Source organism: Oncorhynchus mykiss, chromosome 3 (assembly GCF_057628025.1).
Source record: "Oncorhynchus mykiss isolate SJ-2025 chromosome 3, ASM5762802v1, whole genome shotgun sequence".
Lineage (NCBI taxonomy): Eukaryota > Metazoa > Chordata > Actinopteri > Salmoniformes > Salmonidae > Oncorhynchus > Oncorhynchus mykiss.
In genome coordinates, this window is record NC_143024.1 from 29,665,618 (window position 1) to 29,809,796 (window position 144,179).

Sequence of the window (144,179 nt, forward strand, 5' to 3'; positions counted from 1 at the left end):
TATTCAACACAACTCAGTACTTTATTATTATTTATGTTGTTACTGTCCATCAACCGTCACTCTGTGGGTGGGTTTTGGCTGCTTACTTGAGGGATGAGCTTTAGGTTGAGTTGCCGAGCAACGGAGATGGAAATCTCAGAGGAAGAGGCCCCTATGACGGCCATTATTGGCGGGGAAGAGTTAGAGGTGTTGGCCCCTCCCCCACAGTCCGTGGTGGGATCCTTTGAAGTAAAGAATGTATGTCATTTAAATGAGATGCTGGCCAATGGAAGGTAAACTATACAAATGAAGAAGAGGCTTATCTATACTTGCTGTGGATTGATTTGACCAACGTTTCGGCTAAAGAGCCTTTACCTGTGTGAAGTCAGCTGAGGCCCTCAGAGCGGTGGTGACATCAGAGCAGGAGTCGTGGATACGGTACCCCAGAGAGATCCCTAGTGTAGTCAGGACAGGGGATCTGTTGGCCGACTCTACAGCGTGGATCATAGCCAATGCCTGGGTGAACCCGTCCATGTTGAACCTGTTTGTGTGTGTGTGTGTGTGTGCGCGCGTGTTTTTTGTGTAAGGTACATAAGGCATAGTTGGATCATCACACTGTCTGTGGTTAACCTGTCAGAATAAATAAACTCTTTCTCACGAACACTTAGTCATAAATGCGGACAGAATCACATACACCCCACAGAGAGAAAGAGAGAGAGAGAGAGAGAATCCTCAGGAATCTATTTACAACACCCAATCTTATTTTGGCACTTACTGTACCTGGCACACTGTGGTTCATGGGGTGCTGAGATGTTGGGGGATTCCTCTACTCCCTCATGGATGGGAAACAGCCCTCCAATGATGATATCTCCTGGTGCTGTGGCTCCTGCTGCTTTGAAGTCTCCCACTTTGGCATTGCCCTTCTCCAACAAGGACAGGATGACTAACAGGTGGAGAACATCACCCATGGGTGCCATTTTTCTCTGGTGTACTGTCCAATTCTCAATTTTGGTGTCTCTCGTTGCAGTTTCTCTCACACACTCCCGCTCCCTCCCCGACTGTCTGTCTGTCTGTCAGTCTCTCTCTCTCTCTCTCTCTCTCTCTCTTCTTCCTCTCTCTCTCTCACTCTGTAAGCTCATCTAGCAGACTGACACAGTGACCTGATAGTATCTTCAGCAAAAACACACCTGTTGCTTCCTCCTAATCTCATCTAATGTCTGCATAACCCTGCCCCCTCCCAGCCCAGCCCACTCTCTCTGACAGACATCCACACTGACTGACTCACTTGCTCCAGCTAAAGATGACAAGTCACACAAATGTAAGTCACAGCTGATCTCTATCTGAAGTACAATATAAACATTTATTGTTGAAGGGGAAAGACTTAAGTGTGTTGACTGACACTGCTTTTCCTGAAAAGTTCTCACAATAATAATTTAAAAAAACACTTGGATAACACAGTGTATTCTGAATGTATTCAGAACCCCTTGACTTTTTCCACATTTTGATACGTTACATCCTTATTCTAAAATTAATTGAATAGTTTTTTCCCTCATCAATTTACACACAATACACCATAATGCAATACACCATAAAGCAAAAACAGATTTTTTTTGCAAAAGTATTAAAAATACACTGAAATATATTACATTTACATAAGTATTCAGACCCTTTAATCAGCACTTTGTTGAAGCACCGTTGGCAGCGATTACAGCCTCAAGTATTCTTGGATATGACGCTACAAACTTGGCACACCTGTATTTGGGGAGTTTCTTTCATTGTTTTCTGCAGATCCTTTCAAGCTCTGTCAGGTTGGATGGGGTGTGTCGCTGCACACCTATTTTCAGGTCTCTCCAGAGATGCTTGATCGGGTTCAAGTCCGGGCTCTGGCTGGGCCACTCTCAAGGACGTTTAGAGACCACTTTTACATTGTCTTGCTGTGTGTTTAGGGTCGTTGTCCTGTTGGAAGTTGAACCTTCTCCCCAGTCTGACGTCCTGTCCTGAGCGCACTGAAGCAGGTTTTCATCAAATATCTCGCTGTACTTTTCTCCATTAACCTTTCCCTCGCTCCAATCAAATCAAATCAATTGTTATTTGTCACATGTGCCGAATACAGCAGGTGTAGAGACCTTACAGTGAAATGCTTACTTACAAGCCCTTAACCAACAATGCAGTTTTAAGAAAACGAAGTGTTCAGAAAAAAATAGAAAATAAAAGTAACAAATAATTAAACAATAGTGATGCTATATACAGGGGGTACCGGTTAGTCGAGGTAATTGAGGTAAGATGTACCTGTAGGTAGAGTGACCCCTGCGTTAGGTTCAGTGTGGCGGATGTGTTGTTACCTACCCTTACCACCTGGGGGCGGCCCGTCAGGAAGTCCAGGATCCAGTTACAGAGGTAGGTGTTTAGTCCCAGGGTCCTTAGCTTAGTTATGAGCTTTGAGGGCACTATGGTGTTGAACGCTGAGCCGTACTCAATTAATTGCTTTCTCACATAGGTGTTCCTTTTGTCCAGGTGAGAAAGGGTAGTGTTGAGTGCAATAGAGATTGCATCATCTGTGGCGGTATGCAAATTGAAGTGGGTCTAGGGTTTTTGGCATAATGGTTCCGCTCCTGACAGTTTCTTTCTTTGGGACACATTGAAGGCCTATCTGAGGGGACCGATCATTTCCTATACTAAAGGGCTGAAGAGAAAACACGGTGCGAAACTGAGTGCCCTTGAATCTGAAATCTCAGAGCTAGAGAACCTACCAAAGAGGCCCGACTAAAGATCTATACAGGCTTTTGGTAAATAAAAAACTTAAATATAATATTCTGAACACATATCAAGCTGAGAGGGCCATCACTAAATCAAAAAAGCGTTAATACTAGCTTGGAGAGAAACCTCACAAAGTCCTCACAGAGGACAATTAATGCTATAGAAACTCTTACTAATGAGATCTTTCGACCCTATTGAAATTAATAATACTTAAGAAATACTATGAAGACCTCTACACTTCCCAATCAAGCGATGATCTATCAGAGATCGACTCCTTTCTCTCCTCTCTCAACCTCCCATGCCTGTCAGGGAAAGACAGCGAGCGCCTGAGTGAACACTTCTCAGTTCCTGAATTGTTGGAGGCCATTAAATCTTTACCTTCTAATAAATCTCCTGGGGAGGATGGCTTCCCTCCAGAGTTCTATAAAGAATTTAGGGAGCTGTTGGTCCCCTACCTTATGGAGGTACTTAAAAAAGCCAGGGAAGACAACTGCTTTCCAGAATCTGTCTCTCAAGCAGTGATTGCTGTAATCCACAAGAAAGGGAAAAACCCGCTAAAGTGCGCCTCCTATAGACCAATCTCTCTCCTTAACACAGATTGTAAACTGGCCACAAAGATGCTATCTAAGAGACTGGAGTCATGTCTTCCCCTGTTGGTCAACCCAGATCAGACTGGCTTCATAATTAATAGATTGTCCCCCAATAATCTCAGAAGGTTCTTTGATATAATTCACCTTGCTAACAAAAACAAAATACCTAGTGTCGCAGTCTCCCTCGACGCTGAAAAGGCCTTTGATAGGGTTGAATGGCCATACCTCTTTCGCGTCTTGGAAAAGTTTGGTTTAGGTACCGTGTTTGTAAATGTGATAAAATCACTCTACAAATCTCCTAAAGCTAGGATTGCTACCAATGGGATTACTTCCTCCTCTTTCCCTCTTTATAGGGGGAACAGACAAGGTTGCCCAATTAGCCCCCACCTCTTTGCCCTCACCATCGAACCGTTGGCTGAGGCTATTAGAACGTGCCCTGACATACATGTCTTTGAGGTGGGCCCCCATACCCATAATTTATCACTCTTTACGGACAACCTTATCTTATTTCTAACAAACCCAGAACACTCGCTCTCTCACTTGCAGATCCTACTACAGTGTTATAGTTCTTTCTCTGGATATAAGGTCAATTTTGATAAAAGCGAAATCTTACTGTTGTCTGTCTTTGACCATCATACCATCAAGCACAAGTTTCCTTTTAGAAGGTTGCCTATGGGCTTCACATATTTGGGCATAATGGTGGATGGTAATCTGAACAACCTCTATAAACTCAATCTGGCCAGTTTGTTGCAAAAGGTGGAGGGTGACCTTTGTAAATGGATGGACTTACCTCTCACTCTACTGGGTAGAATCAATGTAATTAAAATGAATGTCCTACCCAGATTTCTATATCTGTTTCAATCTCTCCCTATCCCTGTTCCCACAGCATTTTTTTTCCTCTCTCGACAAGCTGACCAGACGGAATATCTGGCACGGCAAAACCCTTAGGGTAAGCTTGGATAAACTGACCCTTGATTACAGTCAAGGGGGCTTAAACCTCCCCAATTTTAGAATGTACTACTGGGCTGCACAGTCTAGGTTTCTGGATCAGAGGTCTGACAATGGTCCCTCTCCCTCATGGTTGAACATTGAAAAGCTTGAGGTAAATGATGAAACTGGGGCAGAATTGTTTTACAAATGGGGCAGAATTGTTTTACAAATGGGACAGAAAATCTATAAAAACCATCAGACAACCCTTTAATCATACATTCTGTCCTGGCATGGTGCAAACTGCACGAGCTGTTCAGACGAGGGGGATTCCTTTCCCCTAAAACCCCTTTATGGAACAATAGATTGATTCGTATGTTTTTCCTGAATAGTAACTTTAGACCATGGTCAGATAAGGGTATCACTCTTCTGGAACATTGTTACGAGGAGGGAGTTCTTATGTCTTTTGATCAGCTGAAACAGAAATACCACTTGCCTAACAGGGACTTCTTTAGCTACCTACAACTACGAAACTTTATTAGGGTGACTCTCAAGGGACAATGGAACCTACCTAAGATGTCACCTATTGAACAACTCTGCCACGCAGACCAACCACTGTTCGAGACCATTTCCTGTGTATACGATGCTCTTATGTCAGGACTAACACTGCCTGAGCTAGATAAACCCCGACCTAGATGGGAAAAAGATCTGGGTATTGATCTAGATGAGGATCTATGGAGTGACCTATGCAGGGATGGTGTTACATCCACATTGACTGATCCAGTTTAATTTCCCTCATCAGCTCTATATCACCCCATCTAGACTGCACAAGTTCAACCCAGATATCTCCTCCCTATGTTTTAGATGTGGCTTAGATGAAGGAACATTCCTCCATTCCACTTGGCAGTGTTCAAAATGACACGGTTTCTGTCAGGGGGTATGCGATACCATATTCTGTCAGGGGGTATGCGATACCAGCAGCCACTCTGTTAGTGATGGTTGTTTAACGACCTCAGTTCATGTCTCTTATCCTGTAAGTTCATGACTAGTCTCCTTTCCTTTCCAATGGTGTTTGTTCTTCATGGGTTGCCCTTTTATTGTGGCAACAGGTCACACATTTTGCTGCTGTGATGGCACACTGTGGTATTTCACTCAATAGATATGGGAGTTTATCAAAATTGGGTTTGTTTTCAAATTATTTTGGGTCTGTGTAATCTGAGGGAAATATGTGTCTCTAATATGGTCATACTTTTGGCAGGAGGTTAGGGAGCGCAGCTCAGTTTCCACCTCATTTTGTGGGCAGTGTGCACATAGCTTATCTTCTCTTGAGAGCCCACACTGACATCCAGACAAGTCACACAAATAAGTAACGGATGATATCTATCTAAAGTGCAATATAAAAATGTTTTTGTTCAAAGTGAAAGACGCAAGTGTGGTGACTCCCCTTTTTTCCGGAAATGTTCCCACAAGACTCAAGTATTTTATTTTTTACATTTGGATAACACTTAAGTGTTTATTGAGTCAGCCAATACATTTATTTCACAAGACATGCCACCGTTTGTCTTTGCCCCCTTTATTAGTTCATCCAGAGTAGAATACATGCATAAAATACAAATAGTAGAAATAGTTATACTAGAGGGTGCTAAAATGTTGTTCCTATGGTAAGTAATAAACCTCATTCAGGCTATGTAATAATACCTGTTCAAAGGTCAAATAGGGGTGGTTGTATTTGTCCTGCTTCACACATGTACTAGTGTGTAAGTTATTCATTGTGTGGTGAAATGTACATGTGGTTCTTGGATATCACACTCCCCCTGAGAAACCCTGGGAGAGTGGAGTCACAGCATGGGATCAGCCATTATTGATGTAAACCCAGGCACTCAACTAGCACAATACTGTCACCTACAACATAATTATCATGGTCACAGCTTGGATGGAAATATATCCTGCACCTTCTGTAGTAGTGAGATCTCATCAAAAATAATCAGCTAACAGCTTCGTCCCCTCAATGTAGTTGTACCTGAGAGAGAAAAACAAGATTCAGTATTTTACTGAAGATGACGTTTGCCATGATTAATCTGCCATGTAAAAAAAAACAAATTTAGGGGAGAAACGTCTGGAATCGTATCTCTTCTTTTCTCATCTCCTCTTACCTGCTGATCTTCTCATTCTGAGAGTGCTCTCCATCATCATGGCCACCTATAGGCAGCATCATCACACTCTTGCCTGTCTCCTCTTGGAAGTTCAGAGCGATGGGGATGGTGGAGCCCTCATGGATCAGCTCTGGTTCCATCTCCTCTTGGAAGTTCAGAGCGATGGGGATGGTGGAGCCCACACGGATCAGCTCCGGTTTCATCTCCTCTTGGAAGTTCTGAGCGATAGGGATGGTGGAGCCCTCACGGATCAGCTCCGGTTCCATCTCCTCTTGGAAGTTCTGAGCGATAGGGATGGTTGAGCCCTCACGGATCAGCTCCGGTTCCATCTCCTCTTGGAAGTTCAGAGCGATGGGGATGGTGGATCAGCTCCGGTTCCATCTCCTCTTGGAAGTTCTGAGCGATAGGGATGGTGGAGCCCTCACGGATCAGCTCCGGTTCCACTCCAAACACTAACACAAGGATAAACCGCATCTTAACTTAAACAATGAAGTTAGACATGGTTTCAAATGAGAGAGGTTATGTAAATGGCCTCTACAACTGACCCTCTCTGACTGCCCTTTGTCCGTCAATGCACAGTGGGTCCTTCAGGTTAGCCACCCATGGTTTAGCCCCAACAGTTGTGGTCACCCTCAGCCTGTTAGGACTTTTTAGAGTGGAGAAGATCTGCTGAAGGTGCTCCTTCACCTGTGAAACATGGTATTGTGACAGAGGAGAGTTGGACATGGAGGCTTGAGGAGGGTGGCTATGTTAGGATTGGTCTCGGGGTTTTAAATATACACATGGACTCTTAGAGTGACCAAGATAGAGCGAGCCAACATTTCTATACTGTACACTTACTCAGAGACCAATACATTTACATTTTGGTAATTTAGCAGACGTTGATCCTTAAAGGATTTGTTATGGGTATTCTCCTGTCCCAACCCTGGTACACCTGTCATTCAAACCATGACAGGTAGATACTCTGTACCTTCCTCTCCACATCTGGAGGGTCCATGTTGGGGACCTGTCGGATGGAGAACTTCCCTGTAACCTGTTTGGGGATGACAGTTTTGGTGCTTGGTTCTGAGAAGGCCCTGAGAATGAGAATGAGAATGAGAATGACTTCAGATGACCAATGGAACGCAGGTGCTTCCCCTGTGAACGCGCATGGTGAAAGCATGGTCAACTCGTGGCAGTGGTGACTATTTCCTGTCTCATTCGACCCCCCCTTCACATTAGAGTCATCAAACAAAGTTGTATTAACTGTTGACATCTAGTGGAAGGCGTAGGAAGTGAAAACTCGTCCATATCTCCCTGTAATTTCAATGAGAGCTTGGTTGAAAATCTGCCACCCCCAGAAAAAATATGAACAGAAAGTGGAATTTCTCAGGTTTTTGCCTGCAATATGAGTTCTGTTATACTCACAGACATAATTGAAACAGTTTTAGAAACTTCAGAGTGTTTTCTATCCAACATCCATAATGTTAATATGGATAATAATATGCATATATTAGCAACTGAGACTGAGGAGCTGGCCGTTTACAATGGGCACCTTTTCATCCAAGCTACTCAATACTGCCCCTGCAGCCATAAAAAGTTAAGAACAAATTTTTATTTTCAATGACGGCCTAGGAACAATTGGTTAACTGCTTTGTTCAGGGGCAGAATGACAGATTTTTACCTTGTCAGCTCGGAAATTCGATCTTGCAACCTTTCGGTTACTAGTCCAACGCTCTAACCACTAGGCTACCTGCTGCCCCATGTTATATAGCTCAGATAGGGTGTATCCCAAAAAAGGTAATCACACTCTGTCAAACATCGACTTCTACAGTACCCACTGACAGAACACGTCTTCATCCTTACGCCCAGATTAGTTTTGTCTAGCCAACTCCAATGGTTGTTAGGCCAATTTTCAATGTTTGGCATGGCAATGACCATAATTGGTCAGACAAGTACCTTAGTGTCCTGTAGGAAGTGTTTGACCCCAGTCACACTCTTCATCTCCTCCAGGTCAAAGCTGATGTTGTCATAGAGCTTCCTCTGAGGGGCGCGACATCATCAGTGACCCCAGGAACCAGGATCTTACCTGTGTGATCTAACAGACTTCCTGTTTGGGAGGAATAAGAAATAATGAAGACATTTTGGGATGAAACATGTTTTAACTGGAACTGAGTTTGGATAAGCACCTCAGCTCACATACACCTTTATCTTCATTTTTTGCTTGGTGCAGGGACTTCTGACCTGAACTCTAACGGAATGAATATATAACTTTGTCTATCAGACAAGAGAGTTGCGCCTCTCTTTTTTTGACGACTGGATAGAGCTGTCAGTCAAACGCCTCTGTATCTCACCCAGTAAGGCTATCTGATCTGACATGGGCTCCTGGATCGAACCCCCATACACTCCAGGATGGAAGTCCAGTTTAGGGCAATCAACCTGAAACACGTAACAGAGGAACATACTGAACAAATGGTACCCTGGTAGAGTGTGTCATATTTTTATTTGAGCAATCAAATGAGATATATCATCACCTCCACAAAGAAATATCTGCTCCCTCTGGTTCCATAGGTCAGGGCTGGGGTTCTGGTCGCCCACACGTTGTCAGAGATCACTATGAAGTCCACATCTGCAAAGAAGCTGTCGTTTCTCTTCCTGGTCAACTCCAACAGACCGTATGAGCCCACCTCCTCCAGACCCTCAATGATGAGTTTTATATTCACTAGTATCTCCTGAAATCATTAGATCCAGGCAATCCTACCAGTCAGTCACCTGTCTCTTATTCACCTACTGTTTGACTCCACTACAATCCCACAAATTGTTTTATATTCAGACTCACAGATTAGGGGCGGCAGGGTAGCCTAGTGGTTAGAGCGTTGGACTAGTAACCGGAAGGTTGCAATTTCAAACCCCCGAGCTGACAAGGTACAAATCTGTCGTTCTGCCCCTTAAAAAGGCAGTTAACCCACTGTTCCTAGGCCGTCATTCAAAATAAGAATTTGTTCTTAACTGACTTGCCTAGTAAAATAAAAATGACCCCAAACATTGGGGTTATGATATCCCTTTAATAACCATTGCTATGTTAAGCTACACTGCATGGTTTAGATCATTTCTGAAAACGAACTAGAGACCGCAAGCAGAACATTAAGATTCAGATTTCATCTGTGCTGTTTCAGGGCCTAACCTTCTCTGTGGCCTGGTAGGACTCCACAGCATGAGGCCAGGACCGGCCCTTTGTTGTCCGTGGCCCCTTGCCCATACAGGTTACCTAGGGAACCAAAACCATGAGCCACCTTCATCCTCATATTGTCACATTTGTAATACCAGGGTACATTAGCTTGCTGAAGCTGGCCTATGGATAGCAGGCAGGCAACCTGGTTGTGATTATATAATCTAAGGTTTATTAAAATATCCCGTATGGGAGCAGCAAAACAGTGAGTGGACATTCCTCTTTTCTCTAAGTAATCAAACTTTGATTTATTTAAAATATCCCATTTTGACCCAGCAAAACAGTGAGTGGACATTACGTTCACTCAAAATCTCCTTTTTTGTCCAGCTCCTGTTATTATTTTGGATGTACATCAAACCCCTCCATTCATGGCATGTAACATGCAGCAATACCTTTGATTTCTGTTAGATTGAAGGGGTCAGTGGTCCAGCCATCCGCCATCTTGGCTGGCTGGACATCCACATGACCGTAGATACAGAGAGTAGCTTTCTTTGGGTCCCTCTCAAACTCAGCCAGTATCACTGGTGGAAGTGGCACAGTCTCCCCACTGGGCAGCGTATGTGATAGACCGGAAAGGTACATTATTTTTAAAAGGTATTTTAAGACAAATTATTACACCCAATTGTGTCACATTATCTGGAGAATAATAGGCATGACTGATGGTGTGTATTGTAGCCTTCCCGACGAGTGCCTACATCTGCAAACTCCACTGTGCCTCCCATCTCTTGGATCCTCACTGCTGTCATGTTCAGTATACTTTCAACTTCTCCCCATTTTGTGTGATCTCCTGAGTCACTCTGAACAGCAACCCACTCCTTCAGCCTCTGAGTCAGGCACCAACCAGGAAAGGGTCAGACTATTGCATAGATTGTATAATAATAACTGTACACAGCCAAATACTGTCTAGGGCAGGGAATACGTGCAGAGAACACTGCAACAGCCCCACTGACCCACACTCAGAATCATTTTGATGACTTTATCAGAGACCACAGTATTTATCATGAAAGTGTTAAACCCCTTCACATTTCTTCTCTCAGTCAGTCAGTCTCTCTCTCTCTCTCATTATTTTGCTTCGGTTTCTCTCTATTCACAGCACAAGAACATGTATATTTGTATAATTATACAGTTCAGTAAAGTTCAGAGTAGGTATGAGTCCCAACTCCAAGTAGAATGTCATAATAGTGCTCATTCCTCACCTGAACAAACTGATTTTGGTGGTCATCTATGTATTGAAACAGTGGTTCCAACATGCCTGCAGCTCCAGGAGAAGAGGAGGAAGAAGAGGAAGCCGATGTGTGGAGTAACAGGAACGCAACAACAATGAACTTTGTCTGAGAGGGAGAGTAAGATGCCACAGGAAGCCAGTGATGATGATAATAACCAAGTAATAACTTACTCCATACTGTACATTCTAGCAATATTTGCCTCAATCTAGTTCTACTGGCTTCTACTTGTCTCTAGCTACTGACTTATATACAGTGCCTTGCGAAAGTATTCGGCCCCCTTGAACTTTGCGACCTTTTGCCACATTTCAGGCTTCAAACAAAGATATAAAACTGTATTTTTTTGTGAAGAATCAACAACAAGTGGGACACAATCATGAAGTGGAACGACATTTATTGGATATTTCAAACTTTTTTAACAAATCAAAAACTGAAAAATTGGGCGTGCAAAATTATTCAGCCCCCTTAAGTTAATACTTTGTAGCGCCACCTTTTGCTGCGATTACAGCTGTAAGTCGCTTGGGGTATGTCTCTATCAGTTTTGCACATCGAGAGACTGACATTTTTTCCCATTCCTCCTTGCAAAACAGCTCGAGCTCAGTGAGGTTGGATGGAGAGCATTTGTGAACAGCAGTTTTCAGTTCTTTCCGCAGATTCTCGATTGGATTCAGGTCTGGACTTTGACTTGGCCATTCTAACACCTGGATATGTTTATTTTTGAACCATTCCATTGTAGATTTTGCTTTATGTTTTGGATCATTGTCTTGTTGGAAGACAAATCTCCGTCCCAGTCTCAGGTCTTTTGCAGACTCCATCAGGTTTTCTTCCAGAATGGTCCTGTATTTGGCTCCATCCATCTTCCCTGTCCCTGCTGAAGAAAAGCAGGCCCAAACCATGATGCTGCCACCACCATGTTTGACAGTGGGGATGGTGTGTTCAGGGTGATGAGCTGTGTTGCTTTTACGCCAAACATAACGTTTTGCATTGTTGCCAAAAAGTTCAATTTTGGTTTCATCTGACCAGAGCACCTTCTTCCACATGTTTGGTGTCTCCCAGGTGGCTTGTGGCAAACTTTAAACAACACTTTTTATGGATATCTTTAAGAAATGTCTTTCTTCTTGCCACTCTTCCATAAAGGCCAGATTTGTGCAATATACGACTGATTGTTGTCCTATGGACAGAGTCTCCCACCTCAGCTGTAGATCTCTGCAGTTCATCCAGAGTGATCATGGGCATCTTGGCTGCATCTCTGATCAGTCTTCTCCTTGTATGAGCTGAAAGTTTAGAGGGACGGCCAGGTCTTGGTAGATTTGCAGTGGTCTGATACTCCTTCCATTTCAATATTATCGTTTGCACAGTGCTCCTTGGGATGTTTAAAGCTTGGGAAATCTTTTTGTATCCAAATCCGGCTTTAAACTTCTTCACAACAGTATCTCGGACCTGCCTGGTGTGTTCCTTGTTCTTCATGATGCTCTCTAACGGACCTCTGAGACTTTCACAGTGCAGGTGCATTTATACGGAGACTTGATTACACACAGGTGGATTGTATTTATCCTCATTAGTCATTTAGGTCAACATTGGATCATTCAGAGATCCTCACTGAACTTCTGGAGAGAGTTTGCTGCACTGAAAGTAAAGGGGCTGAATAATTTTGCACGCCCAATTTTTCAGTTTTTGATTTGTTAAAAAAGTTTGAAATATCCAATAAATGTCGTTCCACTTCATGATTGTGTCCCACTTGTTGTTGATTCTTCACAAAAAAATACAGTTTTATATCTTTATGTTTGAAGCCTGAAATGTGGCAAAAGGTCGCAAAGTTCAAGGGGGCCGAATACTTTCGCAAGGCACTGTACTTGTAGAGGGCAATGGGTGGTTTGGTGAGTTTAGATTTCCATGTTACTCCTGAGAGTGTGGGAGCATAGAAATAGAATTCCAAAACAACACACAGCAGTGACTTGAATGGAATTGTCTGTTCTAGTAATTCAAAGTCTATGGTTGTAGGTAGTCTCTGGTATCTGACTGACTTGATTGGACTCTGCCAGGGCTTGAGGATCAAAGATCAGGGTGCAGTATGACAAAAAACGCGACTTAGCACTTTCTCAACTGGGAATACTGTTGAACTTTCTAACAGAACTAATACAGAGGATGAAGGATGCTAACATAAGTTACAGTTGGTGATGCCATAATGCTGTCTTAACAGTATCTAGGCTACAGTACATGACACCAGCAAGCTTAGCTGCTCATGAAAACCCTGTTATGCATGCATACACATGACCCCACTCAGGTCATCATACAATCATATTGATGTTCAATATCACACACACTTTTCTGTTATGTTACAAGTAATTTCACCCTTCTTCTTCATCATACCATCTATAAACCTGCAGCCACTTCTGTTTTTCCATGACAGCGTCTTCGTAGTGCACTAAATTAAGGAAGTCCATGAAAAAAATGTATACACGTTTTGCTAAAATAGTAAAGACTCACCATAATGCTGAAGAAAAGAGTGTTTCCATGTGCCGAACTGCAATTTTTGCTGCTCTTTGTTTTTGTGAAACACTTCTTTATGTCTTGAAGTCAGGGATGGTATTGGGAAACACTTGTTCTTTATATATTGGCGTGGTGGATATTGGTTAACACTTGACAATGTTCTTTCTAAAGCATACCAGACAAAAAAGATTCAGAAAACATATAGTGCGTCAAACCAGTTTTATTTTCTCTATCAAGTAGACATTTGTATGTGAATGAAAGAGAAATTGAGAGAGAGAGACATTGAGAGAGAGAAAGGAGGAACGTGAGGGGGGAAGAAAGATTCAGAAAGAGAGAGAGAGAGAGCGAGAGAGAGAGGCAGAGTGTTGAGGCTATATCAGATGCCAAGAACTCACAGGGTTTCTGGAATGTTTTGCTTAGAGGGAAAGAAACAAGAAAAGTTACCAGTTAATGTCAGGAAAAAGGCTAAACAAAGCCAGACTCCACTGATGGGATCTCATACAAGCTAAACAATATAGAACTGTCTTATAACGGTGGTGATGAAAAGAGGTGCTCTCAGTCCTTCTTGAGATGGGCCACTTCATGGAGGTACGCGATGAACAACTTGGTCCCCTCTATGTAGTTGTACCTGGGAAAGGAATATAAACATAAATAAGACATTGTTGATACGTCTATGTGTGTGTGTTCATGCGTGCATGCGTAAAAATCTATAAATGTCCATCGTCATTTTTTTGATACATACTGTATTAGGAGATTGAAGGGCTAACCTGCTCATCTTCTCGTTCTGGGAGTGGAGGCCATCGTCGAAGCCTCCGATGGGCATCATGATGATGCTCTTACCGGTCACGTCCTCAAAGGTCTTGGCGATGGGGATGGTTCCCCCTTCACGGATCAGGTCTGGCTCCACGTTAAACACTAGAGAAAACAGTGACAAGTCTGACTGCGTCATAATGCATTATACCTGCAGTAGAGGAAAACCAACTGCAACCAGTGGGATTAGAAGTCAGGTCTCCGGCTCACTAAGTCAATATCTTAACCGTTAGACCAAGAGTTCATCTGCAAGGTCCAAGGCTGTCATTTAGGATACAAGCCTCAGACAGGGCTACCTCTTCACGAGATTTTCATTCCAAGTCCTTTCTGCTACACAAACATTACAATACCGCTGCACTGTCATGTCTTAACCACTGGTCTACAGTAGAACCACAGCACACTGGCTTCTTTTAGCGATAAGGATATGTATCTATGTCTGGTAACTCTAAAGACTACAGATAGGCCTATCACTGTGAAGCTACTGTTGTGCAATAAATGTCCACAGTCAGCTACTACACAGTAATCATAACCCCTATGACCACTGTTCATGCAAATACACACACAGACAGCATAAGAAATGTCCTTTGGTTTGTCCAGAGCAGAGTTGTCTAACTGTACCTCTCTTCACGGCTGCTTTCCCTGCCTCGTACAGAGGGTGCTTGGTGTCTGCTAACCAGGGCTTAGCCCCGATGATCATGGTCACCTTCAACTTGTTGGGGCTCTTTCTCTTGGCAAACACAGAGTTCAGGTAGTCTGTAACCTACAACAGAACAAATATGTAACATTCATACATACAGTCTTCATGTCTATTTCATTAACTGAAACCAAAACTGAAATAGTCAATAACTGAATAGTAACTGAACTGAATGAGCAGAATGAGGTACATTATAATAGTGTAACCTGGATGAATGTTCCCTTTTCTTGGATGTATTGTATAAAGAGAGTCTGAAGGTTATAACAATTCCAGAAATGTGTGTAACTGTGTATAACTGCATGTACACTGTAATTGTGTTGTCATGCAACTGTACAATGGACTGGGTGAGAGGTGTGTACCACCTACCTGTTTCTTGACCACTGCTGGGTCCATGTTGGGGACCTGTCGAATGGAGAACTTGGCAATGACCTTAGCAGGGATGACCGTCTTGGAGCCAGGGCCAGAGAAGCCCCCCTCGATGCCATGGATGGTAACAGTAGGGTAACGCCAACGATGGGCCAGCAGATCTACCTGAGAAATCAAATGAAACTCTTATTTGTCACATGCACCGAGTACAACAAGTGAAGACTTTACCGTGAAATGTTTACTTACGATCCCTTTCCCAACAATGCAGTTAAAAAGTTTGAAAATGTACAAATAGATAAAAGACAAAATAACACAATAAAAAAAACATGATCAAAAAATAACAATAACGAGGCTATATACATACAGTGCCTTGCGAAAGTATTCGGCCCCCTTGAACTTTGCGACCTTTTGCCACATTTCAGGCTTCAAACATAAAGATATAAAACTGTATTTTTCTGTGAAGAATCAACAACAAGTGGGACACAATCATGAAGTGGAACGACATTTATTGGATATTTCAAACTTTTTTAACAAAACAAAAACTGAAAAATTGGGCGTGCAAAATTATTCAGTCCCTTTACTTTCAGTGCAGCAAACTCTCTCCAGAAGTTCAGTGAGGATCTCTGAATGATCCAATGTTGACCTAAATGACTAATGATGATAAATACAATCCACCTGTGTGTAATCAAGTCTCCGTATAAATGCACCTGCACTGTGATAGTCTCAGAGGTCCGTTAAAAGCGCAGAGAGCATCATGAAGAACAAGGAACACACCAGGCAGGTCCGAGATACTGTTGTGAAGAAGTTTAAAGCCGGATTTGGATACAAAAAGATTTCCCAAGCTTTAAACATCCCAAGGAGCACTGTGCAAGCGATAATATTGAAATGGAAGGAGTATCAGACCACTGCAAATCTACCAAGACCTGGCCGTCCCTCTAAACTTTCAGCTCATACAAGGAGAAGACTGATCAGAGATGCAGCCAAGAGGCCCATGATCACTCTGGATGAACTGCAGAGATCTACAGCTGAGGTGGGAGACTCTGTCCATAGGACAACAATCCATTTCTTAAAGATATCCATAAAAAGTGTTGTTTAAAGTTTGCCACAAGCCACCTGGGAGACACACCAAACATGTGGAAGAAGGTGCTCTGGTCAGATGAAACCAAAATTGAACTTTTTGGCAACAATGCAAAATGTTATGTTTGGCGTAAAAGCAACACAGCTCATCACACTGAACACACCATCCCCACTGTCAAACATGGTGGTGGCAGCATCATGGTTTGGGCCTGCTTTTCTTCAGCAGGGACAGGGAAGATGGTTAAAATTGATGGGAAGATGGATGGAGCCAAATACAGGACCATTCTGGAAGAAAACCTGATGGAGTCTGCAAAAGACCTGAGACTGGGACGGAGATTTGTCTTCCAACAAGACAATGATCCAAAACATAAAGCAAAATCTACAATGGAATGGTTCAAAAATAAACATATCCAGGTGTTAGAATGGCCAAGTCAAAGTCCAGACCTGAATCCAATCGAGAATCTGTGGAAATCTGAAAACTGCTGTTCACAAATGCTCTCCATCCAACCTCACTGAGCTCGAGCTGTTTTGCACGGAGGAATGGGAAAATAATTTCAGTCTCTCGATGTGCAAAACTGATAGAGACATACCCCAAGCGACTTACAGATGTAATCGCAGCAAAAGGTGGCGCTACAAAGTATTAACTTAAGGGGGCTGAATAATTTTGCACGCCCAATTTTTCAGTTTTTGATTTGTTAAAAAAAATTGAAATATCCAATAAATGTCGTTCCACTTCATGATTGTGTCCCACTTGTTGTTGATTCTTCACAAAAAAATACAGTTTTGTATATTTATGTTTGAAGCCTGAAATGTGGCAAAAGGTCGCAAATTCAAGGGGGCCGAATACTTTCGCAAGGCACTGTACAGGGTAAACACAGAGAAACAGAGATAGGAGGAGTGAAAACCTAAAAAGAACACATTAAAACCTTTTTTTTTTATGTATTGCTTTTTGGAAAAAAATCCACTCCCCTGTCAATCACCTTGTTGCTGTACATTAGTTGAGTGACACCGATCTTGGACTTAAAGCTCTCAATGTCAAACTCAATGTCCTGGTACATCTTCCACTCTTCGTCTGAGAGTGGGGCAACGGCCTCTCTGATGCCTGGAATGAGGATCTTTCCACTGGGGCTGATCAGTGTGTCTGGGTGTGGGAGAGATAGGTCAACACACAAGCAGTTCTTATGGACACACATTTGTAGGGATATCTAATATTTTATTATTTCTGCCAATAGAGATCTCACACAGACACAAGGACGATAGCTTTGCATGCAAACATGAGCCAGAGATACCTATAAAGTAGGTGTTAAGATAGTACAACAAACTGTCACTCAAAGAGGTGAAAAACTCACCCAATATGCCAATCAGATCTGTCATAGGCTCTATAACAGTGCCTCCATACACCCCTGAGTGTAGGTCCTGTTTTGGGCCCTCTACCTACCAAACATACAAAGTCACCATGGCTATTCATTAATGATCTTGAAAAAGTAACGTTCCACAGAATTGGAAATGCCCCCAGTCCGTCCTACCTCAGCAAAGAAGTAGCAGTTTCCCCTGGTCCCGTAGGTGAGAGCGGGGCGTCGGCTCAGCCAACCACAGTCTGAGATGATGATGTATTCGACGTCGGAGAAGAACGTGTCTTTCTGCGCCACGATCATGGCGTCCAGGCCATTGGACCCGGTCTCCTCCATCCCCTCGATGATGAACTTCACATTGACTGGCAGGTCCTGCATGGGGAGAGGGCAGGGGGTGGAGAGGAGGAGAGGAAGGGGAAGGAGGGGAAGGAGGAGTGGAAAAAAATAAGAATTATTATAACAAAGGAAAGCTCCCTAATAACGGTCAGTTAGACTGCAACTTAACTTGTTTCACCACATCTTGTCTCTACATCTCCTATGAGTTCACTCTGATATCTCTTCTTACTGAACACTCACAATGCTGAGGGCCTGATAGGCCTCCACTGTATGGATCCAGGCTAAGACAGGGGCCTTGTTGTCAGACGCCCCTCTGCCGTAGAGGTTTCCTTAGAGGTAGAATCAAAGTAATTATTTTCAAATAAATGTCCATTATGTTCAGCTCACATTGACATTTAACATGCATGTATCAGTTACATTTCATTGGTTCAAAATATGTATGGTAAAAATCATCCCACACCCAAGTACTTGCTTCATTCCTTCACGTTAGTTACAATATCTAATGGCTGTTAGTTGTAGATAGATGTTTCTATGCGTTGGGTTGAGAATGGATTACTGTAAAGCACTGTAAAAAAATCATTATAATATATTTGATTGCTGTGACTGTGAATGCCTGGAATCCATAGTTTACAGTTGGAACCCGTAACCTATCCTTGGAACATAGCCTACTGTTGCAACCCATAGCCTACCCTTGAAACATAGCATACTGTTGCAACCCATAGCCTACTGTTGGAACCCATAGCCTACCCTTGAAACATAGCCTACTGTTGCAACCCATAACCTACCGTTGGATACCATAGACTACTGTTGGATACCATAGACTACTGTTGGATACCATAGACTACCGTTGGATACCATAGACTACCGTTGGATACCATAGACTACTGTTGGATACCATAGACTACTGTTGGATACCATAGACTACTGTTGGATACCATAGACTACTGTTGGATACCATAGACTACTGTTGGATACCATAGACTACTGTTGGATACCATAGACTACTGTTGGAAGCCATAGCCTACCGTTGATGTCGGTCAGGTTGTAGGGTTCAGTGGCCCAGCCGTCCTCTAGCTTAGCGGGCTGGACATCCACATGTCCGTACACACAGACTGTCTGCTTACTGGGGTCACTGCCAAACTGGGCTGTCACCACCTTGGGTAAGGCCACTGTCTTGCCATCAGGCAGCTAAGCATGATGATAAAAGACACGGTAGATGCAGAAAATGACCTGAATACAGTTTGCAAGGCAGGGAGCATTTCTGTTAACACCCAACTTTTAGTATTTATTTCTGCAAACCAGTCTGATCTGCTACCAAAGGACTTTAAAGACTAAGCTAAAAGCAAACAAAAAGATCCCATAACATAATCATTAAGTTGACCACATTTCAGAAAACTGACCTCTTGTACGCCGATGTCCACCAGTTCCACCTTCCCTCCCATGGCTTGTAGTTTCTCAGCCGTCATATCCATCATGCGATGGCAGTCTGGCCTCCTCAAGACATCACTGGAATCGCTCTCTACAGCAACCCAGTCCCTCAGAGTCTAACACACACACACACAGACACACACAGACACACAGACACACACACACACACACACACACACACACACACACGAACACACACACACACACACACACACACACACACACACACACACACAGTATTTATTTGTAATGAATATTGTATTATCAGATAATAAAACAGACAACATCATTATTCTGTTTAGAAACTTGCCTGTACATATTCCTCCTGATGGCTGTCAACATATTGGCTCAGCTCATCATACTCAAATAAGTGATGAGGATGAGTAGAGACACTTGATATAACAACAAGGAGCATGGAAGGCAGTTGCCAGATCGTCATCTCTAAAAAGAATAGAAGGATTTATTCATTTAAAATTAAGCAATGATGAAAGCAATTTAAGAAGAGACATTAATAAACAAATTATTACTTTCTTAAAAAGCTAATTGTTATATCTCATTATGTCTCACTACTCTTCTGTTCTTCAACTTTTAAACTATAACGACAAATAAAATGCATCTTACCGTAGCCTGGTAAGTTTGGTACTTGTTTAATGTTGCCCTTGTCTTCAGAACCCACTGGACTGGAGTCTCCGGGGACACACAGGGTTTTTATACCTCCGGTGACTGGCTCACCTCCTGATGGGAAGGGTCGCGAGGTCAAGCCTTTCCTGAAGAGAAGCCAAGCAAGCTGACAAATTATATTTTTCTCGCTGACAAGCACAATTGTGGCACAATTGATCCAACTCCAAGAAAGAATGCATGCTGTGTCCCCTCGACATGAACAACATTAAGTAATGAACAAAATACAGTGAAGGATTGAATAGTCCGGTCATTTGTGGGGCCTTGCCTTAGTAGGCCTTAAAAAACAGATGGCCTAACAGGGGAGTTGTAGAAGAACTACACTTGTTCACCTGCAACACTGGAAGCATAACTTCTGGCAGGGGTTAATAAACGCCTGGGTCTTTAACTGGTGTGGAGCCTCCACTGTGCTCTGTTTATCAATGGAAACATGCGTAGCCTCTGGTACATCCTAGCATCTCCACGTACGTAGAAGTTAAGTAAAAAATGTACGCATGGTTGATAAATGAGGCCCCAGAGCAGGCCCATTGTATTATGATTTCAATAGGCTGGTGCCTATGATGAGGACGCTCTTGGCGGTGGGGTGAGGATCAGAATGGAGTCTACAAATAAAAATAACAAACAGGACGCAAACAAAAACTGAAATGGCCTAATTCAAATCATAATACAATAGGCCTACTCTGGGGCCACATGTAGGTCTACATTCTGCCTAGCTTCTGACCTAGGCCTTATTATATTCAAGAGTAATGGATTCTATTTCCCACACATCTAAAAGCCTTTTCTTTCTAAAGCCTGAGCCTTGGCTGGTGCCTATGATGAAGACGCTCTTGGCGGTGGAGTGAGGATCAGAATGGAGTGGCCACATTATACAAAATAGAGATGTTATAGAGTAAAACATGCAGGTCTATATTCTGCCTAGCTTCTGATAAGAGAATTTCCAATCCCATTGATAATAACAATCAATCAATAGCTCTGACCAATCCCAGAGGTTTGTAAGACCATGGGTATAATAATAATGAGTCAAAGACTCAGCTTATACAAAAGGTTAGTACAGTTTATTCAGAGAACGTTCTAAAGTCAAGAATACAAATCAATTAATTTTATACTGACTTCTCACGCCCACACATTCACACAGCCACACACACAGACGCACAAACACACGCACACACACACACAGCCACACACACACACACACACACACACACACACACACACACACAGACGCACATACACACGCACACACACACACACAGCCACACACACACACACACACACACACACACACACACACACACACACACACACACACACACACACACACACACACACACACACACACACACACACACACACACACACACACACACACACACACACTTGTCCTGCCAGAGCTTTGTGACCTTGTTCTTGACACGTACTCCCTGTTCTCTCCCAATCTCTAGTCAGGTCGGAACCAAGCTCAGACAGTCTGTGTTTATAATACCATAAAGACATATTGTCTTTACCTTAATTATGACTAGGACTACACATTTATTGATTATGATTTTATACATCCTAATCAATTCCATACAATTATATGTTTCAGGGTGGAATATTCTAATCATTCAATTAACAGACAATTCTCACTTATCAGTTTCTGACCTAGGCCTTATTATATTCAAGAGTAATGGATTCTATTTCCCACACATCTAAAAGCCTTTTCTTTCAAAAGCCTGAGCCTTGGCTGGTGACTATGATGAGGACGCTCTTGGCGGTGGAGTGAGGATCAGAATGGAGTCTACAAATAAAAATAACAAACAGGACGCAATCAAACACTGAAATGGCCTTATTCAAATCATAATACAATGGGCCTACTCTGGGGCCTCATTTATCAACCATGCGTAAATATTTTACTTAAATTCTGCATACGTGGATATGCTAGGATGTACCAGAGTGGAGGCTCCTCAAAGGAGGAAGGGGAGGACCATCCTCCTCAGTGAATTTCATAAAAATAGTGAAACATTAACAAATATATCCTTTTTAGATGAAACTCTAAAAACTCTAAAACTACATGCAGTGCATTCGGAAAGTATTCAGACCCCTTCCACTTTTCCACATTTTGTTACCTACAGCCTTATTCTAAATTTGATTAAATAAAAAAATGTATCTCATCAATCTACACACAATACCCCATAATGACAATGCGAAAACAGGTTTTTAGAAATTTCAGCTAAATTATTAAAAATAAAAAACAGAAATACCTTATTTACATAAGTATTCTGTTTCCTTTGCAATGAGACTCGGAATTGATCATCCTTGAGATGTTTCTACAACTTGATTGAAGACCACCTGTGGTAAAATAAATAAATTGGATATGATTTGGAAAGGCACACACCTGTTTATATAAGGTCCCACAGTTGACAGTGCATGTCAGCGCCAAAACCAAGCCATGATGTCAAAGGAATTGTCTGTAGAGCACCGAGACAGGATTGTGTCGAGGCACACATCTGAGGAAGGGTACTAAAAAATGTCTGCAGCATTGAAGGTCCAAGAACACAGTGACCTCCATCATTCTTAAATGGAATAAGTTTGCAACCACATAGACACTTCCTAGAGTTGGCCACACTGAGCAATTGGGGTGGAAGGGCTTTGGTCACTCTGACAGAGCTCCAGAGTTCCTCTGTGGAGATGGAAGAACCTTCCAGAAGGACAACCATCTCTGTAGCACTCCACCAATCAGGCCTTTATGGTAGAGTGGCCAGACGGAAGCCACTCCTCAGTAAAAGGCACATGACAGCCCGCTTGCAGTTTGTCAAAAGGCACCTAAAGACTCTCAGACCATGAGGAACAAGATTATTTGGTCTTATGAAACCAAGTCTGAACTGTTTGGCCTGAATGCTAAGCGTCACGTCTGGAGGAAACCTGGCACCATCCCTATGTTGAAGCATGGTGGTGGCAGCATCATGCTGTGGGGATGTTTTTCAGCGGCCGGGACTGGGAGACTAGTCAGGATCGAGGGAAAGATGAACGGGGCAAAGTACAGAGAGATCCTTGATGAAAACCTGCTCCAGAGTGCTCAGGACCTCAGACTGGGCCGAAGGTTCACCATCCAATAGGACAACGACCCTAAGCACATAGCCAAGACAACGCAGGAGTGGCTTTGGGACAAGTCTCTGAATGTCCTTCAGTGGCTCAGCCAGAGCCTGGACTTGAACCCGATCGAACATCTCTGGAGAGACCTGGAAATAGCTGTGCAGCAACGGTCACCATCCAACCTGACAGAGCTTGAGAAGATCTGCAGAGAAGAATGGGAGTAACTCCCCAAATACAGGTGTGCCAAGCTTGAAGCGTCATACCCAAGAAGACTTGAGGCTGTAATTGCTGCCAAAGGTGCTTCAACAAAGTACTGAGTAAAGGGTCTGAATACTTATGTAAATGTGATTATTGGGTATTGTGTGTAGATTGTAGACTTTCTAAATGTAATCCGTTACAGTTACAAATTACCTGTCCAAAATTGTAATACGTAACGTGACTTTTTGATTACCCAAACTCAGAAGCATAATCTGATTACATTCCGTTACTTTTAGATTACTTTACCCTTAAGAGTCATTAGAAGAAGACAAAAATGTTTGTTACCAATTGAACGACGTCTATTGCAAGATAAATTAATGTTAAAGTTTACATAGCTGGTTATATATGGATGTTAAATTTTACTTTATCGGTTGGTTATGTAGGCTTCTTCTAACCCATCACTTTCTACTACATATAATAATACGATTAAATGGTATCTTTACATTAAAAACCAAAGTCTATCAGAATTACAGTCATTCCAATGAATGTCATTTCCCTTGATATTCAAGATTAGGACTTGGAAATATAGTATAGTATAGTATAGTATAGATTAGCTACATTTTTTTACTTGAGCATGACCCCAAATCTAAGGACTTATTAGCCAGCCCTATTCTGTTGTTTATGATTTTGTTGTCAGGGAGGACTGATTGGGCTCATTGATTCGAGATGAAAAATAAATGCTGCGCTCATGGAATGGCATGCTTTGCCAAGAGTGTGCAAGGCTTTCATCAAGGCAAAGGGTGGCTACTTTGAAGAATCTAAAATTAAAAATATTTTTTGATTTGTTTAACACTTATTTGTTGCTACATAATTCTTTGTGTTATTTCATAGTTTTGATAGTTTTAGAAAATAGTAAAAATAAAGAAAAACCTTTGAATGAGTAGGTGTCGCCATCACACTGAACACTTCCCTATCCCATCTGGACAAAAATAATACCTATATAAGAATGCTGTTCATTGACTACAGCTCAGCATTCAACGCCATAATACCCTCCAAGCTCATCATCAAGCTGCAGGCCCTGGGTCTCAACCCCGCCCTGTGCAACTGGGCCCAGGACTTTCTGGTGGGCCACCCCCAGTTGGTGAAAGTAGGAAACAACATCTCCACTTTGCTGACCCTCAAAACTGGGGCCCCACAAAGGTTTGTGTTCAAACAAAGGATATGATTGTGGACTTCAGGAAACAGCAGAGGGAGCACTCCCCTATCCACATCGAAGGGACAGCAGTGGAGAAGGTGGAAAGTTTTAAGTTCATTGAAGTACACATCACAGACGAACTGAAATGGTCCACCCACACAGACAGTGTGGTGAAGAAGGCGCAATAGTGCCTCTTCAACCTCAGGAGGCTGAAGAAATTTGGCTTGTCACCCAAAACCCTGACAAACTTTTACAGATGCACATTCAAGATCATCCTGTTGGGCTGAATCACAGCCTGGTACGGCAACTGCACCGTCCTCAACCGCAGGGCTCTCCAGAGGGTGATGCAGTGTGCACAATGCACAGTTGGAACTAGAAGCACAAGCATTTTGCTACACTCGCATTAACATCTGTTAATCATGTGTATGTGACCAATAACATTTGATTTCATTTTATTTGATGTGAGATGTGTCCAAATTTTTGACTGGCACAGTATATATGATGTATATGTCCAAAAATAGATAGCAACTACAGACCGCCCCTTTAAGTCTATCAAAAGTGTGCTGGTTTGAGCAGGTGTACATTAGGCCTATGGATTTTCTTTTATCAGCATGAATTAGGTTGAACAATAAATGCCCCACTATTATTCTATAGGCTGGGATCCGCACTATGCAGCTGTTGCAAGAGCACATTTTTCACTGGCTGTCCACTGGTTTCAACAACAATGATGTATAGGCAGCTTAAACTTCTTGAATTCAACCATTACTGGGTTCAAATACACATTTAGATTTGTGAACAGCCATCGACAACAACCACAATCCGTAAGGCACAAATAGCTAAATGAGAGAGTAGAAGTGTGATTCACATCAATGCGCTTGTAGATATCATGAATAATTGATATCCGTATGTCGTAGACTACACCACTGCTGTCATTCTTACATCCAAGCGTTTATTCAAATTGGATAATCTTTGGATGCCGACAGCAGTCAAGACGTAGCTTGGACTGTAGCCTACAAAAGCCTATTCGTGCTCTTTTCCCAAGATCCATCAAACACATTTGGCGTGTCATCATAGTTGTCTCAGGTGGAACAAACTTAAACTTGCGCCTTTTTTCAATGCTGATTCTATGTAGTTTTTCAAAACTATCAGTAATTTGATTACAATATTTTTGCTGGTAACGTAACGGATTACAGTTACTGTTTTTTGTAATACCTTACACGTAACGGATTACATGTCATTTGTTACTCCCCAGCCCTGAATGTAACAAAATGTGGAAAAATACAAAGGTTCTGAATACTTTCCGAATGCACTGTACATAATTGATGAAAAAACACTGTTTTGCAGTGTAGACCAGTGTTACTCACTATTTTTTGTAAGGGGACCACTTTGGGTTGAGACAATCATTCAGAGGGCCGCACATATCTTTAATTTGTTGTACTTTTTCTTCCAATATTATCAATTATCAATTGAGAGCAAATACAGTGCAATAGAGTACATGCAATTGATTTGATTTATAGCACATCACAAATATATACATACACACATCAAATAGGCTACATCACATGTATAAGACCAATATTCAGGGTTACCTTAGTAGCTGGATGAGAGAAAATGTCCCTTCTGCTCCTTGACTGAATTCATTCTAAATGTATAGTCTGTTTTTGCTATCCTTGTGAGGCAATCCAAGTGTGCATTGATTAGTATGTTTCTCTGTTTTTGTTTCACAATGCTCATTGTTGAAAACGTTGCTCCACATGAAAAAGTGCTGACAAAAAATGATGTCACCTTTTGCACACACTGCTTCAGAAGTTGATACTCTGTGTCTGACACAAGGCTCCAGAAATGGGTAACACCAGATCTTAGTAATTTGCCTGCAGCTCCACTATCTTACTCTCTATTCCAGCACTGTCAGGACAGAGGGCTGTGATGACTGGGCTCAGAAATGACACTGGCACATGAAAGGGGTTCTCAGTGATGTGGTGACTGCTCTTAGTTTTGGGAAATTAACAAACTGTCTGTCAAGTATGAACAGTGTGGTGATTTTATTTGAAATGCTGTGACCACACGCAGCATTTTTCCCGTAGTTTTAGCTTTCCCTTGTCCTTTGGCTACACCAGTGGTACTCGCAATGAGTACAGCGCAATCGGTGCAGCCGAAGGACAGCTAGTTTCCGTCCTCCTCTGGGTACATTGACATCAATATAAAACCTAGGATGCTCATGGTTCTCACCCCATTCCATAGACATACACAGTAATTATGACAACTTCCGGAGGACGTGCTCCAACCTATCAGAGCTTTTGCAGCATGAACTGACATGTTGTCCACCCAATCAAAGGATCAGAGAATGAATATAGTACTGAAATCATAAGATACAGCTAGCTAGCACTGCAATGCATAAAATGTGGTGAGTAGTTGACTCAAAGAAAGAGAAAGACAATAGATTAACAGTTTTGAACAAATTCATTTAATTAAAAATGAAGGAGAACCATGAGAGAAAGAGAGAGAGATAGGTATATTTCGTTGTATTCTTCTCTCACGTTCACTTAGCTAGTGAATGCAGCTAGCTAGTTTAGCCTACTCAAACAACTGGCTCAAACAGAAAGGGAAGCTATGTTAGCTAACTGGCTATCCAACACTGGAACTCTTTCAAGTCAAGGTAAGATTTTGGTTTTATTAATGTATTGCCATTGGAGCCTGCCAGTGTAACTGCTAAACGGCTGGCAGCCTACACTGTACTGCATGATTTTAGCGGGTTTACCAACACATTAGTTCTAGTAGCTACAATTATGCAGGTAGGCTGTGTGTAGCGGTTAGCGGATATGATATGTAGGTTTGGCTTGGAAAGTAATTTTTTGCCTGGTCACAGACAGCTGATGTGTTGTACAATGAAGTCCACAAGCAAAGGGAAAAGGTAAGAGGAGCACAGCACCTAGATGTGAGAAGGAATTCTACAACTAGCAAAATTATCATGCTGTTTGTATGTGATCAGGGGTGTATTCATTCCATCGATTCTGTTGAAAAATATTTCTTAAACTGAAGCAAATGGAACAAAACAGGGCTGAACATACCTGAATTTGCCCAATAGAAATTATTGTTTGTAACTTACATTACTCATATCACATGTATATACTGTATTTTTCACCATCTATTGCATCTTGCCTATGCCGCTCGGTCATTGCTCATCCATATATTCTTATTCCATCCCTTTACTTAAATGTGTGTGTATTAGGTAGTTGTTGTGGAATTGTTAGATTACTTGTTGAATACTACTGCACGGTCAGAATTAGAAGCACAAGCATTTTGCTACACTCGCAATAACATCTGCTAACCATGTATATGTGACCAATAAAATGTGATTTGATTTGACTACACCCTTGATTAGCTAGACACAGACAAGAGTATGCAAGGCGGTGTTGAATGTGTCCCTCTGTGAGTACTCAAATGTTTCATTCATAGGCTTGGTTGCAGCAACCTCATGATGGGTATAGGGAAAATTTGAGTGTTTATGTAGTAGCCTAAACCTATCGATGTTACATTGAGCTGGGTATGATGCTGTAATAGAAATAAGGCCATGCTCATAAGAAATCTATCGTCCTCCCTCATCTTAAATGTCACCGGCACTGTAGAGCCATTTTATAAACGACATTCTTATTTATCATCACTCATCAACATTAGAATTAGAATTCCTAAAACCAGGTTTCAAGCATGGATTACACTTGAGGCCCATGTGATTTCCACAGAGTTGGGTATGAATGCCTTGTCCTGTTACGCTCCTTGCCTATGGAATAGCCTGCAGACTAAACATAAACTTGAGACTCTTGTCCCCCTGTCGTCCATTTTAAACATTTATTGCAGGATTTTTCTTTTTGTATTGCTTGTAACTGCTTTGGGTAATACAAGTTCTTGTGCTGTTAGGGGAATAACCTGTGTGGAAATGTAACAATCTGCTGCTGTATTTGTGTGTTATCTGTGATCGTTTTGTTTGTCTTGTGTAGTTTCCTAATCATTGTACCTAAACTGTATGTGTAAACATGTATACACAAGGCCCACCTGTAAAAGAGACCTTGGTCTCAGTCTGTGTTCCTTGTTGAAATAAAGGTATAATATTTGTGCATCGTGGACAACCATTCACCTTTTATAATAACAAAAACTCCTTAATTTGCTGCATGATTTGGAGATGTTGGAACTGGGCCATGATAGTTCCTAAAAGAAAGTGCAATGGTGTGGGCAGAATGTTGCAGTGACTTCCAAACAAAAAATGCATGCCACCTAGCAAGTACCAAACACTGGCCATGCATTATGCAAGATTGATTGTCCTTTGAACAATTTAAAAGTAAATTCTACAGCTCACACATCTATGTAAAATAATAATTGTTGTTCAAAATGGATAAATACCAACCTTTGTGGGAAAACTGGCCCACGCCAGTTTTGTGTGCAGGCACATATGAGGCCAACCTGGTCTCATGGACTAGACGTGACATAGTAAATGAATGATATGTTACATTTGGTATGGTTACATAAGACAGATGGTTACTTAAGGCAAAAATTAAAGTGGGGTGGTTGGTCGGGGTGGATCGATGAGTGTATAACGCAATTATCTAGCAACCCAAGTATGAATCTCATTGGGTTTGCGTATAACACAAATATCTAGCAAGCCGAAGGTTGTGAGGTCAAATCTCATTGGGTGGGCGTATAACACAAACATCTAGCAACCCAAAGGTTGTGAATTCGAATCTCATTGGGTGGGCGTATAACACAAACATCTAGCAACCCAAAGGTTGTGAGTTTGAATCTCTCATCACAGACAACTTTAGCATTTTTGCTAATTAGTACATACTACTTTTTGAGCTACTTTAAAACTGCTTAGCATATTAGCTAACCCTTCCCCTAACCTTAACCGTTTTAGCTAACCCTTCCCCTAACCCTTTTAGCTAACCCTTCCCCTAACCCTAACCTTGACCGGTTCACCTTTCACCTAACTCCTAAACTTCACCCTAACCTTAACCCTAACCCCTAGCCTAACTAACGTTAGCCACTTAGCCACCTAGCTAGAATTCGTAACATATAATACGTTTTGCTAATTCAAGCGCACCTTTGCTAAATGAGGCCCATGGCCTAAATAATGCCTGAACCTACATCAACCTCACAATGTCTCTCTTCTGTACTCTGGACAGAAATAAAGGCGCTAAATGTCCTTCTAACGTGGCCTTCACCTGGACCACACCAGTATTGATCAATTACAAACGCCCCCACCCATCACCCATGATAATTGGTGCTTTCGAGATGCAGCTTTTTCTGAAATTCAAAACCCCTACCCCCTACCCAAGCACAGCAGAGGAATAAACAATTCACCTCTTCAATTCTGACAATATACAGTACAGATAAGTTTGCAGACATTTATTGTTATTGTACTGCTTGAATCTTTTTCATACAGTATATACCTAATAAGACAAAATATTTGATATCATTGTAACATTTATGGATTCCATTTTATATATAATTATTTATTTTTATTTAACCTTTATTTAACTAGGCACGTCAAATTATACAAGGCAAAACCATAAGTTACAAGGCATAACTGACATTAAGACTTTCATAATCTAGACATGAGAGAGACGAAGAAATCATGACTCATACAGTAGCTCAAGGAGGGGCCTCTCTTCTTTTGTTCTCTATTTCTGCTTTATACATGTTTTGAGTGACCAATGTAATTTCTCACTAAAAGAGGGGCATGCCATTGGTAGACGTTCCACCAGTACCTACGAAATGTAAATAGCGGTCTAATTACCAAAACATCTGCTCTTCGTACATTCGTATTGGTAACATTTATTTGACGAAAGGCAAGATAGCAAGTGCTAATATTAACAGAGCCACAAACTGTCGGTGTCCAACTAGGCTGCGATCTCCTCTAACAGTGTTATGGCTGTCGTCGGAATGAGACCAAGGTGCAGCGTGGTAGGCATCCATTTTGAATTTATTAAATGAACACCAAAAAACAAGAAAGATAAACGACACGTAAAGTATTGTAGCGCGAAACCAGCAACTAACAAAAACAAGATTCCACAACAGAAAGTGGGAAAAAGGGCTGCCTAAGTATGATCCCCAATCAGAGACAACGATAGACAGCTGCCTTTGATTGGGAACCATACTCGGGCAAAAAACAAAGAAATAGACAACATAGAATGCCCACTCCAAATCACACCCTAACCAAATAGAGAAATAAACCGTCTCTCTAAGGTCAGGGCGTGACAGTACCCCCCAGTATGGCCGGGAGTCCGCAAAGGTAAGGACTCCCGGCCGTAAACCTGAACCTATAGGCGAGGGTCCGGGTGGGCATCTACCCTCGGTGGCGACTCCGGTTCCGGACTGCGGATCGTCGCCGGAGGCTCCTTTCCCTGGATCCTCACTGCAGGCTCCGTGCCATGGATCATCACTGCAGGCTCCGTGCCATGGATCATCACTGGAGGCTTCGTGCCATGGATCATCTCTGCAGGCTCCGGGCCATGGATCATCGCTGGAGGCTTCGTGCCATGGATCATCGCTGCAGGCTCCGGGCCATGGATCATCGCTGGAGGCTTCGTGCCATGGATCATCACTGGAGGCTTCGTGCCATGGATCATTACTGGAGGCTTCAGGCCATGGATCATCACTGGAGGCTTCGGGCCATGGATCATCATTGGAGGTTTCATACGTGGAGCCGGAACAGGTCTCACCGGACTGAGGAGACCTACTGGCAGCCTAGTGAGTGGAGCTGCCACAACACGTCCTGGCTGGATACCCACTCTAGCTCGGTGAGTGTGGAGAGCTGGCACCGAACGCACTGGGCTATGACGGCGCACTGGAGGCATAGTGCGTAGAGCCAGCGCAGGACACACTGGACAGTGGAGGCACACTGGAGGGCAAGTGCCGGGAGCTGGAACAGGCTGCACTGGGTTGTGCTGGCGAACTGGGGATACCGTGCGTAGAGCTGGCGCAGGATAACCTGGGCCAAAGAGACGCACCGGAGGCCAGGAACGCTGAGCCGGCACAATCCCTCCTGGCTGAAAGCCCACTCTAGCACGGCAACTGCAGGGAGCTTGCAGAGAGCGCACCGGGCTGTGGCTGCGCACGAAGGCATGGTGCGCAAAACCGGATAACACGATGCTTGACCAGTAACTCGCTCCCGGAGAGTTGAATCAGGTCTGAACCCTGACTCCGCCAATCTCTCCGCCGATCTCCCTGTGTGTCCCAAATACTGGCAAAATACAAAGAAATAGACAACATAGAATGCCCACCCCAAATCACACCCTTACCTAACCAAATAGAGAAATAAACCGTCTCTCTAAGGTCAGGGCGTGACAAACAGAGCCGGGTCCTAATTTAAGATTTCTGTGCATGAATCGGATTTAAGCACCAATCTATCATTGAAGTCAATAATGTAACTTTTGTAGAACTGTATTGCCTGTTGATGCAGAATAATCACCACCAATAATGGCCGACACGATTGAGGGAATCCCTCATGGTCACGCTGTGCGCACAGTTTGGACACCAATTAAGAAGCCAACTAATAGGAAAACCAAGTATAATCCCATTATCCTGCATGACCATTGGACAATTTGTGAAGGTGCGGACTCCGACTGCAAAACCTCCACTGCAGCATACTCCTTTCCACAACCTCTCTCTGGTATCTCTCACTGTCTCCTCCTCCTGGGCACGCTGCTTGGTCCTGTTTTGATGGGATATTCTGTCAAGGGTGTTTGTAGAGACGGACCAAAACGCAGCGCGATATGAATTCCTCATACTTTATTATTAGTGAAACTTAACAAAACAAAACAATAAACAAACCGGTGCTACAGAGGTGCAATGTGCACTAACTCAAAACATAAACAATATCCCATAACCCACAGGTGGAAAAAATACTACTTAAGTATGATTGCCAATTAGAGACAACGATAGCCAGCTGCCTCTAATCATACCAAAATCCCAACATAGAAAAAACAACCTAGAACCCCACATAGAAAATATAAACTAGACTAAACCCCTAGTCACGCCCTGACCTCTTTGCTTGACATCATGGGAAAATCAAAAGAAATCAGCCAAGAACTCAGAAAAATAATTGTAGACATCCACAAGTCTGGTACATCCTTGGGAGCAATTTCCAAAAGCCTGAAGGTACCACGTTCATCTGTACAAACAATAGTATGCATGTATAAACACCATGGGACCATGCAGCTCAGGAAGGAGACGCGTTCTGTCTCCTAGAGATGAACGTACTTTGGTGCGAAAAGTGCAAATCAATCCCAGAACAACAGCAAAGGACCTTGTGAAGATGCTGGAGGAAACAGATACAAAAGTATCTATATCCACAGTAAAACGAGTCCTATATTGACATAATCTGAAAGGTCGCTCAGCAAGGAAGATGCCACTGCTCCAAAACCGCCATAAAAAAGCAAGACTACGGTTTGCAACTGCACATGAGGACAAAGATCGTACTTTTTGGAGAAATGTTCTCTGGTCTGATGAAACAAAAATATAACTGTTTGGCCATAATGACCATCATTATGTTTGGAGGAAAAAAGGGGAGGCTTGCAATCCGAAGAACAACCGTGAAGCATGGGGGTGGCAGCATTATATTGTGGGGGTGCTTTGCTGCAGGAGGGACTGGTGCGCTTCACAAAATAGATGGCGAAATAACATTTATTTGGAAATATTGACGCAACATCTCAAGACATCAGTCAGGAAGTTAAAGCTTGGGCGCAAATGGGTCTTCCAAATGGACAATGACCCCAAGCATGCTTCCAAAGTTGTGGCAAAATGGCTTTTGGACAACAAATCAAGGTATTGGAGTGGCCATCACAAAGCCCTGACCTCAATCCCATAGAAAATGTGTGGGCAGAACTGAAAAAGCATGTGCGAGCAAGGAGGCCTACAAACCTGACTCAGTTACACCAGCTCTGTCAGGAGGAATGGGCCAAAATTCACCCAACTTATTGTGGGAAGCTTGTGGAAGGCTACCCGAAACGTTTAAACAATTTAATGGCAATGTAACCAAATACTAATTGAGTGTATGTAAACTTCTGACCCAATGGGAATGTGATGAAAAAAAAAGCTGAAATAAATAATGATCTCTACTATTATTCTGACATTTCACATTCTTAAAATAATGTGGTGATTTTAGCTGAACTAAGAAAGGGAATTTTTACTAGGGTTAAATGTCAGGAATTGTGAAAACTGAGTTTAAATATTTTTGGCTAAGGTGTGTGTAAACTTCCAACTTCAACTGTATGTGAAATAGAATGATACAAGAAAATCTCTACTATTTTACGGCTCAAGTTCAGGTTGGGCACGAACATACCTTTGGAGATGCGCCGGAAGACATGGCAGCAGTTTTACGGGCACCCAATGACCTCAATCAGCCTGACTAACCAGTGTCTGACTAACCACTACTGTATATAGCCTGTCTTTTTACTGTTGTTTTATTTCTTTACTTACCTATTGTTCACCTAACACTTTTTTTTGCACTATTGGTTAGAGCCTGTAAGTAAGAATTTCACTGTAAGTTCTACACCTGTTGTATTCGGCGCACGTGACAAATAAACTGATTTGATTTGAAAAACACCATCTGAGACGCACGCGCATACACTTTGATATTCACAGACTAGGTAGCTTCAGCCAACACCATCTGAGACGCACGCACATACACTTTGATATTCACAGACTAGGTAGCTTCAGCCAACATCATCTGAGACGCACGCGCATACACTTTGATATTCACAGACTAAGGTAGCTTCAGCCAACACCATCTGAGATGCACGCACATACACTTTGATATTCACAGACTAGGTAGCTTCAGCCAACACCATCTGAGACGCACGCACATACACTTTGATATTCACAGACTAGGTAGCTTCAGCCAACACCATCTGAGACGCACGCACATACACTTTGATATTCACAGACTAGGTAGCTTCAGCCAACACCATCTGAGACGCACGCACATACACTTTGATATTCACAGACTAGGTAGCTTCAGCCAACACCATCTGAGACGCACGCACATACACTTTGATATTCACAGACTAGGTAGCTTCAGCCAACACCATCTGAGACGCACGCGCATACACTTTGATATTCACAGACTAGGTAGCTTCAGCCAACACCATCTGAGACGCACGCGCATACACTTTGATATTCACAGACTAGGTAGCTTCAGCCAACACCATCTGAGACGCACGCGCATACACTTTGATATTCACAGACTAGGTAGCTTCAGCCAACACCATCTGAGACGCACGCGCATACACTTTGATATTCACAGACTAGGTAGCTTCAGCCAACATCAACTGAGACGCACGCACATACACTTTGATATTCACAGACTAGGTAGCTTCAGCCAACACCATCTGAGACGCACGCGCATACACTTTGATATTCACAGACTAGGTAGCTTCAGCCAACACCATCTGAGACGCACGCGCATACACTTTGATATTCACAGACTAGGTAGCTTCAGCCAACACCATCTGAGACGCACGCACATACACTTTGATATTCACAGACTAGGTAGCTTCAGCCAACACCATCTGAGACGCACGCGCATACACTTTGATATTCACAGACTAGGTAGCTTCAGCCAACATCAACTGAGACGCACGCACATACACTTTGATATTCACAGACTAGGTAGCTTCAGCCAACACCATCTGAGACGCACGCGCATACACTTTGATATTCACAGACTAGGTAGCTTCAGCCAACACCATCTGAGACGCACGCGCATACACTTTGATATTCACAGACTAGGTAGCTTCAGCCAACATCATCTGCAGTTGGATGCTTCTCAAATATTTTGCTAAAGATTTTAATTGGGCTGCCTGTGTAAACGCTGCCAAACAGTTTAAAATAAGTTAAAGATGCATTCCAGGTATTTTTGACCTTCTCCTGATGAAAAACTATACCCAAAGTATAAGTACTGTCATGTACACAATGTGTTTTGAGTTTGAATTTTTGATACACACTGGAAACTTAAAGATTTGGACATTTGAGGACATGGTCTGATGCATTTACTCGGATGTCATTGGCATCCCACTTGCTTGTCGGAACAATAGAAGAGCAATAGAGGACAAAAGAGGAAAGGCCAACTCCCCCACTTGTGCCATGTCATGATATACCTGGACCCCCTGTTGAGATGTGCCTTTTGTTAAGTAAATCAGGTGATAAATGAGGTGAAAAGGAGCCTGGAGTGAGTCTTTAAATGAAAATGCATAACAATATTACACTTGTGACAACACCAACACAAAGTGTACTCTAGTCTCTTTTAGCAGTCTTGTGTTTGTGATGTAGAGTGTTTCTATAGAAACAGATTAAGCGCATTCCTTTGAGATTAAACACTAGGAAATAAAGCATGCACCTCATCACTACTTTATTTACAGAGCTGAAAATCAGATTAATTAAATATAGCAAGATCAAGGACCCTTTAAAACTGACATACAAGACATTTACTTATCCTAAAAAGGTTGGAAAATAAGGGTTTACTTTTTCTTAAAGTCTGGATTTTTAACCAGAAAACTGTTTGATTTGGCCTACTCTGCCCTGTATCGTACTTTGTGTTTCTTAGTTCTTTCTCTCTTTCCCCTTTTCTATTGTTTCTTTGTCGCTGATTCAAGGTCAACAAAAAACACTTAGGCCTACCTAGCCAGAATGGGTCCTACTTGAGGTTCAGTGGTAAGTTCAATTTTCTCCTTCAAGTCGAAACGATTCCATGCCAATTTGTTGGCACTGAGGTGACCAATGAAGGATATGGCTTGAAAGCGTACCTTATTCCAGGGATGGAAGGTGTCGCTGTACTCTTATTTATCCCAGTTGCGAAATCAAGTTTGGGCTCCCAAGCTGCACAGCGGTCTAAGGCACTGCATCTCAGTGCTTGAGGTGTCACTACAGACACCCTGGTTTGATTCCAGGCTGTATCACAACCGGCCGTGATTGGGAGTCCCATAGGGCAGCGCACAATTGGCCCAGCGTCGTCTGGGTTTGGCCGGTGTAGGCCGTCATTGTAAATAAGAATTTGTTCTTAAACTAATTGCCTAGTTAAATAAAGGTTAAATAAATACAGTGGCAAGAAAAAGTAGGTTTTGGAATTACCTGGATTTCTGCATAAAATTGGTCATCAAATTTGATCTGATCTTCATCTACGTCACAACAATAGTCAAACACAGTCTGCTTAAACTAATAACACACAAACAGTTATATGTTTTCATGTCTTTATTGAACACACCGTGTAAACATTCACAGTGCAGGGTGGGAAAAGTATGTGAACCGTTGGATTTAATAACTGGTTGACCCTCCTTTGGCAGAAATAACCTCAAACAAACATTTTCTGTAGTTGTGGATCAGACCTGCACAACGGTCAGAAGGAATTTTGAACCATTCCTCTTTACAAAACTGTTTTAGTTCAGGAATAGTCTTGGGATGTCTGGTGTGAACTGCTCTCTTGAAGTCATGCCATAGCATCTCAATCAGGTTGAGGTCAGGACTCTGACTGGGCCACTCCAGAAGGCATCTTTTCTTCTGTTGAAGCAAACTGTCCAGGCCTTGAGGCAGCAAAGCAGCCCCAAACCATGATGCTCCCTCCACCGTACTTTACAGTTGGGATGAGGTTTGATGTTGGTGTGCTGTGCCTTTTTCTCTTCACACAGTGTTGTGTGTTCCTTGCAAACAACTCAACTGTAGTTTCATCTGTCGACAGAATATTTTGCCAGTAGCACTGTGGAACATCCAGGTGCACTTTTGCAAACTTCAGACGTGCAGCAATGTTTTTTTGACAGCAGTGGCTTCCTCCGTGGTGTCCTCCCATGAACACCATTCTTGTTTAGTGTTTTACATATCATAGACTCGTCAACAGAGATGTTAGCATGTTCCAGAGATTTCTGTAAGTCTTTAGCTGATACTCTAGGATTCTTCTTAACCTCGTTGAGCCTTCTGCGCTGTGCTCTTGCAGTCATCTTTGCTGGACGGCCACTCATAGGGAGAGTAGCAACAGTGCTTAACGTTTTCCATTTATAGACAATTTGTCTAACTGTGGACTGATGGACATCAAGGCTTTTAGAGATACTTTTGTAACCCTTTCCAGCTTTATGCAAGTCAACAATTCTTAATATTGGGTTTTCTGAGATCTATTTTGTTCAAGACATGGTTCACATCAGGCAATGCTTCTTGTGAATAGCCAACTCAAATTTTGTGAATGTGTTCTATAGGGCAAACCAACATCTCCAATCTCATCTCATTGATTGGACTCCAGGTTGGCTGATTCCTAACTACAATTAGCTTTTGGAGAAGTCATTAGCCTAGGGGTTCACATACTTTTCCAACCTACACTGCAAATGTTTAAATTATGTATTCAATATAGACAAGATACAATACTTTGCGTGTTATTAGTTTAAGTATACTATGTTTGTCTATTGTTGTGACATAGATGAAGATCAGATCAAATTTGATGACCAATTTATGCAGAAATCCAGGTAATTCCAAAGGGTTCCAATACTTTTTCTTGCCACTGTAAATAAAAAAATAAATAAAGTTGCAACAGGGAGACACCATCCAACACAGAAGCAGAAAAGATGTCTAACTGTCTTCTTGGACACAGACCCTTTATCACCTAATCAGGCAGCACCAAATGTTCTAGAAACATCAGCCTGAGGAGTTGTAGGATGTCAAAACAAAAAGCAGCGACTTTGTCAGCAGCTACAGAATCACACAGTGTCCACAGAATGTCATCAATACAATACAACAGTGAATAATCAGTGTGCCCTGGGTTCTTGTATCTCCAGTCTGACGTCAATCACTATCAACAGATATGAGACAAATCCATAACAATGTTCCAGGTTCGCTTGTCATTATTCCCGTACCAAACACTAGATACACTAGACTACTGCAACACTGGTTCCCCTGCCATGAACCCTAAAGGAACTCAGCAATACTTTTTAGCTAATGTTCTATAGGGGGTGCAGGAACTCATGCAGTAGAAAAATGTTGATGCCGGTAGTCAATTACTCCTGCCCAAGTCAAGCACTGCAAATCCAATGGTGGGCAGTGCTTGACTTGAGCAGGAGTAATTGACTACCGGCATCAACATTTGTCTACTGTATGAGTTCCTGCACCTCCTATAGAATATAAGCTAAAAAGTATTGCGGAGTTCCTTCAACTAAATAAACAGTACCAGAACACAAAATTAGTACTAGCATCCATTTCAGTCCAACTTAAGCACTGATCAAATTCAATCCAATTGTATTTGTCACATGCGCCGAATACAACAGGACAACACCTTACAGTGAAATGCTAATGTTCAAGCCCTTAAACAACAATCAGCAAAATAAAAAAATAAAAAATAAGAATAAGAAATAAAAGTAACAAATAATTACAGGGCGAATTACAGTAAGATAACAATAGCGAGGCTATATACAGGGGGTACCAGTCCAGAGTCAATGTGGTGGGGCACCGGTTAGTCGAGGTAATTGAGGTAATATGTACATGTAGGTAGAGTTATTAAAGTGACTATGCAAAGATAACAAAGAGTAGCAGCAGCGTAAAAGAGGTGGTGGGGGGGCAATGTAAATAGTCTGGGTAGCCATTTGATTAGACGTTCAGGAGTATTATGACTTGGGGGTAGAAGCTCTTTAGAAGTCTCTTGGACCTAGACTTGGCACTCGGTACCGCTTGCCATACGGTAGCAGAGAGAACAGTCTATGACTAGGGTGGCTGGAGTCTTTGACCATTTTTAGGACCTTCCTCTGACACCGCCTAGTATAGAGTTCTTGGATGGCAGGAAGCTTGGCCCCAGTGATGTACTGGGCCATACGCACTACCCTCTGTAGTGCTTTGCGGTCAGAGGCCGAGCAGTTTCCGTACCAGGCTGTGATGGAACCAGTCAGGATGCTCTCGATGGTGCAGCTGTAGAACCTTTTGAGGTTCTGAGGACCCATAACAAATATTTTCAGTGTCATCAGGGGGAATAGGCTTTGCCGTGCCCTCTTCACGACTGTTTTGGTGTGCTTGGACCATGTTAGTTTGTTGGTGATGTGGACAACAAAGAACTTGAAGCTCTCAACCTGCTCCACTACAGCCCCATCAATGGGAATGGGGGGGGGGGGGGTGTTCGGCCCTCCTTTTCCTTAAGTCCACAATCATCTCCTTTGTCTTGATCATGTTGAGGGAGAGGTTGTTGTCCTTGCACCACACAGCCAGGTCTCTAAAGTGAAAAACCTAAACAGCCTTATCTGGTACAAACACAGAGACAGGAACAATCACCCACAAAACACTCAAAGAATATGGCTGCCTAAATCTGGTTCCCAATCAGAGACAATGATAAACACCTGCCTCTGATTGAGAACCACTCTATGCAACCATAGACTTACCTAGACAACTCTACTATACCACAATCCCATTACCTACAAAAACCCCAAGACAAAACATACCACATAAATAACCCATGTCACACCCTGGCCTGACCAAAATAATAAAGAAAACACAAAATACTAAGACCAGGGCGTGACAATCCCCTTCAATTCAAATAATCAAAAAATATATAAATGTATTTGTCACGTGCGTCGAATACAAAAGGTGTAGACTTCACCATGAAATGATTACTTACGAGCCTTTTCCCATCAATGGAGTTAAAAAGTACAAAAGCCCACCAAAAAAATAAAATAGTAAGACAATAAAATAACAATAACAATACTATGTACAAGGAATACCGGTACTGAGTCAATGTGCAGTGGTACGAGGTAGAGGTAATTGAGGTAATATGTACATGTAGGTCAGAGTAAAAGTGATTAGGCAATCAGGATAGATAATTGACAGAATAGTAGCAGATTATGTGAAGAGTGTGTCTATGTGTGGGTGTGTATGTGTGGCGTCAATATGCATGTGTGTGTGTTTTGTGTGTGTGTGAGCGTATGTAATGTGTGTGTGTGTGTGTGTGTGTGTGTGTGTGTGTGTGTGTGTGTGTGTGTGTGTGTGTGTGTGTGTGTGTGTGTGTGTGTGTTGGAGTGTCAGTGTAGTGTGTGTGGGTAGAGTCCAGTGAGTGTGTATAGAACTGGTGCAAGTCAGTGCAAAAAAAAGGAGGTCAATGCAAATAGTCAAGGGTAGACATTTGATGAACTGTTCAGCAGTCGTATGACTTGGAGGAAGAAGTTGTTCAGGAGCCTTTTGGTCATTCGGTTACCACCTGCCATACGGTAGCAGAGAAAACAGTCTATCAATCAAATGTATTTATAAAGCCCTTCTTACATCAGCTGATGTCACAATGTGCTGTACAGAAACCCAATCTAAAACCCCTAACAGCAAGCAATGCAGGTGTAGAAAGGCCAGAACCTAGGAAGAAACCTAGAGAGGAACCAGGCTATGAGGGGTGGCCAGTCCTCTTCTGGCTGTGCCGGGTGGAGATTCTAACAGAACATGGCCAAGATGTTCAAATGTTCATAGATGATCAGCAGGGTCAAATAATAATAATCACAGTGGTTGTCGAGGGTGCAGTAGGTAAGTACCTCAGGAGTAAATGGTAGTTGGCTTTTCATAGCCGATCATTCAGAGTAACTCGACCGCTCCTGCTGACTCTAGAGAGTTGAAAACAGCAGGTCTCGGACAGGTAGCACATCCGGTGAACAGGTCAGGGTTCCATAGCCGCAGGCAGAACAGTTGAAACTGGAGCAGCAGCATGGCCAGGTGGATTGGGGACAGCAAGGAATCATCAGGCCAGGTAGCCCGGAGGCATGGTCCTAGGGCTCAGGTCCTCCGAGAGAGAGAAAGAAAGAAAGAAAGAAAGAAAGAAAGAAGAGAGAAAAAGAGAGAAAAAGAGAGAGAATTAGAGAGAGCATACTTAAATTCACACAGAACACAGGATAAGACAGGAGAAATACTCCAGATATAACAGACTGACCCTAGCCCCCCGACACATAAACTACTGCAGCATAAATACTGGAGGCTGAGACAGGAGGGGTCGGGAGACACTGTGGCCCTATCCGACAATACCCCCGGACAGGGCCAAACAGGCAGGATATAACCCCACCCACTTTGCCAAAGCACAGCCCCCACACCACTAAAGGGATATCTTCAACCACCAACTTACCATCCTGAGACAAGGCCGAGTATAGACCACAAAGATCTCCACCACGGCACAACGCAAGGAGGGGCGCCAACCCGGACAGGAAGATCACGTCAGTGACTCAACCCACTCAAGTGATGCACCCCTCCTAGGGACGACATGGATGAGCACCAGTAAGCCAGTGACTCAGCCCCTGTAATAGGGTTAGAGGCAGAGAATCCCAGTGGAGAGAGGGGAACCGGCCAGGCAGAGACAGCAAGGGCGGTTCGTTGCTCCAGTGACTTTGCGTTCACCTTCACACTCCTGGGCCAGACTACACTCAATCACAGGACATACTGAAGAGATGAGTATTCAATACAAACTTAAAGGTTGAGACCAAGTCTGCGTCTGTCACATGGGTAGGCAGACCAGTCCATAAAAATGAAGCTCTATGCGTCTTGTGACCGTAGCGTACGTGTAGGTATGTACGGCAGGACCATATCGGAAAGATAGGTAGGAGCAGGCCCATGTAATGCTTTGTAGGTTAGCAGTAAAACCTTGAAATCAGCCCTTCCCTTAACAGGAAGCCAGTGTAGAGAGGCTAGCACTGGAGTAATATGATCACATTTTTGGTTCTAGTCAAGATTCTAGCAGCCATGTTTAGCACTAGCACTAAGTTTATTTAGTGCTTTTTCCGGGTAACCGGAAAGTAGAACATCGCAGGAGTCTAACCTAGAAGTGACAAAAGCATGGATACATTTTTCTGCATCATTTTTGGACCGAACATTTCTGATTTTTGCAATGTTACGTAGAAAAAAAAGCTGTTCTTGAAACAGTCTTGACATGTTCGTCAAAAGAGAGATCAGGGTGTCGAGTACCGCCGAGGTCCTTCACAGTTTTATTTGAGATGACTGTACAACCATCAAGATTAATTGTTAGATTCTGTTATGGTGCGTGAATGAGGACCCAAAAGCGAATTAACAAACAGAGTACTTTAATGACGAACATACGTGGGCTCAGATGGACAGGTAGATTCCGACAGGACAGGACAAGGTTGCAGCACACACGATGATAGTCTGGTTCAGGCATGAGACACACAAACAAACAAACAAGATTCCGACAAGGACAGGAGCAGAAACAGAGACAGATATAGGGACCTAATCAGAGGGAAAAAGGGAACAGGTGGGGAACGGGGTGACGAGGTAGTTAGGAGGAGACAGGGCACAGCTGGGGAAAAGAGGGGGAGAAAAGGTAACATAACAACGACCAGCAGAGGGAGACAGGGTGAAGGGAAAGGACAGAGACAAGACAACATGACAGTACATGACAGTACCCCCCCACTCACCGAGCGCCTCCTGGCGCACTCGAGGAGGAAGCCTGGCGGCAACGGAGGAAATCATCGATCAGCGCACGGTCCAGCACGTCCCGAGAGGGAACCCAACTCCTCTCCTCAGGACCGTACCCCTCCCAATCTACTAGGTACTGATGACCACGGCCCCGAGGACGCATGTCCAAAATCCTACGGACCCTGTAGATGGGTGCGCCCTCGACAAGGATGGGGGGGGGGGGGGGAAGACGAGCGGGGGCGCGAAGAACGGGCTTGACACAGGAGACATGGAAGACCGGGTGGACGCGACGAAGATATCGCGGCAGAAGAAGTCGCACTGCGACAGGGTTAATGATTTGAGAGATACGGAATGGACCAATGAACCGCGGGGTCAACTTGCGAGAAGCCGTCTTAAGGGGAAGGTTCTGAGTGGAGAGCCAAACTCTCTGACCGCGACAATATCTAGGGCTCTTCGTTCTACGCTTATTAGCAGCTCTCACAGTCTGCGCCCTATAACGGCAAAGTGCAGACCTGACCCTCTTCCAGGTGCGCTCGCAACGTTGGACAAAAGCCTGAGCGGAGGGGACGCTGGACTCGGCGAACTGAGATGAGAACAACGGAGGCTGGTACCCGAGGCTACTCTGAAAAGGAGATAGCCCGGTCGCAGACGAAGGAAGCGAGTTGTGGGCGTATTCTGCCCAGGGGAGCTGTTCTGACCAAGACGCAGGGTTGCGAAAAGAAAGACTGCGTAAGATGCGACCAATAGTCTGATTGGCCCGTTCTGCTTGACCGTTAGACTGGGGGTGAAAGCCGGAAGAGAGACTGACGGAAGCCCCAATCAAACGGCAAAACTCCCTCCAAAATTGAGACGTGAATTGCGGACCTCTGTCCGAAACGACGTCTGACGGAAGGCCATGAATTCTGAAAACATTCTCGATGATGATTTGTGCCGTCTCTTTAGCAGAAGGAAGCTTAGCAAGGGGAATGAAATGAGCCGCCTTAGAGAACCTATCGACAACCGTAAGAATAACAGTCTTCCCCGCTGACGAAGGCAGTCCGGTGACAAAATCTAAGGCGATGTGAGACCACGGTCGAGAGGGAATAGGAAGCGGCCTGAGACGGCCGGCAGGAGGAGAGTTACCGGACTTAGTCTGCGCGCAGACCGAACAAGCAGCCACGAAACGACGCGTGTCATGCTCCCGGGTGGGCCACCAGAAACGCTGGCGAATGGAAGCAAGCGTACCCCGAACGCCAGGGTGACCGGCTAACTTGGCAGAGTGAGCCCACTGAAGAACGGCCAGACGAGTAGGAACGGGAACGAAAAGAAGGTTCCTAGGACAAGCGCGCGGCGACGGAGTTTGAGTGAGTGCTTGCTTTACCTGCCTCTCAATTCCCCAGACAGTCAACCCGACAACACGCCCCTCAGGGAGAATCCCCTCGGGGTCAGTGGAGGCTACTGAAGAACTGAAGAGACGAGACAAAGCATCAGGCTTGGTGTTCTTAGAGCCCGGACGATAAGAAATCACGAACTCGAAACGAGCGAAAAACAGCGCCCAACGCGCCTGACGCGCATTAAGTCGTTTGGCAGAACGGATGTACTCAAGGTTCCTATGGTCAGTCCAAACGACAAAAGGAACGGTCGCCCCCTCCAACCACTGTCGCCATTCGCCTAGGGCTAACCGGATGGCGAGCAGTTCGCGGTTACCCACATCATAGTTACGTTCCGACGGCGACAGGCGATGAGAAAAATACGCGCATGGGTGGACCTTGTCGTCAGAGAGGGAGCGCTGAGAAAGGATGGCTCCCACTCCCACCTCTGACGCGTCAACCTCGACAACGAACTGTCTAGAGACGTCAGGTGTAACAAGGATAGGAGCGGATGTAAAACGATTCTTGAGGAGATCAAAAGCTCCCTGGGCGGAAACGGACCACTTAAAGCACGTCTTGACAGAAGTAAGGGCTGTGAGAGGAGCTGCCACCTGACCGAAATTACGGATGAAACGACGATAGAAGTTCGCGAAGCCGAGAAAGCGCTGCAGCTCGACGCGTGACTTAGGGACGGGCCAATCAATGACAGCTTGGACCTTAGCGGGATCCATCTTAATGCCTTCAGCGGAAATAACAGAACCGAGAAATGTGACGGAGGAGGCATGAAAAGTGCACTTCTCAGCCTTCACGAAAAGACAATTCTCTAAAAGGCGCTGGAGGACACGTCGAACGTGCTGAACATGAATCTGGAGTGACGGTGAAAAAATCAGGATATCGTCAAGGTAAACGAAAACAAAGATGTTCAGCATGTCTCTCAGGACATCATTGACTAATGCCTGAAAGACAGCTGGAGCGTTAGCGAGGCCGAAAGGAAGAACCCGGTATTCAAAGTGCCCTAACGGAGTGTTAAACGCCGTCTTCCACTCGTCCCCCTCCCTGATGCGCACGAGATGGTAAGCGTTACGAAGGTCCAACTTAGTGAAAAACCTGGCTCCCTGCAGGATCTCGAAGGCTGAAGACATAAGAGGAAGCGGATAACGATTCTTCACTGTTATGTCATTCAGCCCTCGATAATCTATGCAGGGGCGCAGAGACCCGTCCTTCTTCTTGACAAAAAAAAACCCCGCTCCGGCGGGAGAGGAGGAGGGGACTATGGTACCGGCGTCAAGAGCTACAGACAAATAATCTTCGAGAGCCTTACGTTCGGGAGCCGACAGAGAGTATAGTCTACCCCGGGGGGGGGTGGTTCCCGGAAGGAGATCAATACTACAATCATACGACCGGTGTGGAGGAAGAGAGGTGGCCCTGGACCGACTGAACACCGTGCGCAGATCGTGATATTCCTCCGGCACCCCTGTCAAATCACCAGGCTCCTCCTGTGAAGAAGAGACAGAGGAAACAGGAGGGATAGCAGACATTAAACATTTCACATGACAAGAGACGTTCCAGGAGAGGATAGAATTACTAGACCAATTAATGGAAGGATTATGACAAACTAGCCAGGGATGGCCCAAAACAACAGGTGTAAAAGGTGAACGAAAAATTAAAAAAGAAATGGTTTCACTATGATTACCAGAAACAGTGAGGGTTAAAGGTAGCGTCTCACGCTGAATCCTGGGGAGAGGACTACCATCCAGGGCGAACAAGGCCGTGGGCTCCTTTAACTGTCTGAGAGGAATGTCATGTTCCCGAGCCCAGGTCTCGTCCATAAAACAGCCCTCCGCCCCAGAGTCTATTAAGGCACTGCAGGAAGCTGACGAACCGGTCCAGCGTAGATGGACCGACAAGGTAGTGCAGGATCTTGAAGGAGAGACAGGAGTAGTAGCGCTCACCAGTAGCCCTCCGCTTACTGACGAGCTCTGGCCTTTTACTGGACATGAAGTGGCAAAATGACCAGCGGAACCGCAATAGAGACAGAGGCGGTTGGTGATTCTCCGTTCCCTCTCCTTAGTCGAGATGCGGATACCTCCCAGCTGTCGAGGGCGGATACCTCCCAGCTGCATGGGCTCAGCACCCGAGCCGGCAGAGGAAGATGGTAGTGATGCGGAGAGGGAGGCGACGGAGAGCGCGAGCTCCTTTCCACGAGCTCGGTGACGAAGATCAACCCGTCGCTCAATGCGAATAGCGAGTTCAATCAAGGAATCCACGCTGGAAGGAACCTCCCGGGAGAGAATCTCATCCTTTACCTCTGCGCGGAAACCCTCCAGAAGACGAGCGAGCAAGGCCGGCTCGTTCCAGCCACTGGAGACAGCAAGAGTGCGAAACTCAATAGAGTAGTCTGTTATGGATCGATTGCCTTGACATAGGGAAGACAGGGCCCTGGAAGCCTCCTCCCCAAAAACAGATCGATCAAAAACCCGTATCATCTCCTCCTTAAAGTCTTGATACTGGTTAATACACTCAGCCCTTGCCTCCCAGATTGCCGTGCCCCACTCACGAGCCCGTCCAATAAGGAGAGATATGACGTAGGCGACACGAGCAGTGCTCCTGGAGTAAGTGTTGGGCTGGAGAGAAAACACAATATCACACTGGGTGAGGAACGAGCGGCATTCAGTGGGCTCCCCAGAGTAACACGGCGGGTTATTGATTCTGGGCTCCGGAGATTCGAAAGCCCTGGAAGTGGCCGGTGGATCGAGGCGGAGATGGTGAACCTGTTCTGTGAGGTTGGAGACTTGGGTGGCCAGGGTCTCAACGGCATGTCGAGCAGCAGACAATTCCTGCTTGTGTCTGCCTAGCATCGCTCCCTGGATCTCGACGGCTGAGTGGAGAGGATCCGAAGTCGCTGGGTCCATTCTTGGTCGGATTCTTCTGTTACGGTGCGTGAATGAGGACCCAAAAGCGAATTAACAAACAGAGTACTTTAATGACGAACATACGTGGGCTCAGATGGACAGGTAGATTCCGACAGGACAGGACAAGGTTGCAGCACACACGATGATAGTCTGGTTCAGGCATGAGACACACAAACAAACAAACAAGATTCCGACAAGGACAGGAGCAGAAACAGAGACAGATATAGGGACCTAATCAGAGGGAAAAAGGGAACAGGTGGGGAACGGGGTGACGAGGTAGTTAGGAGGAGACAGGGCACAGCTGGGGAAAAGAGGGGGAGAAAAGGTAACATAACAACGACCAGCAGAGGGAGACAGGGTGAAGGGAAAGGACAGAGACAAGACAACATGACAGTACATGACAGATTCAACAGAAGATCTCTTTGTTTCTTGGGACCTAGAACAAGCATCTCTGTTTTGTCTGAGTTTAAAAGTAGAACATTTGCCATCTACTTCCTTATGTCTGAAACACAGGCTTCCAGGGAGGGCAATTTTGGGGCTTCACCATGTTTCATTGAAATGTACAGCTGTGAGTCATACGCATAGCAGTGAAAGTTAACATTGTGTTTCCGAATGTCATCACCAAGAGGTAAAATATATAGTGAAAACAATAGTGGTCCTAAAATGGAGCCTTGAGGACAAACCATCCACAGAGACAAACTGATATATTTCTGGCAGATAAGACCTAAACCAGGCCAGAACCAATTTGGGTTTCCAATCTCTCCAAAAGAATGTGGCTATCGATGGTATCAAAAGCAGCACTAAGGTCTAGGAGCACGAGGACAAATGCAGAGCCTCGGTCTGACGCCATTATAAGGTCATTTACCATCTTCACAAGTGCAGTCAGTGCTATGATGGGGTCTAAAACCAGACTGAAGTATTCGTTATATATTGTTTGTCTTATGACAAATGTTTTTTGTTTTTAGGGGTGCGACTGCATCTAGGGTATTGCGCAAGGTTAACACTTGTTAGGGCTAGCGGAAACCCTCGACCACATCCGCTGAAAAGGCAGAGCACAAAATTAAAAAATATTTTTTAGAAATATTTAACTTTCATACATTCACAAGTGCAATACACCAAATTTAAGCTTAACTTCTTGTTAATCTACCCATCGTGTTTCCGCTTTCAAAAAGGCTTTACAGCGAAAGCACACCCTATGATTATGTTAGGTCAGAGCCTAGTCACAAAAACACATACAGCCATTTTCCAGCCAAAGAGAGGAGTCACAAAAAGCAGAAATAGAGCAGAAATCAAATTAATCATTAACCTTCAATGATCTTCATCAGATGGCACTCATAGGACTTCATGTTACACAATACATGTATGTTTTGTTTGATAAAGTTCATATTTATATCCAAAAATCTCAGTTTACTTTGGCGCGTTATGGTCAGTAATGTTGTGCCTCGAAAACATCCGGCAAATTTTCAGAGAGCCACATCAATTTACAGAAATACTCATCATAAACTATTATGCACAGAATTATAGATATACTTCTCCTGAAAATGAGTCCCTCAGTTAGGTGGTTAACTGATTTTTGTACTCTGACGTTCTTGAGTAGGAGGAGGGAGTCTGGAAGGGCATCTAGGAATCTTTGGGTTGTCTGAAAATTTATATCACAACCTTGTTATGGGATTTTTATGAATAATGACTAAATTATGTATACATTTAATGTAGAATTATAACTAATAGAATTATATCCTGTCCTATGAAGAATGTTTGTCCTTAAGAAAGAGGGACTGTTAGCAGGCAGGGAACTGTTGCAGACAACTTGGGAGCACTGTGAAACTGATAAAAGGGAAGGAAGTCTCCCCACATAGGGAGAGGAGAAACCTTGGGCTTGCAGTAGATTGTGTAACATGTTGCAGGATGTAATAAGCAATGTATGCATAGAGGTAGACTTGTAAACTATATTGTCATTGTCTGAGAGGAGGAGGGACATTTATGATGAAATGAGAGGTATATAAACCAATGTACATGGTATTATGACCAGAGCTCTCGAGAATAAATGCTATTGGCTAATTTTGGTGGCTGGTCTCTGTCCATTTTATGCAAATAAGAACCTTACAAATTGTTTAAATTTAATTGGTTAATGAACACATAAGAACTAAATTAATCTAACAAACCTTTGATGATCCTTGGTTGGGGTCTGAGCAGATTATTTGTTGCGATTGCAAACATAATGAAATGGTGGTCCGATAGTCCAGGATTATGAGGAAAAACATTAAGATCCACAACATTTATTCCAGGGGACAAAACTAGGTCCAGAGTATAACTGTGGCAGTGAGTAGGTCCAGAGACATGTTGGACAAAAAGGCTCCGAATGCCTTTTGGAGTAGGTCTGTGGATTTTTCCATGTGAATATTAAAGTCACCAAAAATGTGAATATTATCTGCCATGACTACTAGGTCCGATAGGAATTCAGGTAACTCAGTGAGGAACGCTGTATATGGCCCCAAAGGCCTGTAAACAGTAGCTATAAAAAGTGATTGAGTAAGCTGCATAGATTTCATGACTAGAAGCTCAAAAGACTAAAACATCAGTTTTTTTTTGTAAATTGAAATTTGCTATCGCAATTGTTAGCAACACCTCCACCTTTGCGGGATGCGTTGGGGATATGGTCACTAGTGTAACCAGGAGGTGGGCCATGTTTCAGTCAGGCCAATCACATCAAGATTATGATCAGTGATTAGTTCATTGACTATAACTGCCTTGGAAGTGAGGGATCTAACATTAAGTAGCCCTATTTTGAGATGTGAGGTATCACAATCTCTTTCAATAATGGCAGGAATGGAGGAGGTCTTTATTCCAGTGAGATTGCTAAGGCGAACACCATGTTTAATTTTTCCCAACCTAGGTCAAAGGCACGGACACGGTCTCAATTGGGTTAGCTGAGCTGACTACACTGACTGAGCTAGTGGCAGACTCCACTAAGCTGCCTGGCTGGCTAACAGCCTGCTGCCTGTCCTGCACCCTATCTCATTGTGGAGCTAGGGGAGTTAGAGCCCTGTCTATGTTCGTAGATAAGATGAGAGCACCCCTCCAGCTAGGATGTAGTCCGTCACTCCTCAACAGGCCAGGCTTGGTCCTGTGTGTGGGTGAGTCCCAGAAAGAGGGCCAATTATCTACAAATTCTATCTTTTGGGAGGGGCAGAAAACAGTTTTCAACCAGCGATTGAGTTGTGAGACTACTGTAGAGCTCATCACTCCCCCTAACTGGGAGGTGGCCAGAGACAATTACTCAATGCCGACACATCTTTCTAGCTAATTTACATGCTGAAGCTATATTGCGCTTGGTGACCTCTGTCTGTTTCATCCTAACATCGTTGGTGCCGACGTGGATAACAATATCCCTGTACTCTCTACACTTGCCAGTTTTAGCTTTAGCCAGCACCATCTTCAGATTAGCCTTAACACCGGTTGCCCTGCTCCCTGGTAAACCGTGTATGATCGCTGGATGACTTGTTTTAAGTGTAACACTGCGGGTAATGGAGTCGCCAATGACTAGGGTTTTCAATTTGTCAGAGCTAATGGTGGGAGGCTTCGGCTTCTCAGACCCCGTAACGAGAGGAGTAGAGACCAGAGAGGAGTAGAGACCAGAGAAGGCACAGCCTCTGACTCCGACTAGCTGCTTAATGGGGAGAACCGGTTGTAAGTTTGTCGGCTAAATTAATGACACCGGTTGATAATTCCTACAGCATTTCCTTCCAGAAGCCATGAGAAAATTGTCCGGCTTTCGGTGACTGTGCGAGGGGATTTATACTACTATCTGTACTTATTGGTGGCACAGACGTTGTTTCATCCTTTCCTACACTTAAATGACCCTTGCCTGACGATTGTGTCTGAAGCTGGGCTTGCAGCACAGCTATCCTCGCCATAAGGCGATTGTTCTCCTGTAAATTATGAGTACAGAGACTGCAATTTGAAGTCATCATGTTAATGTTACTACTTAGCTTCGGCTGGTGGAGGTCCTGACGAACCACGTCCGTGGTGAAAAAAATGTAATGAAAAAAGTAGAGGGAGAGAAAAAATAAATAAATAAACGTAATTAAAAAATAAAAAACGTAACTTTGGCAGGTTGTAAAGTAAGGTTAACAACAAACCGCACAGCAGCACGTAAACAAGTCTACGACTTAGGTGGCTGGAGTCTTTGACAATTTTGGGGGCCTTCCTTCCTGACACCGTCAGGTATAGAGGTCCTGAATGGCAGGGAGCTTGGCCACAGTGATGTACTGGGCTGTACACACTACCCTCTGTAGCGCCAACTGCCAAGCAGTTGCCATACCAAGCGGTGATGCAGCCAGCCAAGAAGCTCTCAATGGTGCTGCTGTAGAACTTTTTGAGGATCTGAGGGTCCATGCCAAAACTTTTCAGCATCCTGAGAGGGGAGTGGTGTTGTCATTCAGGCGGCACAACTGTATTGGTGTGTTAGGACCATGATAGGTCCTTAGTGATGTGGACACCGAGGAACTTGAAGCTCTCAACCCACTCAACTACAACATCACAAAGTCCCATTTGCCAGCTCTGCAAATGTTATGTCAAAATATGTGCGGTGCTCACCAAAATATGGAGTTTCGCAGAGCAACTATAGACATGTCGTTACGCACGGTGTATACAGTTCTTCCAAAAAAGTACTGGTTTAAGTGTTATCAACTATTTTGTAGTGTGAAACACTATTGGCTCCTTGATCTGTTGCTAGAAGTCACTAGATGACGTTTTGCCATTAGCGCAACGGCGCCACAGCACCAATTTGCCATTCTGCGGCACAGTTGCGGTCCCGTTGCTGTTGCAGACAGCTTCTCACAATCGGCAGAATTGAGTGGGAAAAGTCCCTAAATGCTATTAATGCGCAGCCAGGCCAAGCCAATCAGACTGAGTTCTTCCCCACAAAAGGGCTTTATTACACACAGAAATACTCCTCAGTTTCATCAGCTGTCTGGGTGGCTGGTCTCAGACGATCCCGCAGGTGATAAGCCGAATGTGGAGGTCCCGGGCTGACGTGATCCACCTGAGGCTATCAGGACAGGAATCAACCCCAAGAACAGCTTTCACAAGCGCTGCAGAGGCTGCTGTACGGGGGAGGTGCTCCCTTCTTTGAATGTGTGGGGTTACAAGTGGCTTTCCCAGCTGCTCCAGGAACACCCTCCGATTATCAGGCATCCAGGTAGGGTTGATCTTTTTGCATATCACGAAGGCATTGTATGAGGACACATCAATGATGTTATGGAAGATGACCAGGGGCCAGCAGGCAGTCATCCCCCAGCAGCTAGATGTAAGTTCCAATCACCTTGTCCAGGTTGTCCACGCCTCCTTTGTTGTGGTTGTAGTCCAGGATGATGGCTGGCTTCCTGTCCTCACGATCACTGATCTCAGCCGTTTTGTGCAGTGTGCTCAGGAGGACCAGATTCTTGTTCCTCTTTGAGAGGTAAGAAACTAGAGTGGTGGTGGGGTGAAGGCAAACTTTGATGAGAAGGACTCTCTCTCAGGCTTGTTCTTTCTAACTGTGCCTCTTCCTCTTCAGGAGCTGCTGACTGAGTTCAATCAGTAGCACACATAATCTCAATTTCTTGTGTGTGTGTCTTTGTGGTTTTTGTGGTGTGTAAATGATTTTATAACTGCCGGGTCAAAAATGACCCTAAGACAATCTTTGTACACTGGTGGTGTACAGCTTTCATGGAAATATGAACAAAGGCGATGTTTCACTTTTTCTAATGTTGGGGTCACTCTAGAAAAAGGTATCAAATTTCAAGTTGAAAAAATATCATTTAGGGGGTTTTCTCTGCTGTTAAACATAGTGGCGGGTCATTTTTTACCTTAAAGACAACAAAGGGTTAATCATGTCAATTTCTTATATTTATGTAAGCTGCACTGCAATTCAGTTTTATTATAAACTGAAAAAGTGCTCCATTGTTGCATATCTATTTGTGTAAAAAAAAACTATACATCTAATATGCAAATATTTGGATTTAAGCTGATTTCCCACTCTTAAGCTGCATTTACACAGGCAGCCCAATTCTGATATTTTTTTCACTAATTGGTCTTTTGATTAATCACATTAGAATTTTCACATCAGATATTTTTCAAACTTGATCTGATTGGTCAAAAGACAAATTAGTGAAAAAAGCATCATAATTGGGCTGCCTGTCTAAACGCAGCCTTAGAGGGCCACAATAGTAGCAGTGGCGGCCTTGGGAGTGTAAACGCCATGGATTTGGATACTAGTGGTGCTCCTGAGTGAAATGGACTCCCTTTTACTGTGACACAATGTACAGGAAATTATGTGTAGTGAAATATGAATGACAGAACCTTGTGTACAGTTCATTATACAACGGGTGCGTCTAACCCTGAATGCTGATTGGCTAAAACCACATTCCAACCAGTGTCTATTCCACAAGTAATCACCGGTTAAATCTAGGACATTAAAATGCCCATTTTCTCTGTTCCATCTGACTGCTTATTAATCCACTGTCTCATCAGCCCAGCCAGGCAATTTACAAACTTGATCTCCAAGTTACAGTGGCTTGCGAAAGTATTCACCCCTCTTGGCATTTTTCCTATTTTGCTGTCTTACAACCTGGAATTAAAATGTATTTTTAAGGGGTTTGTATCATTTGATTTACTTAACATGCCTACCACTTTGAAGATGCAAAATATGTTTTCTTGTGAAACAAGCAAGAAATAACAACAACAAAAAACAGAACTTGAGCGTGCATAACTATTAACCCCGACTCATTACATTTTATAAATGTTGTACACCAATACACTAATAATTTGCAAATAGTGCTAAATATTTCTTAGAGAGTGTACTATTGTACCATTATACCTGAGGCATACTAATGAAGCACAACGCCATTTTTGACATGCCCGGGCAAGTAACGAAATGAACGAGAGTTAACTAAGGCACATTAAACATGAAATACAAAATCGTCACTCCAAACAAGTATTTGTCTGATAAAAGACAAAAGACAGTGCAGAAAACCCATGAGAAAATAATTTTAAAACTCACGATGTGTCACGCTCTGACCTTTCAGATCCTTTTTATGTCTCTATTTTGGTTTGTCAGGGCGTGAGTTGTGGTGGGCATTCTATGTTTTGTGTTCTATGTTTTCTATTTCTGTGTGTTTGGCCGGGTGTGGTTCTCAATCAGGGACAGCTGTCTATCGTTGTCCCTGATTGAGAACCATACTTAGGTAACCTTTTCCCACCTGTGTTTTGTGGGTAGTTATTTTCTGTTTTGTGTGTCTGCACCAGACGGGACTGTTTCGTTTGTGCCGCTTTGTTCATTTTTGTTCTAGTGTTCAGTTTTATTAAAAATCATGAACACGTACCACACTGCACCTTGGTCCTCTTCTTCAAACAGCTGTTACACGATGTCTGCACCTGAAAGAGACCCTCTCCCGCAACAAAGCTAATAGTGGTTGGGCTAGCCCTGCAAAGTTGCACTCAAACATTATCCCCATTCACCTGAATATATATTCCTATAAACAGGATGCAACACTAAATCAGTGACGATATAACTTTTGCTTGTCTTTTCTTGTGAATTTGTGAACATTTGCGAACATGTGCATTCAAAAGACCGGAGCATACATAACACCTACCTCTCCTCATCACGCACTGAGCAAACTGAGGAGTAAGAGCAGGGCACCCATTGATAACATCACACAGCATTAACACAATTTAGAAAATAAATACTATAAAATATTCACTCTTGAAAGTAATCTAATATATCTTAAAATAACCTTAAAACAATAAATTAAAATAGATATGAGGGATTTTTGGTGAAATACATAAAGTATATTTTACGCCTGTTACACTGCCACCACCATACTTCACTGTGGGGATGGTGTTCTCGGGGTAATGAGAGGTGTTGGGTTTGCACCAGACATAGCGTTTTCCTTGATTGCCAAAAAGCTAAATTCTAGTCTAATCTGGCCAGATTACCTTCTTCCATATGTTTGGGGAGTCTCCCACATGCCTTTTGGCGAACACCAAGAGTGTTTGCTTATTGACTGTATGTTTGTTTATTCCATGTGTAACTCTGTTATTGTTTGTGTCGCACTGCTTTGCTTTATCTTGGCCAGGTCGCAGTTGTAAATGAGAAGTTGTTCTCAACTAGCCTACCTGGTTAAATAAAGGTGAACTAATTTTTTCTTTAATACTTTTGAAAGGCACTGTATCTCACATTTCCTTTAGACTAATATTTAGTTTTCAACAGTGGAGATTTGTATAAACCTTGCTGTCTATCTCTCCGACATTTACAACATTGTTTTAATATTTAAACTCAATCTCCAGCTGTCCTTTAGTAATCAAGGTGTCGGGATAAAACAGACAGGCATTCAGCTTTTTTCAGACTTTCGAAATTATGAATCAGCATAATTTGTATTGATATAAACAAAGAAATATCAATAGAAAACCGGTCAAACTAAACAAAGTGCAGCTGGTTTGCTGTCTTTCCAGCTTCAGTTTGAAGAGATTGTGTTAGTTGTGTTGTTGGCTAGCTCCTCAGAACAACAGTGTCCTGACGAGAGAGCACATTTTCTATGCCAGGCTAAATAATGTTCTGGATGTATCCAAATAAATGTCACTAGAAAACATTTTAAACAAATGCAAATGCAGCTACTTTGCTGTTCTTCTGGCTTTTTGACGTGACTGTAAGTTAGCCGTAGTTGGCTAGCTAGCGAGCAAGGGATAAGGACGTTGCCAGCCAGTATGGCAATGGAACGTTTAGAATGAAAGACTGGGTCGTGTCCATAGATAATGAACAAAAATACGAATGACTGGGTCGGTCTCATGGCAACCAAACAGATAGATCGAACGACCAGCCAGTTTGGGTAGCATCCCTAGTTTTGGTCGGGACTATATATTGTTTTCTGGCCCTCGACGAACACCCGTGCTAATATATCCTCCAAACACCTCACTTAAGTAATAATGGACCAAATAACAATGAGATAAAAAGAAGCTAACAAGTCGATTATTATAATATCATTTCTCATCCAAGATCGCATAGCAGTTCAGACGTCTTTTGTCCTCGTCTTGTCGTGTCCTGTATATATATATATTTACAACTTTTTTCACATACATTTTATTTTTATTTTCCATCAACTCATCTTCTAAACACTCTCCTGCAACCAGCCTCACCAATTTATATTTATAAAAAAGTATTATTTACCTCAGATCTGCAATCCTTCAGGAAGCTAGCCAGAAACTCCAGGAGGCTGGCCAGAAACTAGCCAGAAGCTAGCCAGGAGCTAGCCCAGAAGCTAATCAGAAGCTAACCACGGTTTGTGGTCATCGGCTGTCCTTTAGTTCGAAAATCTATCGAAAATCTATTGCCAGTTTTGTACGGCGCAGCGCGGCTCGGAACGGAACATACCGGACCAATTTTTCTCTCCATGTCCCTGGATTTCAACTGCTCTCTGGACATTCATACCCGGATCTCACAGCTAGCTAGCTGCTATCCGTGTGACAGTCGGCTTTCGTCGATTCCGGAGCAAACATCGATTGTTCCGGTGCTAGCCAGCTCCGTCAATCACGCCTGAGTTCCATCATTCACTCCTGGGCTGCAGTCACCTATCCGGACCCGTTTCACTGCCTACGCGGAGCCCCACCGGGCCTTCACAACCGGACTGCCGACGTTATCTACCTGAAGGAGATCCGGCTGGCTCCTCTGTCGCGACGTTACCGGAACGCCCATCTGCGGCCCGCTAACCGTTAGCTGTCTTTCCGGCTGCTATCTGAATAGACAATCGGACAATTTATTTATTTGAATTATTATGTTTTCTTCTCGGGCCTCTATAACTATATCTATTGTTCTTATTTTTGTTGTTGTGTGATTTGGATTAATCCCCTCTACCACACGGAACCCCACTAATCTACTGACCGAACGCAAGAGGTGGCTAACAACAGACTCCATCCTATGCTAGCTTGCTACCGGTTGGCTTGGCTAGCTGTCTAAATCGCCGTGACCCTAAACCAACCTCTCCACTCACTGGACCCTTTTGATCACTCGACTAAGCATGCCTCTCCTTAATGTCAATATGTCTTGTCCATTGCTGTTCTGGTTAGTGTTTATTGGCTTATTTCACTGTAGAGCCTCTAGTCCTGCTCACTATACCTTATCCAACCTATTAGTTCCACCACCCACACATGCAATGACATCTCCTGGTTTCAATGATGTTTCTAGAGACAATATCTCTCTCTTCATCACTCAATACCTAGGTTTACCTCCACTGTATTCACATCCTACCTTACCTTTGTCTGTACATTATACCTTGATGCTATTTTATCGCCCCCAGAAACCTCCTTTTACTCTCTGTTCCAGACGTTCTAGACGACCAATTCTTATTGCTTTTAGTCGCACCCTTATTCTACTCCTCCTATGTTCCTCTGGCGATGTAGAGGTGAATCCAGGCCCTGCAGTGCCTAGCTCCACTCCTATTCCCCAGGCGCTCTCTTTTGACGACTTCTGTAACCGTAATAGCCTTGGTTTCATGCATGTTAACATTAGAAGCCTCCTCCCTAAGTTTGTTCTATTCACTGCTTTAGCACACTCTGCCAACCCGGATGTTCTAGCTGTGTCTGAATCCTGGCTTAGGAAGACCACCAAAAATTCAGACATTTTAATTCCAAACTACAACATTTTCAGACAAGATAGAACTGCCAAAGGGGGCGGTGTTGCAATTTACTGCAAAGATAGCCTGCAGAGTTCTGTCCTACTATCCAGGTCTGTACCCAAACAATTTGAACTTCTACTTTTAAAAATCCACCTTTCTAAAAACAAGTCTCTCACCGTTGCCGCCTGCTATAGACCACCCTCTGCCCCCAGCTGTGCTCTGGACACCATATGTGAACTGATTGCCCCCCATCTATCTTCAGAGCTCGTGCTGCTAGGCGACCTAAACTGGAACATGCTTAACACCCCAGCCATCCTACAATCTAAACTTGATGCCCTCAATCTCACACAAATTATCAATGAACCTACCAGGTACCTCCCCAAAGCCTTAAACACGGGCACCCTCATAGATATCATCCTAACCAACTTCCCCTCTAAATACACCTCTGCTGTCTTCAACCAAGATCTCAGCGATCACTGCCTCATTGCCTGCATCCGTAATGGGTCAGCGGTCAAACGACCTCCTCTCATCACTGTAAAACGCTCCCTGAAACACTTCAGCGAGCAGGCCTTTCTAATCGACCTGGCCGGGGTATCCTGGAAGGATATTGACCTCATCCCGTCAGTAGAGGATGCCTGGATATTTTTTAAAAATGCTTTCCTAACCATCTTAAATAAACATGCCCCATTCAAGAAATTTAGAACCAGGAACAGATATAGCCCTTGGTTCTCCCCAGACCTGACTGCCCTTAATCAACACAAAAACGTCCTATGGCGTTCTGCATTAGCATCGAACAGCCCCCGTGATATGCAGCTGTTCAGGGAAGCTAGAAACCATTATACACAGGCAGTTAGAAAAGCCAAGGCTAGCTTTTTCAAGCAGAAATTTGCTTCTTGCAACACTAACTCAAAAAAGTTCTGGGACACTGTAAAGTCCATGGAGAATAAGAACACCTCCTCCCAGCTGCCCAGTGCACTGAAGATAGGAAACACTGTCACCACTGATAAATCCACCATAATTGAAAATTTCAATAAGCATTTTTCTACTGCTGGCCATGCTTTCCACCTGGCTACTCCTACCCCTGTCAACAGCACTGCACCCCCAACAGCAACTCGCCCAAGCCTTCCCCATTTCTCCTTCTCCCAAATCCATTCAGCTGATGTTCTGAAAGAGCTGCAAAATCTGGACCCCTACAAATCAGCCGGGCTAGACAATCTGGACCCTTTCTTTCTAAAATTATCTGCCGAAATTGTTGCCACCCCTATTACTAGCCTGTTCAACCTCTCTTTCGTGTCGTCTGAGATTCCCAAAGATTGGAAAGCAGCTGCGGTCATCCCCCTCTTCAAAGGGGGGGACACTCTTGACCCAAACTGCTACAGACCTATATCTATCCTACCATGCCTTTCTAAGGTCTTTGAAAGCCAAGTCAACAAACAGATTACCGACCATTTTGAATCTCACCATACCTTCTCTGCTATGCAATCTGGTTTCAGAGCTGGTCATGGGTGCACCTCAGCCACGCTCAAGGTCCTAAACGATATCTTAACCGCCATCGATAAGAAACATTACTGTGCAGCCGTATTCATTGATCTGGCCAAGGCTTTCGACTCTGTCAATCACCACATCCTCATCGGCAGACTCAACAGCCTTGGTTTCTCAAATGATTGCCTCGCCTGGTTCACCAACTACTTCTCTGATAGAGTTCAGTGTGTCAAATCTGAGGGTCTGTTGTCCGGACCTCTGGCAGTCTCTATGGGGGTGCCACAGGGTTCAATTCTTGGACCGACTCTCTTCTCTGTATACATCAATGAGGTCGCTCTTGCTGCTGGTGAGTCTCTGATCCACCTCTACGCAGACGACACCATTCTGTATACTTCCGGCCCTTCTTTGGACACTGTGTTAACAACCCTCCAGACAAGCTTCAATGCCATACAACTCTCCTTCCGTGGCCTCCAACTGCTCTTAAATACAAGTAAAACTAAATGCATGCTCTTCAACCGATCACTACCTGCACCTACCCGCCTGTCCAACATCACTACTCTGGACGGCTCTGACTTAGAATACGTGGACAACTACAAATACTTAGGTGTCTGGTTAGACTGTAAACTCTCCTTCCAGACCCATATCAAACATCTCCAATCCAAAGTTAAATCTAGAATTGGCTTCCTATTTCGCAACAAAGCATCCTTCACTCATGCTGCCAAACATACCCTTGTAAAACTGACCATCCTACCAATCCTCGACTTTGGCGATGTAATTTACAAAATAGCCTCCAATACCCTACTCAACAAACTGGATGCAGTCTATCACAGTGCAATCCGTTTTGTCACCAAAGCCCCATACACTACCCACCATTGCGACCTGTACGCTCTCGTTGGCTGGCCCTCGCTTCATACTCGTCGCCAAACCCACTGGCTCCATGTCATCTACAAGACCCTGCTAGGTAAAGTCCCCCCTTATCTCAGCTCGCTGGTCACCATAGCATCTCCCACCTGTAGCACACGCTCCAGCAGGTATATCTCTCTAGTCACCCCCAAAACCAATTCTTTCTTTGGCCGCCTCTCTTTCCAGTTCTCTGCTGCCAATGACTGGAACGAACTACAAAAATCTCTGAAACTGGAAACACTTATCTCCCTCACTAGCTTTAAGCACCAACTGTCAGAGCAGCTCACAGATTACTGCACCTGTACATAGCCCACATATAATTTAGCCCTATCAACTACCTCTTTCCCAACTGTATTTAATTTATTTATTTATTTTGCTCCTTTGCACCCCATTATTTTTATTTCTACTTTGCACATTCTTCCATTGCAAAACTACCATTCCAGTGTTTTACTTGCTATATTGTATTTACCTTGCCACCAAGGCCTTTTTTTGCCTTTACCTCCCTTCTCACCTCATTTGCTCACATTGTATATAGACTTGTTTATACTTTATTATTGACTGTATGTTTGTTTTACTCCATGTGTAACTCTGTGTTGTTGTATCTGTCGAACTGCTTTGCTTTATCTTGGCCAGGTCGCAATTGTAAATGAGAACTTGTTCTGAACTTGCCTACCTGGTTAAATAAAGGTAAAATAAAAATAAAAATAAAATTAATAGTATTAATAACAATAATATTAATAGAAGCATTATAAATAATGTGTTATTTGTTTAACTGTTGTTACCATAATAACTTAATAGTAATCATTACTCTTATTGCTGTTAACAGTATTGTTAATGCTATAATATTATTTGTGCTATTAAGGCTATTCATAATTATATTTTTAAGTCTGCTTCCTAATAACATTTTACGAATTTCGACCATTTGTATTTATTCTTACGATCTTCATTGCGGGTATTATATTTAGAATGGAAACTGCCGAGGTAACGGCTTTATTCTTGCCAGGTCTGGCTTATTCTTGCTGGTATCTCAGTAGAGGGGTTGTCGTCGTCCGTGGCCTTTCCATTGTTTCATTGTGTTTATTGGTTGTTGTGTCGCCTCGCCTGATCAGGGGAACACGACCTCTGTCACGTAGCATAGCCGTGCAGTTGTGCAGCATCCCAAATTATGGTGAGGTTCACGTACACAGTTTCCAGAAGGTAAGACTGACAAGTTAGGGGTGATAGACAAATGTTTTCTACTGCCTATTATCACTCAGACACGCACCACTATCGACATGAAAACACACAATAAGAGTTGGAATGATAACCTCTGCGTGAACCAGTGTTATACAGTTTTTTTAATCAATAGGTTATCATTGATTTAAATTGGGGTTGCGTTGTACAACGTTTCTTAAATCCCACAGCACTATGCTCTCTTGCCGTAGTTGACAGCATAGACTAGCTAGCTAGTTGATTAATCTAGCCTACATTCGCGATTATCAATTGATATAGCCTCCTACCCAGCCCAGGAGAGGTTCTAGCAAAGACGTAGCCCCATCAAAGGTCTGTGCACGGCCCGCAGTTGAACATTTTATTTCAGTTATCTTCTCCTTTTCAACTCAATGTTTGGTTCCGTCAATTGCGCTCTCAGCTCCTTTCCTACTGAAATGTGTCCCCTAAAGGTTATTTTGTAATCTAGGTTGTGATTAGATTTATAAACCCCTTAACCCTTCAACAAAGTAAAGCTCTTTATTACTACTTATTCTTTACAGTCATGTTAGGTAATAACATAAGTAAACTATATGTTTCAACATTTCATATACAGTGGGGTCCGGAATGAATGAGGTTCAGGTCCGGAGACTGAGATGGCCATTGCAAAATGTTGATTTTTATGGACAATTAACCATTTCTTTGTGGATTTTGATTTGTGCTTGGGGTTATTGTCTTGCTGGAAGATTAATGTAGGTGATGATTTTCCACATGAAAGTCCCCTTACTCAAATTGCTACTCATTCCACTGTGACAGAAACCTCACCCACTGAGCAGCCACAGAGGTCGGGTTAGATACAGGCTGGTTCCAGTACCACAAGCCATAGCTGTCCCCACACCTTTCTTAGAGTGATGGGTAAAAGTGAAGCAAATAGAAAAACATGTGAAGATTCTGTTTGATAAGTCATGATGGTGTCGCTGGTTAGTTTCCATGGAAGCCTGTTGATGCATTCTGAGTGAACCTGCCTTCTGGTTCCCATTTCTTTGCAATGGATTGAGTTGGGGGGTCTGTGTCTCACTACTCTCTCTCCCTAGAGTTAAATTGGTGGACAGAGCTGTCTACCCTACCTGACAGTTATTTGGTATTATGGCAGAAACAGCATCCATAGTAATTTCATGCAATTTGGCAATATAAATACATATTTTAAATGTTTTTTAATTTGGTTGTATTGCATGTTTTAGTTTTAATGCTAGAATCCTTTTTTGCTACCTACTTTGATTCCTGAATAATGTAGCTTAAAAATGCCTCATGAGCTTAGTTCAACAGTCATACCCCATCAGAACTAAAAAAATAAGCTTGTTTTACTCCAGGGTTTGTAAACAGTGTAAATGTAAACAAACACTATATAGTCTCAAAACATGGTAAAACTATAATTTTGTACAATGAATAGTTAGTCCCTGCATCCATAGTTCTGTCTATGAATTTGAAAGTGCTTGAATTTCTCTCGGCCCATCCCTCAGCTTTTTACCAAAACAGAGGAGGGGTGCCCACATTGTTATTGTTTAAATTAAAGTCCCAGCTTTAATTTGACTGACAATACAAGTGACAGAAAGTCACTGACTGTGGGTTGGCTGTGGTTCAGATTCATGCCAACCACAGAGCGGTGCAAATTTAAAGGGCTACGTGTTGAACTGAACGGCAGTGGGACACTGACTGCATTAGTGGGAATATCACAAGCTGGTTGACCCCCTAACTCAAAATCATTGTTTTACTTTATAACAATGTTACAGGGTTCTTCACACACACTTTGACCCTTTACTTTGACATTTCTGTGGAAAAATGAAAGTTAAGTTTCTTAACCCAGTCAAAAGACCGCTTTGTGTATGAGGGCACTGATATTAATGTGTATGCCCTGAATTTTAACTGAATTTTATGATTGTTTTTATATTAATACAGTTACGTAAAACCCTCTTGCATGTCCCCTGCAGATAAGGCTGGCCCTCTTTTTCCCTTAATTCCCACGGCACAATGCTGTCTTGCCCCCTTCATGTATCAATGCTGCACTCCATACTATGGGCCGCTGAAACAAAAGAAAATGGTGTCTTTATGGCAGAACGACCCATAAAACACATAAAAAGGTCTGCAGATGTACTGATATAAAATGTGATAGTTTTGATTGGTGCGGCTGGCTTCCGGGTTGGATGCGCGCTGTGTTAAGAAGCAGTGCGGCTGGCTGGGTTGTGTGGACACATGACTTTCAACTTCCCGTACGGGAGTTGTAGCGATGATACAATATAGCTAAAGTACAACAATTGGATACCACGAAATTGGGGAGAAAAAGGGGTAAAAAGCATAAAACCCTATTTTATTCTGCATTACACCAGACAATGCACCAGTGACATAATATTATTGCTAGATATAGACAGAAGGAGGGGAAGAGTGAGAGATAACGGGAGAGAGAGATGTGGTATTGATGAATTGCAATCTATTTGAACAGTCTGTAGTGAAGTTGGATTCCTTTCTTGTTCTCATTGCCCTCTCATCTATTAAATTCAATTTCAGATAATGACCATATATATGATAAACACTAATAGCATGAGGAGAATATGTTGTCCCCATTCTACCCAGGCCTCTTCCCAAAATGTACAAACTTTACTTGCCAACAGTACAATAATAATAATAATAATACATGGGATAATGCACTTTTTGAAAAACCCACATACACTCACTGTACATGAAAGAGTATAGGACAAAAACAATAATAAGACAATAAAATGAATACAAGCTACTTAGACATTCTTTTTCCAGACCAAACTGTCTCAGCGAGCTTTGAGATTTGGCTTGGTCATAAACACATTTATTCATCTTGTGTAATGCTCTGATGCTATGTACCCCCCCCCCCCCCCCCCACACACACACACACACACACACACAACATACTGCCACCACAAACACACTCATACACACTTTCACATTCACCACATATGCTGCTACTACTGTCTATTGTCTATCTGTTAACTATTCACATTATCCCTACCATCAAGGAACACCTGCTCTTTCCATGACATAGACTGGCCAGATGAATCCAGGTGAAAGATATAATCCCTTGTTGATGTCACTTGTTAAATCCACTTCAATCAGTGTAGATGAAGGGGAGGAGACAGGTTAAAGAAAGATGTTTAAGCCTTGGGACCATTGAGACATGGATTGTGTATGTGCGCCGTTCAGAGAGTGAATGGACAAGAAAAAACATTTAAGTGCCTTAGGACAGGATATGGTAGTAGGTGCCAGGTGCACTGGGTTTGAGTGTGTTAAGAATTGGGTTTTTCACACTCAACAGTTTATCAAGAATGATCCACCACCCAAAAGCTTGACACAACTGTGGGAAGCATTGGAGTGAACATGGGCCAGCATCCCTGTGGAACGCTTTCGACACCTTGTAGAGTCCATGACCCGACGAATTACGGCTGTTCTAAGGGCAAAAGGGTGTGCAACTCAATATTAGGAAGGTGTTCCTAATGTTTAGTACACTCACTGTATGTAATTACATAGTTACTTAAATGATCTCGTATCCATGCACATTGACTCGGTACTGGTACTCCCTGTACATAGCCATGTTATTTTTACTCGTTTTTGTTATTCGTTATTCACTGTGTATTTTTTCCTCATGTCACTATTTATATATATGAAGCATGTGACAAATACAAGTATATTTGATGCTGACTGCAGCAGACTTGCTTTTCCATGGGAACAGTTTGCTGTGGTTTAGTGTATGAAGGGAAGAAATACAGGTGTCAGATCTTCATTTGACCAGTTTCGTCACAGGAGTAAAATAATCCTGCAGCAGGAGGACTTGATTATTTAAAAATGTGATATTTTTTATTGGGAAATTAGTCTTGGATAGGCTACAGTAGGCTATAGTTTAGGTGTAGCCTACAGCTGCATTTCATATACACTTCTATGGCATAGTGGAGAACAAAATCTATCTTGTGTTATTAAGCTATGTAAAACAACGGTTGTTGAACTGCATGTACATTTGAATGTCACAGCAGTACGACCTACAGTAGTAGCACATTTATTCTGTCTGGTTCTTTAGTGTTTAGCGAGCGATAGAGAAAGAAAGAAAACTGCAGGTTTTCAGTAAATATATGTAAATCAAGAGGCACATTTGAATTTCCTCAGGTGAAGGGAAATTCTCTGTAACCACAGAGTGATCAAATTAAGATAATACATCATTACTTGCCTAGTTGAACCAGAATGAACACTGCCCACACCATTATTCTACCTCTTTACTTATCAAGTCTGGTTCAACCAGCCAGGCAAAAGGAATACAGTATTGCCAAGTTTATTTGCACAGCCATCTGAATGCTCTCTACATCATGGTCCTTTTGTGTCAACTCTCTTATTCAATAACTGCTGAAAGTGGTTGGATCTCTCATTGAGATATGTAGTGTAGTGTCATTTGAGTGAGTTTAAGGTAACCGGGTCAGGAGGATGTGGCTGCTATTGTTGTCGTTTTACTGCTGCTCTGTGGGGCCTAGGACACTAGCCGTGCAGTTCTATGTCACCCAAAATTAACTGGTTCAACCCCAACAAGTTCTTCTCTTGTGCCTTATAGCAGGACAGGTGAGGGTGACTCCTCTCTATAATGGACCCAGAGTTGACTTGTAATGAAAAGTGTTCCCATTGCTGCAGCAAAACTATATTTAGGCCGACTGAAGGCCTACTGAAGAAAAAATACAAACTTTATCACTTGGCCCAAATGTTAAACTTTTTGCATACGCTCTAAATGGGTACTGATCCCAAAGCAAAAGGTTACGCATGAAAATCAGAGAGAGAGTTATGCATGTTTAGCTGCTAATAAAATGCATTTGTTACTGCATGTAGTTCGTTTGACTGGACTGGAACCTCTGGCTGGTGAAGGAGCCTAGCGGTTAGTGTTGAAACAGTAACCGATAGGTTGCTTGTTCGAATCCCAGAGCCGACAATGTGGAAAAATCTGTCAGTCCGCCCTTGAGCAAGGCAGTTAACCCCAACAACAACTGCTCCCCGGGCACCGATGACATCAATTAGGGCATGCCCTGCACCTCTCTGATTCAGAGGGGTTGGGTTAAATGAGGAAGACACATTTCGGTTGAATGCATTCAGTTGTGAAGCTGAGAAGATATCCCCTTTCCCTAAGGAAATAATCAGTTTTCATCTCATACAAATGAATGTAGTCATTGTTTGTATTTGACAGTTGAATTGCTGTGTGCTTTTAGGTGGATAGTACTTCTGCATTTCATTCAATCCTCATAAAATGGGTATATAGGAGGAAGAGACAACTCCCTATCAGAGGATGATAAATATAGTAGGAAAGTTTTGTTTTACAGTAAGGCAGTTCCTCTTTCTCAACATCTGTGAGCGAACAGGTGGACATCAGGCATCTTTAAAGAGGGCTGACACCTGCAGCTTTGCCCTTTACCAGTGAATGCTGTTTACTCTTTCAAAACCTTTTGAACGGTCAATAATCTCCTCACAGTTTTGTTTTCACATGGTAGCCTAGTAATCCTATTAGTTCTCTGACACCTCTGTAGAGTCTGTGACCTGTGTGTGAACCCTACTGTAGAACCCTACTGTAGCTCTCCCATCCCAAATCAACTGTTATTCGTCACGTACACGGTTTACAGCAGGTAAGACTAACTGACGCAAGTTTGGGGTGATAAAGAAATGTTTTCTACTGTCTATTACCACTCAGATACGCACCACTATTGACAGGAAAACACACAATATGGAATGATAACATCTGTGTGAAACAAGTACGTTTTTTTTAATCAATAGGTTTCATAGATTGGGGTTGCGCTATACAACGTTTCAGTGGTTCTTACATGTAATATCCCTAGGTCCAGTCAAAGTCTCTGTGATAATGGTCTGATGAAGTGTCAAACTGTATTCTGGATGATAATTCCTCATCCTTCTGATAGAGGGCCTGCCACAGGGTCTACAGCAGTCTACCACAGCAAACCAAACTAAAGACATGCCATGGCCTTCTTCCCCATCCCCCATCTAAATATACACATTTTCCTTAAATACTTATTGCCTGATTAGCATTTTGTACACACTCCCAAAGCGGCCATTCAATTAGTTGCATTTAATAGTTAAATGCACTAAGGATGCATTTAGCATGTCCAGGTCCATGTGGGATTTTCCCATGACTCATCTGGAACGTGCTGAGGCAGAGAGCGGATTTGCAGGAGTTGGAGGAGAGTTGAAGCAACTACTAGATGCTTCACTGCCAAGTGAAAGTTGTCTAACAGGTACAGTACAAAGTGTAACTATTAAGCAATTGTCCTGGAAAGGGCACACACTATACCAGATTGATAGCTCAGTCTAAATGTTTTTATTTATATATAGTACCAGTAGATTACAGTAGATCTTTAATTGGATGTGATTCATGTTTTTCACTCATGGAAAAGTTGTCCATTTATATTTAACTCAATAAAATATATTTCACATAGTCATGTAAATGTGCAACACCATCGATCCTCCATGTGTGTCTGTATAATCAGCCCCCACTCAGTCTGATATGGATTTCTTCCATCCTATGGTTGGCTACTGTTGTGTAACCTCTTGGCCTCCTCTGTGACCCCTGGCTTTATTTAGACAGAGTTTCCAATTTGCTCCTTACCCCTTCCTCTTGACCACTAACTCTTGGAGATTTAAAGACTCTGTACAGGGTCTGGATAGGTATACGCAATGTAGTGGAGGAGCTTCCACCTCACAGATCGGCACACCTTGAAGGGTAAGGAAGGTAGTCAATTGGGACTGGCTGTGTTTCACACAATAAAGTGCAGATTGCAATTAAACAAAAGTATCAGGAAAAGAGACAGATTGAAAAAGACAGTGTCTGTCAGCCAGACCTTTATTTGTTTGGAAATTAGCGTCTCTGCGACAGTGAATTGACACTGTCATTTTCTGACCCAGATTCAGCCCAGGGAGGCATACTGTAGCAAGTAAAGATAATGTGTCACAGAGGCTATCTAACGCCATTGTGAAATCCTCCATGTCAGGCGGCCTTGAAGGACCTTAAGGGAGGGTTTTATGGTGAAAGGGGCTTATCTAAGCTGTAACGCTGGAGTATAAGATGCCTGATGGCTGAGATGGGGTAGACATGCTGTTAAAGCACTGAGCCTCCAGACAATCCGCTCTAATTTTCACCATATCATCCTCTCTTCTTCACCTCCTTTTCCATCTCCTGCTCCTCCTTTCTACCCCAGCTACTATTCAGCATGGGAGTAAATTACAGCTTTGAAGAGTAAGTGACAATACTTACCATGGATACCAAACCTGGACACTTGATTTTGAGAAATAAGGGGTTTGTAAAGACAAATCTTGCCCTTTCTTTGCTAGGTTAAAAATTTAATTTAACAAGGGCAGTAGGAGCGATTTTGGTATTGCAGCTTTTGGGGGTTTTCTTGATCGGGAAAATAGCTAGGCCTATGTCAGCTTCAGCTCCAGCCTCTTCAGGTCTTGTGTGTGCTTTAGTCATTATTCATGCAGACCAGAGGCTATGTATGATCTGATAGTGGCATTCCAATGGGCTGTAGTCATGCATTTGGACCCTAAATGAGCTTTTTCCTCTAAGAGCTATTTCTGAAAAGTAGCTGAAAGACTTGTTTTTCCATGCAGAAATTGGTTCACTTTAGGCTTGTTTAAAGATTTCTGGCTTGTGGTTGCTAGATTAGATTGTGTTTCAATCATATTTCAGAGGAGTGTGTGGGTTTTTGGTGAAACGTATTACATAATTTAAAGTACATAAACAATATATTGATGTATGTGATTGCCTCCTCAGGGTTGAACTGATCCAAACCAAGGACAACAAAACGAGACACCACAAGCATCCCTGCCGTCTGGTAGTGGAGAAATACGAGCTAGCTGTGCTGTGCTGCTGTGCTGCCATAAACTGGGAGGTGAGTTCTGATTCAAGGATCTAAAGACGTGGCATTGCATTCAACGACCTCTATCTCTAAAACAATGAGAGCGGTTTCTCATTATAAAGAATGGATTAGACAAATTAAACAAGTATGAAATAATAGATTTAAGCAAGTTTGAAACTATTTTTACTTGACATTTATACATCTAGGTTAGGTTTGTTGTGATGAAATATCTATGAAATATTGTAGCTTTAAGGCACATATTTGTTAGCCTGGGTACCAGTCTTCTTCTCCTAACATTCCACTCCCTGCCACTTCTTCTCATATGCTAAACATGTTTGGCAAATAGCACGGAGTACAAGGAGTGGAAGGTTAGGAGACACAGACTAGTACCCAGGCTACAGAATTGTTGGCTCATTGCCATGAGTGCAACAATGAGATATTTTGACAGTTAGCTCAAACCTGCCGGACACCCCATATATGGACATATGCCCCATAATTCAGTTTACTACAAGTGCCATCCTGTTTTTCGAGAAAGGAATCTGAAACACAAAACTGAGGTGGCCAATACGGTTTCCACAAGCAGGTCTGCTATCAGCCAATGAGATTTAGGGGGATGGAAGTTGAATGAAGTAAGAGAGAGCATTTGATGGTTGGGTATAGGTTATCAGTTCACACTCTTGCCTGTGCCTGTGGTACATACAGTATCATATACTGAGGCAACTGTGTTACATTATTAGTATACATGAGTTGTGTTTGGGAGGAATATTAGTAGACATGAGACCAATGCAGGAGAACATCAAGGTGCTTTACTTTGCAAACAAATGTCTGGAGCCATATGTAGTGGTGGGTTGCTAAATATACTCTTATTTTTGTGAATTGTAATGTTTAGTGTGAGATAATGTACTAGTATGAATGCCATTTTTATTTGTATTTTTTGAAATACCTTTAGTATGATCCAAATATGTGAAGAGTAGTTTTAGGGTGGTGTGCAATAATAATCACTCACAGAGTGAAAAAGAGAGTGTGTTTTAACAGAGATGTGGCTGAGAAACTCACAGCAGAGAGAAAAAGAGAATGTGTTTTAACAGAGATGTGGCTGAGAAACTCACAGAGTGAAAAAGAGAGTGTGTTTTAACAGAGATGTGGCTGAGAAACTCACAGCAGAGAGAAAAAGAGAATGTGTTTTAACAGAGATGTGGCTGAGAAACTCACAGCAGAGAGAAAAAGAGAATGTGTTTTAACAGAGATGTGGCTGAGAAAATCACAGAGAGAAAAAGAGAGTGTGTTTTAACAGAGATGTGGCTAAGAAAATCACAGAGAGAAAAAGAGAGTGTGTTTTAACAGAGATGTGGCTGAGAAACTCACAGAGCGAAAAGGAGAATGTGTTTTAACAGAGTTGTGATTTCATGTCCAAATCATCCCAAAGTGACTGAAATGGATTTTGTACCTTAATAAAGTTACTTGAAGATAATTTGAACATGAAAGTGAAAAATTATAATACCTGGGACATATAAGTAATTTTGGTGAACTTTCCCCTTAACAGAGTTTGTGGTTATTTCCTTGCAGATTATCACAGGGAACGATTCAGTAATGCCTCGATGGAGCGTGTGCAGCTCAGAGGAGGGTAACCGCTCTGAGGGCGAGGAGCCTGAGGACATACTTCCTGTTCTCCGAAACCACAGCCAGCTCCTCAACGACCAACACATCGAGAGTGTGAGTTACTGTTAAACTACACTACAACAAAACACTGTGGCTAATACAGTCACTTCTGGCATGTTTACAGAAATGTTGATGAAGGTGCTTTGTACTTATCAAATAAACCTAATGAAGTAAAGGAAAAGTAAAGCAATCATCTCCCAGCACTATATAGGCTACACAGCCAGCTCATGGGAATAACATAGTGCTTTGGTTTGTTTGATATGTACAAAGCTAAATATGGGACTTTTTTTTGGTTCTTCAATTTATACTGAGTTCCTGGAAAATAAAGTGCACATACTCATATCAGCATTACACAGCTTTGACATGTGAATTTAAATGGGATATTTTCTCATCATCCATCTCATCCTCTGTTTCTGAAACCCACAGCTAGCCAATCACATACCAGCAAGGACACAGGGGTATCCATGGAACCTGGTCTACAGCACAGCCATTCATGGCACCAGCCTGAAGAGTCTGTACAGGCAAATGGCCCACATCGACAGTCCTGTGCTTCTGGTCATCAAAGACATGGAAAAAAAGGTAGACATCTCAACAACGCACTGTTCTATATGACTGACATTTAACGTACTGTTACATCCATGTACTGCTATTACATTGTTATTACATTATGAATGGGTCATACGATCCCAGTAAAATGCTAATAGGTTTGTTTTCCTCTCTCTCAGGTGTTTGGTGCCTTCTCCTCCCATCCCTTCAGAGTGAGTGACTGTTGCTACGGAACAGGAGAGACTTTTGTCTACAGCTTCGACCCTGCATTTAAGGTAACATTGCATACTGTTGTGTGCACGGCTTGTCCAAAATGGCATCCTATTCACTATATACATTTGACCAGAGCTTACCTTTGTACTATAGGGAATAGGGTGTCATTTCAGATACAGCCCCTGTCGTTGTAGTTAATAGGCTGTCTCTTGACTGTCGTGATGGGTGGAGTTAATCTGACACCTCTCTCTTCACACAGGCCTACAGGTGGAGTGGTGAGAACTCTTACTTCATCAGGGGCCATATGGACTCTCTACAGATTGGTGGAGGAGGGTAAGTGTTCAGAATTTTCTTTATCAGAAATACCGAAGCCTTTATCATCTAAAAGTAAATCTAGTTAGCTTCCACAAACTCATTGATGTCTACAGATCAGATTGGCTAAACCGCATCCTTTGGCTCTGGTCTGATATATACAGTGGGGCAAAAAAGTATTTAGTCAGCCACCAATTATGCAAGTCCTCCACCATAATTTGCAAATAATTTAATTAAAAATCCTACAATGTGATTTTCTAGATTTTTTTTCTCTCATTTTGTCTGTCATAGTTGAAGTGTACCTATGAGAAAATTACAGGCCTCTCTCATCTTTTTAAGTGGGAGAACTTGCACAATTGGTGGCTGACTAAATACTTCTTTGCCCCACTGTATCTTTCTCTTGTTGACCTCTAGGGGGCTTTTTGGCCTGTGGCTGGATGCTGATCTGTACTACGGTGCCAGCTTCCCATGTCACACCTTCAACAACCAGCCCCTGTCCACCCAGCAAGACTTCACAGTGCAGGACCTGGAGGTCTGGACTGTCCAGTAAACAGAGCGAGACGCTGAGAGACTCAGAAGCGGAAAAGAGAAAGAGAAAAAAGCCAGAGCCATGTCTATCTATGGTTTACAACATGGCTTTACTTGTGTTCAGTGAGGTTTAGCCTGTGTTCAAGCTGTTAAAGTACAGTAAGCTTAATATAGTAAGCTTGGTTTGTCCAATGACTGTATATATGAATGGACAACGCCATCGATCACGTGACACCAGTCATTCCTATGTGAAAACTCAATAGTGCATTTGAAGCCAAGGAAGTCCATTAAGATGGCGTCTCATGTGGGAGATTTACGTAGGCATTACATGCTAGTTTGAGCTACTCCAGGATGTGACGTTGCAGGCTAGTTCAGTGCTGCCCCATCTCATTGAGTATTTCATGTTAAAGGCAGAATGGGGCATGCTGCCATTAGCTACTAAATTATGATAGTAACTTCTTCTGTGTGCGATTTTAAAATAATCGGTTTAAGCACATACATCTGGGGTAATAAGACATTTTTGTTTTTATTTGTTATTATATTTATACGAAGATTGACCATGAAGATTACCATCTTCCCATTCACTGTACTGGGGATTCTGTGTTTGGCAAATAATGCCTGCAGTACTGTGGTTGGCCTTGAATGAGAGGGGGCAGTCATTCACCCCTGGGTTTGTCACGTGTAAAACCTGGTCTAATGACTTTTAGGCTGGTTTTACCTGTGTTTTACCAGCGCGTAACCTATTATACCAGCATTAACTCAGGTTGTATCTGTGTTTTGCCTGGTTAACTGAGGATTGTATGGTGAGAGATAGACAGGCTGTTTATACAGTGTCCTACTGTTTGCTGCTCAATACCTGCTACTGAACAAGCTCTGTCCAATACGAGCATTACAACTGGTTCTAGACATCTAAGCTGTAAACCCTCCATCAATCCTTTGTTATGGACAGCATTTACAAACCAAAGCCCATTTTAGAGTATTATCCTATTTTCATTACAATTTCCTCATAAGCTTTAAACTTTATAGAGGCTAAGATGAACACACTACTGTACTACCCAACTATTTTGTATTTATTTCTGTGTCTGTGTTACAAGGGTACAACATCAGATGCCCCGTAGGGATTCCTCACACACACAACACTCAGGTCTAGAAACAGCCACGGCAGAGAACTGTCTCTTAGAGCTGCTAAAAGTGGCCTCTAATGGTTTGTACTAAAGGTATGGGTTTAAATCCATGTTAAATGTTTTCTTACATTTCTAAAAGAGAATAATGACATTTGTTTAAAAGAAAGAAACAGGATATAAGATGGACCAATTGTTTTAGTTTGGCGTCTTTTTCACATTCCTTTGTTTTTTATATTTGCTATAAAAAAAAGATATAGATATATTTAAAGAAATGTTATCCAGTGAAGTATTTTGTTTTGTTTTTCTGTATGTGTGCTGTACAGTGCTGGCACTGTTAATGGCTCCTTATTAAAATTCTGCATTTCCAGGTGACAAAAAATGTGCTTTAAACTTGTGTGATTATGTGACGGATTGTTTTCAGATCAATAAGCATCATTGCCTGAAATAGTAATACTAATATTAATCTCATCAACAACAATATAAAAGCAAGATTCATGATAACAAAAGGACATATGACATGTTTTAGATTTACCCAGTATTTTGAATGATCATGCTAGATGCCCAGTCATTTCTGTATGTTGAAATTAAGCTAGCAATAGGTAGCCTAAGGCCACATCAGTAATCACTCATCGTATGATTGGTTTTGAAAGAAATTATAAAATGTCACAGCATTAATTTACATGTTGCTGTACTGTCAAAGAAAGTATGTTTGCTTAATGAAAATTACACCTGCAATCTCAAAAGCAAGGCCTACATAGGATGCAGCCTAATGTACTTTCACAACAGCTAATGGGGATCCTAATAAGATACAAAATACCTAAGTTGAGCCCATCTTTATTACTGTAAACAGTAAGGAGGAGTTAGATTTTTTTTTAAGTTATAGGCTATGACCAGTCAAAAAAAAATCGAGAAGTTAATCTTTATCGTTATTTTCCTAGGTCACGAAAACGGCTTAAAAAATCCCATCTTTAAATAATTTAGGCAAATACAACAATGCAATATAACCGTAGCATTGACATATACATGTTGAAGAAGAGGCAGAAAATAGAAAAGCATATCTGTTAAATGACCAAAATGTAAATATTGTATCTAGACGATTCAGTGAGAGAGGTGTTTCACTGCCACCTGCAGGTGGACATTCGCACTACCAAGTTGGGTAATTGTTTGCTTTACCTTTCGACTCACCAACGATAAGCGCTTGATCCACTTGTGTTCCTTCGACAATATGATTTCCACTAATTACCACAGCCACAAAGTGGAAATTGGCTAGGCATAAGGTTAGCAGGGTGGTTAAGGTTAGAGATAAGGTTAGGTTTAAAATCGCATTTTAAATACATTGTTGAAATGGGCGGGGTTTATGACTTTGTGGCTGTGGTAACTAGTGTCGATCAATAAATATGGCAACCAACGAGGGTTCTGAACCTGCAAATGTATATATTTCTAAAATAAACCAAGGTCAAGGCGAAGGATACGACAAGAAATGCATATTCTGCAAGGTTGTCAACAATGAGATGGGCACGGAGATTCTTCATGTTGTAAGTATGAGGGAATTATTGACACTAAACTAGCTAGCTAGGCTAACGTTACGTTAACTAACGTCGTTAGCTGGCTAGTTTAGCTGTCAGAAAACGGCGACGTTGATTACCACTGACAGTTAACGACAGGTCATTTGAGCTAATCCATTATCATATTTCCATAGCTATGTGGAAACAATATACATTAATGATCCCAAAAATAGTTTTTAGACAGGTTAGCTTCCAAACTGAAAACAATGCTGATTGTGATTGACGTCCTAGCTGAACCAACTAGTGACCACCCCATGTGTTTGACTTCGTTTGCACGACAGGACGAGGAGGTCTCTTGCTTCAGGGACATCAAGCCTGGAGCTCCCCATCATTACCTGGTTGTGCCAACGAGACATGTTGGAAACTGTAAATCACTCAGTAAAGAGCATGTGTCATTAGGTATGCAACTTTAAAGTGTGTGTGTGTGTGTGTGTGTGTGTGTGTGTGTGTTAACGTTAACTGATTATGTGTGTGTGTTAACGTTAACTGATTATCCTGCTGTGTCTGTGATCAGTAGAGAAGATGGTGGAGATAGGGATGGAGATCCTTCAGAAGAACAATGTCTTAGACCTCAGTGACGTTAGGTATGACCACAACATTCTCTCCAGTCAATGTCACATGATTCAAATGAAGGAGTGTTTTTCAATCTTCAGATGTTATTAGGGCTGTGACAATACCCGTATTGAGATGTTTTCCATGGGGGAAAAAAATTAATAGAAAGCAGACAGCTCTTTGGTTCTTTAAAAACCTGCTGTATGCAAACTATTGTATGATATAGCCTGAAAAATGAACAAATGTGACTAGATGATGACATAATGTCTGTTTCCAACATTAGGGCTGTTTTCCAAAGTAAGTTAAATCCGTGTTGTGTGTTTGTTTCTTTGCCATGATACTGACGAGAGCCGCTATACTGGTATCGTCCCGGCCCTTTTAACAAGTGGCTCCAATTGTAAAGGCCAATTTATTTATTTTTGCTATACATGCATAGTTGATTGGTTTGACTTTATGAAATGGCATACAATGGCAAATCACATTCAGCAGTCTGTAGAATTTAGCATTTTGAACATGTTGCTGTTGTCATAGCAGATCATGCAGAGACAAAGAAGCAGACAATTATTATAATTTTTTTTCTACAGGTTTGGCTTCCACTGGCCCCCATTCTGTTCTGTCTCTCACCTGCACCTACATGTGTTGGCACCTGCCAGTCAGATGGGCTTCATGTCCCGCCTCTTCTACAGACCCAACTCTTATTGGTTTGTCACTGTAAGTCTCTTTCAAATGGCCATTGTAGTACGGTAGCTGTCAGAATTTGTGATAAATGTTTCACAATTCCCCCCACATTGTTAGATAAAGGTGAAATAAATCAAATAAAAAGTCTGTTCTGTGATAATATTATCCACCTATTGAGTTCAGTGTTCGTACAGTACCAAAGTCGGGATAGAACAATAATTTCCCAAACATCAACTCCACTCATTTAGACTTGTCAGAGTAGCTTGTTAGCATTGTGTTTGGGAAAGAGGGCTCTTTTAAAAAAAAAAAACATAGTTAGACATTCTAGATTGGCAGCTGATGAACAGCTCCATTGTTCCTCACTGTTCCAGCAGCTATTTTCTGCCACTCTGACTGTGTGTCATCTGTTAAGAGCCAGTCAGCCAACACTGATCTCTCACTGCATTATCACTGCCAGCTTTCATGGTCAATTAACTCCCTGTGGAGACTACTGGGCTGGGGAAATCTGTTGGGATGAAGTAAGGTGACTAAAGCCCCAAATACACTGGACTAGGAAACCTGTTTTTTTTTCCTGTGTCTGCCTTCAGTGTGTATATGGGTCTTCCCAGGTTAAAGGATGGCCATCTATACAGTATGTCAGGGACACTCACTTCTATCAGTCTATTCCCATCAGGTTGGTTTGCAGGCATGCACCTCATGCAAGAGCCTTTGTTTTTCTACCTTTAGATTCAATACATGAGCATGACAATGGACTGGCAATTCAGACATCAAAAAGACATGAAGAAGCCATGACTTGTCATTTTATTTATTCTTGTACTATTTGTGTTTGTCTCCTGCAGGCTGACCAGTTGATTCAGCAGCTGAACTCTAAGGGAGAGACCAACTGAGGAGTGGGTTGCAGTCTGGGCTGGTCCAGTGAGAAACGGGGTTACCTTACTAGTAGTGAAGTGAGCAGGTCAGGTCTGGTCTCCCTCCGTGGTTCTCTGTGTGAGTGTACTGTACTCCCCAGCAGGTTACAGTGAGACTAGTGATGATGATTCAAATCAACTCAACTAAGGTTTTTAATTCTAGTATCAAGCTGAACAGCCAAATCAGAAATTAAGCCAAATGTGTTTTCCTTACTTGTTATTTTAATTTAATTTAATTTTTTTGAAAATGACCAATAGTTACTCTTTATTTTTTACCACAGAATATTAAATAGTAATGACTGGAATGATTTTGGGGTCAATTTCTGTTGGTATAGAAAGATATCAAAAGTGATACATGTTTGTGTTTAGGCTCTAGTATTAATGTAAAGAATGATTAGTAACGTAAAGGCATTCCTAAGTGATCATAACCAGGAGACCTGAGAATGGGATGTATTGGGACTGGGAAACCTACAGTAAGTCTCATTGCAGGATACCTTTGATAAAGATGTCTAATGCATGTGCATTGTGCCACTGGCTGGCATCCCAAATGGCACCTTTTCCTATAGGGCTCAAAAGTAGTGTAATGAATAGTGTGCCATTTGCGATGCAGTCACTGTCAACAGTATCCCGTATTATGAGGTATAATAACTGAAAGCGGAGAAATATGATGAGAAGTATGAGCTCTTTTAGGCCTCAGTCAAGTGGTCAGAAAAGCAACTGTTTTGCATGAATGGTATTCAATCATACACGATCAAAGAGTAAAATGGAAGTGTACACTGGAGTGTGGAGGTTTAATATATTCACTGAATAATACCTACATTACTTATTCATCAAGATGCATAATAGGAGCTCAGTCATCCATAAACAACTGTTTCTTTAGTCACATTCTGTTAACACAATACTCTGCATTAATTGTGTTATTTTATTATGAATGTTGGCGAGTGATTCTTAATTTTGTTATGCACTACAGCCCAATGGAACACTCAACAAAGTAATGTATGTTTAGTGTATGCTGCTGCATGAAATTAAGAGCGTCATGTGTTTGTATTTATTGGTTGACATGTCGCTGTAAAATAATAATGGTGGTTCATGGTTAAATAAATGATGCATTGCTGCCTCCAAGTGTATCAGATTTCCTTCCTGGTCTCTTATTAATGGGAAACATAATTCACTAACACTTACTGTAAAGTATGCAGTATGACTTAGGCAGTATGACTTAATATGACCCTTTCTAATGCCTTTATTAAACAGTATTATGTTATGCAGGCTTTAAATAAAGTGTTACCTGTCATTCTAATGCAATTTATCATGAATTAGTCTGTTTTTATTTTTTTGGAAGACTTTATTGATAAACATCAGTGCTTTCCTTTCTAAACAAACATGTTTGGAATACAGTAATTATTTTTCAAATTAGTCAAGTGTTACAGTATATTTCATAAGTGCAAGTAGCTGAAAAAGCATTCCTCAAACAACCCTTGTTAGGTTGAACAATGTGCATATAGTACAGTGTGAATTCCACAAATGCCAGTGGATCAAAAAGTGATGTGCTATTTCTCCTGAATGTAAATATAATTGTGATGCATTTTGCTACATTGTCAACCATGTATACAGTTTCATAGCCTCCTTCCAGGATTTCTAACATAAGCCTACAGTGTCAGTGTGTTGTATTTGTGCCATAAAAAGTACACCTTTCCTCTGTCTAATTACAAAGATTGCTAAGGAACATTGTAAACGCTGTGTAGATTAGTGTACTGGTGTAACTGGGAATGCAACGCAAAGTCCATTCAGGCCAATAAGCTCAGGTTCATCCTACAGCACCATATTGCATGTCACTGCTGCCACAGGTTAGTTCTCTTGGGCCCTGCCCAGAAACAACTACCCTTGCTAGGTGCAGGTGTAAACCTAAAAGAATTGGATAGGTGTTGCTGCACCTTGCTACCTAATGTAATTTTCACCATATTGCTTAGACCTAGCCAATCCTTTCACAACTACACAAATGCCTAAAGGGCTAGGGGATGTTTCTGGACAGGGCCTTGGTTACTGTCTTGTCCGTCGGCTGCATAAACCTGGTCACTGAAGCAGCATAATGGCGACCCTGTCATTTCATCCTGGTCACTGTAGCAGTGTGATGAGGACCCGGTCATCCTGTCCCTGCCACAACATCTCCCCTTCAAAGCTGACCAGGCCTTGTTTTCTGGCCCTCAGCAGGATCCCCACCACCTTGTTGGAGATGTTCACATAGTGCTCAAACAGCTTCCCAAACTCCACCGTCACCACAGGTCTCTCCTCGCTGCCTCCGTCCCCACCGCCACGGCTTTCCCCGATGTCCCTGATCACCTGGCAGAGCTCCTCCACCTCCCGGGTGATGTGGATGTGGGCGTCCTGGCCCCTCTGCTCTGTCAAGGAGCCCTCCTGGGGCCTCCCGTAGCCATCCTGGTCCCGTTGGAGCCTCTGCTGCTGGGCAGTCACATTCACCATAGCCCCCCGGTTGTTACTGAAGGGGTTGTGTTTCTGGTACTCCTGGTGCTTATTGGACCATCTCTGCCAGTTCTCCTTTAACCCTTTCACTGACGTCACACACACTGTCCTGTCATCGTTAAACTCGACAGGTGCATCGTTGTTCTCCATGGTGGTGTTTCAGATGTCTTGTACGTATTAAGTGGTTTGTCCACTTTTAGGCATAGTTCCTTTTCTGTGGGTGTAATAAAAGTTTCAATTACCAACTGTTGAGAGCACAATTACATGTCTGTATGGTAGCCTAGGCCTATTTCTAATTTATGAAGACACAAATTAATCCTCAGAAATAGCCTATTTAAACCATTAATTACACCCTGAATAAAGTTATGGTAAACTATATTAGTTATAATAAAGTTATAATAACAGGTCATCCTACTAATGCTCTGATGAAGGTGAGAGTTCTTCCAGATCAGAGGTATCATGCCCATAGGATGCACAGAGGCACGTGCCCCCTCAAATTTGTCATGTAATTTAAAAAAATATATATATACAGTACCAGTCAAAAGTTTGGACACACCTACTAATTTCACGTTTTTTCTTTATTTTTAAATGTTCTACATTGTAGAAAAATAGTGAAGATATCAACACTATGAAATAACACATGGAATTATGTAGTAACCAAAAAACAAATAAAAATATATGTTATATTTGAGATTCTTCAAAGTAGCCACCCTTTGCCTTGATGACAGCTTTAAACACTCTTGACATTCTCTCAACCAGCTTCATGAGGTAGTCACCTGGAATGCATTTCAATTAACAGGTGTGCGTTGTTAAAAGGTCATTTGTGGAATTTCTTTCCTTCTTAATGTGTTGAGCCAATCAGTTGTGTTGTGACAATGTAGGGGTGGTATACAGAAGATAGCCCTATTTGGTAAAAGACCAAGTCCATATTATGGCAAGAACAGCTCAAATAAGCAAAGAGAAACAAACAACAGTCCATCATTACTTTAAGACAAGAAGTTCAGTCAGTGCGGCTGCAAAAACCATCAAGTGCTATGATGAAACTGGCTCTCATGAGGACCGCCACAGGAAAGGAAGACCCAGAGTTACCTCTGAAGCAGAGGATAAGTTCATTAGAGTTACCAGCCTCAGAAATTGCAGCCCAAATACAGTGGGGCAAAAAAGTATTTAGTCAGCCACCAATTGTGCAAGTTCTCCCACTTAAAAATATGAGAGAGGCCTGTAATTTTCATCATAGGTACACTTCAACTATGACAGACAAAATGAGAAAAAAAATCCAGAAAATCACATTGTAGGATTTTTTATTTATTTATTTGCAAATTATGGTGGGAAAAAAGTATTTGGTCACCTACAAACAAGCAAGATTCCTGGCTCTCACAGACCTGTAACTTGTTCTTTAAGAGGCTCCCCTGTCCTCCACTCGTTACCTGTATTAATGGCACCTGTTTGAACTTGTTATCAGTATAAAAGACACCTGTCCACAACCTCAAACAGTCACACTCCAAACTCCACTATGGCCAAGACCAAAGAGCTGTCAAAGGACACCAGAAACAAAATTGTAGACCTGCACCAGGCTGGGAAGACTGAATCTGCAATAGGTAAGCAGCTTGGTTTGAAGAAATCAACTGTGGGAGCAATTATTAGGAAATGGAAGACATACAAGACCACTGATAATCTCCCTTGATCTGGGGCTCCACGCAAGATCTCACCCGTGGGGTCAAAATTATTACAAGAACGGTGAGTAAAAATCCCAGAACCACACGGGGGGACCTAGTGAATGACCTGCAGAGAGCTGGGACCAAAGTAACAAAGCCTACCATCAGTAACACACTACGCCACCAGGGACTCAAATCCCACAGTGCCAGACGTGTCCCCCTGCTTAAGCCAGTACATGTCCAGAACCGTCTGAAGTTTGCATTTGGATGATCCAGAAGAAGATTGGGAGAATGTCATATGGTCAGATGAAACCAAAATATAACTTTTTGGTAAAAACTCAACTCGTCGTGTTTGGAGGACAAAGAATGCTGAGTTGCATCCAAAGAACACCATACCTACTGTGAAGCATGGGGGTGGAAACATCATGCTTTGGGGCTGTTTTTCTGCAAAGGGACCAGGACGACTGATCCGTGTAAAGGACAGAATGAATGGGGCCATGTATCGTGAGATTTTGAGTGAAAACCTCCTTCCATCAGCAAGGGCATTGAAGATGAAATGTGGCTGGGTCTTTCAACATGACAATGATCCCAAACACACCGCCCGGGCAACGAAGGAGTGGCTTCGTAAGAAGCATTTCAAGGTCCTGGAGTGGCCTAGCCAGTCTCCAGATCTCAACCCCATAGAAAATCTTTGGAGGGAGTTGAAAGTCTGTGTTGCCCAGCAACAGCCCCAAAACATCACTGCTCTAGAGGAAATCCGCATGGAGGAATGGGCCAAAATATCAGCAATAGTGTGTGAAAACCTTGTGAAGACTTACAGAAAACATTTGACCTCTGTCATTGCCAACAAAGGGTATATAACAAAGTATTGAGATAAACTTTTGTTATTGGCCAAATACTTATTTTCCACCATAATTTGCAAATAAATTCATTACAAATCCTACAATGTGATTTTCTGGATTTTTTTTCTTCTCATGTTGTCTGTCATAGTTGAAGTGTAACTATGATGAAAATTACGTGGGAGAACTTGCACAATTGGTGGCTGAGAATGTTAAGAGTTTGCAAAGCTGTCATCAAGGCAAAGGGTGGCTACTTTGAAGAATCTCAAATATAAAATATATTTTGATTTGTTTAACACTTTTTTGGTTACCACATGATTCCATATGTGTTATTTCATAGTTCTGATGTCTTCACTATTAGTATACAATGTCGAAAATAGTTAAATTAAAGAAAAACCCTTGAATGAGTAGGTGTGTCCAAACTTTTGACTTATACTGTACCTCTTAGTGAGAATTTCTCCTTTCTCCATTTCATAGCATAAGCTATGGACAACTAACACAATTGCATTTTATCGGTGGCAATTTGAATGCACAGTGATACCGTGACGAAATCCTGAGGCCCATTGTGTCATTCATCTGTCGCCATCACCTCATGTTTCAGCATGATAATGCACGGCCCCATGACGCAAAGATCTGTACACAATTTCTGGAAGCTGAAAATGTCCCAATTCTTCCATGGCCTGCATACTCACCAGACCTGTCACCCACTGAGCATGTTTGGGATGCTCTGGATTGATGTGTATGACAGTGTGTTTCAGTTCCCACCAATATCCATCAACTTCGCCCAGCCATTGAAGAGGAGTGGGACAACATTCCACAGGCCACAATCTGCCTGATCAACTCTTTAAGAAGGAGATGTGTTGCGCTGCTTGAGGTAAATGGTGGTCACACCAGATACTGATTGGTTTTCTGATCCACGCCCCTACTTTTATTTTGAAGGTATCTATGACTAGTAACTCAGTAAAATCTTTGTAATGGTTGCACGTTGTGTTTATATTTGTATTCAGTGTGTATATATTATTTACATTTTTTGTTAAATCTTTTGTTGTTTCTCAATAATACTACTAGCCACCTACTGTAGCAATTTTATGAAGTTGGCTATAGCTAGTCCAGATAGGTTCCCAATCTCCCAACCTCATAACTAGCTACCAAGAAGCTATTTCAGGCTATTTATCAAGCTAGAGTAGCTAGCTTGTCTAACTATCTTAGTTGGCAAGCCTGCTGGCAAGGTTGGTAGTCTTTTGAAAAGCTAGCAATTACTAAATGTACTGAATAAGACCCACATTCCTTTGAATATTTTACCTAGACTTTAGTAGAGATGCAGAGAAGCATATTTAGTTTCTTAAAAAAAAATAAGCTCAAGAGGTATGCTTAGATATGCAGAAGAATATACATATTTTTTCAGACTAAATTTGCCAATTTCAGGAATGGGACCACCCCTCTGCCATCCTCACTTACTTTGTGCCCCTTCAGATTGTTAGGCTCCTGTTCCAGACATGAAAAACATTTAATTTATCTCGCACAAATAAATGTTACATTACAAGAAATCTAGGAATGCAAGGTGAGCACACATCTGTAAACTGAAAGTGACATACATACGGTAAGGTGACAAGTGTCACTGCAACAATGTCAAAATCGATGTATTGCTTATTCCGAGATTTTCTTCTTCTGTCCGTGTCGAATTTTAGGTATCTTACACTTCTTGTCACGAACACTGACATAGCCGGAGGAACATGTGTATGTTAGCAACATTGTATCCATGCTATGGAACTTTACATTAGAACAGTGCTGAATCGGATTATTTTTCTACCTGCAGTGAAAAACACTGATCGGCATCCAAAGTAGCCAATGACAATGTGGTGGTGACGCAAGTAGCTAAATGTTGGTGTCACGTGCCCTGTCAGTGAGCAATGTTCTGAAGTAAAGCTGCTTAACTTTGGGATATGTTTAGTTGGTGGATCATTAGCTCTCTCTACAGTAAAATGATTCACCCTAATTTATGAAGCAGTTATGTAGCAGCTATACAGAATAATAAGCACACAATTATTTGGACGTTAATGACAAAACTGAAACATACTCTTTTTAAATTTGCGTTGCCAAAATACATGCAATGCACATTCATTGCTGGTAAAGTGGTATTTATTTTTGGAACTGACAGGAACCACTATTCGCGGGGAGGCGGTTTCTAGCCGGATGTATTTTGCGTGGGAACGCGAACATGGCGATCCACTGTAGCAGAACATGCCTACAATATTTGATACATTTGGCCCACGACAATGTTGACTTCAGGCTACCGGTATGCATATCAATGTCGTACCTCTCTGTCAAACTGTACATGTTGTGTTATTTCTCTCCATCTCTAAAGATCTGGGTGTCTCATTACAGCATTTCTCCCCATACATTAGCTTGCTAAGCTAGTAACGTTACATGCTGCAAGCTGTCATGTTTGAATTCTTCAGAAATGTTCTGATTTTATTTCTTGTACATCGTAACATTACAGGAGATTAGGGCGCTGCTGTCACTCAGGGGCAAACCGTTTGATCCAGGTGAAAACTTCAAAGAAAAGGTAAAATAAGTTAGTGTCCATATGTATTATTTGCCAGATAGCCATACCAATTTTATTTGTTTTATTTGACCTTTATTTAACTAGGCAAGTCAGTTAAGAACACATTCTTATTTACAATGACGGCCTGGCAAAAGGCCTCCTGCAGGGACGGGGTCCTGGGATTAAAAATAAATACAATATAAATATAGGCCAAAACACACATCACAACAAGAGAGACACTACATAAAGAGAGACCTAAGACAACAACAACATAGCAAGGCAACAACACATGACAACACAACATGGTAGCAGCACAAAACATGGTACAAACATTATTGGGCACAGACAACAGCACAGAGGGCAAGAAGGTAGAGACAACAATTCATCACACAAAGCAGCCACACCTGTCAGTAAGAGTGTCCATGATTGAGTCTTTGAATGAAGAGATTGAGAAAAAAACTGTCCAGTTTGAGTGTTTGTTGCAGCTCATTCCAGTTGCTAGCTGCAGCGAACTGAAAAGAGGAGCGAACCAGGGATGTGTGTGATTTGGTAACCTTTAACAGAATGTGACTGGCAGAACAGGTGTTGTATGTGGAGGATGAGGGCTGCAGTAGATAGGGGGGAGTGAGGCCTAAGAGGGTTTTATAAATAAGCATCAACCAGTGGGTCTTGCGGCGGGTTATACAGAGATGACCAGTTTACAGATGAGTGCAGTGATGTGTCCTATAAGGAGCATTGGTGGCAAATATGATGGCTGAATGGTAAACAACATCTAGCCCCTCGAGAGCACCCTTACCTGCCGATCTATAAATTATGTCTCCGTAATCTAGCATGGGTAGGATGGTCATCTGAATCAGGGTTAGTTTGGCAGCTGGGGTGAAAGAAGAGCGAGTACGATAGAGGAAACCAAGTCTAGATTTAACCTTAGCCTGCAGCATGGATATGTGCTGTGAGATGGACAGTGTCCCATCTAGCCATACTCCCAAGTACTTGTATGAGGTGACTACCTCAAGCTCTAAACACTTAGAGGTAGTATTAACATCTGTGGGAAGAGGTGAATTCTTCTTACCAAACCTCATGACCTTTGTTTTGGAGGTGTTTAAAAAAAGGTTAAGAGTAGGGAAAGCTTGTTGGACACTGAGAAAGCTTTGTTGTAGAGCGTTTAACACAAAATGAATCTGCATATAAATGGATAAGAGGGCTTCCTACTGCCTGAGCTATGTTGTTGATGTAAATTGGGAAGAGGATTGAGCCTTGGGGTGCTCCCTTGGTGACAGGCAGTGGCTGAGACAGCAGATTTTCTGACTTTATACACTGCACTCTTTGAGAGAGGTAGTTAGCAAACCAGGCCAAAGGCCCCTCCGAGACACCAATAATCCTTTGCCGGCCCATAATGAAGGGATAAGTTGGCCATGTGTCCATGCATAGGCTACTCAAATCCTAAAATCTTCTATTCTTCTCCCCAGTCTCCATTCTGGCGCCTGAATGGCTTGTCAGAGGAAGATGTCAACAGCATCATGGCCAGAACTGTTTGTGCAAAGTAAGTGAGACAGATCAACAATGGAGTTGCAATGAAAATAGTTAGATGGGTACTGCAGCATTGCTCATCAGCCCTTCTCTTCTGAGGTGATTCTCAACTTGAATGTCACAGTAATTGTAATGACCTTTTTGTGGTTATTTGTTTATCACCTAGGTCTGCATTTGAGCTGTGGGGTCATGGCAGAACGCACAGTGAACTCAGGAACTCGCTCTTGAAATATCCAACAGAGAACATGGTTTGTGAGAAATTACATTACTATCTAAATAGAGGGCAAACTACTCCACTAATGTGGAGTATCTAATGTGTGTAAATTTACCTCTCCCAACAGTCACCCTTCCTACAAAAAGACTCCACATACAAAATCAATGTCTACACTTTCAACAAGACTCTAGAGTTCGAAGATAGAATTAAGAAGATAGATGTGAGTATGATACACTTGACTTGGTCCCAGTAATTTGTACTTAAGATTGAGCCCAGAAAAGTCAATTTACTCTACCTTTTGTACTGCACTATTGTGTTAAAGGGAGGCACTGATATGCAGTATGCACCATGACACCTGGACAAGTTACCCTGTGGTCTTCCTCCCCCAAGGCAATGGAATATCTCTCCTTCGAGGGAAGGGTCAATCTAAGGAACCCTAAACACATCTTCTGTCTTTTGGAGGACTATGGAACTGACCCTAACGACATCCCAGACGAGCCTCTCTACATCTACTTTGGGAGATGGGTGAGTCAGTGTGCTGTGTGCTCCTTAATTTCTGTGTCATTATACAAATGAGTAATTACTGTAACTCATTAATGTTATTTACCGCAGTGGTTGTTAACCTTCTTTGGTTGCCAATCACATTTTGGTCTGCCTGAAGTATTCCCTCTTGTGAAACTTATTATGAGGCCTATGTCCTTATGAGTCTTCCCAAGTCCCCCGTGTATAAGCCAGGTACCAGGTTGAGAAGCACTGTTTCATTTAGTGATAAAGGTAAGCCTATATTTGATCTTGTCTTATCAACTGTATGTTCCTTAGATTGCAGATGGCCAGCGTGAGTTGATTCGCTCTCACAGTGTGAAGAACAGGCACTTCATAGGTAACACCAGTATGGATGCTGGGTTGTCTTTTATCATGGCCAACCATGCTAGGGTCAAAGCTTACGACCTGGTCTACGACCCCTTCGTTGGGACTGGTAAGAGAAAAGTTACTTTTGGTCTTTGAACTGACACTTGCAGAAATACACTGCATTTAGCTGAACCCAAGGCTAGTCTGTGCTTATTGGATATTTTTTCTCTCTCTCAGGTAGCCTCCTGGTTGCATGCTCTCATTTTGGTGCATATGTCTGTGGAACAGATATTGATTACAACACCATCCATGGGATAGGTAATATACTATAAATGGCCTTGTTTACTTCCTCTTACCCAGAGCTAAACATCTTGTGCTTTGGAAAGCGAGTTAATCCATTTATATGATGAACATTATGTTGGTTATGCTCTTTCTATCATATTTTTAAATACTTCACATTTTCCTGTGCTCATATAAACTCAAAAATCCAATTGTATTGTCCTATAGGCCTAACACTTGATATGTGATATGATTACAACTAGGACCGGGACGATAACCACAATCTCTATTTTTTACATGGCAAAGAAATCAAGAAGTAGATCAAACTCTACTGGTCCTTTTACACCTGTGTGCATGTAAAATATTGTGTGCTATAGCTTGGAAAATAAATAAATATGAATCTGGATGACAATATAATGTTTTCAACATTAGGGCTGTTTTCCTAAAGAAGTAAATCCACTTTGTGTTTTGTTTCCTTGCCACGATACTAAGGAGTAGCGCGATACTGGTATCGTCCCGGCCCTAATTACAACCCAGTGCATTGCTGTATAATATTATTTTGGTTTATTTTTCAGGCAAAGCGAGTCGTAAGAACCAGAAGTGGAGGGGTCCAGATGAGAACATCAGAGCCAACCTGCGTCAGTACGGCTCAGAGAAGCTGTATGTGGACGTCCTTGTGTCTGACGCCTCCAAGCCTATCTGGAGGGACGGAGTGCTCTTTGACGCCATCATCACTGACCGTACGTTCTTATCCTAGAGCTCTGTGTGTTCTCTTCTCATGTAGGGTCCTGCATCCTGTAATGTCTCCTGTACAGCCATGCACGAGTAAAACATCTTAGTCTGTTGAAGTCCACATTCTTTGTGATTTGTTCAGATTTAAATCTGTTCAAATTTCTTGTCTTTCATTTTTGTGTTTTTAATTCTCAGCCCCCTATGGGATTCGGGAGTCAACCAGGAGAACAGGCTCTCAGAAGGACAGTGTAAACAGTGTGAAGCCATCTGAAGACTAGTACGTCTTCATCTTCCTCTTGAGTCTGTGTTGTTTATAGTGCTTTGTATATTTGCTCAGTTTTGAAAAAAACGGCCTATAAAACTTGCAAGCAAGCAATAGATACACTAGAGATATATAAAGTCCTCTCAGATGATGTTAAATTGTGTAAAGGCATCTTCACTGCAGTAACTGACTCTTTATCTTTCATCCAGTGTTGGAGACAGCCATGTCTCCGTTTCCATGGCCTACCACCTGAGTGACATCTTCACTGACCTGTTAAACTTCTCAGCTCACCACCTGGTCATCGGGGGGCGGCTAGTCTACTGGCTACCAATCTACAGGCCAGAGTGAGTATTGACGTGTTTATTTGTCAGGGACCATTCACAACAACCCCAGTATTGCACCAGAGTTATCTACATACAGGTACATGGTTAATATCCATCTGTGGTCCCTGGATACAGCACTTCCTGTTAAAGCTCTAGTTTGAATTTGTCAAATATTCACATCTGGTGTTGTTCAGTCTAATGTATCGTCATGGTGTTTACATGGGTTTGAGCTCACAGATGTATCGTCTACACAGTCTCCCTCTTCTCTATGTGTAAACCAAATAGCACTGTCATCAACTGTTGTGATGTCGAATAGATACAAACAGCATTTGATAAGACCTTATTGCACACAGGGTCAACCTCACCAGTCAGCTGTTTTTCCTGCTGATAAATGCTGTTATTTTTTCCCTTTACCCTGTTAGACCTTATCCTACTCCTCTTCTGTTCCTCTGGTGATGTAGATGTTAACCCAGGCCCTGCAGCACCTAGTCTCTCCCATTCCCCAGGCGCTCTCATTTCTTGACTTCTGTAACCGTAAAAGCCGTGGATTCATGCATGTTAACATTAGAAGCCTCCTCCCTAAGTTTGTTTCATGCACTGCTTTAGCACACTCCGCCAACCCGGATGTCCTAGCCGTGTCTGAATCCTGGCTTAGGAAGGCCGCCAAAAATCCTGACATTTCCATCCCTAACTATAACATTTTCCGACAAGATAGAACTGCAAAGGGGGCGGAGTTGCAATCTTCTGCAGAGATAGAACTCTTCAGGATGTTATACTATCCAGGTCTGTGCCCAAACATTTCAAGCTTCTACTTTTAAAAATCCACCTCTCCAGAAACAAGTCTCTCCCTGTTGCCGCTTGTTATAGACCCCCTTCAGCCCCCAGCTGTGCCCTTAACACCCCAGCTGTCCTACAATCTAAGCTAGATGCCCTCAATCTCATACAAATTATCAAGGAACCTACCAGGTACAACCCTAAATCCATAACCATGGGCACCCTCTTAGATATCATCCTGTCCAACTTGTCCTCTAAATACACCTCTGCTGTCTTCAACCAGAATTTCAGCGATCATTGCCTCATTGCCTGCGTGCGTAATGGGTCCTTGGTCAAACGACCACGCCTCATCACTGTGAAACGCTCCCTAAAACACTTCAGCAAGCAGGCCTTTCTAATTGACCTGGCCCGGGTATCCTGGAAGGACATTAACTTAATCCTGTCAGTAGAGGATGCCTGGTTGCTCTTTAAAAGTGCTTTCCTCCATCCTTAGTGCTTTCCTTAAATAAGCATGCCCCGTTCAAAAAATGTAGAACTAAGAACAGATATAGTCCTTGGTTCACCCCAGACTTGACTGCCCTTGACCAGCACAAAAACATCCTGTGGCGTTATGCATTGGCATCGAATAGCCCCTGCAATATGCAACTTTTCAGGGAAGTCAGGAACCAATATACTCATTCTGTCATGCGGTGAGTGAGGACCCAAAAGCGGTTTAACATAAACAGAGTTCCTTTAATAACGAAACACACGTAGGCTCAGATGGACAGGCAGATTCCGACAGGACAAGGTAAAGCAAACACGACGATAGTCTGGTTCTGGCATGTGATACACAAACGAGAATCCGACAAAGACAGGAGCAGGAACAGAGAGAGATATAGAGACCTAATCAGAGGGAAAAAGGGAACAGGTGGGAAAAGGGGTGAACGAGGTAGTTAGAGAAGACAAGGAACAGCTGGGGGAAAGAAGGGGAGAAAAGGTAACCTAATAAGACCAGCAGAGGGAGACAGGGTGAAGAGAAAGGACAGAAACAAGACACAACATGACAATACATGACAGTACCCCCCCACTCACCGAGCGCCTCCTGGCGCACTCGAGGAGGAAACCTGGCGGCAACGGAGGAAATCATCGATCAGCGAACGGTCCAGCACGTCCCGAGAGGGAACCCAACTCCTCTCCTCAGGACCGTACCCCTCCCAATCCACTAGGTACTGATGACCACGGCCCGAGGACGCATGTCCAAAATCTTACGGACCCTGTAGATAGGTGCGCCCTCGACAAGGATGGGGGGGGGGGGGGGGAAGACGAGCGGGGGCGCGAAGAACGGGCTTAACACAGGAGACATGGAAGACCGGGTGGACGCGACGAAGATATCGCGGAAGAAGAAGTCGCACTGCGACAGGATTAATGATCTGAGAAATACGGAACGGACCAATGAACCGCGGGGTCAACTTGCGAGAAGCCGTCTTAAGGGGAAGGTTCTGAGTGGAGAGCCAAACTCTCTGACCGCGACAATATCTAGGACTCTTAGTTCTACGCTTATTAGCAGCTCTCACAGTCTGCGCCCTATAACGGCAAAGTGCAGACCTGACCCTCTTCCAGGTGCGCTCGCAACGTTGGACAAAAGCCTGAGCGGAGGGGACGCTGGACTCGGCGAACTGAGATGAGAACAGCGGAGGCTGGTACCCGAGGCTACTCTGAAAAGGAGATAGCCCGGTCGCAGACGAAGGAAGCGAGTTGTGGGCGTATTCTGCCCAGGGGAGCTGTTCTGACCAAGACGCAGGGTTACGAAAAGAAAGACTGCGTAAGATGCGACCAATAGTCTGATTGGCCCGTTCTGCTTGACCGTTAGACTGGGGGTGAAAGCCGGAAGAGAGACTGACGGAAGCCCCAATCAAACGGCAAAACTCCCTCCAAAATTGAGACGTGAATTGCGGACCTCTGTCCGAAACGACGTCTGACGGAAGGCCATGAATTCTGAAAACATTCTCGATGATGATTTGTGCCGTCTCTTTAGCAGAAGGAAGCTTAGCAAGGGGAATGAAATGAGCCGCCTTAGAGAACCTATCGACAACCGTAAGAATAACAGTCTTCCCCGCTGACGAAGGCAGTCCGGTGACAAAATCTAAGGCGATGTGAGACCACGGTCGAGAGGGAATGGGAAGCGGCCTGAGACGGCCGGCAGGAGGGGAGTTACCGGACTTAGTCTGCGCGCAGACCGAACAAGCAGCCACGAAACGACGCGTGTCATGCTCCCGGGTGGGCCACCAAAAACGCTGGCGAATGGAAGCAAGCGTACCCCGAACGCCAGGGTGGCCGGCTAACTTGGCAGAGTGAGCCCACTGAAGAACGGCCAGACGAGTAGGAACGGGAACGAAAAGAAGGTTCCTAGGACAAGCGCGCGGCGACGGAGTGTGAGTGAGTGCTTGCTTTACCTGCCTCTCAATTCCCCAGACAGTCAACCCGACAACACGCCCCTCAGGGAGAATCCCCTCGGGGTCAGTGGAGGCTACTGAAGAACTGAAGAGACGAGATAAAGCATCAGGCTTGGTGTTCTTAGAGCCCGGACGATAAGAAATCACGAACTCGAAACGAGCGAAAAACAGCGCCCAGCGCGCCTGACGCGCATTAAGTCGTTTGGCAGAACGGATGTACTCAAGGTTCCTATGGTCAGTCCAAACGACAAAAGGAACGGTCGCCCCCTCCAACCACTGTCGCCATTCGCCTAGGGCTAAGCGGATGGCGAGCAGTTCGCGGTTTCCCACATCATAGTTACGTTCCGACGGCGACAGGCGATGAGAAAAATACGCGCAAGGGTGGACCTTGTCGTCAGAGAGGGAGCGCTGAGAAAGAATGGCTCCCACGCCACCTCTGACGCGTCAACCTCGACAACGAACTGTCTAGAGACGTCAGGTGTAACAAGGATAGGTGCGGATGTAAAACGATTCTTGAGGAGATCAAAAGCTCCCTGGGCGGAAACGGACCACTTAAAGCACGTCTTGACAGAAGTAAGGGCTGTGAGAGGAGCTGCCACCTGACCGAAATTACGGATGAAACGACGATAGAAGTTCGCAAAGCCGAGAAAGCGCTGCAGCTCGACGCGTGACTTAGGGACGGGCCAATCAATGACAGCTTGGACCTTAGCGGGATCCATCTTAATGCCTTCAGCGGAAATAACAGAACCGAGAAATGTGACGGAGGAGGCATGAAAAGTGCACTTCTCAGCCTTCACAAAAAGACAATTCTCTAAAAGGCGCTGGAGGACACGTCGAACGTGCTGAACATGAATCTGGAGTGACGGTGAAAAAATCAGGATATCGTCAAGGTAAACGAAAACAAAGATGTTCAGCATGTCTCTCAGGACATCATTGACTAATGCCTGAAAGACAGCTGGAGCGTTAGCGAGGCCGAAAGGAAGAACCCGGTATTCAAAGTGCCCTAACGGAGTGTTAAACGCCGTCTTCCACTCGTCCCCCTCCCTGATGCGCACGAGATGGTAAGCGTTACGAAGGTCCAACTTAGTGAAAAACCTGGCTCCCTGCAGGATCTCGAAGGCTGAAGACATAAGAGGAAGCGGATAACGATTCTTCACTGTTATGTCATTCAGCCCTCGATAATCTATGCAGGGGCGCAGGGACCCGTCCTTCTTCTTAACAAAAAAAAACCCCGCTCCGGCGGGAGAGGAGGAGGGGACTATGGTACCGGCGGCAAGAGCTACAGACAAATAATCTTCGAGAGCCTTACGTTCGGGAGCCGACAGAGAGTATAGTCTACCCCGGGGGGGAGTGGTTCCCGGAAGGAGATCAATACTACAATCATACGACCGGTGTGGGGGAAGAGAGGTGGCCCTGGACCGACTGAACACCGTGCGCAGATCGTGATATTCCTCCGGCACCCCTGTCAAATCACCAGGCTCCTCCTGTGAAGAAGAGACAGAGGAAACAGGAGGGATAGCAGACATTAAACATTTCACATGACAAGAGACGTTCCAGGAGAGGATAGAATTACTAGACCAATTAATAGAAGGATTATGACAAACTAGCCAGGGATGGCCCAAAACAACAGGTGTAAAAGGTGAACGAAAAATTAAAAAAGAAATGGTTTCGCTATGATTACCAGAGACAGTGAGGGTTAAAGGTAGCGTCTCACGCTGAATCCTGGGGAGAGGACTACCATCCAAGGCGAACAAGGTCGTGGGCTCCCTTAACTGTCTGAGAGGAATGTCATGTTCCCGAGCCCAGGTCTCGTCCATAAAACAGCCCTCCGCCCCAGAGTCTATCAAAGCACTGCAGGAAGCTGACGAACCGGTCCAGCGTAGATGGACCGACAAGGTAGTGCAGGATCTTGAAGGAGAGACAGGAGTAGTAGCGCTCACCAGTAGCCCTCCGCTTACTGATGAGCTCTGGCTTTTACTGGACATGAAGTGACAAAATGACCAGCGGAACCGCAATAGAGACAGAGGCGGTTGGTGATTCTCCTTTCCCTCTCTTTAGTCGAGATGCGGATACCTCCCAGCTGCATAGGCTCAGCACCCGAGCCGGCAGAGGAAGATGGTAGTGATGCGGAGAGGGGGGCAACGGAGAACGCGAGCTCCTTTCCACGAGCTCGGTGACGAAGATCAACCCGTCGCTCAATGCGAATAGCGAGTTCAATCAAGGAATCCACGCTGGAAGGAACCTCCCGGGAGAGAATCTCATCCTTTACCTCTGCGCGGAGACCCTCCAGAAAACGAGCGAGCAAAGCCGGCTCGTTCCAGCCACTGGAGGCAGCAAGAGTGCGAAACTCAATAGAGTAGTCTGTTATGGATCGATTACCTTGACATAGGGAAGACAGGACCCTGGAAGCTTCCTCCCCAAAAACAGAACGATCAAAAACCCGTATCATCTCCTCCTTAAAGTCCTGATACTGGTTAGTACACTCAGCCCTTGCCTCCCAGATTGCCGTGCCCCACTCACGAGCCCGTCCAGTAAGGAGAGATATGACGTAGGCGATACGAGCTGTGCTCCTGGAGTAAGTGTTGGGCTGGAGAGAAAACACAATATCACACTGGGTGAGGAACGAGCGGCATTCAGTGGGCTCCCCAGAGTAACACGGCGGGTTATTGATTCTGGGCTCCGGAGATTCGAAAGCCCTGGAAGTGGCCGGTGGATTGAGGCGGAGATGGTGAACCTGTTCTGTGAGGTTGGAGACTTGGGCGGCCAGGGTCTCAACGGCATGTCGAGCAGCAGACAATTCCTGCTCGTGTCTGCCTAGCATCGCTCCCTGGTTCTCGACGGCAGAGTGGAGAGGATCCGAAGTCGCTGGGTCCATTCTTGGTCGGATTCTTCTGTCATGCGGTGAGTGAGGACCCAAAAGCGGTTTAACATAAACAGAGTTCCTTTAATAACGAAACACACGTAGGCTCAGATGGACAGGCAGATTCCGACAGGACAAGGTAAAGCAAACACGACGATAGTCTGGTTCTGGCATGTGATACACAAACGAGAATCCGACAAAGACAGGAGCAGGAACAGAGAGAGATATAGAGACCTAATCAGAGGGAAAAAGGGAACAGGTGGGAAAAGGGGTGAACGAGGTAGTTAGAGAAGACAAGGAACAGCTGGGGGAAAGAGGGGGAGAAAAGGTAACCTAATACGACCAGCAGAGGGAGACAGGGTGAAGAGAAAGGACAGAAACAAGACACAACATGACAATACATGACACATTCAGTTAGGAAAGCTAAGGCTAGCTTTTTCAAACAGAAATTTGCATCCTGTAGCACTAATTCCCAAAAGTTTTGGGACACTGTAAAGTCCATGGAAAATAAGAGCACCTCCTCCCAGCTGCCCACTGCTCTGAGGATAGGAAATATTGTCACCACCAATAAATCTACGATAATCGATCATTTCAATAAAAAAAAATCTACTGCTGGCCATGCTTTCCACCTGGCTGTCCCCCCCCCCCGCTTCTCTTTCACCCAAATCCAGACAGCTGATGTTCTGAAAGAGTGGCAAAATCTGGATCCCTACAAATCAGCTGGACTAGACAATCTGGACCCTCTATTTCTAAAATTATCCGCCAAAATTGTTGCAACCCCTATTACTTATTACTAGCCTATTCAACCTCTCTTTCGTATCGTCTGAGATCCCCTAAGATTAGAAAGCTGCCGCATTCATCCCCCTTCAAAGTGGGAGACACTCTAGACACAAACTGTTAGACCTATATCCATCCTGCCCTGCCTTTCTAAAATCTTCGAAAGCCAAGTTAACAAACAGATCACCGACCATTTCGAATCCCACCGTACCTTCTCCACTATGCAATCTGGTTTCCGAGCTGGACATGGGTGCACCTCAGCCATTGTGCATTGTGCTGTTTATGACTTCAAACCTATCAACTCCCGAGATGAGGCTGGTGTGACCGAAGTGAAATGGCTGGCCAGTTAGCGCGCGCTAATAGCTTTCAAACTTCACTTGCTCTGAGCCTTGGGGTGGTTGTTTCTCTTGCTCTGCATGGGTAACGCTGCTTCAATGTGGTGGCTGTTGCCGTTGTGTTGCTGGTTCGAGCCCAGGGAGAAGCCAATACTAAAGTGCCTATAAGAACATCTAATAGTCAAAGGTTAATGAAATCCAAATGGTATAGAGGGAAATAGTTCTATAATAACTACAACCTAAAACAGGTAATACACCTGGGAATATTGAAGACTCATGTTAAAAGGAACCACCAGCTTTCATACAGCTTTCATATGTTCTCATGTTCTGAGCAAGGAACTGAAACGTTAGCTTTCTTACACAGCACATATTGCACTTTTACGTTCTTCTCCAACACTTTGTTTTTACATTATTTCAACATGTTTCATTATCTACTTGAGGCAAAATTTATTTTATTGATGTATTATATTAAGTTAAAATAAGTGTTAATTCAGTATTGTTGTAATTGTCAATATTACAAATATATATATATTTTTTAATCGGCCGATTAATCGGTATCGGCGTTTCTGGTCCTCCAATAATCGGTATCGGTATCTGCGTAGAAAAATCATAATCGGTCGACCTCTAGTCCGCACATCTATCTCTCTATCACAATGGCCTATTTATTGCCTTACCTCCCTACTCTTCTACATCTGCACACACTGTACATATATTTATATTGTGTTATTGACTGTATGTTTGTTTATGTGTAACTCTGTGTTGCTGTTTTTGTCGCACTGCTTTGCTTTATCTTGGCCAGGTCACAGTTGTAAATGAGATCTTGTTCTCAACTGGCCTACCTGGTTAAATAAAGGTGACATTAAAATAATAATAAAAATACACTAGAGGGCAACAGTCACACTGGTGATTTAGCCTTCACCCTGATGAAGTGTTGCTACTGTACTAGATCTGCTTAACGAAGCATTCTAGTTTAGATACAGGCTTTTCTCCCTGCACCTCTTCCCCTCATAAGCATCATTCTCTGTCAGGACCAGGTGTTTATTCCCATCAGCACATCTCATTCTCTGTCCCATAAAGTCTTTAGGCCTGGGGTTAGTGGTGTTCTGGTCAGTGTGCGGGTGTCCTGAGGTATATTGGGTGTATTGTTCCATACAGCTGGTTTACTGTGTGGACAGGATCCTGGGCCCTGGGACTCCTGGCCACTGATTACAGGGCAGGGTCTGAGCATCAGTAAGATGAGACCAGACCATGCACCACAGCCCTGTGATGTTTCTATAACACCTCACACTCACCTCCAGCAGTTCCCCCTGACTGTCTGTGACACACAAACTGGAGTTCCCCACACTGACTGGATAAGACAAGGAAAGGGAGAGAGGGCTACAGCCCTTAGCAGTGGTGGTTGAGAGAGAGAGTGTGTATGTTTGTGTTTGTGTCTGTGTGCCTCTGTCTGACTGACTCTGTGCCTCTGTGTGTGCCTGTGCTCTGCTCTGCTCCTCACTCCGGGTGTGTAGCCCCTAGCAGTTCCTGACCCTGTATCATTCAGGGCAGAGTGCCAAAATAAACCCATGAGGCCAGACATGCTGATTGGCTGACACTGACCAAACACAGCCTGTCTCCAGGTCCTGATCAATTCAACACTGTTGAAACATTAATAGTAGATGTCTAAGCTGGTTAGATTTAGGTGGTCTGAAGTCTGTCCTGAGAGAGCGAGATATACTACACCACTAGATGTCGCCAATCACCAATGACTGTTACTGCAGTGGACCTTTGACATAGAACAGGGTGACTAAATGGTCCAAGGGGACAGGACTGTGTAGCAACATGCTTGTTTGTAAACACTGGTGTCACAGGGGGGTTGCAGTGCAGCTGCTGTAGGAAAAAAATATTTGCTATGTTGTGTTATTGTTGTGTTGGGCCGAGGTCGGACCAGACGCAGGCCAATACGGGGTCCCCTAACACTGGTCACAGGCCTGAGTGATGAGGTCCCCCAAGCCAGCCAATTAAAACATTTCCGCCGTCGTCATGACGAGCACTGCCTTGCCCCGTGCCTCAGCTGCCTTTCAGTGTTTCAATTAACTCCCCCCTTTCTCCCCCCTCTGATGCTGTGTTTAAGTTTGAACTAGCTCAAAACTTTTCCAGTCGCGGTGGGGTCTGTTACCATTTCCTCTGCCGCAGCGCCTTGGCAGGGACCAGACCCATTATCTCTGAGGCTAAAGCATAGAGATAGATAGAGGACTCATCTTTATATCTGTGCTATTATGGCATCTGTGACAGCATGGGCAGCGCCATGGAGGCTACAACCCATAGGAATCGCCACCGAGTTGACTACTTTAAAATGGCCGAAGCATGGTGGAAGCCCTCAATGGCGCTGCCCATGCTAAAATAGCCTTTTGGTCACTAGAGGTGTCTATCATTCTCTATGGATTAAAGTCATAAGCCAGACAGCGCTAATGAAGCAGAGTGCAAAGCTAACAGGAAGCTGATGGGTTTTGAATCCCCATGGTTGGTTTTACCGGGTTATCAACTTCCTTTTGTCTACAACACTCCTGCTGCTGCCTTACTGAGAGACAGATCCTTGTGCTTAATGCCCGTGTCTCTGACCTTCAGTATACCATTAGGGCTGTACAGTGCAACCGTTTTACTTGCATATGCGCCTAAATATACATGAATGGAATAGTACAGATTCATGACCGTCACCATTGCTACAAAGAAAACGGCTTGTTACGTCAAATATATTTCATTGTGCTCCTAAAATTTTTTGTGTGCTCCTACATTTTTGAACTTAGGAGCACACTTGCCCCTTGTCAAAAAAAAAAAAATAATCAGTATAGAGCCCTGACCTGGAAATAAAGGAAGAAGATATGGGCTAGTCTACTGCACCTCAGCCTACTGGGCTTAAATGGCCTCTAACCTGACCCCTAGTCTGCCTGCCTATCACATGAGGTTGGTGGCACCTTAATTGGGGAGGACAGGCTCGTAGTAATGGCTGGAGCGGAATTTTTTGAATCATATCAAATGCATCAAACGCATGGTTTCCATTGATTCTGTGCCGGTGCCCCCTGTGTATAGCCTCGCTATTGTTATTTCACTGCTGCTCTTTAATTATTTGTTACTTTTATTTCTTATTCTTATTTTTGGGGGGGTATTTTTTATATTTTTTTTTATATACTGCATTGGCTAAGGGCTTGTAAGTAAACACTTCACTGTAAGGTCTACCTATACCTGTTGTTTTCGGCGCATGTGACATGCATTTTGATTTGATGTATTTGATGCCATTCCATTCACTGCATTCCGGGCATTATTATGAGCCGTTCTCCCCTCAGCAGCCTCCTGTGCTGCTTATAAGCATCTGCACAGAGGTTTCAACTCTCTTTGTCTGAGGATGGAAAAAGCTGTATTGAAAGTGAAAGGCCCAGCCCCACCCATCTTTAAATGAAACGGCCAATGTGGCAGATCCAGCTACCCAGTAATAAGAGGTGATTGGCAGGAAGAATTAACGCCCGCCTTGTTCAGGGGGCTCACCGAAGCTCGCGCGCACATGCACACACGCACCATCCACAATACATTAGAGAGTATTCCACAGTGGCCATGGCAACCCAGGAGACAAACAGTAGGGTGAAAATCTGGCCCAGTGTCAGTGTGGTGCTGGTAGGAGAAAGTGCTACATATGCAAACAAACACTCTCTCGTAATCTACCTGTACTCATAATAACGGCTACACTGCAGTCATCCATTTAGTTAGTTGCTTACTGTTACAACTGCAGCTCCTGATCCTAATCTCTCAGAACCAGTTGTTCTGTAAACACTAGCGAGAGTCTCACAAAATTAGGAACCACAAGTGTCCTTGGTTCTCCAGTTTGACGTCAATACTATTCATAGTAACTTACGTCCTTCGCCCTGTCTAGTGCATAAAAATGAACTAAACCAAACAATTGCTGTGTTCTACTGCGCATAAAGTGTTCACTAAGGTATAGTGCAGTGTGTTAGTCTACCATCCAAACGGCCCATGTGGAAGGTCCAGCTACCCAGTAATAAGATGTGATTGGCAGGTAGAAGGAATGCCTTGCTTTGGTCACAGTGCTGACAAACACACACACACTAGAGGCCTGTATTCTACAGGCACTTGCAATCAATAGCATCTATTAATCACATTATTATTATGAATAGTATTGACGTCAAACGGGAGAACCAAGGACACAGGTGGTTCCACATTTTGTGAGATTATATCTAGTGTTTAGGATCTGTGGTTAGGATCAGAAGCTGGCACTTGCATTAAAATGCAAATCAATTTATAACATTTTTGACACACACACACACACACAGCACTCCTGACAAGACTATGTTTTTCCCGATATCTTAAATCTAATCTAGTTCACCTTTTTCACAGTGGCTTTTGTCCACTTCAGTCAGATCCATGACATGGTCAGTAAAGGCCTGGAGCTGAGAGAGAAATGTTCTGGAGTTGGGAGCAGGAAAGAGGATAGAGAGAGAGTAAGCGAGAGGGAGGGAGGAGAGAGCTGATCTGGGTTGAGTTTAACGGAGAGAGAGCTGACCTGGCCTGGATGTAATGTCATTTTGAGGGGATTACATGGAGGCTAAGGCTGGTCTACTCTGCAGGTGAGTGTATGGTGAGATGCAGATATTGTGGTTTGGATGATATTTTGGACCCATCAACCCTTTAGACTTGTTGGTTCATGCTACAGTACAGGAACAGCTGTTTAAAAATGTACTCAACCATAATGATTCACCAGTAGAGTGTGTCTGTGTTTGTAGGTACTGTGAAGAGATGGTGCCCCTGAATGCCTGTCTCAGACTGGTCAGTAACTGTGAACAGACCCTTTCCAGCCACACCTCCAGACGTCTCATCACCATGGAGAAGATCAAGGAACCAGAGGTGGGTGTCTGTCTGGGCTTCCATCTGTATATGTCTGTCTCTCTGCCCATCCGTGTGTGTGTGTGCTTTTCCTTTTGTACTACCCTGTGTGTGTGCATCTGACTGTGCTGTTACGAGCGTGGGTATGCATTTGAGTGGAACGTCACCCATTTCGAAAAGGTAGATGTATCCCTTTGCGAATATGATTGCAACACCATATAATTGTAGGTTCTCGTGTTGCGCTTACTATGAATTACATGTATCTAAAGAGTAAAGTACCCGTGCCACTGAATATGTTTGTGCTGTGTTTGTATGTACGAGCATGCACATAAACTCCCTTTTTCAGGACCCCATCTTAAAAAGATAATTTGTAGGGTTTAAACACAGTTTCCCATGCTTGTTCAATGAACCACTTTTATTTTATTCATTTCACCTTTATTTAACCAGGTAGGCCAGTTGAGAACAAGTTCTCATTTACAACTGCGACCTGGCCAAGATTAAGCAAAGCAGTGTGACAAAACAGCAACACAGGGTTACACATGGGATGAACAAACGTACAGTCAATAACACAATAGAAAAATCTATATACAGTGTCTGCAAATGTAGTAAGGTTAGGGAGGTAAGGCAATAAATAGTGGCAAAATAATTACTTTTTAACATTAACACTGGAGTGATAGATGTGCAGATGATGATGTGCAAGTAGAGATACTGGGCTGCAAAAGAGCAACAACAAATAACAGTATGGGGATGAGGTAGTTGGGTGTGCTATTCACAGATGGGCTGTGTACAGTGATCGATAAGCTGCTCTGACAGCTGATGTTTAAATTAGTGAGGGAGATATACGTCTCCAGTTTCAGTAATTATTGCAATTCGTTCCAGTCATTGGCAACAGAGAACTGGAAGGAAAGGCGTCCATAGGAAGTGTTGGCTTTGGGGATGACCAGTGAGATATACCTGCTGGAGCGCGTGCTATGGGTGGATGTTAATATGGTGATCAGTGAGCTGAGATAAGGTGGGGCTTTACCTAGCAAAGACTTACAGATGACCTGGAGCCAGTGGGTTTGGCGACGAATATGTAGCGAGGGCCAGCCAACGAGAGCATACAGGTCGCAGTGGTGGGTAGTATATGGGGCTTTGGTGACAAAACAGATGGCACTGTGATAGACTACATCCAGTTTGCTGAGTAGAGTGTTGGAGGCTATTTTATAAATGACTTCACTGAAGTCAAGGATCGGTAGGATAGTCAGTTTTACGAGGATCTGTTTGGCAGCATGAGTGATTTGGATTGGAGATGCTTAATGTGAGTTTGGATGGAGAGTTTACAGTCGAACCAGACACCTAGGTATTTGTAGTTGTCCACATATTCTAAGTTAGAACCGTCCAGAGTAGTGATGCTGGGCAGGCAGGCAGGTGCGGGCAACAATTGGTTGAAGGAGTGTGTTGTATGGCAGGAGTGGAAGGAGTGTTGTATGGCATTGAAGCTCGTTTGGAGGTTTGTTAACACAGTGTCCAAGAAAGGGCCAGATGTATACAGAATGGTGTCGTCTGCGTAGAGGTGGATCAGAGAATCAACACCGGCAAGAGCCCGAGAATTGAACCCTGTGGCACCCCCATAGAGACTGCCAGAGGTCCGGACAACAGGCCCTCCGATTTGACACACTGAACTCTATCTGAGAAGTAGTTAGTGAACTAGACGAGGCAGTCATTTGAAAAACCAAGGCTATTGAGTCTGCCGATAAGAATGAGGTGATTGACAGAGTTGAAAGCCTCGGCCAGGTCGATGAGGACTGCTGCACAGTACTCTTTTATCTATGGCTGTTATGATATCATTTGGGACCTTGAGCGTGGCTGAGGTGCACCCTTGACCAGCTCGGAAACCAGATTGCATAGTGGAGAAGGTACGGTGGGATTCGAAATGGTCGGTGATCTGTTTGTTAACTTGGCTTTCGAAGACTTTAGAAAGGCAGGGCAGGATGGATATAGGTCTGTAACAGTTTGGGTCTAGAGTATCTCCCCCTTTAAAGAGGGGGATGACTGGGGCAGCTTTCCAATCTTTAGGGATCTCAGACGATACGAAAGAGAGGTTTAATAGGCTAGTAATAGGGGTTGCAACAATTTCGGCTGATAATTTTAGGAAGAGAGGGTCCAGATTGTCTAGCCCAGCCGATTTACAGGAATCCAGATTTTGCAGCTCTTTCAGAACATCAGCTATCTTGATTTGAGTGAAGGAGAGGGGGGGGGGGGGGTGCTTTGTCAAGTTGCTGCGGGGGGTGCAGAGCTGTTGGCCGGGGTAGGGGTAGCCAGGTGGAAAGCATGGCCAGCCATAGAAAAATGCTTATTGAAATTCTCGATTATCGTAGATTTATCGGGGGTGACAGTGCTTCCTAGCCTGTGGGCAGCTGGGAGGAGGTGCTCTTATTCTCCAAGGACTTTAGTGTCCCAAAACATTTTGAAATTGGTGCTACAGGATGCAAATTTCTGTTTGAAAAAGCTAGCCTTAGCTTTCCTAACTGACTGAGGATTTTTGGTTCCTGACTTCCCTGAAAAGTTGGATACGGCGGGGGATATTCGATGCTAATGCAGAACGCCACAGGATGTTTTTGTGCTGGTCAAGGGCAGTTAAGTCTGGAGTGAACCAAGGGCTACATCTGTTCTTAGTTATACATTTTTTGAATGGGGAATGCTTATTTAAGAGGAAGGCACTTATAAAGAATAGCCAGGCATCATCTACTGACGGGATGAGGTCAATGTCCTTCCAGGATACTAGGGCCAGATCGATTAGAAAGGCCTGCTCGCTGATGTGTTTTAGGGAGCGTTTGACAGTGATGAGTGGTGGTTGTTTGATCGCTGGCCCATCACGGATGCATGCAATGAGGCAGTGATCGCTGAGATCCTGGTTGAAGACATCAGAGTTGTATTTAGAGGGAAAGTTGGTCGGGATGCTAGCTATGAGGGTGCTCATGTTTATGGATTTAGGGTTGTACCTGGTAGGTTCCTTGATAATTTGTGTGAGATTGAGGGCATCTAGTTTAGATTGTAGGACGGCTGGGGGGCTAAACATATCCCAGTTTAGGTCACCTAGCAGTATGAACTCTGAAGATTGATGATGGGCAATCAATTCAAATATGGTGTCCAGGGCACAGCTGAGGGGGGTCTAACAAGCGGCAACAGTAAGAGACTTATTTCTGGAAAGGTGGATTTTTAAAAGTAGAAGCTCCAACTGTTTGGGCACAGACCTCGATTGAACTCTGCAGGCTGTCATACTATCTTTGCAGCAGAATGCAACTCTGCCCCCTTTGGCAGTTCTATCTTGGCGGAAAATGTTATAGTTAGCGATGGAGATTTCAGGGTTTTTGGTTGTTTTCCTAAGCCAGGATTCAGACACGGCTAAAACGTCCGGGTTGGCAGTGTGCTAAAGCAGTGAGTAAAACAAACTTAGGGAGAAGGCTTCTTATGTTAACATGCATGAAACCAAGGCTTTTACAGTTACAGAAGTCAACAAATGAGAGCACCTGGGGAGTGGGAGTGGAGCTAGGCACTGCAGGACCTGGATTAACCTCTACATCACCAGCGGAACAGAGGAGAAGTAGGATAAGGTTACGGCTAAATGCTATACGAACTGTTTCCGTCTAGCACATTCGGAACAGAGAGTTAAAGCAGCAGGTTTATGGGCACGATAGCATAGATTCAAGGCATAGTGTACAGACAAAGGTAAGGTAGGATGTGAGTACATTGGAGGTGAACCTAGGCATTGCGTAATGATGAGAGAGATATAGTCTCTAGAGACGTTTAAACCAGGTGATGTCATCGGATATGTAGGAGGTGGAACAACATGGTTGGTTAAGGCATATTGAGCAGGGCTAGAGGCTCTACAGTAAAATAAGACAGTAATCACTAACCAGGACAGTAATGGACGAGGCATATTGATATTAGAAAGAGGCATGCGTCCAGTCCAGTGGGTCCAGTAAGTGGTCGGGCTGATTGGGGGCACGGCGATTCAGACAGTTCGCAGGCCGATGTTAACAGTTAGTAGGCCGCGGCTAAACGAGCTAGCAGTTAGCAGACCGGGTTACCAAGCAAGCATTTAGCAGGGGCTGGCAGTTAGCTAATAAACAGTTAATAAACATTGATAAAAGATACCAGTGTTATGAATGGAAATATAGATACACTTTTCCTTAATGCAACTGCTGTGTCAGATTTCAAAAAAGCTTTACGGCGAAAGCACACCTTGCGATTATGTAAGGTCAGCGCTAGTCACAGAAAAACATCCAGCCATGGTCCGAAGAAGGAGAGGTGTCAGAAATAGCGTTATAAATATTCACTTACCTTTGATGATCTTGATCGGAATGCACTCCAAGGAATCCCAGTTCCACAATAAATGTTTGTTTTGATCGATAAAGTCCATCATTTATGTCCAAATACCTCCTTTTTGTTCGCGCTTTTAACCAAGTAATCCAAATGCATAATGCGCGATCACTTGTTCAGACGAAACGTCAAAAAAGTTAAATAATATTTCGTAGAAACATGTCAAACGACGTATAGAATAAATCTTTAGGATGTCTTTATCATAAATCTTCAATAATGTTCCAACCCGGAGAATTCCTTTGTCTTTAAAAATGCAATGGAACGCAGCTACCTCTCACGGGTGCGCACGCGTGATCAGCTCATGGCACTCTGCCAGACCTCTGGCTCAAACAGCTCTCATTCTCTCCTCCTCCACAGTAGAAGCCTGAAACAAGGTTCTAAAAACTGTTGACATATAGTGGAAGCCTTAGGAAGTGCAATATGACCCCATAGACATTATATTTGATAGGCAATGACTTGAAAAACTACAAACCTAAAGATTTCCCACTTCCTGGTTGGATTTTTTTCTCCGGTTTTTGCCTGCCATATGAGTTCTGTTATACTCACAGACATCATTCAAACAGTTTTAGAAACTTCAGAGTGTTTCCAAATCTACTATTATATGCATATTCTAGCTTTTGCGCCTGAGTAGCAGGCAGTTTACTCTGGGTACCTTTTTATCCAAGCTACTCAATACTGCCCCCCAGTCCCAAAGAAGTTAATGAACATGCACCTGTGAAACGGTCTTTAAGACTCTAACAGCTTACAGACGGTAGGCAATTAAGGTCACAGTTTTGAAAACTTAGGACACTAAAGAGGCCTTTCTACTGACTCTGGAAAAAACAAAAGAAAGATGCCCAGGGTCCATGCTCACCTGCGTGAACGTGCCTTAGGCATGCTGCAAGGAGGCATGAGGACTGCAGATGTGGCCAGGGCAATAAATTACAATGTCCGTACTGTGAGACACCTAAGACATCGCTACAGGGAGACAGGATGGACAGCTGATCGTCCTCACAGTGGCAGACCACGTGTAACAACACCTACACAGGATCGATAAATCCGAACATCACACCTGCGGGACAGGAACAGGATGCAACAACTTCCCGAGTTACACCAGGAGCGCACAATCCCTCCATCAGTGCTCAGACTGTCCGCAGTAGGCTGAGAGAGGCTAGACTGAGGGCTTGTAAGCCTGTTGTAAGACAGGTCCTCACCAGACATCACCGGCAACATTTTCGCCTATGGGCACAAACCCACCGTTGCTGGACCAGACAGGACTGGCAAGAGTCGTAGTTTTGTCTTACATGGGGCAATGGTCAGATTTGCGTTTATCGTTGAAGGAATGGGCGTTACACCGATGCTTGTACTCTGGAGCGGGATCAATTTGGAGGTGGAGGGGCCGACGTGGTCTGGGGCGGTGTGTCACAGCATCATCGGACTGAGCTTGTTGTCATTGCAGGCAATCTCAACACTGTGCGTTACAGGGAAGACATCCTCCTCCCTCATGTGGTACCCTTCCTGCAGGCTCATCCTGACATGACCCTCCAGCATGACAATGCCATACTGCTCGTTCTGTGCGTGATTTCCTGCAAGACAGGAATGTCAGTGTTCTGCAATGGCCAGCAAAGAGCCCTGATCTCAATCCCATTGAGCACGTCGGGGACCTGTTGGATCGGAGGGTGAGGGCTAGGGCCATTCCCCCCAGAAATGTCAGGGAACTTGCAGGTGCCTTGAGGAGGACATGCACTGAAGTACTTAATGCAACTGGTGGCCACACCAGATACTGACTGTTACTTTTGATTTTGATCCCCCCTTTGTTCAGGGACACATTCAATTTCTGTTAGTCACATGTCTGTGGAACTTGTTCAGTTTATGTCTCAGTTGTTGAATCTTATGTTCATACAAAATTTACACATGTTAAGTTTGCTGAAAATAAATGCAGTTGACATGTGAGAGGACGTTTCTTTTTTTAATGTTTACTATGAGTTTGAGTCTGTGTGTGTTCTTTAAACGTTCACGTGCAATACAACAGTTACAGTTAAGGGGGATGTCGATGGTGCTTCTCTCGAGGTCTGCAGTAAACCTCAGCATCTGGCTATGTTTGGCTTTTTTTATATACAGCACTTAAATGACTTAATCACACATTTTATGGAAAATAATCCATCTTTGGATTTGACAACCTCTTCACTTCAAAACACCAAATTGTTCCCATAAAGGAAAGCCCTGCGCGAATCACCGCATACACACACACACACTCTAGAATCTGCCTCTGACTCCCAGCGCCCCAAACCTGGAACATATCTCATAGCATGCTACTATATATAGATACAGTTCCGTTAAAGTATTCATACCCCTTGACTTATTCCATATTTTGTTGTTACAGCCTGAATTCAAAATGGATTACATCGATTTTTTTTTCTTTCTCTCAATTGTCTACAGAAATATCTCATTTACATACAGTACCAGTATAAAGTTTGGACACACCTACTCATTCAAGGGTTTTTCTTTATTTTACTATTTTCTACATTGTAGAATACTAGTGAAGACATCAAAACTCTGAAATGACACATATGGAATCATGTAGTAACCAAAAAAGTGTTAAACAAATCTATATCTATCTATATATATATATATATATATGAGCTATTCTATTCTTCAAAGTAGCCACACTTTGACTTGATGACAGCTTTGCACACTCTTGGCATTCTCTCAACAAGCATGAGGTAAGTCACCTGGAATGCATTTGAATTAAGTGAATTAACAGCTCAAATAAGCAAAGAGAAACGAGTGTCCATCATTACGAGAGTCCATCATTACTAAGGCATGAAGGTCAGTCAATCCATAACATTTGAAGAACTTTGAAAGTTTCTTCAAGTGCAGTCGCAAAAACCATCAAGCGCTATGATGAAACTGGCTCTCATGAGGACCGCCACAGGAAAGGAAGACCCAGAGTTACTCTGCTGTGGAGGATCCGTTCCTTAGGGTTACCAGCCTCAGAAATTGCAGCCCAAATAAATGCTTCACAGCGTTCAAGTAACAGACACATCTCAACATCAACTGTTCAGAGGAGACTGTGTGAATTGATTTGCTGAAAATAAACCACTATTAAAGGACACTAACAAGAAGAAGATACTTGCTTGGGCCAAGAAACACGAGCAATGGACATTAGACCGGTGAAAATCTGTACTTTTGGTCTGATGAGTCCAAATTTCAGATTTTTGGTTCCAACTGCTGTGTCTTTGTGAGATGCTGAGTAGGTGAACTGAGTATGATCTCCGCATGTGTGGTTCCCACCGTGAAGGTGTGATGGTATGGGTGTGCTCTGCTAGTGACACTGTCAGTGATTTATTTAGAATTCATGGCACACTTAACCAGCATGGCTACCACAGCATTCTGCAGCGATACTCCATCCCATCTGGTTTGTGCTTCGTCGGACTATCATTTGTTTTTCAACAGAACAATGACCCAACACACCTCCAGGCTGTGTAAGGGCTATTTGACCAAGAAGCAGAGTGATGGAGAGCTGCATCAGATGACCTGTCCTCGACAATCACCCGACCTGGTTTGGGATGAGTTGGACTGCAAAGTGAAGGAAAAGCAGCCAACAAGTGCTCAATATATGTGGGAACTCCTTCAAGATTGTTGGAAAAGCATTCCAGTTGAAGCTGGTTGAGAGTGCCAAGATTGTGCAAAGCTATCAAGGCAAGCTACTTTTAATCATTTCAATTTGAAATATACTTTTATTTGTTTAACACTTTTTTGGGGGGGGTTACTCTATGATTCCATATGTGTTATTTCCTAGTTTTGATGTCTTTACTATTATTCTACAATGTAGAAAATAGTACAAATATTTTGAGTAGGTGTATCCATCCCTTTGCTAAAACACTCCAAATTGAGCCCAGGTGCATCCAATTTACTTTGATCATCGTTGATGTCACTACAACTTGAGTCCACCTGTGGTCAATTCTATTATTTATACATGATTTAGAAAGAAAAACCTGTTCATAAAATGCCGCGCAGTTGACAGTGTATGCCAGAGCAGAAACTATACCATAAAGTCCAAGGAACTGTCCGTAGAGCTATATACAGTGGGGACAAAAAGTATTTAGTCAGCCACCAATTGTGCAAGTTCTCCCACTTAAAAAGATGAGAGAGGCCTGTAATTCTCATCATAGGTACACAATCACATTGTAGGATTTTTTATGAATTTATTTGCAAATTATGGTGGAAAATAAGTATTTGGTCACCAACAAACAAGCAAGATTTCTGGCTCTCACAGACCTGTAACTTCTTCTTTAAGAGGCTCCTCTGTCCTCCACTCGTTACCTGTATTAATGGCACCTGTTTGAACTTATCAGTATAAAAGACACCTGTCCACAACCTCAAACTGATAATCTCCCTCGATCTGGGGCTCCACGCAAGATCTCACCCCGTGGGGTCAAAATGATCACAAGCAAAAATCCCAGAACCACACGGGGGGACCTAGTGAATGACCTGCAGAGAGCTGGGACCAAAGTAACAAAGCCTACCATCAGTAACACACTACGCCGCCAGGGACTCAAATCCTGCAGTGCCAGACGTGTCCCCCTGCTTAAGCCAGTACAGGTCCAGGCCCGTCTGAAGTTTGCTAGAGAGCATTTGGATGATCCAGAAGAAGATTGGGAGAATGTCATATGGTCAGATGAAACCAAAATATAACTTTTTGGTTAAAAACTCAACTCGTTGTGTTTGGAGGACAAAGAATGCTGAGTTGCATCCAAAGAACACCATACCTACTGTGAAGCATGGGGGTGGAAACATCATGCTTTGGGGCTGTTTTTCTGCAAAGGGACCAGGACGACTGATCCGTGTAAAGGAAAGAATGAATGGGGCCATGTATCGTGAGATTTTGAGTGAAAACCTCCTTCCATCAGCAAGGGCATTGAAGATGAAACGTGGCTGGGTCTTTCAGCATGACAATGATCCCAAACACACCGCCCGGGCAACGAAGGAGTGGCTTCGTTAGAAGCATTTCAAGGTCCTGGAGTGGCCTAGCCAGTCTCCAGATCTCAACCCCATAGAAAATCTTTGGAGGGAGTTGAAAGTCCGTGTTGCCCAGCAACAGCCCCAAAACATCACTGCTCTAGAGGAGATCTGCTTGGAGGAAAGGGTATATAACAAAGTATTGCCAACAAAGGGTACATAACAAAGTATTGAGAAACTTTTGTTATTGACCAAATGCTTATTTTCCACCATAATTTGCAAATAAATTCATTAAAAATCCTACAATGTGATTTTCTGGATTTTTTATGATGAAAATTACAGGGCTCTCTCATCTTTTTAAGTGGGAGAACTTGCACAATTGGTGGCTGACTAAATACTTTTTTGCCCCACTGTACCTGGGAAGAATAAAACGTTTTCTAGAGTACAGTGGTCTCCATCATTGGGAAATTGAAAAAATATGGAACTAGAGCTGGCCGTCTGACCAAACTGAGCAAGAAGGAACTTGGTCAAGGAGGTGACGAAGAACCCGATGACCACTCTGACTGAACTACAGAGTTCCTTGGCTAAGATAGAAGAACATGCCAAAGGTGCTTCTACAAAGGTATTGACTCAGGGGTGTGAATACTTATGTAAATTATATATTTATTTATTTCATTTTCAATACATTTGCTACATTTTCTAAAAACATTTTGTTATTATGGGGTACTGTGTGTATGATGGGTCAGACAAATAAATCAGGCTGTAACACAACAAAATGTGGACTAACTCAAGGGGTGTAAATACTTTCTGATGACACTGTACAGTGGTGTCAAATTATTGACACCCTTGATAAAGATGAGCAAAATGACTGTAAAATAAATAAAATACTGAGCCTCTAAAATGACACACTACATTATTTACTATTAATTTATGTTGTGCACAAAATAATCTGAAACAACCAAAAGTAACTGCAAATGCTTCGAAGTTTGGAGTACTTGAAAAATGTATTTTATACTGTCATTGTTTTTTACATTTTTTATCAAGGGTGTCAATTTGGGACCCAACTGTTTATCACATTTCCGTAGTCTCCTCCTGGCAGGCTGTATCCAGCAATGCTGCTCAACCCACTCTTCAAAGGCTTCTGCTTTACAGGCTGAAGTGGTAAAAATCTAATCAAGACGGGCATTCCTGCCTGACTGGGCCGTGAACCTGGCCCTTCTCCCCGTCCTCCATAAATTGTGATGCGATGTTGGCTCAAAACTGAAATTGCTATTTATCCAATCGGAGGTAAGGATTTGCAATAGCTAGAAAGCTGGAGAATGTAGGCTACCATTCATATTGAGATCAAATCAATGTTTATTGTTTGCGTACACAGTTTAGCAGATTATATAGCGGGTGCAGTGAAATGGTTATGTTACCAGCTCCTTATAATTCAGTACAATGTCAAACAAGTACACACACAATGATACAGAGACTCATCCATGCTTTTATTACAAGCAGGCTTGATTACTGTAATGCTATTCTGTCGGGTCTACCCAAGAAAGCCATTGGTCAACTGCAAAACATATAGAATGCTGCAGCACGGGTACTGACCAAGACCATATGAAGAGCGCACATTACACCGGTTTTAAAGTCTCTGCGCTGGCTGCATGTGCGTTTTTGAAATAAATGCTAAGATTATTCTATTGGTTCTTAAAATAATTAATGATTGTGCACCCCAATACATGTCAGACATGCTTTTTAGTTATGTAACCAGTAGGTCCCTCAGGTCCCGTGGTACTGGCCTTTTAACTGTTCCAAAGCTCAGGACCAAGATGCATAGAGAGGCAGCTTTTAGTTATTATGCCCCCAGCCTCTGGAATAGCCTGCCAGAGAACCTGAGGGGGGCCAAAACTGGACATATTTAAAAGAGATCTTAAAACACACCTTTTTAGCTCAGCTTTTCCTTAGGGTGATTTTTAGTCTTTCAGTTTCTATTGTTATTCCTTTGTTTTCTATCCTCAGATTTTTGCTAATCTATAAAAAATGTAAAACTGAACATTTTAGATAAGTATTCAGACCCTTTACTCAGTACTTTGTTGAAGCACCTTTGGCAGCAATTACAGCCTCAAATCTTCTTGGGTATGACGCTACAAGCTTGGCACACCTGTATTTGTGGAGTTTCTCCCATTCTTCTCTGCAGATTCTCTCAAGCTCTGTCAGGTTGGATGGGGAGCATTGTTATCACAGCTATTTTCAGGTCTCTCCAGAGATGTCCAGGCTCTGGTTGGGCCACTCAAGGACATTCGGAGACTTCTCCAGAAGCCAGTCCTGCGTTGTTTTGGATGTGTGCTTAGGGTCGTTGTCCTGTTGGAAGGTAAACCTTCGCTCCAGTCTGAGGTCCTGAGCGCTCTGGAGCAGGTTTTCATCAAGGATCTGTCTGTACTTTGCTCCATTCATCTTTGTCTCAATCCTGATTAGTCTCCCAGTCCCTGCTGCTGAGAAACATCCCCACAGCATGACGCTGCCACCACCATACTTCACCGTAGGGATGGTGCCAGATGTGACGCTTGGCATTCAGGCCAGACAGTTCAATCTTGGTTTCATCAGATCAAAGAATCTTGTTTCTCATGGTCTGAGAGTCCTTTATGTGTCTTTTGGCAAACTCCAAGCGGGCTGTTATGTGCCTTTTACTGAGAAGTGTTTTCCGTCTGGCCACTCTACCATAAAGGCCTGATTGGTGGAGTGCAGCAAAGATGCTTGTCCTTCTGGAAGGTTCTTCCATCTCCACAGAGGAACTCTGGAGCTCTGTCAGAGTGACCATCGGGTTCTTGGTCACCTCTTTGACCAAGCTCTGCTCAGTTTGGCCGGGCGGCCAGCTCACGAAGAGTCTTGGTGGTTCCATTTAAGAATGATGGAGGCCACTGTGTTCTTGGGGACCTTCAACGCTGTTTTGGTGCCCCAGATATGTACCTCGACATAATCCTGTCTCTGAGCTTTACGGACATTTCCTTTGACCACATGGCTTGGTTTATGCTCTGACATGCACTGTCAACTGTGGGACCTTATATAGATGTGTGTGCCTTTCCAAATAATTTCCCATCAATTGAATATAGCACAAGTGGACTCCAAGTTGTAGCAACATCTCAAGGATGATCAATGGAAACAGGATGCACCTGAGCTCAATTTCAAGTCTCATTGCAAATGGTCTGAATACTTAAATAAAGTATTTCTGTAAATTTGCACAAATTTAAAAAAAAAACTGTTTCTGCTTTGTTATTATGGGATATTGTGTGTAGATTGCTGAGGATAAATAAGGCTGTAACGTAACAAAGTGGAAATAATCAAGGGGTTTGAATACTTTCCGAAGGCACTATGTATACACTGGAACAATTTACACTATGTACTAAGAATGATGTGTACAGCAGTAAATATATTAGTGAGCTATGTCAATAATCCATTATGTAAATAAGATATGCTGTGGGTATAAACAGTCACTAAATACAAAGTACAGTAGTAGAATTATTAGAATGAGCTATGATGGGAATAGAGTATTTAAATACTCAGTGGAAAATGGGAAGTGTCCAGTGGTTCAATATCTCTTTCATGGGACAGCAGTGTTGGTTGTGTGTGTGTGTTTGAGAGAGTATGCAGTGTCAGTTTGTGTGAATTTAACTGCTTCCATTCAGAAGTGATGTTTGTGTTTTTAACTCCTACCACGGAGCACTTTGAAGTTAGTTGCTGAGCTTTTATATTCTGTGTTGAATGGTTTGGTGTATGGTTGTGTTGGGAAATGTTCAGATTTGGGACAGGTGTGTGAACTCTAGGCCTATCAATGACTACCAGGTAGAAAATATAACCTGGAAAACTTTGACCTCTGTGGTTATTGAATACCCTGCTCTAAGGAAGTATTAGGAGCTTCATATCTGGGATTGCTCTTTAAGCTCTTGGATGTGGTGGAGACTGAAGGAAACTATCTCTAGGTCCATGACAGGTTGCCTGGCAGTGGTAACCAGGGCCGACAGAGAGAGGTTGTGTTGACGAATGGCAGGCCAGCTGTGGAGTCATCCCTTCTAGCACTCTGCATCCCCGACACCTCATTACTCCTCATCCCTCTCACCATCCCTCCCGCTCCATCCAACTTTCTGTCCACCCCGGCACATTCTTGCCTGCTGGCCTGCCAAACACTGCCTAACGACCTGGCCAAAGCCCTAACCAGGACAATATGAGGAACTTAACACTCTGCTAACATTTTATTATTGTTACACTGAGCTTGTGACGGCAAGGTGGAAAACAAGGTGAGAATTTTATCCTGTGGTTGTTTGGTTAGTTTAATGGGATACCTGGCAGAGGTCTGATATCATCTGATTTCTTTCTTCCTTCACCTGTGTTCAAAGGCATTTTTATGACGCTAAATTTGTTTACTTAACCGATGTTGTAGGTGAATTGGTTCCGCTTTGTGAAGGCAAACCCTCTCACTTTTTTCGAAAATTTAAGAGGTATAATTGTACTAAGAACTTTCTGTTGTTGGTATATGGGGCTAAATTGTATTTTCTCTCTCTATAGGAGACAGATGCGCTGGCCCACCTGTCAGACCCTCACTTTAGCCCGTACCAAGGCCACAACGCCTTCAGGGAAAAGTACTTCAGCGGCATCAGCAAGAGGACATTGACAGGAAAGGAGGAGACCAACAAGATGGCCACCAACGGTGGGGAGTAATGTAAGGATCACACGATGGCCCAATTCCAAATGGACCCCTAAGCCAGTATGCAATTGTGGAGAGGATTTCACTGGTGCAATCGATATGGTAATAACTCCACCTTGCTGTTTGATAGGCTAGGTGAAAGTTTCACCATATTGCATATACAAATTGAATCCTCACAGATCTGCACAAGAGCATTAGGTGAAGGTTCTAGGGGTCCATTTAGGATTGGGCCGACACCTGCCTATGGTTTACAATGGACTCCATGGGGACATAGGGCTCCCTGTTTTAAATGTCTCATTTTCTATTCAAATATGTTTTTTATTGTTTGATGTTTATTGCCCTTTGTGTAATAAGTGTGAATTGTGAACGAATAAACACCATTTTAAAATATGTATTTATTTATTTATTGGAGGCAGGAGATTTAAGGGCTCTCAATGTTCTACATCTTTCTGTGTTATTTTTGTCTTATCCCAGCAAGCACAATATCAGACTTGTTTCAAGAGGGCCCTAAGTGTCTAGAGTACTGTTAAAGGGCTTTACTTTCAGGCAGCTGTATCCATGTACCAGAGGGCATTTAGATAACAGTTTGACAGTATCCCTGCAAGATTCCAGATGAGACCAGGGACAAACTTGTTTCAGACAAGTCGTTTCTCAAGCTTTTATATCCGGACATTATAAGAAACGAACGGTTCCTTATTGTAAAGACACAGAATAAGTTTCTGAAGTGCCAGCCATGGTTTGTTTGTTGTTTTGCCATCATTGGCAGAATCTGGGAAATGCTCAACTGTGTTCTTTTAGTGAAGGTGTTGTTTATCTAACGTTGGCTCTTGAGAAGTGATGCCATCATCTTGGCCACCCTGCATGGTCCAAGCCTTGGGGGTGTTGTGTGAAGTGATGTTTGTGTGACTGAAGGAAATACTTTTGTGGAGGGAGCCTGGTGTTTGTGGGGGGCAGTGCTTTTGAGGACGGTGGGTATGTCTTAAATGGCACACACTTATACTATACTGTGCTGTATAGTGCTCTACATTTGACCAGAGCCCTATTGGCATTTATATAGGAAATAGGATGCCATTTGTGACGCAGACTGAATCATACCAGTCTACCTTTGACTATTTGGAAAGATGAGAAGCAACCTAACTGTCTGTAGTTTCTGTCAGAAATCTAGACTCTTGTCACCACTGAATCAGTGAGGAATAACTTTAGATGAGGTTCATTTTACCTAGCCACAGCGATCAGGCTGGTTCCAACTGGCTAAATGTTACCTGCTAATTTATCAAATCTGACTACTTTCAAAGGGTTAAGCAACCATAATAACATAATACAAAGTTATTACAGGGTTTTTATGGTCATTAAAAGTAATGGATTTTGTAATGGTGTTTCCTAAGCCTGGAAAAGTCATGGAAATGTATTTCATAATTTGATAATAAAATGTATTTAGGCACAGGTTTTACATATTTTATCAATCCCCCAAAAAATCTGCATATCGCCAAGATCGGAATGATGCATTAGCGCGTCTGTGTTTGTAAATTCGAACCGAATGTGAATCAAAATAATTTTGTGAATCGTGAACAGTAATTTTAGGAAAAAAATATTAGATGTAGCCTTTCTTTTGGATTATTTGGCTTCAAAACTAGTTTTGTAGATACTTCCTGTTGATTTGGGCATCCAGTGTATAGGACATTGCAACTCAATAGATGCTAGTCAGCAGGGGCGGACTGGGACCAGAAATCGTCCCTGGCATTTGTAACACATCGGCAATTTTTTTTCCATGAGGCCCCCAAACCGGCCCGTTTTCTTCCCTTGAGGCCCCCATTATTAGTCCAGATAATTATCATTTTTCGCAAAAAAACAACTAGTTAGGCAGGCCAACTAGGCTAAAAGTGGACCAGCCCATCTAGCAGATAACTAGTCAGCCTGCAAAGTAAACACTTCTAAGGCAGCTAAGATAAATATGACTACATAAGGTACTTTCCTGAAGAAAAGTTGTGGAGTTGCATCTGCTGAATAAAACAACTTTGTAGCCTACCAAAGCCATTTGCTCTTTGATATATTAAATCAGTGAATTATTTCCAAAGACATAAAACGTATTTTATATGTTATACATCAAGGGTGGTCAACCATCCGCCAGGAGAGCTAGTGGGTGTGCAGGATTTTATTACAGTCCCCATTTAACAAACCACGTTTCTGGTCAGCCGAGGCTTGATCAAATGCCTGCACACCCAGTATCTCTACAAACTGAGGGTTGACCATGTGTTTTTTGCAATTGCCTATCTGGTATTTTACTTTGGGGGGGTTAAGTGCTTGCACAACTACAGGAGATTGTAAATGGGATCAGAGAGCAGCCTGCCAGTGTCAATACCACATTACACTTACTTTTTTTATACATTATGTACGTAGAGACACCGCTAATGGTTGGTAATGGAAGTTTGGTTTAAAAGTCATGAAATTCCAATAATGACCAGAACGGAGCAAATGGAAAGGCATCAAACATGTAAACAATGTATTTGATGCCATTCCACGGATTCTGCTCCAGCCATTACCACGAGCCTGTCACCCCACTTGAGGTTCCTCCTGGAACCCTGTTATTACTATTCCATAAATCAATCAGGGATCTTGTTTTTTAGCAGGGGCTGCGTTGACACCTTCCTGTAATAAAGATGGAATACTACTACCCTGTCTGTTGGTGAACTGTGACCTTTGAACTGAGACAGATGAATAAACCCATGACCTGAGAGGCTGAGCTCTCTCAGTGCTGGTGGTAAGGTGGAGGCCAAGTGTCTAGGGCTTGTTAGGGGGGTAGGGGATAGGTTTTGTTTCTGGACAGGGCCTGTCAGCGTGTTGGGCTGAAATAACTACACTGGAGCCCTGAGAGTGGCATTTTGAGGGCAGCACCAGTCCACTGACCAGCTTCTAGTCCAGTAGGAAACCTGTTGTAAATCTGTTTCCAAGGTGATATGGTTATGCTTGTTTATTTTATTTTTTTAATGATGTGTTGATTTGCACTAATGGTTGTAGAATTTGCACTAATGGTTGTAGTATGATGCCTGTCAACCCAGTAAAAGACGCACACATTTACTAGAGCTATGAACCCAATGAGATATGATTTCTAGTCCCTGAGCAGATTAAATGGCCTCTGTATTGAGGCCACTTGAAGACTTAGGAAAACTCCTCAGATTGAAGTGTTTCTTTATCCTCTGTAAGGAAAGTAAGTGATAATAAACTGCAGTTAGTGAACTCCTTTCCTGTGTTTTTAAATGAGGTGTGTTGTTTAAATTGGGTGTCCAAGAACAGGCCTTTAATAAACTGATAAAGGGCTAAAACAATAACAGCAACAGGTCTCTATTTAACAGCAGGGCTATTTTGGATGGGAGGAGGAAGGTGATGAGCACTTATTTATGTGATACAGATGGTGGCAAAAAATACAGCCCTGTTTGGTGGGTTGGTTGGGTGGTTGGTATACCCAGACTAAAGAGGACATGTTTAGATGAGTGAGGCACTCTCAGTCAGGCAGCCCAGGCCCAGACCAAATAACAGGGTGCCCCCACCTTTTACCCCACTGCAGTTAGTCAGCAGCTTTCTGTGTTTTCCGACCACAGTTTACATGTGGCTGGGTCATTTTTCATCTCCAAAGCCTACGTAGCGACCATTTATATACTTTACTCCTCAGCCTGTTTATCAACGGGGTTCAGCTGCACCCATAATTCCCCCCAATTTCCCCAGAGAAAAAGGGCAAAAACATGATCACACGATCGCCAGTTGCATCGTTTGTGGTGCATATCGTTTAGATTTCCCAACATGCCTTGGCCCATCAGGGGAAACTCTACCCTACCACACGACACACAGACCTCCCATCTTCCCTCTATCCCCCCCAAACTCCTCCTCACCCCTTCATCACGTATAAACAAACAATTTCTATGAAGAAACAGAAGAGCTTTTCAGGCTTGTTATTTTTACTGGTCTCTCTATGGAGTGTTGCCACCACGTAGTGAGAAAAAATTTACTCAAACTTCCAGTGTGTGGCTGGAGACTATAATTAGGAGGGGGTTCCTTCCTTCTTTGGACGTGTGGTGTACATGAACACTCTCACTCTCTCTCGCTTTCGCTCTCACTCTCTCTGATGCTGTCCAGACACAAGTAGATACAGGGTTGTTCCACCTCAAAAAGCACAAGAAAGAGGATTTTGACACCCACCATCTCAGGTTGTTCTGAAATCGTTTCTGTTGTTAGAAAGATTAGCATTCCTGAAACATTATTTTGTTGAAATGTAATTTTTAATTAAGCTAATTGATTGCACCCAAATTGGCCATTTTAATATATAGGGTTCATATAATATTCAATACATACAGTACCTAACATCTGATTTGGACCAGACTTTTTTTCTAACAATGAGTTATACATGAGGAATCCAAAGGAATGGTCAAAAATCACCCACGGACCTCCCAGAACCCACGCTAAAGTAGTATGGTACTGCGGAATGGAGTTTTTATTTCTTCATCCTAGGTATTTTTGTATTTGTATTTATTGAGGATCCCCATTTTCAGTGAATTTGGGGATGTTTTGTTCCTCTGTTCAGAGAAATCAGTCATTGACGTTGTTAAGTTTGTGTCCCATCCTACATCCTGATATTACCAAAAAATAAACCTAAGAACTTCAATGACGGGAAAAGAACATCACCAAATTCACTGAGAATACATTACATAGGATGAAGAAACAATTCTCTGAGCCGCAGCTCCATGCTACCTGTCAAACAGAGAGCTGATGCTATATACTATCCCTTTAAAACATGGGGGTGAACAATACTCTGAGCTGCTCCTTAGTACTTGTAATTATTGAATATTATTTGAATCCTATAAATTAAAATGGCCAATTTGGGTGCAATAAATTAGCTTAAATTCACAGAGATTAAATTGTATTTAAGCATTCCAGAAATTTTATTTTGTTTATTTTATGTTTCTAACAACAGAAAATATTTCAGAGCAATCTGAGATTGTGGGTGTCATGGCTTGCAGAAATGACATGGAACGACCCTGCAGTGGATTTTGTTGTTTCCTTTCTCTTAGACCAGAAGGGAATTTTGTGTATTCACTCTTCTTGCATACAGTCATATCTTTGTTGTGCACATTGTCTATTGGGAATAGATGATTGTGTTGATTGTGGTGATTCATTGTCTGTCTGCCACTCTAAAATGTCCTCTAAAATGTGATCATTTGCAGGATACTGAGGGATTGTCTATATAACCTGATAGAGATATTGTTGAAGTGGCAGGAAACACAAAGGTCCAGGGTACTACCATTACAAGTCACATACCCTGTGAGACCAGAAAGTCAATGTCCATGCCATCATATCAGTCAAGGCATCTCCTCTGCATCCCTAGATCCTGGAGGCCTGACTGCTAGCCTGGGGGAGGGGTTGGAAGCTAGCTGCCCCTCCAGGCCCGCTGTTCCAGAACACTGCGTACTCCTGATGACTTTCTCCAGCGTGTGAAAGAGCCCTCCAAACTGCTGAGTTAGTCAAGGTAACCAGACCGCGATTAGCATCATTTGCCAGCAAGCAAGAGGAGGAGGAGGAGGAGGAGGTAGAAAATGAGGAGTATCACCCCCCCCACACCCCACCAGAGATTTAGGGAGTCCAGGTCTAGGGAGAAGAAGACATTCATCATGGTGATGTCTCTTACCAAGTCAGACTGTCCCACATATGTTTGTTGTTGACTGATGACGTGTGTTGGGGGAGAGGGGTGTTTTATGCTGTAAAACAAGGCATCACGCACTCACAAACACTATAACACAATATATAACACTATATTGTTGTCCGTGTGTATGCATTTGCATTGCGGATGTTGGAATGCGAATGAGTGTGGGTTTGATTGAGCATATGTGGTGCAGGTGCAGTGCACTTGTCCCTAGCCAGAGGACTTAGCAGCGCGCACACACCTGCAGGTTCCCCACCCACCTCTAACTTCTGCCCCCAGGTCACCCCAATGCCCCTTCCACCCCACCTTGACCTGGCCTCCCCTCCTCTACCCTCCTCTCCTCTGGCAGTCAGCTATGGAGCCACAAAAAAAAGATTTGTAGAGCCACAAATCACTGCAGGAGACCATGGCCTGATTTTATACAGCTGTGTGAAACTAAAACATTGTAGGCTACTGCCTCAACATCAAGGACAGGCTACAGCCCTCAAACTATCTGTCTAACCTTTAAACAAACAAAATAGTGTATATTCTTTAAAAAATAAACCACTAGGTGGCAGCCTTGAGTAAAGGATACACCAACCAACAAGTCCTGCTGTATCGTGCCTCGCCCTGGATGGTGGATAGTCTAGATGAGTTGCTTTTGAAAAAAGGCAGATGACCATTGAACACACGCCATGCTGTTAAAGATACACGACTGGACGTGGAGCGGGTCAGTGACCTGGAAGCACAAGAGGGCACTGACCGCCCTGTCACCAAACTCACCCTCCACACTGCCACACACCCCCCTTCCCTCAGTGCCTTTTATTCTTATTAAGGCCTAGGGTGCATCCCAAATGGCACCCTATTTCCTTTATAGTGTACTAAATAATCAGTTTGTTAACCTGGTTCAACCTCAATAACATGTAATTACACAAATATTAAAAAGTGAATCACTGCCATTATATAACTGTGGCCCCTGAATGAGACTGTGGAAAGAGCCTTCAATGGCCCCTTTTCTCACCCTAGTAAAGACTGCATTCATGACTGTTTGTTCATTTGCATGCAGTGTGTTAATAGGGTCATCACTTTATTTGACAGGTTTCTACAGAGAAAGTGTAATATACAGAGCAACTGGGAGAAGAACCAGAGTGAAGTGGAGGGTGAGCTCAGCTAGGGAGGGGGTTGGAGAGAGATAAGGATAGGGGGGAGATAAGAGACGGGAGCGAGAGCAATGAAGAGAGAGAAGGACTCAGAAAGAGGAAAAAGTGGGTAAACTTTCAGTTTGCTCCATGCTTCTCAGCTCCTGGTTCGTTAACAAGGCAAACCGGGCTCACAATGGCCCAGCCCTTGTATAATGACTCTGAGGTGCCAAGTGGGCAACCAGGACGGCGGTGACACCATCCACAACACATTTCCTTTTCCAGTCCGTCAGGGGACTCAAGACGAGAAGTGCTAATGGTTTTTAACAAAGCAAATAGGAATGTATACTATAGGCAGAGTTGTATTTCAGTCAGGGCTTCTTGTGTGTGGAATAAGTATATGTTTTCTTCAAATCAGAAAGCCTCTTCAGTCTTTATGCTTTATATCAAGATGGCAATGCACCATGTTTGTTCAAACAGTTGGCGTGTGAGTTTGGTATGCAACAGTTGCAAGACTGAATCGGTTAAATGTTTTCGAAATAGATTTCATAACAGATATTGTGAGTATTATAGTCTTCAACCTTAAGGCTTCTCTTTGTTTTGCGAAAATAGGGCCTACAGTGGAAGGATCCTCTCTGATTGAATCAATAGAATATATTAGAATATAATCTATTAGAATAAAGCGGAATCAATTAATTTGATAGAATCAAATGAATCTATTAGAGTTCAGGCAATAAGTACTTAAATTGCTCCTAACTTCAACTCCTGTCTGAACCATATGTACCTCCATCCCTGCCTACACGGTGTTTGCAGCCCTCACACTCATCTCACTCTGAGGACATATTACATCTTTCAGGATGAGATGTTCTGCCTCTTGTCTCTCCAGGAACTGGAGTGTTGCCTGTGAGGGTCGTTGGGTTTGAATTTCGGCGATGCGCCTGAGTGCGCGTGGGGAGGGTGTGATTGGGGTGTGAGGGTGTGTGTGTGGAGAGGGGATTTGGGGGCGGGGGGGCTCTCACGGCTGCCTTGATCACTGGAATGTGTTTTCCATGGGGGTCTACGTTCGCAGGGGCCAGGAAGTACGCATGGTGCTGAAATGTTGTTTTCTCTGCCTGCCTGGGACCTTGGAGACAGTCACCCCTATTGGGGCGGATAGAGGAATCTGTGCCGGCTGATGGGTGTTGGGTGTTGAGGAGCTATAGGTACAGGTAGGCCCAGGCTGCAGACACACCTGTCTGTTGGTGTACAGGTGAGCCTGCTGAATGCCTCCCTCCCTCAGTTGCTCCTCAACTCAGGTACAGCCTTATCCCAGGCTGATCCAACTGTAACACTGGCTGCCAATGACTGGATGGAGCTCAGCTCATACGCAATGAACCCAGCAAAGACAGTTGTGTCATTTACTGTTGTAATCCATGGTGAATGTTAGATCAAACCTCCATTAAACTGGCGAGGGGCTATGTACTGTACTGTATGCACATTGCCTGGACATGATGGTGATTGTCAGCATGATGATAAAGTACCGTGGGCATTCAGTATCAAACATCTTGTAGCTGTACGAGCCAGAAAATAAAACAAAGTGCTCTGAGGTTTACTGTACTGTAGCTTGTAACTGAACTTGTTGCGATTTAGATTGCTGAATCTGTGGAATATGAGTGGTTCTGAACCACAGGCCTTCAGTGCAGTTTCTCTGTGGACAAAAGGTTCGATGTGGCAATGTAACAAGTTTATCAGACAGCCTTTGGAAAAAGAGGGAATATTTCTCTCTTCCAGCCCCTCCATCCATTCACTTACCTTATCTGGAATTCGATCTGTCTAATAAACATATTTGGATGGGGCTGATAAGGAAAACCACAGTGCTGTATTTTCCTCTCTAGAGACAGAAGGAAAAGTAGCTACTTCAGGCACTGTAAATGGCTTGTGTAAAATCAAGTGTTATGGGCAGGTTAACAAGTTTAGGTTTACAACTGATTTCAAGCTACTGCCAGAAATTCTGTTTATTTTTGCTCTTTTCAGTTTTACTGTTATTAAAAAATGTTGCCATGCTACCCCTTTTTGTTATAAACCACAAAGAAGCAGTGAGGCCTAGCCTGCAGTGCTGCTGGAGGTTGTCAGGTCTGGGTCTGGGTGGTTGGAAATGGGTTGTACACCGGATGTGAACAGTAGCTACCCTCCTGGTACAAACTCACCGTGGTTAAAGACAGCTTTCATCTGGGCTGTGTGTGAATATTTGTTATGTGTATCGGGGTTGATTGGGTTAAATTTGTGGATGTGTGTGGATTGTTTGAGGCAAATTGTTTGTTGGTGTGTGTGTTTGTGCTTGCGTACATGAGTGCATCAGTTTGTGTATGTGTGTGTGTGTGCGGTGCATGCGTTTGTGTGTTTGTGTTTTATGAGATTGAGAGAGATTAACATATCTTTGCGGTTATGTGTCGGGTTTTCCAAAACTTGTGCTTGATACTTTTGTCTTGCCCACACTGAAATGTGCTTCTCTTTTCTCTCTTGATGACTATCTAGTTTCACCTCTGAAGGTAATATAGTGAATCAGCACAGACTGTGATACATCAAACCCCACTGTAGTTCAGGTGGTACCTTTGTTCCTCTGGGATTTTGTGGATGTTTCTGTTGGTTGGATCATCCATTCAGGATAAATCCTATAAAAAGGTGTTGGATCAGAATAAAAATGTACAGTAACTACAACGTAACTAGCAGAGTTCAGTAATACTAGCCTACCTTGAATTAGGTATTTCATTCAAACCTGAGACCATGTGAACCCAAGCTTCCACAAACCAAACCTACAATACAGTACATAGTGTAGTGGAGGTGATTTGGAAACACGCTCTCATGAAGACGTAGCCCTGTCTGAGACTTAGAACCCCAAACGTGTCCCTTAGACACATGGCCGACTCTCCCAAGTAACAATACGAGACCTTGGGACTATACAGTTCTATCTGCACAAAGCAGAGTTCTGAGATATTGAGCATCAAAGTTTTCACATCCCAGGTTGTGATCGCAGAACTGTTTTGTAGTGAATTCTTCTTTCATAACCCAAGGTCCTCACCTTAAAAAAAAATCCTAAGTGTCACGCCCTGACCGTAGATTGCTTTGTATGTTTCTATTTTTAGTTTGGTCAGGGTGTGATGTGGGTGGGTATTCTATGTTTTGTTCTATGTTTGTAATTCTATGTGTTTGGCCTGGTATGGTTCACAATCAGAGGCAATCATTGTCTCTGATTGAGAACCATACTTAGGCAGCCTGGTTTCGCCCTTGAGTTGTGGGTAGTTGTTTTCTTTCTCTGTACCAGACAGGACTGTTTAGTTTGTTCTGTTTTGTTATTTTTGTTCTAGTGCTCAGGGTAATTAAAAGATCATGACCACGTACCACGCTGCACCTTGGTCCTCTCCTTCTTCCACCTATGATGATCGTTACACTAAGACATTTTTAAATATTTTTTTTGGGGGGTGAAATCACAGATAGAATTGTCAATCTGGGTTCAGCCATAAGGCTATATGGCACACAATGTTAAAATAATTTCAATAGAAACGTACAGACATTTAATAATGAAATAAAGAGAATACACTTCCTTCTTTCTAATCACATAATCAAATATATTCATTTATGTTCATCACACATTTGTTAAAGCGATAGTTCCCTAAAATGACAAATACACTACAGTGCATTCAGAAAGTATTCAGACCCCTTGACTTTTTCCACATTTTGTTACGTTACATGGATAAAAAAATATATAATAATCCTCATCAATCTACACACAATACCCCATAATGACAAAGCAAAAACAGGTTTTTAGAAATGTTTGCAAATTTATAAAAAATAACAAACAGAAATACCTTATTTATATAGTATTTAGACCCTTTGCTATGAGACTCGAAATTTAACAGGTGAATCCTGTTTCCATTGATTATCCTTGAGATGTTTCTACAACTTGATTGGAGTCCACCTGTGGTAGATTCAATTGATTGGACATGATTTTGAAAGGCACACACCTATCTATGCTCTGACAGTGCATGTCAGAGCAAAAACCAAGCCATGAGGTTGAAGGAATGGTCCGTAGAGCTCAGAGACAGGATTGTGTCGATGCACGTATCTGGGGAAGGGTACAACCATCTGTGCAGCACTCCACCAATCAGGCCTTTATGGTGGAGTGGCCAGACTGAAGCCACTCCTCAGTAAAAGGCACATGACACCCCGCTTGGAGTTTGCCAAAAGGCACCTAAAGGACTCTCAAACCATGAAAAACAAAATTATCTGGTCTAGATTGAACTCTTTGGCCTGAATGCAAAGCGTCACATCTTGAGGAAACCTGGCACCATCCCTACGGGGAAGCATGGTAGTGGCAGAATCATGCTGTGGGGATGTTTTTCAGCGGCAAGTACTGGGAAACTAGTCAGGATAGAGGGAAAGATGAACGGAGCAAAGTACAGAGAGATTCTTGATGAAAAACTGCTCCAGAGCGTTCAGGACCTCAGACTAGGGCGAAGGTTGACCTTCCAACAGGACAACGAGTGGCTTCGGGACAAGTCTCTGAATGTCCTTAAGTGGCTCAGCCAGAGCCCGGACTTGAACCCGATCTAACATCCCTGGAGAGACCTGAAAATAGCTGTGCAGTGATGCTCCCCATCCAACCTGACAGAGCTTGAGAGGACCTGAAGAGAAGAATGGGAGAAACTCCCCAAATACAGGTGTGCCAATCTTGTAGCGTCATCCCCAAGAAGATTTGAGGCTGTAATCGCTGCCAAAGGTGCTTCAACAAAGTACTGAGTAAAGGTGAAAGAAAATGTAACCACCTGTTTTTGCTTTTTTACATTATGTGATATTGTGTGTAGATTGATGAGAACAAAAAACAATTTCATCCATCTGAGAATAAGGCTGAAATGGAAAAAAATGTGGAAAAAATCAAGGGGTCTGAATACTTTCAGAATGCACCTTATATCCTATGGATAACTAGCAACATTGCTAAAGCTTAGCTCTGGATAAGTACACGGATATATCTTTCTGGTCTCTGACACCCAAAGTCAGTCAAATACTTGCTATTAATCAATAAAATGTAGTAAGATTGTAATGTTTGTGAAATACCCCCGTCCAAGTAGGTTTCCGTATTGATGTAGAACAAGACAAAAACAACAATGCCTCTCCTAAGGGAATAAAACATGCTCTAAGGAACCTGTATTGATTTATTTTTACCATAAAGAGTTGACGTTATAGCTATCTTCTGAAAAAGTGGTGAAACAAATGTAATGAATTGAAAAAGAGGACCAGAACCTAAGATATGAATAATCACGGACTTGGGACTATAAAGTTCTAACTGCAAAATGTATAGTTTTGAGATAATGATCATAATGTTATAAGTCCCAGATCTCAGAACTGCTTTGTGATGTCTTCCTCTTTCATGACTCTAAGTATATCACCTTACATACAATTATTTGTGATCGACAAACCAGCATTGTGTGATTGGATTGCAGATAGAACCTTATAGCACCAAGTTCAAAGGTGTTTGCACAAATAGAACTTTCAGATATTTCATTTTTTTCATCCTTCTGAAATATTTAAAGGACCAAATATGAAAAGGAACAACTAAAGAGTAACTCTATGGTCCCTATTCCAAATTAGGAAGTTACATATTTCTTACACACACCTTTCCTATGCACTTCTCAGTAGTTGCTATTCAGACTTCCCTTATGAAGGTGCATAGCAGGCTTTGCAGGCATGGTTCCCTTGTGTGCGCTGCATAAATGTAATTCAACAGCTGAAAAACGTTCCTCTTGCTAACCAACAGATTTTCTTGTGTAGTTTTCATTCATTAGGGTTTCGAGTACGTTTATAAAAAGCCACCCCTTTAAATACGGTGTACCCTGTAGTTATAATTTTGTCAACAGACACACTAGAATACATCAAGAGAACAGGTTGAGAATATTAGGGATCAATGAAAGAATGGCAGCTAAATATATGCATATTAATCTCTGTTTCAGCACCAATTGGTAGATAACTGTTTTTATTATATAGGGGAAGAAAAATATTTATGAATCATAAAAAAAAAACAGGTTTGGATAGCCTTTTGCACAAAAGAAAGAAAACCGGTTTGATTCATTCTGAATATTCCGACATTCAGTTCTTCCACCCATGATAATGTTGGCAGGTTAGTGTACATATAATTATAATAGGGATAATAGTGTACAATAGTAGGCTGTCCTCTCGTCTATTGCCTGCACTAACCATGGAACTGTGTGAGGACAGCCAAGTATTGCACCATGTATCGGGTTCAAACTCTTAGGCTTGGTCTACACTCCACTTCATAACGATTTATTTAGCCTTCATGTCTTTTTAAATATTATCAACTGTTACTGATGATCCTCAGAAACAACCACATGGCCGTGGTGGCGTTTACAGAGGAAGCAAATGAAGGTTAACAAAACAATGTAATTCAATGGAATGATAATGTAGACTATACCAACTGAAGGAACTAACAGTAAATTGGCAGTTGAATATGTGTGGTTATTAGGTCTACTGACGGTCGGTACTGATAGTGGCTAATATTTAACATGATAGAAATAAGAGAGAGAGAAAGTTGGGGTAGCCTATAATTAAGACTTTCGAGAGTGCCCATCCCTGCAAGTTAAAAGGCCGTAGAATTTAAATTCTGCATAAATGCGCAGTATTTTACTGTGGAAAAAAGTGACTGGTTTGACATTTGTCTCCAGCGATTATAAGGTAAAATAGATCTAAAACAAGTAGCATTTATATTTAGGCTACAATTCCCTTATCCAAACTGATTACACATTTATCTAACTCTTATTGATAGCACTTGTCTATTACAGTGCATTGAGAATGGTGTTATTTCTATCATAAAAATAAAGTAGGCCTAGATGTTTTTCCTCTTGGAGCCAGTAGGTTTGCTAGACGTTATTCTAGGTTTCCGAATGCATAAAGGAGGTGGAATTATTAGGGAATAAAGTCAAAGTCCTAATATGCTGTTTCTGTAGACACACCTCCGCCACACCTTCATTCATTTGAGCTCCACCCAAAACCAGCAGCATGTGAATAGTACAATATTCTCATGCTTAAGTTCAAGGTCAAGGAAAAATGCATAAAAACTGAATTAGGTTCCATTTACACTCGCTTAACTCGGGTCGGAATATGTAATTTAAAAAAAATGTCAGATAGAACTTTATAGTCCCAAAGCCTAGCATATTTATCCACCCAGGCTTCCCAAACCTACAAGCGTGTTTATCTCTCTCTCTCCCCCCATACAATCTGGTGTTTACAGCTCTGCTGTGTGAAGCGCTTCCCTGCGGCTCCATGCTCTCCACACATCACATGATTTGACATGGATCACAGGCCTGAGCCAGAGCTATAGAACCAGTGCCAGGAACTCAGTGGGAAACCAAGAGAGACAAAGGTTATCTAGGATCAGAACAGATAAGGATACAGTTAAGTAGAGATAAGGAAAGGTATAGATAGATTCACATTGTCATACCCATACGTCCTTGTCTGAAACCTTGGTGGCTAGGTTCAGAAGAGCATAACTATAGATTTATAGTGTTGGTAGGGTTGGGATACCTCTACCGCTGCTGCTCAGTTGTTATGATAGTGCCCATATTCAACTGATCTCATGTGCAGTAGCAATATTGTAGGCATAATGAGTATCGAGGCCAAAACTGCAAGGGTTAGATGAACTATCTCTGGAAAACAAATCTGAAACACTAATATTTATTCAAGAATTTCTCATTTGGAAGCACGGAAGGAAAGAGAAAAAAGCTTGTTATAAAGTTCAGGGTGCTTTGAAAAAGGGTATTTTATCCACTTTTCAGATGATGTTATAGAAGGCCTGATCCGTTTCACATCAGTTGGAGATGAATTTACAGTACTTCATTCCCATTTAGAGGGATGGCCAGTGGGCAGTCTTGGTGATGTATTATAGGAGAAATGTCCTCATTTAAGGAGTGTTGATCTGCCGTTATTAGACACTTAGCACCTCATCAGCCGACCTTCAGGCGGGGGTAGTTAAAACATGGAGTTTGGAGCTGCTCCAGCCATGGCAGGTGGGTGTTTTTTCTGCCGGTGGCATAGCTACCATCATGACACAGGACCACAGGCAGCAGCCACTCCTCCCCAGTGGTGTCCAGTGGTGAAATACAGTGTGTGCTTCCAACAGTCATTTATCACAAATAACGTCTTTCCAAAAAATGAACAGTTTGTGTAATGAAAGTTGAAAAAACTAAACGTAGCAAAACGAGTTCAACCTGTAATAAAAAACAGACATGCCAAGCAGCATGAGGAGGCGGAGAGGCTGTTTCATTCGCTGCCAGAGTTCCCCTGAGGTGGGGGAGCTGGTTGGTGGGGAAACTTTACATTATAAGGAATGAATTAAGGTTTGAATGCAGCAAGGCAGTTAGATGCTCCTAATTGTTATTTTTTCACCCTGACTGCTGCCCCACACTGAACTTCTGTATACCAGCTCCACCTTAATTAACTGAACAATAAAATATGGATATTAAATCAACCATTGAATTATATTGGCTCATGGAAAAGTTTTTAATAATCTGGTCTTTTTCTCAACACCTTTGTAGCAGAACATCTGATCTGACGCATATGGGTCCATGAAGTCTGTCTGATTTACCGTCCAGCTAACTGACACTAATGGAATGGAATTAATCGGTCCTGTTATTTATTGAGCATTATACATTTTACAGTTGCAAGTTTACCTCTGGCAGCCTCTTTTCTCTATATCTGCATGAGTTGATGTAACGCTTGTTAGCTGCGTCCTCCTCCAAGCTCCACTCTGATTCTAAACTTCAGAGCTCTGGCTTGCCTCATTGGCTGGGGAAAAAATAAAAACAATAAATTAAAGTGTTTGGAAATGTTCCTTTTCAATTTCAAAGGAATCAAAGTAAAAAGTGAGAAACTATTGTCTCATACACTACCTTTCAAAAGTTTGGGGTAACTTAGAAATGTCCTTGTTTTTTTAAAGAAAAGCATGTTTTTTGTCCATTAAAATAACATAAAATTGATCAGAAATACAGTGTAGACACCGTTAATGTTGTAAATGACTATTGTAGCTGTAAATGGCTGATTTTTAATGGAATATCTACATAGGCGTACAGAGGCCTATTATCAGCTACCAATCACTCCCGTGTTTCAATGGCACTTACAGATGAAGTCAGAAGTTTACATACACCTTAGCCAAATACATTTAAACTCAGTTTTTCACAATTCCTGACATTTAATCCTAGTAAAAATTCCCTGTCTTAGGTCAGTTAGGATCACCACTTTATTTTAAGAATGTGAAATGTCAGAATAATAGTAGAGAGAATTATTTATTTCAGCTTCTATTTCTTTCATCACATTCCCATTGGGTCAGAAGTTTACATACACTCAATTAGTATTTGGTAGCATTGCCTTTAAATTGTTTAACTTGGGTCAAACATTTCGAGTAGCCTTCCACAAGCTTCCCACAATAAGTTGGGTGAATTTTTGCCCATTCCTCCTGACAGAGCTGATGTAACTGAGTCAGTAGGCCTCCTTGCTCGCACACACTTTTTCAGTTCTGCCCACACATTTTCTATGGGATTGAGGTCAGGGCTTTGTCAGGGCCACTCCAATACCTTGATTTTGTTGTCCTTAAGCCATTTTGCCACAACTTTAGAAGTATGCTTGGGGTCATTGTCCATTTGGAAGACCCATTTGCAATCAAGCATTAACTTCCTGACTGACGTCTTGATGTTGCTTCAATATATCCACATCATTTTCCTTTCTCATCGTGCCACCTATTTTGTGAAGTGCACCAGTCCCTCCTGCAACAATGCACCCCCACAACATGATGCTGTCACCCCCCGTGCTTCACGGTTGGGATGGTGTTCTTTGGCTTTCAAGCCTCCCCTTTTTCCTCCAAACATAACGATGGTCATTGTGGCCAAACAGTTCTATTTTAGTTTCATCAGACCAGAGGACATTTCTCCAAAAGTACTTTCTTTGTCCCCATGTGCAGTTGCAAACCGTAGTCTGGCTTTTTTATGGCGGTTTTGGAGCAGTGGCTTCTTCCTTACTGAGCGGCCTTTCAGGTTATATCGATATAGGACTCATTTTACTGTGGATATAGATACTTTTGTACCTGTTTCTTCCAGCATCTTCACAAGGTCCTTTGCTGTTGTTCTGGGATTGATTTGCACTTTTCACACCAAAGTATTTTCTTCTCTAGGAGGGCCTCCTTCCTGAGCAGTATGACAGCTGTGTGGTCCCATGGTGTTTATACTTGTGTACTATTGTTTGTACAGATGAACGTGCTTCCTTCAGGCGTTTGGAAATTGCTCCCAAGGATGATCCAGACTTGTGGAGGTCTACCATTTTTTTCTTAGGTCTTGGTTGATTTCTTTTGATTTTGCCATGATGTCAATCAAAGAGGCACTGAGTTTGAAGGTAGGCCTTGAAATAAACCTCTGTGTTTCATTCCCCAGTTTCTGTGTTGTTGTGGGTTTGTATGTGTGTGTTTCAGGATGGTTTGTTGGATTCCAAGCAGCTGATTAGTTGGCCCCACTGCAGATTGGAGCTCGGACCCCGCCCTCTCGCCAGGGGAAACAGCTGGCTCATCAATTACCGACTCCTCCTGCAGCTTGAAAAGCCAGTGTTCCTTTGTTACGAGAGAGCTTCTTTGTATGTCATGTGTTGGTTGTTGGTCTGGTAAATTTGTTGAAAGTGTTTTGTAGCCACTCCTGTAGAGGTGTGTATGTGTATACCATAGTACCTAGTGTTTTTGGTTTATTCAAATTGTTCACTAAGTTTTAATTATAGTGTTTCATTTGTTCCCAGGGTGGAAGGGGAAGGCACATTGGGAGTGTTTAGGCAAGAGGCCTGCGGGCATACATATACCCGTAGTATTTACTATGTCTAGGCACACTAGGTAAGACCTGGGCGGACAACCCCCTGTATTTTGGTTAGCGCACCAGGTGGTGCTAAGAATAGGTAACCAGTGGGTAGGCAGGTAAGGTAGGATAGGGGGAACTTTTACTTTCTTTGTTTTGGTTCCGTCCTGCCCCTTTTTCCCACCTTACCATGTGAAGGAAGAATAAATTCCCTGTAAACGGTAATATTCTCTGCCTCTGTCATCCTTACCCGCACCTACAATCACATACCTTTTTTCACTCCACCGGGAGTTGAGTTGTAGCAGTGTGTTGCGTTCCCTCCTCCAAGAGGAGTACGTAACACTCTGACCCACTGGAATTGTGATACAGTGAATTGTAAGTGAAATAATCTGTCTGCAAACAATTGTTGGAAAATTACTTATGTCATGAACAAAGTAGATGTCCTAACCGACTTGCCAAAACTATAGTTTGTTAACAAGAAATTTGTGGAGTGGTTGAAAAATGAGTTTTAATGACTCCAACCTAAGTGTATGTAAACTTACGACTTAAAGGCTATTCCATTTGAGAAATTGCCAAGAAACTGAAGATCTCGTACAACGCTGTGTGCTACTCCCTTCACAGAACAGCGCAAACTGTCTCTAACCAGAATAGAAAAAGGAGTGGGAGGCCCCTGTGCACAACTGAGCAAGGCATTTGCAACACAGGATTGCTATCATTTACTTTGAACTGGAGGCTGTAGCTCTAATTGGCTGTAGTGCACTGGTCTGCGTAGACTCCGGTCCTGGATGAGACAGATGTTTTTACTATGTTTTATTTACTGCAGTCTTAATCTTACAGCTGAAATCCCGTTAACGGGATCGATATGACAACAGCCAGTGAAAGTGCAGGGCGCCAAACTCAAACAACAGAAATCTCATAATTAAAATTCCTCAAACATACAAGTATTATACACCATTTTAAAGATAAACTTTGTTAATCCCACCACAGTGTCCGATTTCAAAAAGGCTTTACGATGAAAGCGTACCATGCGATTATGTTAGGTCAGCTCCTAGTCACAGATAAACACAGCCATTTTTCCAGGCAAAGAGAGGAGTCACAAAAAGCTGAAATAGAGATAAAATGAATCAATAACCTTTGATGATCTTTATCAGATGACACTCATAGGACTTCATGTTACACAATTACATGTATCCAAAAATCTCAGTTTACATTGGCGCGTTATGTTCAGTAATGTTTTGCTTCCAAAACATCTGACGATTTTGCAGAGAGCCACATCAATTTACAGAAATACTCATAATAAACATTGATAAAAGATACAAGTGTTATGCATGGAATTATAGATAAACTTCTTAAAACTTCTTATGGCTGGGGGCAGTATTGAATAGCTTGGATGAATAAGGTGCCCAGAGTAAACTGCCTGCTCCTCAGCCCCAGTTGCTAATATATGCATATTATTAGTAGATTTGGATAGAAAACACTCTGAAGTTTCTAAAACTGTTTTAATGATGTCTGTGAGTATAACAGAACTCATGGCAGGCAAAAACCTGAGAAAAAAATCCAACCAGGAAGTGGGATATCTGAGGTTGGTCGATTTTCAACTCAGCCCCTATTGAAGATACAGTGGGGTATGTTTCACTTCCTAAGGCTTCCACTAGATGTTAACCGTCTTTAGAAACTTGTTTGAGGCTTCTACTATGAAGGGGGGCTGAATGAGAGGGGAATGAGTCAGAGGTCTGCCCGCAGCCACGAGCTGGTCACGCGCATTCACATGAGAGGTAGCTCCCATTCCATTTGCTTTTCTGAAGACAAAGGAATTCTCCAGTTGGAACATTATTGAAGATTTATGTTAAAACATCCTAAAGATTGATTTTATACATCGTTTGACATGTTTCTACAGACTGTAACGGAACTTTTTGACATTTTGTCTGCAACTCATGAACGCGCTTTGTGAGTTTTGATTTGTTTACCAAACTCGCTAACAAAAGTAGCTATTGGACATAAATGATGGACATTATCGAACAAATCAAACATTTATTGAACTGGGATTCCTGGGAGTGCATTCTGATGAAGATCATCGAAGGTAAGTGAATATTTATAATGTTATTTCTGACTTCTGTTGACTGCACAATATGGCGGATATCTTTTTGGCTTGTAGGGTCTCTGAGCACCATACTCAGATTATTGCATGGTTTGCTTTTTCTGTAAAGTTTTTTTGAAATCTGACACAGAGTGTTTTCTATCCAAATCTACTAATAATATGCATATCTTAGCTTCTGGGCCTGAGTAGCAGGCAGTTTACTCTGGGCACCTTATTCATCCAAGCTACTCAATACTGCCCCCCCAGCCATAAGAAGTTAATTGCCCAAATGCACAGCCACTGTCCTACTTTATATCGCTATAGAATTTTCACAAATGCCTTAGTATACGTAATTGCCAAACATTCTAAGAATTTATGAAAACGTGAAAATGACCATATCTAAGTGCTCGCTTGTCAGAACATATTTTAAAAAGTGTCATATTCTTCCTGGGGTGTATATGGACAGATTGTTTTATAATATTTCCTGTTGCTAAAATGCTGTCAGTTCCACTTTAAAACAATACCAAAGCGTTGTCCACTACTGTTTTGGTAAAACGCGTGGGGATGGGGCTAGAGAAATGTAACCACTCTCAACCACTTTGGGTTCTGATGGGGTACGTCAGCTGAACTAAGCTCATTATCCATTTATAAGTTATATTTTTGAAGAATTAATGGGTACATGCAGTATAATTAATTTATAAGTCCAATCATTGATGTAGTAACTGCTGATTGCCACTTTAAATGATCCTTGTTGGACTTTATGAGCTGACTCATAGACATGACAGACACACACACACACACACACACACACACACACACACACACACACACACACACACACACACACACACACACACACACACAGAGCCAAGGGCAAGGCCCTGCTGTTCTAAAGGTTTTAGACTGGATGAGTTTTGCCCTTTCCCTCTCCATAGGGAGAGCAGGCACTATGTCAGCACCCGGCAGGGGGCTCAGACAGTACCCTTTACACAGTCTAGGGAAACAAGGTGGTCTCTATCTGCACGCTGTGTGACCTCACTCATAGTAAAAGAGGTCAATTATCAAGTGAAACTACTGCGGTTAGATACTGTGGTCTCTTTCCCCAGTCATGCAAGGGAGTTAAGTAGTTAGACAATGGGGGGTGGGTAATAATGGTATATAGAGAGATAGAGAGTAAGAGAGAGAGCAAGAGAGAACAGGAAAGTGTGTGCAAGAGAGAGAGAGAGAGTGAGAGAGAGAGAAAGAGAGCATGAGAGATTGAGAGAGCGAGAGCCCCCTAAGCAAGCTTGTACTGGGGCTCTGTTCACAAACAGGCCCCACAGAGCCCCAAGACAGCAACACAATTAGACCCAACCAAATCATGAGAAAACAAAAAGATAATTACTTGACACATTGGAAAGAATGAACAAAAAAGCAGAGCAAACTGAATGCTATTTGGCCCTAAACTGAGAGTACACAGTGGCAGAATACCTGACCACTGTGACTGATCCAAACTTAAGGAAAGTTTTGACTATGTGCAGACTCAGTGAGCATAGCCTTGCTATTCAGAAAGGTCGCCATAGGCAGACCTGGCTTTCAAGAGAAGACGGGCTATGTGCACACTGCCCACAAAATGAGGTGGAAACTGAGCTGCACTTCCTAACCTCCTGAAAATTGTATGACCATATTAGAGAGACATACAGTGGGGCAAAAAAGTATTTAGTCAGCCACCAATTGTGCAAGTTCTCCCACTTAAAAAGATGAGAGAGGCCTGTAATTTTCATCATAGGCAACCTTCAACTATGACAGACAACATGAGTAGAAAAAAATCCAGAAAATCACATTGTATGATTTTTGATGAATTTATTTGCAAATTATGGTGGAAAATAAGTATTTGGTCAATAACAAAAGTTTATCTCAATACTTTGTTATATACCCTTTGTTGGCAATGACAGAGGTCAAACGTTTTCTGTAAGTCTTCACAAGGTTTTCACACACTGTTGCTGGTATTTTGGCCCATTCCTCCTTGGAGATCTCCTCTAGAGCAGTGATGTTTTGGGGCTGTTGCTGGGCAACACAGACTTTCAACTCCCTCCAAAGATTTTCTATGGGGTTGAGATCTGGAGACTGGCTAGGCCACTCCAGGACCTTGAAATGCTTCTTACGAAGCCACTCCTTCGTTGCCCGGGCAGTGTGTTTGGGATCATTGTCATGCTGAAAGACCCAGCCACGTTTCATCTTCAATGCCCTTGCTGATGGTAGGCTTTGCTACTTTGGTCCCAGCTCTCTGCAGGTCATTCACTGGGTCCCCCCGTGTGGTTCTGGGATTTTTGCTCACAGTTCTTGTGATCACTTTGACCCCATGGGGTGAGATCTTGCGTGGATCACCAGATCGAGGGAGATTATCAGTGGTCTTGTATGTCTTCCATTTCCTAATAATTGCTCCCACAGTTGATTTCTTCAAACCAAGCTGCTTACCTATTGCAGATTCAGTCTTCCCAGCCTGGTGCAGGTCTACAATTTTGTTTCTGGTGTCCTTTGACAGCTCTTTGGTCTTGGCCATAGTGGAGTTTGGAGTGTGACTGTTTGAGGTTGTGGACAGGTGTCTTTTATACTGATAACAAGTTCAAACAGGTGCCATTAATACAGGTAACGAGTGGAGGACAGAGGAGCCTCTTAAAGAAGAAGTTACAGGTCTGTGAGAGCCAGAAATCTTGCTTGTTTGTAGGTGACCAAATACTTATTTTCCACCATAATTAGCAAATAAATACTTATTTTCCACCATAATTTGCAGATGAATTCATTAAAAATCCTACAATGTGATTTTCTGGATTTTTTTTCTCATTTTGTCTGTCATAGTTGAAGTGTACCTATGATGAAAATTACAGGCCTCTCTCATCTTTTTAAGTGGGAGAACTTGCACAATTGGTGGCTGACTAAATTATTTTTTGCCCCACTGTATTTCCTTCACATTACACAGACCCACAAATAATTCAAAAACAAATCCAATTTTGATGAACTCCCATATCTATTGGGTGAAATTCCACAGTGTGCCATCACAGCAGCAAGATTTGTGACCTGTTGCCACAAGGGCAACCATTGAAGAACAAACACCATTGTAAATTCAACCCATATTTATGTTTATTTATTTTCTCTTTTGTACTTTAATTAACAATATGCACATTATATTACATTTGAAATGTCTTTATTATTTTGGAACTTTTGTGAAGTGTTATGTTTACTGTTCATTTGTTTTGTTTTGTTTCTTATCTATTACACTGAACATATGTTTCCCATGCCAATAAAGCCCTTAAATTGAATTGAATTGAGAGAGAGCAAGAGAGGGATAGAGAGAGGGATAGAGAGAGAGAGAGAGAGAGAGAGAGAGAGAGAGAGAGAGAGAGAGAGAGAGAGAGAGAGAGAAAAAAGCTGGCATATCTCATACAGTGTACACACACACACACACACACACACACACACACACCATCCATCATATCAAATCATCCATGTGGAACATTAGAGAAATAACAAGCACATTGAGATGACATCACCCATTTGGTGTAGGAGAAGAAAAGGCTTCTGTTCTATGGGTGTTAAAGTAAGGATGGAAAATCAAGAAAACTATGTAAACTCACATCCCTCCACACAGTAACACAACACAATGAAGAAACACCATCAATACCACTGCCCTGGAAAAGCCAAGGCGCTTTTGGATCTGGGGCGACAGTACTGTACGTCTAGGTCTCAGAAAGGCAGTAATGATGCATTTTCATTTTAGAAGGAGCAGTATTACCAGTTTGTCTGTAGCTTACAGAAGTTTGTGTTTTTCCATTTCATTCATGTCCAGGTTTGATATTGTCAGTTCGGTTGACCAGCAAGTCCATAACCCTGAGGTTCATATCTTTGACATTGCAGCATTAGCAGAGTGAGGGTTCACTGCATCTTACCTCTCGCATATTTTACGAGTTGAAGAATGTTGGATGTGTCTTTTTGAGACAGATAATCAGTTACAGTAGATTAATCACCATGACCCTTGTTCAGGTTGAATCCGTCTAAGGTTTGACATAAAGAAGTTTACCTTGGCTTGGTTCAGCAGGTGTTCCTTGGCATCAACCAACCGACTGTAACTCTATGAAAGTTTGCAGCCGATTTACACTACCTGGTTTAAAGAGGTGAGGTTGGCGTCCCAAGGGAGAAGGAGAATGGATCTTCAATGCACTAAGGCGCACAGAACGCATACACTGACAGGTATCAAGACTAAGGTTGCAAAGGGAGGTTATAATGTATTACTGGAAACTTTGTGCATTTACCAGTAAACTACCAGAATGTTGGTATCGTTCAAGGATTGTATGTAATCAATCACATCTAGTGGCCCTTTTCTGTACTTCAGATTATCACGTAAAATATATGAAATAGAAAGACAAAGCTGTAAAACATTACCCTAAATATAAACCATCTACTTAGTGAATACCATTGGTGTTTAATATGAAGCTCTCAATGTGAAAATAAATGATTTTTACACACTTATTTATTTGACTAAGATAATATGTGTTTGTTGTCAATGTTTTGGTGTCAAACTGGTGGTAGTTGTGAACACAGGCAATCGTTTTGGTGTCAAACTGGTGGTAGTTGTGAACACAGGCAATCGTTTTGGTGTCAAACTGGTGGTAGTTGTGAACACAGGCAATCGTTTTGGTGTCAAACTGGTGGTAGTTGTGAACACAGGCAATCGTTTTGGTGTCAAACTGGTGGTAGTTGTGAACACAGGCAATCGTTTTGTGTTGCAGCGATAATTGAAAATAATTCCATTGTTGATTCGATGTTATTGGTCATTAATTAGTCTATTTTCTGTTGAACCTTATAGTCGATCTACTAGGAACTCATGGACAATATGGACACAGATATAATACATTAATACTATATATGAATACAATGTTTAAAAGTTGTTCAAGTATAAATGACCAAAGTTACGATGGATTGAGTTTCTGCTAATTACCAATAATACTGAAGATTCTGGTAACTTTGGTAAATTACCGTTAGCTTTGCAACCCTAATTCAGACCATTATATTTGGAAAAACATTGTATCCACTTCCATTCCCCCAGGGCATGCCAACCTTTACACAGCAAGAGAAGTCAGGGAATGAGCACAAAGCCCCCGACCTTAATTGCCAACGAGATGCTACTGACAGGTGAGACAGAGAAGAGAGCCGATTATTAGTGTTTACTGGTCACACAACCAACCAACTAGCAGACCAACCAACAGAACAAACAACCAACCAATCACAATGACTTTACGATGGCCACACACTTATGATCACTAAGGGCTGGTTTCCTGGGCACAGATTAAGCCTAGTCTTGGACTAAAAATGTTGTCCAGGACAAGGCTTAATCTTAACCATGTTGTGTTGCTACCATGTTGTTGTTATGTTGTGTTTTCTATCATGCTGTGTTGTTATGTTGTGTTGCTGCCTTGCTATGTTGTTGTCTTAGGTCTCTCTTTATGTAGTGTTGTGTTGCTGCCTTGCTATGTTGTTGTCTTAGGTCTCTCTTTATGTAGTGTTGTGTTGTCTCTCTTCTTGTGATGTGTATTTTGTCCTATATTTATATTGTATTTATTAATTATTTTAATCCCCGACCCCCGGCCCCGCTGGAGGCCTTTAAATAAAGGTTAAATAAAGGTTAGATAAAATAAAGATAAATAAATCATCTGTGTTTCAGGGAAACCGGCCCTAAATCTAATATGGCTTTGGTTCACATCTAAAATGATATTTAATATCAGAGGGGAGAGGGTATTTTAACGTATTGCATCTTTAAACGCTGGCCCGGTGGTCAGTGATTTACGAGAATATCATAACGGCACTCAGTAAACCCACATGATGAATCACACAGTCACTTTCTCATTAAAGATATGGCTCAGTTTATCTGCTCACTCAACTATGCAGTTTACTCCTCCCGCCCCTCCACATATGTCACATTAACATCATCTACACCGCTTTTATTGCTCCAATCAGGTTGGGTGAGTCCAAAACTGCACCCTATTCTCTATGGGTCCTATGGGCCCTGGTAAAGAGTAGTGCACTAAATAGGGAATAGGTTACCATTTGGGATACATACTGGATATTTTATAAGCACCGTAAGTAGGCTGTTGTTTGTAGATTGTTAATTCATCCCATCCCGACAGGGAGGGACATCAACAATGCTTGACATTAAATAGCTCCCAGTTTTATAGTTTAATAGAAATGTCCATCCCAGTGATAAATCTAACGTTTTGGAACCCATTCATATCAATGCCTTCATGCATTTTTTTGCATTGACGATATTACAGATATGTTTCAGATCACTAAATGAGTTCAGGGAAGAATCTGGACTAGAAGGCTTCATCATATATCTGTACGCTCACTACTAGTCTGAGCCATGAAAGCTGCTAACATTAACAACAACATCAACATGCATCTCTATTATGTAATAAATTATTTATTAATCATGTATAACCATGTAGAAGTAACCGGTAGACAATAGGGACCATAGCCTTGCAACATGCTCTCTTTTCCCCCACCAGAGCTGGAACCATAGCCTTGCAACATGCTCTCTTTTCCCCCACCAGAGCTGGAACCATAGCCTTGCAACATGCTCTGTTTTCCCCCACCACAGCTGTAACCATAGCCTTGCAACATGTTCTCTTTTCCCCCACCAGAGCTGGAACCATAGCTTTTTAATATGCCCTGTTTTCCCCCACCAGAGCTGGAACCATAGCTTTTTAATATGTCCTGTTTTCCCCCACCAGAGCTGGAACCATAGCTTTTTAATATGTCCTGTTTTCCCCCACCAGAGCTGGAACCATAGCTTTTTAATATGTCCTGTTTTCCCCCACCAGAGCTGGAACCATAGCTTTTTAATATGCCCTGTTTTCCCCCACCAGAGCTGGAACCATAGCTTTTTAATATGCCCTGTTTTCCCCCACCAGAGCTGGAACCATAGCTTTTTAATATGTCCTGTTTTCCCCCACCAGAGCTGGATCCATAGCTTTTTAATATGTCCTGTTTTCCCCCACCAGAGCTGGAACCATAGCTTTTTAATATGTCCTGTTTTCCCCCACCAGAGCTGGAACCATAGCCTTGCAACATGTTCTCTTTTCCCCCACCATAGCTGGAACCATAGCCTTGCAACATGCTCTATTTTCCCCCACCAGAGCTGGAACCATAGCCTTGCAACATGTTCTCTTTTCCCCCACCATAGCTGGAACCATAGCCTTGCAACATGTTCTCTTTTCCCCCACCAGAGCTGGAACCATAGCCTTGCAACATGTTCTCTTTTCCCCCACCAGAGCTGGAACCATAGCTTTTTAATATGCCCTATTTTCCCCCACCATAGCTGGAACCATTTAAAAACCACATCTTTTTAATATGCTCTGTTTTGTCCCACCATAGCTGGACTGTGGCATTGTTTTTCAGACTGGAATGAATCATAGGTCAGAGGTTAGGTCTCTCTGTTCCCTTCCTGTAACGTAGTGTTCATTATGTTTTATATAGCTCATCCATTCCTTCCCTACGTGCTGCAGATTTACAGTGTTGTTTGTTCTGTTTGACCTCGGTACGAACTAGCTAGCCTATGCAAAGCAAGGCAGAAAACCCACCATGTACCCTCACAACCACAGGATGCATTACTACGATTAACCGTCTTTTTACTAAAGACCTACAGTACATGGACAAAGCCAAGCGGACGTTGACTAGAACATTCAAGGGACTCAATCTTTCATTATTTTGTTTTTTTGTCCATCTGTAAACTTTTTTATACCTTCTTCTAACTTAATGTTTCAGATTCTGTAATGCTGTAGCTAGTTAGCAAGCACGCATTCCAAATGGCCCCCTATTCCTTATTTGGTGCACTGCTTTTGACCGGAGCCCTACGGGACCTGATCAAAACTAGTACATTATAATGGGAATAGGGTGCTATTTGGGAAGCAGCTCTAGTGGTTGTCTGGTGGTTGTTGTGAGGAGGGCTCCAGCCTGCTGGCTCCTAGTAGCACCTGGATGGACTAGCCAGCCCACCTCCCTGGTCTGCTAACAGGGCCTGACAGCACTGCTTCATCCTCCTCCAGCTGGGGAACAGGCTCTTAGATGTGCCTTAAAATGATGATGAGTTGGCAGGTTATTAGTGCTTTTTCTATTCTTGCCCTGACATATGAGCTGTGATCTTTGAGTGGTGTTGTGGTTGAATGCCAAGTGTCTGGCTTGCAGTGATTCAGCTCAAGCATGAAGTGGTTACCTACCTAGCTAGAATTTGACCAATATGGTAGAGGATGCGATGCATGTGAAAATGTGAAGCACCATCCACTCCCAAGTTAACGCAAGATTGATGTTGAACTTACAGAGATATGACTGAAATCCAAAATAATAGCCTGCCATACTACGTACTTCAGTACCACAGGAGGCTGCTGAGGGGAGGACGGCTCACAATTATGCAGTCAATGGAATGGCATCAACCATATGGAAACCATGTTTGATGTATTTGATACCATCCCACTAATTTCTCTCTAGCCATTACCACGAGCCCGTCCTCCCCAAATAAGGTGCCACCAACCTCCTGTGATCAGTACACTTGCTGTGACCATCAATGAGAACTCTGCAGGCCTAAGTCTATGGTAGCGGTATGTACCACATGGCACTTAATATGTGTTATTCACTCCTTCAACCCATCACTCCATTCCATTTATGTCCTGTCAGGTTTAACCTTTCACCTCAATAAATAAAGACAAGGAAATCTGTATGCCAGCATTTTCGGTAAGATTTGTTGGTTTGTAGCCCTGATATCGTCAGTAGAAGTAAAAAGTGAACTATTGGAATTGAGGAGGTTAAAACCTTCATTTCCGTACATTAATTTCTATATTATATCCGAGACTATTCTAATCTATATCAAACACTACACATTACGAATGAACATTTCCCCTCATGTCTAGGAGGCCCCATTCTGAGAGACATGTTAACTATACGAACATCATTGCATCTTTGAACTCTGAATTACCATATAGTAACTTATTTTTATAGTCAATGGCAATGCCCCTTTAAAGGGGCAATCTGCAGTTGCTACATCCATTGTTGGACTTAAAAATGTACAGTATGATATGTACCCATTGATTCTTGAAGAATATAACTTATAAATGCCTCATAAGCTTTGTTCAACTGTCGTACCATATCAGAACCCAAAATACAAGCTTATTTTATACCAATGTATGTAAACAAAATAAATGTAAACAAACACTTTATATACATGGTTTAAACTATC

General features: G+C 42.8%; 7 protein-coding genes and 1 pseudogene across 14 annotated transcripts in view; 3 read left to right on the forward strand and 5 right to left on the reverse strand.

Moving 5' to 3' along the window:
- Window positions 1–1,167, reverse strand: part of LOC110511708 (G protein-coupled receptor family C group 6 member A) — a 6,242-nt gene extending 5,075 nt beyond the window's left edge. The window contains exons 1-3 of the mRNA XM_021592506.3: window positions 760–1,167; window positions 355–520; window positions 87–221 (exon numbers count right to left, since the gene is read on the reverse strand). Coding sequence (XP_021448181.3) covers window positions 87–221; window positions 355–520; window positions 760–956 — 498 coding nt within the window. The 5' untranslated portion in view covers window positions 957–1,167. The remainder of the gene's footprint in view (window positions 1–86; window positions 222–354; window positions 521–759) is intronic.
- Window positions 1,168–5,810: 4,643 nt separating this feature from the next.
- Window positions 5,811–7,667, reverse strand: LOC110503742 (beta-Ala-His dipeptidase-like). The gene is made up of 6 exons (XM_090227282.1): window positions 7,377–7,667; window positions 7,082–7,093; window positions 6,952–7,045; window positions 6,851–6,858; window positions 6,407–6,735; window positions 5,811–6,273 (listed from the first exon to the last, which is right to left on the reverse strand). The coding sequence occupies exons 1-6, from the start codon at window positions 7,659–7,661 to the stop codon at window positions 6,228–6,230; spliced, it is 774 nt and encodes a 257-aa protein (XP_090083408.1). The 5' UTR covers window positions 7,662–7,667; the 3' UTR covers window positions 5,811–6,227.
- A 665-nt stretch (window positions 7,668–8,332) lies between these two features.
- On the reverse strand, window positions 8,333–10,360 carry LOC149984496 (beta-Ala-His dipeptidase-like). The gene is made up of 5 exons (XM_090230570.1): window positions 10,310–10,360; window positions 9,570–9,653; window positions 8,920–9,117; window positions 8,672–8,824; window positions 8,333–8,428 (listed from the first exon to the last, which is right to left on the reverse strand). The coding sequence occupies exons 1-5, from the start codon at window positions 10,358–10,360 to the stop codon at window positions 8,333–8,335; spliced, it is 582 nt and encodes a 193-aa protein (XP_090086696.1).
- Window positions 10,361–13,529: 3,169 nt separating this feature from the next.
- LOC110511684 (cytosolic non-specific dipeptidase) lies at window positions 13,530–26,440 on the reverse strand. 2 transcript variants are annotated; one of them, XM_021592497.3, is made up of 13 exons: window positions 26,123–26,440; window positions 20,012–20,157; window positions 19,701–19,831; window positions 19,363–19,506; window positions 18,988–19,150; window positions 18,203–18,291; window positions 17,801–17,998; window positions 17,624–17,708; window positions 17,255–17,415; window positions 15,198–15,362; window positions 14,756–14,897; window positions 14,095–14,242; window positions 13,530–13,955 (listed from the first exon to the last, which is right to left on the reverse strand). In XM_021592497.3, exons 3-13 carry the CDS (start codon window positions 19,827–19,829, stop codon window positions 13,883–13,885), a joined length of 1,497 nt encoding a protein of 498 aa, XP_021448172.2. In that variant the 5' UTR covers window positions 19,830–19,831; window positions 20,012–20,157; window positions 26,123–26,440; the 3' UTR covers window positions 13,530–13,882. The 2 variants fall into 2 exon arrangements, with proteins under 2 accessions (XP_021448172.2, XP_090083399.1); XM_090227273.1 differs by lacking the exon at window positions 26,123–26,440 and adding an exon at window positions 22,309–22,404.
- Window positions 26,441–26,914: 474 nt separating this feature from the next.
- LOC110511665 (nuclear receptor coactivator 7) lies at window positions 26,915–74,095 on the forward strand. Of its 3 annotated transcripts, none has more exons than XM_090227296.1 (7): window positions 26,915–27,189; window positions 69,250–69,367; window positions 70,901–71,047; window positions 71,420–71,572; window positions 71,719–71,814; window positions 72,012–72,085; window positions 72,479–74,095. In XM_090227296.1, exons 3-7 carry the CDS (start codon window positions 70,925–70,927, stop codon window positions 72,612–72,614), a joined length of 582 nt encoding a protein of 193 aa, XP_090083422.1. In that variant the 5' UTR covers window positions 26,915–27,189; window positions 69,250–69,367; window positions 70,901–70,924; the 3' UTR covers window positions 72,615–74,095. The 3 variants fall into 3 exon arrangements, with proteins under 3 accessions (XP_090083422.1, XP_021448160.3, XP_021448163.3); XM_021592485.3 differs by lacking the exon at window positions 26,915–27,189 and adding an exon at window positions 68,562–68,712; XM_021592488.3 differs by lacking the exons at window positions 26,915–27,189; window positions 69,250–69,367 and adding an exon at window positions 69,983–70,177.
- Window positions 74,096–74,839: 744 nt separating this feature from the next.
- LOC110511644 (adenosine 5'-monophosphoramidase HINT3) lies at window positions 74,840–78,546 on the forward strand. Of its 2 annotated transcripts, none has more exons than XM_021592475.3 (5): window positions 74,840–75,251; window positions 75,563–75,680; window positions 75,796–75,865; window positions 76,418–76,544; window positions 77,351–78,546. In XM_021592475.3, the coding sequence occupies exons 1-5, from the start codon at window positions 75,114–75,116 to the stop codon at window positions 77,396–77,398; spliced, it is 501 nt and encodes a 166-aa protein (XP_021448150.3). In that variant the 5' UTR covers window positions 74,840–75,113; the 3' UTR covers window positions 77,399–78,546. The 2 variants fall into 2 exon arrangements, with proteins under 2 accessions (XP_021448150.3, XP_021448153.3); XM_021592478.3 differs by having other exon boundaries at window positions 74,888–75,251; window positions 75,799–75,865.
- A 194-nt stretch (window positions 78,547–78,740) lies between these two features.
- On the reverse strand, window positions 78,741–84,249 carry LOC110511626 (actin-binding Rho-activating protein pseudogene; annotated as a pseudogene). 2 transcript variants are annotated; one of them, XR_016493438.1, is made up of 2 exons: window positions 83,987–84,249; window positions 78,741–80,111 (listed from the first exon to the last, which is right to left on the reverse strand). The product of XR_016493438.1 is annotated as an actin-binding Rho-activating protein pseudogene, transcript variant X2 (transcript). The 2 variants fall into 2 exon arrangements; XR_016493437.1 differs by having other exon boundaries at window positions 83,991–84,247.
- A 59-nt stretch (window positions 84,250–84,308) lies between these two features.
- LOC110511603 (tRNA (guanine(10)-N(2))-methyltransferase TRMT11) lies at window positions 84,309–115,552 on the forward strand. 2 transcript variants are annotated; one of them, XM_021592456.3, is made up of 13 exons: window positions 84,309–84,687; window positions 84,892–84,957; window positions 86,403–86,476; window positions 86,630–86,711; window positions 86,805–86,897; window positions 87,068–87,202; window positions 87,497–87,653; window positions 87,764–87,844; window positions 88,381–88,545; window positions 88,733–88,814; window positions 89,009–89,143; window positions 101,073–101,193; window positions 115,024–115,552. In XM_021592456.3, the coding sequence occupies exons 1-13, from the start codon at window positions 84,610–84,612 to the stop codon at window positions 115,174–115,176; spliced, it is 1,422 nt and encodes a 473-aa protein (XP_021448131.3). In that variant the 5' UTR covers window positions 84,309–84,609; the 3' UTR covers window positions 115,177–115,552. The 2 variants fall into 2 exon arrangements, with proteins under 2 accessions (XP_021448131.3, XP_090083463.1); XM_090227337.1 differs by having other exon boundaries at window positions 84,572–84,687; window positions 87,000–87,202.
- The last annotated feature ends 28,627 nt before the right edge of the window (window positions 115,553–144,179 follow it).

Coding starts and splice junctions, on each gene's coding strand:
- LOC110503742 (XM_090227282.1), bottom strand. CDS start 7,661: ATGTCAACAGTTAATACAACTTTGTTTGATGACTCTAATGTGAAGGGG. Junction 6,274..6,406: donor CAGAATGAGAAGATCAGCAG/GTAAGAGGAGAT, acceptor TTTCTCTCTCAG/GTACAACTACATTGAGGGGA.
- LOC149984496 (XM_090230570.1), bottom strand. CDS start 10,360: ATGACAGCAGTGAGGATCCAAGAGATGGGAGGCACAGTGGAGTTTGCA. Junction 9,654..10,309: donor GCACAGTGGAGTTTGCAGAT/GTAGGCACTCGT, acceptor TTGGTTCCCTAG/GTAACCTGTATGGGCAAGGG. Junction 8,429..8,671: donor AAGAGAGGCGCAACTCTCTT/GTCTGATAGACA, acceptor CGCGCCCCTCAG/AGGAAGCTCTATGACAACAT.
- LOC110511684 (XM_021592497.3), bottom strand. CDS start 19,829: ATGACGATCTGGCAACTGCCTTCCATGCTCCTTGTTGTTATATCAAGT. Junction 18,292..18,987: donor CAACCTGACCGACATCAACG/GTAGGCTATGGC, acceptor TCTACCTCTAAG/GAAACCTCTACGGCAGAGGG. Junction 13,956..14,094: donor CAGAACGAGAAGATGAGCAG/GTTAGCCCTTCA, acceptor TTCCTTTCCCAG/GTACAACTACATAGAGGGGA.
- LOC110511665 (XM_021592485.3), top strand. CDS start 68,687: ATGGGAGTAAATTACAGCTTTGAAGA. Junction 68,713..69,249: donor GTAAATTACAGCTTTGAAGA/GTAAGTGACAAT, acceptor TTGCCTCCTCAG/GGTTGAACTGATCCAAACCA. Junction 71,048..71,419: donor ACGACCAACACATCGAGAGT/GTGAGTTACTGT, acceptor TGAAACCCACAG/CTAGCCAATCACATACCAGC.
- LOC110511644 (XM_021592475.3), top strand. CDS start 75,114: ATGGCAACCAACGAGGGTTCTGAACCTGCAAATGTATATATTTCTAAA. Junction 75,681..75,795: donor TAAAGAGCATGTGTCATTAG/GTATGCAACTTT, acceptor GTCTGTGATCAG/TAGAGAAGATGGTGGAGATA. Junction 75,866..76,417: donor TTAGACCTCAGTGACGTTAG/GTATGACCACAA, acceptor TTTTTTCTACAG/GTTTGGCTTCCACTGGCCCC.
- LOC110511603 (XM_021592456.3), top strand. CDS start 84,610: ATGGCGATCCACTGTAGCAGAACATGCCTACAATATTTGATACATTTG. Junction 86,898..87,067: donor ATAGAATTAAGAAGATAGAT/GTGAGTATGATA, acceptor TCCTCCCCCAAG/GCAATGGAATATCTCTCCTT. Junction 87,845..88,380: donor CAACACCATCCATGGGATAG/GTAATATACTAT, acceptor TTTATTTTTCAG/GCAAAGCGAGTCGTAAGAAC.